General features: G+C 31.5%; 5 protein-coding genes, 1 long non-coding RNA gene and 1 other non-coding gene across 10 annotated transcripts; 3 read left to right on the plus strand and 4 right to left on the minus strand.

Moving 5' to 3' along the window:
• The first annotated feature begins 1815 nt into the window (after positions 1–1815).
• On the plus strand, positions 1816–6102 carry dgt6 (dim gamma-tubulin 6). 2 transcript variants are annotated; one of them, XM_071893708.1, is made up of 3 exons: positions 1816–1999; positions 2164–2895; positions 4412–6102. In XM_071893708.1, the coding sequence occupies exons 2-3, from the start codon at positions 2596–2598 to the stop codon at positions 5975–5977; spliced, it is 1866 nt and encodes a 621-aa protein (XP_071749809.1). In that variant the 5' UTR covers positions 1816–1999; positions 2164–2595; the 3' UTR covers positions 5978–6102. The 2 variants fall into 2 exon arrangements, with proteins under 2 accessions (XP_071749809.1, XP_040581740.1); XM_040725806.2 differs by having other exon boundaries at positions 2326–2895.
• A 3839-nt stretch (positions 6103–9941) lies between these two features.
• Positions 9942–13403, minus strand: LOC121130092 (programmed cell death protein 2-like). Its single transcript, XM_040725808.2, has 5 exons — positions 13102–13403; positions 12725–12894; positions 12242–12638; positions 10768–11198; positions 9942–10704 (listed from the first exon to the last, which is right to left on the minus strand). The coding sequence occupies exons 1-5, from the start codon at positions 13219–13221 to the stop codon at positions 10434–10436; spliced, it is 1389 nt and encodes a 462-aa protein (XP_040581742.1). The 5' UTR covers positions 13222–13403; the 3' UTR covers positions 9942–10433.
• Positions 13404–19565: 6162 nt separating this feature from the next.
• On the plus strand, positions 19566–22541 carry LOC121130091 (nucleobindin-2). The gene is made up of 3 exons (XM_040725807.2): positions 19566–20439; positions 20495–21016; positions 21079–22541. The coding sequence occupies exons 1-3, from the start codon at positions 20114–20116 to the stop codon at positions 22082–22084; spliced, it is 1854 nt and encodes a 617-aa protein (XP_040581741.1). The 5' UTR covers positions 19566–20113; the 3' UTR covers positions 22085–22541.
• A 3275-nt stretch (positions 22542–25816) lies between these two features.
• On the minus strand, positions 25817–28103 carry LOC121130499 (uncharacterized). The gene is made up of 2 exons (XR_011783850.1): positions 27792–28103; positions 25817–27562 (listed from the first exon to the last, which is right to left on the minus strand). It is a non-coding gene; the product is annotated as an uncharacterized protein (transcript).
• Positions 28104–28170: 67 nt separating this feature from the next.
• LOC121130095 (uncharacterized) lies at positions 28171–30510 on the plus strand. The gene is made up of 2 exons (XR_005868596.2): positions 28171–28311; positions 28818–30510. It is a non-coding gene; the product is annotated as an uncharacterized lncRNA (long non-coding RNA).
• Positions 30511–31401: 891 nt separating this feature from the next.
• On the minus strand, positions 31402–34009 carry LOC139904730 (uncharacterized). Its single transcript, XM_071893709.1, has 2 exons — positions 33670–34009; positions 31402–33620 (listed from the first exon to the last, which is right to left on the minus strand). The coding sequence occupies exons 1-2, from the start codon at positions 33675–33677 to the stop codon at positions 32609–32611; spliced, it is 1020 nt and encodes a 339-aa protein (XP_071749810.1). The 5' UTR covers positions 33678–34009; the 3' UTR covers positions 31402–32608.
• Positions 34010–35914: 1905 nt separating this feature from the next.
• Positions 35915–101208, minus strand: LOC121130089 (uncharacterized). Of its 3 annotated transcripts, XR_011783790.1 has the most exons (10): positions 100435–101208; positions 98844–99371; positions 56113–56463; positions 50209–50331; positions 47736–47871; positions 38479–38670; positions 38281–38421; positions 38036–38149; positions 37334–37590; positions 35915–35992 (listed from the first exon to the last, which is right to left on the minus strand). XR_011783790.1 is itself a non-coding variant. In XM_040725803.2 (9 exons), exons 1-9 carry the CDS (start codon positions 100915–100917, stop codon positions 37460–37462), a joined length of 2199 nt encoding a protein of 732 aa, XP_040581737.1. In that variant the 5' UTR covers positions 100918–101208; the 3' UTR covers positions 35915–37459. The 3 variants fall into 3 exon arrangements, 2 of the variants coding, with proteins under 2 accessions (XP_040581737.1, XP_040581739.1); XM_040725803.2 differs by having other exon boundaries at positions 35915–37590; XM_040725805.2 differs by lacking the exon at positions 38036–38149 and having other exon boundaries at positions 35915–37590.
• Positions 101209–144179: the final 42971 nt, after the last annotated feature.

The raw sequence follows: 144179 nt of genomic DNA on the forward strand, positions 1-144179 counted from the left end.
CTAACCCAATCTAAAAGCTCTTATAATTAATTTATAAAAAGCTGACGGTTAATATCTTATTTTGTGATAGACTAAAATACCATTATATAGCTATATCATTTTCTAAAATTCGCATTTCATCAGCATAAGAAAAACTGTATTGGCGATAATAATTTGAAGCTTTATTCAAAGAATATAACTAAATCAAGTCCCGATGCTTCTAATTTTATGTCAGATATGAGCAAAATGCCTGTCTCCTACAATGTCTCACTCCATATTGATAACCATTTAAATCTTGTAAGATTTATGGGCTTTATACTATCAAAGCCATTCATTTTTGCTACACCATGACAAAGTAATTGGAGTCCTTATGTAAAGTCATGTCGTCAAAGATTACGAAAAACTTGTAGGAAATGATAATCTTCTTTTCTTGGACGAAACTATGATCAATCACTGCAGTATTGATTGGAACTCTCTATGGGCCTTGTTAGGTTCCCCTTATTTAATAAATTTGAAAGATGTTAAGAACGCTAACAATAGAACAATTGAAGCCAAAACTCTTGACAGTATTTTTGTCTCATATTTCTGTGACAAGATATGATGTTTATTGTACAAAATCATTCAAAAAACTTAAGCAAGATTTCCAAATGATGTTGAATGTCACTAGTATAGCTCATAGCAAGAACCCTCTCCGAATTACTTCGAGAATACCAAGTAAAGTAAAAATTTTGTTTCTTGATTTTGGTGAACAAAAAAAGATTGATTCCTAAGCATGTTCATTTAGATCTTTATCATATTCCATAAATAATTATTCATTCTAAATAGTCAAAAACTGTATCGTTCATGTAGTAAATACTAAATATAAATAAAGAAAAGAGTAAAGATCCATTAGATCCAATATTCAGAGGTGTATTTAAGTCCACGTTTTCAATGTTCAGACAAAGTTCGGGTCTTCATGCTCTAGATATATGGGAAAATAAGTTATGTCCGGATCTACCTGCAGTCTCGTCTAAGGTGTGATATATATTAATATGAAATGTGCAGTGATGAATGAGGCCGCTACAATTTTCGTCGAGGTTATATCAATAAAATCTATATAAGAAACCAAATAGTCAGATATAATATTATACTCGTATCTACTACCTATATTCATAATAATTCTTATTAGTTATTTTACATCTTCATTATAGATCCTCATCATACTCCATAAATAATTATTAATTACTCATTCTAAATAGTAAATACTAATTATAATTTAAAAAAAAGAGTAAAGACCAATATTCAAAGCTGCATTTGAGTACATCTTTTCAGTGTTTAGGTCAAGTCCGAGTCCACTTGTTCCGCGTCTTTCTGGTCTCGAGTCATCATACTCCGGGTTATCCTGGTTCCGAGTACAATCTTCATGCTCCGTGCCCATGGAAAAATAATTAATTTCCAGATCTACCTGCAGTCTCGCCTAAGGCAAGATATCCCTTCCCAGAAGTTCTTCCTTAATCTTTGACAACACTAATTTACTTTTGAAGCCCACTGACTTTGTGGTGGCGTAGTGTGGATAAAAAAATAATAATTATAGCAGCTTTGGTAAATAAAAATCACGGAATAATACTATAACAAGTTATTTAGTATTCCTTGATAGAAACATGTATTAAGGCAGGGAGCGCCCTCGCTGATTAAAGTAACAACTGCAAAACCCATTTAAATAGCATTTTATGCAACTCTGACAATTAGCTAGACCAAGGAAATCTTTGGCTACGTGATAGAATGGTCAACAGAAATGTATTTCTATTAACTTGAGGTGATAGTAATATCCCCCCTAGCCATCCGTAATAAGTCCCAGACCTGGAGCATATAAAAATCATCTAAATAAAAAGAACAGAGCGTATTGATGTGACGTCGTATTGTTGATATTAAAAAATAAATAATTGTACAATTCTAGCCATTAAATAGGGATTTTCAGTAGATATTACTCCTTTGATTAATTATATATCACTGTTTTCCATTACATCAACTTTTATTCAAAGTAGGTGTTCAGTTTTTTAAATTCATAACGCCAATTGATGAAGTTACATTACGATAAATTGATGTAATGTCTAATATTAAAGGACTCTAGGAAAAGAGCGGTTATGGGAAAAATAAACAATTCAATCTAAAAACTAGTCGCCCTTACTGTTCTCTTTTCACTAGGGGAAGACTGGCTGGGTGCCCGAAGGAACATGTAGGAGCTCCTAATTTAAAGGCAATTAGAATCCTTGACTTGAGTGTCAACTCTTTGCCTAATTTAATGCTTTAACCTATAGTCCTTTATCTAATGTCTTTCTTTTATCAAATAAAAATATCAACTTCAAGCCCCAGGATGGTGTCTTTATAAATTATGATGAACTTTATGACGTCATTGAATACTTCTTTGGCTCCAAAATATTTCCCACAATTAGCCACATACAGCAAGTGCTGCCTGGCTTAGCCTTTTGACCGAACCGAACCATAGATCATAGCATCACTATATCAGCAACGAAAAGATTTAAAATATAAAATTGGAAGCTGAAGTTGGTTGTTGGGCATTCAATCTTCAATTTGTATTTAAACGGGAATTGGACGTCAAGGCTGTCTTGGTGTTTAATGAGGGCTATGTCGTCGTGCGCGTTGTCGAGGGTTGCCTGCTCTAAATTAATTGAGAAACTGAATTTGTATTTACGACTGCTTGGCTATCGTGAGGACAAGCATGTCAAGGTCCTTGGCAACTTGAGTGTCTTTGAACATCCCAATCAACCAGCATTTGTTCGAGTAATGAGATTTTTGCTTGGAGTAGTCGATGGAAAAGAGGCCAAAGGGAAATTCCGTAACTGTTATCCTCCTGTGGACAAGAAGGGTGAGGCGGAATTCAGGAAAAAGGCCTTCCAATCTTATAAGAACTTGCAGGTATATTCATATTATAAAGTGTATCATTAACCCTTCACTGCGTGGCGAAACATATGTGATGTAAGATTTTAAGAGATTTCATGGGGATTTAAATGAGTTTAGTGCAGAGGTTACAGTTTTTAGCCCATAGACATTAATGGATTTTTTTTCTCCGGGGGCCCCTTCTATTATTTTCCTACACAGATTAACTTAAAATGTTTTTTACATGTTTAGCAATAGTGATTCGCATTTTGTAGGTATTCTTATTTAATTAGACAATTGTAGAATTGTTAATTGAAAAAACACAAAATTCAAGTACATATCGAGGGTAGAGCTCCAAATTGCTGTAACCCAAAAATTACAAATTTTAGTGTTATTGTCTGACTGTCATTTTAGAAATCTAATCTTAAATGTTAATTCTTTAAAACAGAGATATTCAGACTGCTGAAATGAATTTATCAGATCCATTTTATTACAATAAATTGAAAAACCCCATTATTCTTAATGATAGAATGGAGTTACGAATCTTTATTCTGTAAAGTAAATGTTTGAATAACAACAATTCAGCACTCATCCAGGAAATTAAGATTAGAACGAAACAAATCAAGAAAAGAAAAAATATTACTTAGATAAAATGACCAATAAAAAAAAAATGGTGGGAAGGCTGAGTTTGATGCTCTGATAACAATTTCTGAACATTTAGCTTCAAATTAATAAGGATTTAATTGAATTTCAACTATGTGCGATGTCTCCGATTTCGAGATAGAAAGAGAATATACTCAGATTTTAATCCCAAATATTTACGTTCAATGATTTGTAATCTATTTTGTTTTTCGTAAGGAGATTGGGAATCTAGCGCTAAAGCCTCTCTCTTGCATGAGGATGAAAAAGCTATCAATAACTTTCTTGAAATAACCTTTAAGTAGGATAGGCGATAGGAATTTCTTTTTGAAGCCAAAACTGGTGATATCCATTTTTGAACTACACCTATTGTACTTTATTTTAGCACTTTCCGATCAGTTTTTCTTGTAGCATGACATCTGTGTCTTCAATTTCTTTCTATTGGTAAATCATCCGAAGTAGTGTATGCCCGTAGTCAAAGCATCTGCATTAAGGGCATTTAAATGTCAAGAATATACCCAAAACGGCATCTTCCTCTTAGTTTCTCGATGATAAACTGAGAAAATTCACGCCTTCCCATTTTCTGCTTCATCAAAACAATCTTACCAAGAAATACAAATAAAATCGACATTTCAATAAGTTTGTTAAACTTTATTAATATTTATGTATAAATATGCGGAATATTCATTTATTATTAATATTATGAACGCAAAATTTACGTTTTGTGTAATTGTGTTACTTTTTAGTGACACAAATCCCCAAATTTTTATTTTGCTAACGTAGACCACTTTGAGAGCCAGAGCCTTTTTAATGCTCGAGTTAAAATAAAATCCATAAGAACTTTTTTTTTATAAATATAATCACGCAATGGAAGATTAATTAATTAAAGCTGATTTATCATAACATATCGATATAGGTGGAAAATCCGGAGCTTATACATATCACGCCTTCTTTGTTACTTTTACCTGGAGGTCCTAAATTCATCAACTTTCTTATTACGTTTGTTCGATGGATCGCACTCAATTTTATTCGTTCAAATCCTTCCAAGTTTCACGAAGAGCGACTTTCATCGCATTTTTTATCATCAAAGGAAACGACTCATTCCTTGAGAAGTATTTATCTTAAATCCCAAATAAATGAATTTAAGAGTAAAGGATATCTCATTCATAAAAACACAGATGATTTATTGAAGAAAGGCAAGGAATATATCAAAGGCTTATCTTTTAAATATCGAGTGAAAAAGTCTTGGTTAGACGCAAACCAAGTCCAATACAACTCTGACTATTTGGAAGAGCTCATAAAACGAAGAAAAGATCTAGAAGAAAAAGTCAATATTGTCTCAAATCAGATGAATAGGCAAATACAACAACTTAATTTAGATATGTCATTTATTAAGTTCCTACAGAATCTATCATCAAATGTCGAAACCTTAGATATTTCTCCTTGTCTTCAAAAGTGTGCTTCTTTCGAGGAATACATATGCTTAGTTTCTAAGGAATTATCCTCTGGGTATGATCCAGCTCATATTACTAGCAGTTGGGAAGATACCCGTGAAATATCCGATATAGCCGAGAACTTATTGAAAAAAGCTAAAAAGTGTTCATACAAAATAACAAAAGTGCTTTTAAATTTGAACCTAAAAATAATTCCAAAGAATGTCTTAGAAGTGAACAAATTGTTAAGGACCTCAACTAAGACTAATTATTCTACTGAAGAATCGGAGAAATGCTTACTCCCACCAACGCCTTACGTAGATATAAATGTGGCAACCATTTATCAAAATCCCTCAAATTTTGACTATGGATCGCCCTTGCAAATTTCAACATCTAGTAAACTTCCAAAGGAGGAACAGGCGGTGGATACTCCCTGCAGTCGATATAGTAGTCGACAATTTTCCAAGAAAAATTCCCCTATTATTAACTTAAAATCGGAATTTAACTTTTTTAATCATTTAGAAGATTTAGGATCTAGTTTTTCAGATCTCCGATGTATCTCTACATTTTCACCCGTACTCTCAAGTAGTCTTATGATAAATCCTATCGAAACTCGCAAGTGTATTTCTCCTACTCATCCAATTGCTTCAACGACGTCCAATGTGGAACATAATAGTTCAAAAATGGAATACTCCGATCTTACTTTAGACATTATAGAGAGGTATAAGATGTTAAAATTGAGAAGTAATAATTTAGGCATTCCTTCGGCGTCTATATCGCCAAATTTAAAGCCTTCTGTTAACATAAGACAGCAAAGTATGGGTGAAGATAATCATACTCCCATATCCCTTGAGAACTCTGTCAGTCAGTCGAATCTACATAATCATTCTGCCAATAATAATTTAAGTAATTTAAATTCGGAGTTTTCTATTGGGTCAAGATTAGAAGCTCTTATAGAAACCCTGGGGGGAAATGAAGACCTCAACCTTGGGAATGAAGACGTTAATTATTTACTCGATAACTTGGATCTACCTAACTTTGAGTTGTAGTCTTAATTTTATTCATACGCTTAACAAATTTTTTATCAATATGTCTAATGAATTATGCTAATTCTTGTCAATTATGTTAAAGTCTGTAATATTATTTGAGTAATATATTTTTCTATTGATTTATATTTTCCTATGTATTAGGGTAAAGAGCCTATTAATTAATTATACCCATTCTAAATATTCAAAGAATTTACATACACCGTATAACCCAGTGTTTTAACTCTTCCAAATCCCCCTAATAGTGCCCTCTCGTAACGTAGTTTTGTTCTATCAATGAATGTATAAAAAACACAAAATCTTTATTTTAAGATTTGTAGGAAAATAAATTTCTTTCATTAGTTCCTTTTTTTTTTTTTTCGTTTTCCAAAATAATGGCTAAATATTCATATGATAGAACGCACCTTTTTCTCGGAAAGAAGAACACTCATTTCATTCAATATATCTTATTTGATTATGGCATAAAACTGTATGTTAAGTATCAGAATGAACCTGCAATTGGACCATAAGTAATGTTACGAATACTTTTTTTTTTTTTTAATGTAATTTGTCTAAAAAATGATCGAGCATCAGTAAGCCGCCTGTACATATTAAAGTACTTCAAGCCAAGGTTGTGCCTTTGCCAGTCTAGTGGTTCTTGTTCTTTTGTTCCTACATAGAATATATAAAGAAAATACTATATATATCGTAAAAAATAAATTAACTTAAATCAATAAGTCAATTTTCGGAGTTTTTTTTTTTTTTTTTGTGTGCAATTGCAGTATTTCATAATGATTTTTTTACGTCGACAAGGTGATAGAGTTGTATCTGAGCTCCAAGTAGTTACAGGTTTCTTATGGATCAGGAAAAGGGGTTTTAGGCACCAGACGCTGTAAATAAAAGAAGGAAAGGATGTGGTAGATTATGGATTTAAGTCCACTAAGCTGGTAAGGACCCTGATAACTATAATAATTCTTAAGCCAGGGTTTCCCAAACTTACTATGCCAAAAATCCCTTGCAATAATAAATTTTTAGCTGGGGCCTCCTTTATACAAAACATTTGTAGACTAAAAACAATAATTGATTCTCCATCTTCCTGTGCCCCCCTTATGTGTTAAAGTAGACTCACAAGTTTACGTAAATAATGTCTTGGTTAAACAACTGTACCCATGGTCCTAATGAACCTTTGACTATCATAATATGATCTATACCCGAGATGACGCTTGAGTAATACTTCCCGTTTAACACAAGATAAATAATCTGGGGCTTTTTTAAAGAAATAATTATGTACATCATTGTCACCGGATTAGTAAATAAACTTGTCTTAAATAATATTTAAGCGCACTTTGAGCTGTTGTAAAGACTGTTTGGATCTATATTGATCAATGCGTCATTCATGCGGGAATTAATACGGTTTCTATGCGTTTTCAGAACATTATACCAAATCGTAGAGCTCATATTGAATGAAAATGATATAGCTTTAAGACATTTTAATCAATTATAAAATAACATATTCACCGTCAACTCTTTATAAACTAATTATAAGAGCTTTTAGATTGGCACAGAGCATACACCTAACCCTAAAGATACGACATTTTAAAGGGGGGAAAATTGCTATAGTAAATTACAAATCGTAAAAAATCGTCCTTAGAGCGTTTTTATCATTTTTGATGTCGGCTATTTTGGGGGCTAAACAATCAAGTTTTATAAAAACAAAAACCATTTTTTATTAATATTAAGAAAAATAGTAAGGAGACCAACTAATCTCTCTATTGCCTAGTTATATTATATATACGACTCTAAAATGTATTAAAAACTTGTTATTACATCGTTATAAAATATTAATTCCATATCGTAGATAAAATTAATGTATTAGAATGGAAAGAATAAGGAATTTTTTCAGAAATTATCCTACTTTTCTCGTCCCTAATCAAACTAACTTTTTATTTTTAAGGATTTTTATTACATATTAGTTAGATTGCATCCAAATATCAGTATTTATTATTTCCATCAAATAGTATTCAATGCAAATCTTTTTATATTCTGAAGGTCATTTAATGAAGTTTCAAGAAGATGTATTGGAAATTTGTACATTTTATGTAGTAAAAATATTAACTTTGAGCCCCCAAAATGGCATCTCCTTCTATTATAAACCCTCAAAATAAATTGAAATCATATTCGAGTAATAGAGTTTTATTTAGAATCAATAAAGTAATATATCATTTTAATTTCTAATAATATAATATAGAAATGAGACAAATGAATTAAATGATGAATTGCATAATAATTATTGTTTTTTAAAAAAATGAAATAAAAGTCAGTGCTTATTTCATTTTTTTTTTCTTTGGACAGCATGCATTTCTCGTTTTGTAAAATAGAATATATCTAGTGTATTTAATTTGGTAGGTAATTATAGAATAGAGGAAAAGATATTTTGGGTATATAACTTTTTGGGAAGAAAATTTTTACTATTTTTTTAAGAATTAAAAAATAAATAAATCTCATTAAATATGTATATATATAATTGATCTATAAGGGGCTATTATGTACGTAATTATTAAATTACTAATAAATATATAGGTGGTTATTTAGAGTAATAGACATGACACATTATTAACTTAATTATAAAATTACAATTGTGAGATTTGGGAGAAGGTCATTTGTACAAAATAATAAATTAAATATGGGAAAGTTATGTAGTATTTTTTTTCAAAAAAAAAAAAAAAATTATATGATTATATTAAGGTTTGATAAATATATAATCACTCTAGTATAGTTTCTAATATCTATTATAAGATAGATGATTACATAAAACAGGCAATAAATTTCAAATCCATGGTCTGGAATGTTCCTCCTTAAAAACAGGACTTCAGCAAAATAAATCACCTATGAAATGATTATGGAAAATAAATCACCAAGGTTATTGAAAAATACCTATATAAACATTTGTAACTATGAAATGGTTTTAATTAATAGAAAGCGTGAAAGACTCCGTTAATAGATTAAACATTGTGTGCCCATACATTAATGATATGCGACTTAGGTTTTTGAATTAAAGCTTTCTTGTTCAAATTGTACAATTATGTAATATTACCGTGAATATGTGATCTCCATAACATCAAATGATTTAAATGGGCCATTGCTTCTTCATATTCCTGTAGTTATGTTCAGGAATGTGAGAATTGTGCAACTTCTTGTGAACATATATTTTAAAAAAAGTACAATCTCGTAACCTGCAAGACATGTTTAATTATGTTTTACCTATTTTTAGTACTTCAGTAATTTTGTATGAGTAAACGTAGGTTTTCTATTGAAATGTGTATTCCCATTTTGAAAATTCAAAACGTATATTATCAAGGAAGGATCACTATAGTTTAATTAGTGATCTTTATCAACAGTCTATCAAACTTGCCAACATACGAGATGTGTTTTAATTTACATTCAGAAGGATTCAGACAATTTTCACAAATCCAGTTATGGGATGAAGATTCTATTAATTATGGGTGCTTTAAAAAAGGTCATTCTAACTTTTTTCTCAAAAATAAATATTTGTTGGAGTTACAGGGGGGGGGGGCTCATAAGGAGAGGGATTAAGGGGGTGTAACCCCACTCCCTTCAAAAAATTGCCGCCAATAGTGACGTGAAAATGGTCGAAACCTTCATAAGCATATATATATATTTTGAAGTATAATTTGGTAACCTGCAAAATATTTGCGCTTCTATTAATTATTTCGCTGTATTTTGACAATTCAAAGGTATATTATCGAGCAAGGAGCACTATAGTTTTTTATTTATCTCTTGTCAGGAGATATCATTCATTACATTTCCACAAAAATAAGTTAGACAATGTGAGTTTTTAATTTTGGATGTGAATAGTAAATAGCATACAGCAAATTTACCTGGTAGAATATGTCAATATATAATTACGCCCACGGAGATATTCAATCGCATAATTAAAAATATAATCATATACCTCGTAAGAGAGATGTATTCAGTTTTATTCATTGGTACATCAATAGCATTAAATAAATAATGTTGAAGGTTAAAATTAGTGCCTATGAGATCTCATGATGTACCTGTTTTAAGAGTTTGAAAAAGAAAATGAGATCTTCAATTCAATTAAACACAAAAGATGGTACTGGAGACAAAGCAAGATTATGATCAATGCAGCCTATTTAAAGAATAAAGATCAATGTATGCAGCCAGGGAATAATTGGATATTTAATATATGAGATCGTGCATCAAACTGATAATAATGATATCCAATTAAAAGCTAAGAGAGAACATAACATAAATATCAATGCTTCAAACATCAATTTTGAAAGGACTATCACAAAAAAAAAAACAAAAAAAAAAAACCAGGAATTAATCATGGTGATGTGAGATGGGTAATTTAAGATGAAGAGTTAAATTTCATTTGTAGCCGTCATAAATAATTAATTATTATTAACTACAACTAAATAAAAGGAACTCCATAGTTTTACATGGGCTCAGCTTGAACTAGAATATATTCAACTTTTAAAGACTTATTGGAACTATAACAGCTTTTTTTACAGGTAAAAATAATCACTGTTCCAAATTCTAGCTCCCCTTCGTCAGGATTTGAAGTTTTCAAGTAAGACACAAGGGAGGATAGAATCTGAAATTCAAATATTAACGGGCCTCCACAATATGAGCACTTGTCTGGATACTTATTTGGAGATGAAAGCTTGCTAACTAGAAGAGGACCCTTGTAATTATCTCTGGAGTACCTGTAAAAGATTTAGAGATAATTATTTTTTTGCAACATCTAAATAAATCAAATTAGTATTTACCTCAAAACTTGTCCGGGATTTTTTTGTAAAACCGTGAGAAACTTGTGATAGAAGATATCTCCGTGCCTTGGAACAGCCTTTTCATAGACGTCCATCTCACCTCCTCCCCCTCTTGAACATGCACCACTATTAAGCAAGACTTTATTTTCTTCTTCATCTTCCATAGATTCCTTACTTCGAAATTCCCATAATAATCGTCGCTCGTGATCAGAAACGACTTCTTCAAGCTCGTATTCCTCTTCAACAGCAAGAAAATAAGGTAGAAAAACAAAGGACTCAGATTGTACCCCGGGATTCACATTATCCGTGGGGAAAAATAAGGAGGGAATCGTAGTTGTAGCAGCCGCTTGAACAGCTTCGTTGGGTGAATCAATTATCACAACGTTTGTCTCACCTTCGTTATCTTCTTCAATTACCGCAGTGGCTCTCAACTATGAATAAATTCGTGAAAGAAACAATCAATAACATTGATACTAATTAATTAATCAGGCAAAGTCAATTTACAAGAATAGACAACAAAAGAAAGGTACCTAATGTGAAACGTTTCTAAGTCACTTTGCCTACAAAAATAATAAGATGATTCATTTTCCAATACTGTCTAATTATCTATTAGACTACTCCAATGAAAAACACACTTTGATAATTAGAAGGTTAGAGACAACCTCGGGATAGAGGAGTATCAATCAATCAGGACTTGATTCGATATAAACCATTAATTCATTCGCATTGTCCATTGAATTTTAATCATTCATTGACTTCTTCTCTTCTTTAAACACTGTATCTCCTTTTAGTTTATTTGTTCAATTAATTAAAGGAGAGTTGTCAAGATATTTGTTCTTATAGCGGATTAGGTCAACTATTGAATCATCTTTATATCGAAATAAATCAATACATAATCATCCTTACAATTCGAGGCAAATAATTAAATATTCTATCTTTTAAAATTGGTGTAAAATGAATGGGAATCATAACTCCATAGTATTGATGTATGAATCAGAAAAGAGAGAATAACAGATTCATGATACATAAAATCGTGAGCCTGTCCAGTGTAGTCAGTGCCACATATCTATTTTTTTAAAAGGTAAAAGTTATCAAAATCAAAACGTTCAGAGCATATATCGGCGGCCTTATTAAATTGGTCGAATTTTAAATTAATGGATAATCGGCAGGAAATTTCAATTAAATTTCAATAATAAAAAAGAATGTAGTGTTTTAATTACTTAATCATTGAAAATCCAAACGTATTGGCTATTCTTGAAAGTTAATTCGGCCTTAATTAATCTTTTTGACCTCCAAATATTATGTGGTTCTCTCCCCCAAAAAACAATATCATTAATCATTTTAACGTAAAGTTTTATAGTAGTTATTTAATATTCCCTTACAATATATTCGAAGATAGCTAAAAATCTCACATTTTCTTATACACTTTTGATCATGACCCACGACAAAATAACTATTATTAATTAGGACTTACTTCTCCTGCAGCTCCACCAACAGAGCTCGACTTTTTGTGATGTGAGGGAACATCATTTGCATTGGGATCGTTGGATGTCGAAAAATCACTCGTACTTGTCGTGGACACTTCTTCTTCCTCTTCATCCTCTTCTTCGTCATCATATTCGTTCAAATCATATGAATCCTTACAAGTATAATTATCATTTATAGATAGACATTTCATTAAATTCGCTGGAGGTGAAGAGGTGTTATTATTGTTTCCATTTTCATCCTCTTCACTCCCCCAATCATCCGCATCTTGAGCCCAATCCGTTGTTTGAAAAGATGTATTACTGACCGTGACATTACTTGGTTCTGTAACTTGAGTATAGCTGGGTGGAAAAGTGTCTTCAATCTCACTTCGAAAGCATTTCCAACTGAAAAACATGACATCATTTAGATTGACTAATAATAGTAATTATATGTAATGATTAGTATTACTATGAGTGGTCCTTTAACGTACCTTTGATTTGAGTTCCAACATGTTTTGCGCAAGCATGCGAATAAGTAAAGCGTTCGGTGTAACGAAGAATTTTCTAGAGGTGCATAGACTTGACAAATGAGTGATAAGAAGGATTCACAAAGTGGACAAGAGAGTTCGAGGTTGCTGGGGACTCTGTCAGGCATCCAATTCTGAAAAAGGACATTTTACTACGATGCAACATATTAAGAGGAGGATTCCAATTGCCAATATGCATTTTCAATGCATAAAAGCTTTGTACATACATTGTTAATTTATAGGAATTTCTCAAATCAAGTAGGAAATGTGGTCAAATAATTATGAAAATTAAAAAATTGTCAAACTTATTGTTAGTTCCCTTGTATTAATGCTCAACTTACCGGAGAGCCACCGATTTTATTGGTTGTGTAGTCGCATGAACTCTCATATTTATCGTTAATTTGCTCGTCCACAAATCCTAAAATGACTTGGGAATAATGTCTTGACGTTGCTCTCGCCATTTTATCAACAATTGAATCTCATATTAGATTTTTGAAATCTTGAAAACTATTATCCTAATAAAGTTATTAAGATAATTTAATTCAGTATATTTTTATTTTTTTTATATCTCGTCAAATTTTTGTAGTGTGTGCGTGCAAATCAAAAAAATTTAACTGACGTCACTGGTACGACACACAAGACTGGAAAACGCTAAAAAAAATATCTGAAGCCTCGCAGCAGTAGCCTAGCATTCCGTCAATAATAGCTAGAGATTTGTGGCCTGCACAAATGAATAACTTTCTTTCTTCTCCGTCAATTTGTATCGATTTTCTTATGAAAATCATAGAGAATATTATATATAGAGATGAAAATTTTCTCCGAGAAAGGCTACTAAAGGGCTAAATTATAGCCATGTTACAAAAATTTAGAGCCTCTAATTAGTAGTACTAGTACTTTTCCGTAGCAGATCTTTTTAGCATTATTTCGATGATAATTAACTGTTAGTTGGTCTCTCAATGACGACTGAATTGATATATCCTTTTTTTAATTAACTTATTTTCTGCTCTCCAATGATTAAATTTTAATTAATGCAAAAGCTGTATTATTTTTTTAAATTTACAGTTATATAATTTCCTCGTTTGAATGATAAATCATGGAAAAACTATTAGGTATATTCATATTTTTAGTCAATGATATGCAAAAAAATATTTAGTTCTTTGAATATAAAACAATTTTGACAATATCCCCATGCTCTAGGTTAACAGTTTCCTCCTATTCTTTGCCCTTTTATTAACCATACAATGAGGGGTCACACCAGCAACGGAGAGGCACCACTAATCTCCGAAAACTATTAAATGAGATAATACTTATGGCACTTGATTCAAGTAGTCTAAATGGTTTTTCCCCTTCAGGGGCTCAAAGGAACCCAGGTCTAGAATTATCAAAAACAAGTACATTTATTATCTTCTTAGTCTCTCCTTTTGTTCATGGAACTTGGAACCAAGATCTCGGATTTGAAGAAAATCCTTTCTTTTAAGGAAAATAAATTAAATACAATTATCATCTTCCCTATACCAAAATACTTAACAAAAAAAAAGGAAAATTCAATTGTTTTTTTTTGTACAAAAATATGACATTTAAAATTTTCTATAGAAGTATAAACTTTTTTATTGTGTTTACTCTAGAAATTCGTCAGAAATGGGACCTTAAAGAAGGATTAATCATCTCTTAAACATATATACATAAGTAAATATTTCGAAGGTGCAAAAAAGCATTATTACATAGTAACAATTTATATGACGTATTCCAGAATTAATCATAAAACAATGAATGCAACATCATTAGCTTTGTGAATTGGATATTATTACCATAAAGAAATAAATATTTTTCTTTCTCCACACTTTTCATTAGTAGTGATGGAACGATTCCAAAAAAATTCCGATTCCGGAGCCAATTACAATTATTTAATATTTTCAATTATTTTTTTTGGAAAAAAATTTCAAAAAGTCTACAGCTGTTCATAAATTTTTTTTTTTTTTTTTGGAAAAAAAATTCCCTAATCCACAGCTATTAAAAAAAAATTTCACAAAATCCTCTGCTGTTCTCAAAAAAAAATAATTTTGTCAACAAAAACTCAAAATTTAAGTTTCGAATGTATTTTTTTTTTAATCAAAAATCCACAGCAATTAACAAAAAAAATAATTTTTTTTATAAAATTTAAAAAATCTCCATCTGTTCTAAAAAAAATATTTTTTTTAGAAAGAAAAAAAAATTCAAGCAATAAATTTTTTGCAGAAAAATTTCAAAAAACAAGGAAATTTAATTTGAAGGGGGGGCGATTTCTTTTATAACTTTGTTAAATATAAGTAATAAATAAGAATCGCAAATTAAACATTTTTTCCCTGATGGGGATCCCAATTCCAGAAAAAAAAACCCGATTCCCGATTCGGTTTCCAATTACTAATTCCAATTCCCATAACTACTTTTCACATCTGATCCACTTATTATATTGTCAACTAGTGTTCTGTTGTTTTTTCGGTCTGGAAATTCAAACTGGACCGGCCTTGTAAAATTTCTAAAACGTCAATAAATTGTGTTTTTTCTTAGAAAAATAAAAATAAAATAGATTTAGGTACAAGACTTGCATTTAAGCACCGGTGCCATAATGTATTTGCAGTGAGTAAGCCTTTATAATATACTGGTGATGTCATAAGGGGCGTCCATAGGTTTCTTTTTTTGCTGGGGAAGGACCGTAAATATCATTTTTCTTTGGGATGGGGGGTAGTGTTGGATCGGTCTAAAAAAAATAAAAAGAAATACAGTCCTTTCAGTTCCGTCCAAATAACATTTGTCAGTCCTAGGACCGGTCCTTATCCGTGTAGTGTAAACTACAAAGGTTCTTCCTCTTTCCTTCTCCTCCTCCTTTGATTCTTGTTATTATCTAATATGTGCATATGTAAAGTACTGTTTTACTTTCTATCTTAATAGTATAAATAGCTGTAACTCTCATGTATTTATCAAAGGGAGTAGTGTCGAGTAACAAAGATGTCTATAATATACTTGTTTATATATAACTCCTTTTCGTCTTTTCCTCTACGCATTCCCTTGGTTTCTCTCGGTCGTCCTGGATTCCCGGTATTGAATAGTTTGTGTCTTCGTCAAGACCCAACGTATCTAAATCTAAAACAGCTGAAATTACGTAGTTAATACTAAACAAGGTTTATAGAAATACACGGTTATACCAATAGGGTATGTACGACTGATGATTGAATTCTACCACGCTTTTTGATATTGATAGCATACTGCATAAGTGGTTGAGTGTTTTGTCAAAATCTGGCTTTCTTGGCCAGTAGACCGTACGATAGTAGATACATCGAATCGACAATTCTAGTAAGCCCAACTACATGATGGTCAAACCGGTGTATTTCTAGTAACCCTGCTACTGAGACGTCATTTGAGCCGCTGAAGTTTCATCATAATTCATAAACTCTTTCTTAGATACAAAATACCTCAAGTCAAAAGTTGGAAATGTGTAACTAAAACATATTTTTATATGATCTAGCCATGACTCATTAATTTCTTAGTTCTTACTTTCTTTAATCTTAGCTAGGACTGTAGGACTGAAAGACCGATTTATCGATATTTAGGACCATTGCATTGTAAAAAAATATCGGACTAATAAAAAGACTGAACAGAGGAACAGATTAGGAAATCAGTCTTATGACCGATACAACAATAGATTTTTATCATTTTGACATAGTGTTTTTGTTTCTGATAAAAAATGCCAAATTTGCCTTCTTTTTGTCTTATATTTTAGATCTAATTTTTTGATAAAATTCGAAGAAATAATCTCTTTTTTTATAAAAGACAAATTGAAAATAAAATAAATTTCGAAAATTTTGACATTTAAAATTTTTTATACAAGAAAAAAAAAAAATCTCCTCTATAACTATAAAATTTTTGCCCAAAAGGGGAGGGCAATGTCCCCATATGTTTCCGTACTCCTGGTTTTCAATCTATAATTTGAATTTCTATCTAGAAAAAGTTCAATCTTGAACCGAGTCTCAACACTATTTTCAACGTCAAACATGACATTGTCACACTGAGGGCCTCACATTATTTAAAGAGATTAAAGAATGAATCAACATAGTTTGACTGATGCCTGTCAATAAACTGTCAATAAATTGAAACTATATTTCATCATAAATAACGTTTTATGTTCATTTTTTCCTAAAACTTAATTGTCACCTTCTTGCGTCTCAATCATTAAAGAATTGATTAAAGTATAGAGATGAGAATTGAGTGCCTTAATATTTATTTACAGCTCTGGTACGCCATAATAGAGGACTACATCCAGAGTGGGTGCCAGGTCTTCCGCCGCTCCTGAAAGCCATCATTGGGGGGCTACATTAATGATTAAGAGACCTCAAACGCACATCTATTTACATATAGTATTAATTTTGTTGAAATTCCAATTTTAATTTATAAATAATATCCTGTGGAAGTTTAAAATTCAAAGTGTTCATATATTAATGGACCATTCGGTAAATCTAAGCATTTTTAGTATGAAATAAAAACCGCAAATGAAGATGGTAACCTTGACCATTTTAAGAAGGTTTGAGAGGGAAATATCCTCTGGTGTCTGCATGAATTTGTATTTAATCATTTGCCAGGAGTTATGAGAACAAACAAACAAACACACATCTGGATCCGGATCTAGCAAGTTCAAAGGCAGGAATAACTCAGTTTTTGATCTTCAATTCTAGCTAGAATGAGCTGTGATAAAAGAGAAGGGGGTGTAGGAGATAAGCAAGGACATTGGCAAGAATTACTCCCATATCGATCCCCAATTCTACTCTGAGTTCAACAAGGACTTACAATTATAAGTCTACAACAAATCATCAAGGGAGCGCTCCGTCTTATATGAGCACACACGAATGTTCAACCACCATCATCTTTGGAATATAATTGAATGTAGTAGGAAAGGAACTTCACTAATCAGCTAATGAAAATTAAATTCCTTCTTCAGATTACCAACTCAAAAAAATATTTGTTGATCCCACATTAACATTTTTAATTTTAATGAAAAAAGGGTTTTTATTCTTGTGAAACTTGGTTGTTTAGGCCCCAAAATGGCCGACATCAACAATGCTGATGGCATGTGAAAATTCTCCAATCTCTAATAGATTCAATAATTAAATCAGTTCATACGATAAGGTATCATAAAGGTCTGAGTGTGTACTAAAAACGCTTTTGGACAGTATTGTAGGAAGCCGGTTTAGTCGTGAATTATTGTATGTCGAGTATGGAAGGTCTCAAAGGAAGAAATTCGCCTTATTTTACATTTTACTAGCTGAAAGAGAAAAACGCGTCGAAAGCGACCATGAAAATGGACGGTGTATACGGTGCCGATACTTTTTCGGTTTGTGTTCCAGAACAGTGGTTCGAGTGATTCCCCCCCCCCTCAATTTTGCCCTCTAATGTAAACAATTCGGTTGTTTGAAGCTGGCGATCGAACAGAAGCGACCCACATTGGTGAATAGACCACAAGAAGACATCATCAAGACACCCCCAGACCGCACACATATTTGATGATGCGCCAGGAGCTCCGAGAGCTCAGATGTGAAGTTCTTATGCATACATCTTACATTCCGGATCTAAGAACAAGTTCCTGTCTTTGGCCAAAGCGCTTGGGAGCACAAATTTAGCCTCAATAGAGGCCGTTAAAATTGTCTATACGAGTTATTTTTTTTCTTTTCATTAGGGGCAAGGGCTTCTACTAGAGGGGTAAAATGAAGTTGAATTCTTGTTGGCAACAAGTTATCGAACAGAATGGGGAATACTTGGCTTAAATCGGATGATTGTAACTCTTCTTGTAAAGCCTTGAAATAAAGCGGAAAATACAAAATTACTTTTTTCCAAACCTACGTATTATATACAATCTGCAGTATATAATTCATACTTCTGTTCCACCGTAACATTTAACAAACAGTCAAATGTATTTGAAAAAGTCAAGGCTACGTACGTCGAAGAAAAAAAAAGGTTTGTCATTGTTTTTAGTCCCTATATTATGTAGGTATTTGTGATCCATTTTATCAAAAAATAATTAACTGTAAATGCATTTGAACTATACACGTTGAATTGAGTAACAAATCTAATAAACATCCGTCAAACTATATTTTCAAACAATCCCAGTCATCAAAAGTCCCAAAATGTACACATACAAAAAAAAAAAACACTTTGAAGGGCCTCTTTAAGGAAGAAACTGCTTCTTAAAAACTTATTCGTATTAAATTCTCAATGAAAGTTCATAAAATCTTAAAGCTTTGGCGGAAAGAATATTATAGGCCCCCCCCCCCTTATAATATGGAGTTTTATAACAATTGGAGAAACTAGTCACATATTGTGTCAATATTTCATCATATTTTATGAAATCTTTACTGAGTACGAAATGTGGACCAATACCGAGTGAAAGAATCAGTATTGCAAAGAAACGTCATACTACTATTATTTTACAGCTTGTATTTTTTAAATGTACAAGTTACGGCTTTGTACAAATTGTAACTTGTATAAGAAGATCCAAAAAATGAGATGAAGCATTTGAATGTAGATTTTTGAGAAGATATTTATGTGAAAAATAGGATACAATAATTGATAGCATATTCAATTATGGGCATCATATTTCCCTGATGAAAATGTCAAACTGACTCGTCATTTTGTACAAATGCATCGGGATTTTCAGTACATATTTGTACCGAATATGTCCTAGTGAGATCATTCTATGCCCCTGAAACTTTATACTAATTAAGTAGTTTAAAAAAAGGAGCCCTCTTAATTATTTTGTTCCCCTCTTATTTTGACCTAGACAAGATCAAAAATGGCCTTTTGATGAAGTTTCATGGATAATAATTGGAAATGCGTTCGTTGTATGTAGCAAAAAAATATCCCGTTTGAGTCCTCAAGATGTCCTCTCCTTCAATTATAGTACAATTTATGTGGTGAGTGTACAGGATTTAAATGAAACTATAGCATCAATTGAATGGCTGGCGATTAAAATGACCAGTATTTTAATAATCAAGGAAGAAATATGATGAACTTGTGGAATCTGTTTGAAGAAGAGTCCAACTTGTACAGCATTCCAACTTGTACTCAATATAAATAGCGTAGGATTACTTGAAGAGAAAGGAGTACGTACGTTGTAGTGAGTTGATGAGAGTGGAAAGAAAGATAATTATGAAACACACCACAGATGTAGCTAGATAAAGAAAGAGAGGTAGAGAGAGAATGGACTAACTTGAGATATTACTTATTACTTAGTGAGTTTGCAATACTAAAACATTTCTAGAGGAGAAGGGAGCTGGGATCATCTCAACTCTTTACTCTTTAGTGTTGCCAAGTCAAAGGAGTGTGAGCATGAAGTTGGAAACTACTTTTGTAATCCTACTGGGGATTGCATGCGTTTTGGTGGGGGCTCGACCCCCACAGAAAACAAATACTGACTCTGGTTCACAAGCCAAGGCGCAAGCCGTGAATTCTTCTGAAATGGAGTTAGGATTAGAGTACAATCGCTACCTACAAGAAGTTGTTCAAATCCTTGAAGGAGATCCGGACTTTAGAAAGAAGTTGGAGTCTGTAGATGCGGTCAAAATCAAGGATGGAACGATTGCTCGTGAATTGGAGCTCGTTGGACATCACGTCCGTACTCAGTTGGATGATGTTAAAAGAAAGGAATTGGATCGGTAATGAAGGGCATATCATAGTTTCAATAACAGTGAATATTCATATTAATTATAGGTTACGAAATGCTGCAATGCGCCAATATGAACTGAATATGGGTCTTGATCGTAAGCACATCATTGCTCCGGATCACCTCCAGATTGACTCTGCTCGTTTTGAAGTAGAGGATTTAAAACGACTCATTCAATCAACTACTCGGGATTTGGAGGAAGCGGATCGTAAAAGAGCTGAGGACTTTAAACGCTATGAAATGGAGAAAAAGTTTGAGAATGAGAGTCGATTGAGACATATCGAGAAGGAGGAGGATAGAGAAAAGGAACGACACAAAATTGATGACTCCATTTCTAGACACAAGAAGCATGATAAAATGAATCATCCCATGACAAAAGATCAATTGGAGGAAGTCTGGGAAGAGCAGGATCATATGAAGGCTCAAGATTGGGATCCAAAAACATTTTTTGCGATGCATGATTTGAACGGGGATAGACAGTGGGATGAGAATGAGTTGAAGGTACTTTTTATAAAGGAGTTGGATAAGGTCTATGATCCGAATAATAGGGACGATGACATGCGAGAAAGGTGAGGAGGGGATGTAACTATAACTACAAATGTGTTTCTTTAACTTTTATTTATTGATTTAGAGAGGAAGAGATGGAAAGGATGAGAGAACACGTACTTAAAGAGTCGGATAAGGATAAAAATCGACTAATTTCTTTTGAGGAATTTATGGCAGAGACCAGGAAAGAAGAGTATAACAAGGATCCTGGATGGGATACCATTGATCAACACGAAGAAGATATTTTCTCCGAAAAAGAATATAATCAATTTAAGGATGTTAGACAAAGAGAAATGGACTACATGATAGAACATGGAATGGTTCCTTCAGAGTATCCTTTCTTTGGTGAAGTTCCTCCTGGTGCAATGCCTCTTCCAGGACAACAAGGTTATCCACCTCCAGGATACCAACCACCTCCACATCCTTCGCAATTTAATAATCAATATCCACCACCACACCCTGGACAAGTCCCTCAACAACATTTTCAACAACCTCATCCATCCCAACAACAAAATTTTAATCAAGGACAACATCCCAACATGGGAAATAACCCCGGGCAAGTTCCAATGCAGCAACCTAACTTCAACCCAGGACAACATCCTAACATGGGAAATAATCCTGGACAGATTCCAATGCAGCAACAACATTTTCAACAACCCATTCAAAATATACCAAATAACCAGCCTGGTCAAATACCACAACAACAGCAATTCCAGCAGCCCAACATTCCAAACAACGCGGGACATATCCCACAACAACAACAGCCCAACATTCCAAACCATCCTGGACAACAACAATTTCAAAAAAATAATAATATGAATCCTGGTGGTCAAGGTTCTTCACAGTTTAATAATAATCAACAACCAGATCAAGGAGTAAGGAACAATGTGGATCCTTCATCCTCAGATAAGGTTTATCAACAGCCACAGCCTAGAGGAAATCCTCCCATAAGGTCTCAAGGTCCTACTGGAAGTAGAAGTGTGAATGAAAAGAATATTCCACCCAATCAAGGAAACCCTCCTCCTCCCGCTGACCAACAACAACAACAACAACCAAATCCTCCACAGCAACACTTTCAAAATCGTCCTTAATGCGTATTTGTGATTCATTTGGTCTTTATTTGAGGAGACTTGAATGTCATCACAATCAATATAAAGAATGTTAAAGAAAAACAATGGCTTAAATACATAAATTATCTGTTAATTCATAAAATAGGGATCGCTTATTGAACAAAAACCATTTAGTTAGGAGTATTAGTTATTTTTATTATTTAGCAACGACATAGTCTCATTGTCACTTGTTTTTAATCTACAGTATTGTTTGGAGAAGCCTATTTTGTTCAAAATATATATATTCATTCTTTTTGAAGCGTAACTCATAAATATTTATATTTTTCATTTCGTTGGTTAGTTTTGACAATTATATTAGAATTTACATTTTTTTTATATATAAATATTTTTCTAATTACTTTACTTTGTATCATTTATTCAAGTACACAAAAGTATTGTTCAAAATCATATTTTTTACAAATACATACATCCCTAGTTCTTTGCGATTTTTAAATTATTTTATCCACTCTCTCTGTTACACGTATAATAATAATATACACACAGTGATTAATTATCACAAAACGTCGCGTAATTGTAGTTTTCACTTTGATTGTATACGAAGTCAACACTTGTTTGTTGTATATAGATATGTGTGTGCATAAATCAATCAAATGGTTCTTTCGCATGAACATGTCTTTGTTTTATCATACATCTTTTTGAATGGATAATAATTCGTTACAGGTGTTTCAGTGAAGCATATTTAGTCGCAATTATTATTAACTTGAAATTTAATATATAATGTTTTTGTTTCGTTCTGAGACAAACAGAGGGCATAAACATGCTCTCTTAATTCTATCTTTTTCCTGATATAATAAAAAATACTATATTTTGATACTTTTTGAAATAAATCCTTTGGACAAAAGGCACTGGATTTTTACAAATTCCCATTATTAACGATTTTTAAATCAAATTTCCTTATAAATATATGTAATTATTAATTAAGCAAGTAATTAATACTCCTTAATACATATGTGCTATTATCTAATAATCTGATTAATTACTAATCAGCAGTCGTATTTGTAACTAAATAAATATGTCTGTAGGATGAATAGACTAAGTTCTAGTTATCTATATATGTTACCCGTCAACACAAAAGTAAACTGGAATAATTTTTCTCAAAATTGAGTGTAGATAATGATTCTTATTTGTTGTGTCAATCCTTATGTAGGATTGAAGACTAAATTCCAAGGTTGTGCTCTTATCGGTATTGCAGTTCCGGTTGAACCACTAGAATTGGAACGAACAAAGTAGAACCGAGACCGTAATATATTGCTTATCCGGTCTCGTTTCTTGTGATTTTGTTCCTATAACGAATATATAAAGAAACTACAATATATATTACAAAAAATAAATTAGCTATAGTCAATTTTCAGTGTTTTTGTGTACAATTGCAGTGCTTTACAAAGATTTTTTTACGTCGCCAGGGTGATAGTCTTGTATCTGAGTTTCCAAATAGCTAAAGACTTCTTATGGATCTGGAAAAGTGGTTTTAGGCACCAGACACTGTAAATAAAAGAGGGAAGGGGGCGGGGGGTAGATTATGGATCCAGGTCCTCTACTAAGCTTGTAAGGACCCTATAATATTTCTTAAGTCAAGTTTTCCAAAACTTTACTATGCCAAGACTACATTAAAACATTTTTAGCTGAGCCCCCCTTTATACGAAACAAGTGTACTATGTATGTATAGACTGAAAGCAATCCTCGATTCTCTATCTTCCTGTTCCAATAGGTGATAGTAATTTTGGAAAGGGTGTAGTTGTCCACGGGTTAAGTATACTAGAAACACGACTATGCAAATTTTTGAAATTGGGGAGGGACTTAAATTGAAGACATTGAATTCAAATTTCTGGGATGAAAAGAAATACCTGAGAGTTTTAACTGTAGTTTAAAAACTCCGTTTGTCCTAATATTGTCTTAGAAATATGACTTATTAATTTCCTAATTCTATAAATATGGCGGTGAATTTTGGCTACTTAAAGTACAATTAGCGGTGCCTCCAAGGGATTAATCCGAATCATTTGTTCATTGAAATTAACTATAATTTGTTAATAAATGTATTCCATGTTAAATTTTGAGAAGAATTATTCTAACTTCCTTTTGGGTTGACCTGCTACAAATATGCAATTTTATTACAATGACTCAGTACTATTAAGAGTTGGTCATAAGTTATATATAATAGATTTTAATAATTAATGATGACTTAATTTATCTATATTTACATATGGGATTAATAGGAGATCGATATGATTGAATCACAACGGACATAGTTATTCTACTTTTGTGAAAATAACATATTGTTATTTTTATTCGGTTATTAGGGAACGAGTGAAAATGGAAACTCATCTCCACCCGAAGTAAGGGGGATTTTTTGAATAAATATAATTATTATTTAAAATGTTCCTTCTTTAACCATAATAAAGATACATACTAAAAATAACTCGCCAATCCCCTTCTTCCTTTCTTCCCATTTTTAATTCATATTTAATGTAAGTTCTCCCTTTTTCCGCTTGTACAATCATTTGTTTTTTAGATTTTTAATTTTTTGGGTATATTTTTGAATCTACAACCCAAAACTTTAAAAAAAAATAAGACACAATGAATCGATCATGTTTATGAAAGAAATTAATTATTAGAAAAGAAGCAAACTTGCTTTCCATAGCCCAGCAATCTGGTTTGATCCGAATGAAACATAGCCTTACGTACGTAGCTCAAAATTTTAAGCAACTTTTATTATGTTTAAAGTCTGTCTTCGTTTTTAAAAATAAATGTGATTAGTCATTATTTTTTCATTTAAATGCATGAAACTAGCAGTACATTGAATTATTAGTGTGGAACCATCCTTGTTTGTTGTGAAAAATCAATGCATTTATCTCTAGCTATTTACTTTAGTTATTATGAATTACCTTTAGGATGTTCTTTATTTCATAAAATTGAATTAAACATTATAATATAAATATATTTGGGAATAAATCATGAGAGTTGCCTCCTCTTCGTCAAAGTCATGGACAAAAGCCCATTTCTTGTAATAGATTCAACACTCATTTTACTATTAATAATTTCCTTTGTTTTAGTTACTACATTCATAATGATAAATATTCATAATTAACGGATAATTATATTGCTTGATTATAGACATAATTATGTTGAATATTTTAATTTTGGTCTATTCGAGCCCTCATACCTCTTTTGTAATGGAAGGAAATATCACTTTTTTAACATTTTTTGAAAATCATTTCAATTTATTAATTGATTATATATATTTTTTTTTAATGTCAGAATTCCAATACTTTACTTTTTTTAAATCCATAGGTTGTGATTCATTTCAAATCAGAGGATTTAAGTTTATTCGATCCCTTGTTGGAATATTAAAATATTCCAGAAGATTAGAGAGCTCCATATACGTCATAATGTTTTATTTATATAACAACGCAAACAATTTCATAATTTAGGGAAATAAATCCATCAATACGATTTGATAAAAAATGAATGAGATGATTTGTGTAGAATGATTTTTCGTATGTCTCTATAAATCCAACCTTACTTCATATCATTCATACTTCAAGAACTATTCATATTCACCCAATAGTGATAGTGAAAAAGGGGACGAATCAACCATATAATACAAAAATATTAAGAAAATCCCTCGGAATCATGTACAATTTATAAATATTTATTCAATTATATTTCAGAAAAGAATGTACAACTTGAACCAAATCTAGTAAATATTTTTTATTAATAAAATATCATATAGCATATTTTATTTGAAAATATAACCAAAGTAAAAAACTAAAGCATGAATAAACATAATATATACAGAACAATTAATTAAAAATCAAAGTACTCAAACTGGTGACTAATATTGAGCCCCTTTTATGTATGTATGTGTGTATATTATTAAAATAATCTTGTTAAACAATAAATCAATACATATTACTTAAGTATATTTTAAAATTCGCCATTTTTGATATATTTATAATTATTTCATAAAGAAGGAAAAGGGCGTAATTAAAGGACTAAATGAAATTTTAAAAGAATTAAATGGCAAAGAAAATCTATCCAAAATTGTGCAGGAATGAAAAATTTTATTCGAATAAAAAGTATAAGAAAAATAAATCCAAGAAAAGTTAAAGAAATTAATCTCATGAAATATTTAAAAAAATTATCAATAGGTATTTGTAAAAAGTATTATTATCATCAATTAATATAATTGATAATGATATTTTTCCACAAAATATTAAAGGACTTTATGATCCTAGTATTTTGTTAAGATAGTTGTTGAATCTTGTGTGTAGTTAAAAGTAAAGACGCTGATGAATTTAATCACGAAAAGTCTTCTTAACTCTCAAAGGCCCTTATTAGAATAATATACAACATTTGTGAAATTTAAATTTAGTCCTAGTTTGGTTAAAATATAAATATTTAATTATTATGATATAAATTTATTTCCTTTAAATGAAATTAAAATTATATTTTTGCTTTGAACAAACCAGGGCATCATTCAAGCGAAAAAGGAAATACGGATGCATTCAAAATAATTAATTAGATATTGCAGTATCTACATTTGATTTTTTTTAATATTCTCATGGACACCTTCATATACATTTTCAAGGTTCCAGAGAGTGTAAAAGTACTAGAGCAGTTACTAGATTGGTATTTTTTTCATTTTCTCATGAACACCTTCAATATGCCTATTTAAGTCTCTTATTCGTGCAAAAGAACTAGAGCAGTCACTACATTTGATTTTTTTAATCTTCTCATGAACATTTTCAATATGCTGTTTTAAGTTTCCAGAGAGCGTAAAAGAACTGGAGCAGTCATTGCATTGGTATTTCTTTATATTCTCATGAACACCTTCAATGTGGGTCTTCAAGCTTCCAGATTGTGTAAAGGAACTATAGCAGTAACTGCATTGGTACTTTTTAATCTTCTCATGAACACTTTCAATATGCCTGTTCAAGTTTCCAGATTGCGTAAAGGAACTAGAGCAGTAAGTACATTTGAATTTTTTAATCTTTTCATGAACACCTTTAATATGCCTATTCAAGTGTCCAGAGCTTGTAAAAGAACTAGAGCAGTCATTACATTTGAATTTTTTTATCTTCTCATGAACACCTCCAATATGCCTATTCAAGCCTCTTATTACAGCAAAAGAACTAGGGCAGTAACTACATTGGAATTTTTTTATCTTCGTCTCATGAACATTTTCAATATGCTGGTTTAAGTTTCCAGAGAGTGTAAAAGAACTAGAGCAGTAACTACATGGGAATTTCTTTATCTTCTCATGAACTATTTCAATATGCCTTTTCAAGTTTCCAGAGAGTGTGAAGGAACTAGAGCAGTGACTACATTGGTATTTTTTTTGTTTAATATCCATTTCCAAGTCATCAAAGGCTGTAGAAAAAGTAGAGTTGTATCATAACACTGCTTAATAACCAAGGACGTCGAAAGAGGAACACAAAACTAGAGTGAGAAATGATTAAAGTGCACTCATAGACTTTGGAGTGTTGATGGGAATTCTTAGTATTTTGCGCAGTTTAAAACAAAAAGAGTCCTAAAATCAACATGATAATCCTCACAATTTGAAAAATGTTTGGCAGGAGAGCAGCTTAGCTGTCATATCATGACAGCTAAATTATCTTTAACTAAAAACAGCTGTGATGAGGGGGAAGAAGTAAATAAAAATTCTTACAAGGGTAAGAATTACTCCAACGCCGATCCTCAATTCCACTCTGAATCAATAACTCTGCAAGATATCCTTTGCAAAATGTCCAATCCGGTTTCGTTTATATCAATGATAGCTTGGAAAAGAAAATTCACTCCTCTGGTTGCTAACTAAATAACGGGGAAGTGACTAAATGCTTACATTTAGCAATTACTAATTAACATCACTGACTAAGACTATTTATACGAAAGGGGATCATATAATGCGTAAAGCTTTTATTGAGGAGGTTGTTATTTTTTTTATAATCTTCAGATGACGTCTGCTGTCACTTACCAAGGTGACTTTATACATTTAATTTCATGATATGGTAAACTTTAGAACTTTGTTTATCAAATAGCAAAAATTTTTTGAAAAAATCATCGACTTGCAAAATTGTGTTCACAAATGACTGATATACTAAATATGAAATATTCAAGATACGTCATGACGTCATCTATAAAATACCTTCAATCAAAAGTGTTTTGTCATTCTATAAGGAAATGTGTTCGTATGTTATATATTTTTTTTTAAATGATTATTTCAAATTGTTATTCGCCACTTTATTTTAGATATTTGCGTTAAATAAAATAATATATTTATAATTTGAGATGGGTATGACCCTTTGATTTAATGAAAGACTGCGTTGTAATTTAATTACTCAGAGTAAATAAAAATGTATGTCAATTATTAACCTAGATAATTTGCTTGGCCAATGAGTACTGAAACAACTGGAAGTGCGTCTTAAATTCGTGCTTACTTTATTTCCACGAAGAGGCTGACATATTCAGTAGTATTGGACACATTTTCCTTTGTTTTATAAATTATAACGAAGGAAATAATTTCCTTTCAAATATTTTTAGAAGCACTGTCTAATGCTTGTCAAATGTATGTACAACGAAATTATAGTATAGTTCAGAAGCATTCATTTCAAATTCTAAATTATACACTTTGATATTTCAATTTCTTCCCTTGTAATTTAGTAATCAATAATAATTATAAATGATATATTCACAGGCGGGTGAGAGATGACGTCATCCCAAGAAACTGGACGAATCTAGTAAGCTAGCTCTCATCACCATCTCCATGACCAATAAAGGCGTCAACTAGTATCAAAAGAGTGCATTGCATTTGGAGAATGAAAGACAAGAAGCTCTGGAATATGCAATTTTTATGGGAGAAACTGTTTTGTCAGCACAAGATCTCTATGACAAACTCTCTTCGGAATCATTGCCCTCGGGGTTCTTGTTGCTTAAAAATCCAAAAGTTGCACTTGTCAAAATCATACATTCAGATATGAAAGGGCAAGACAATGCAGCTTGCCTGGAGATGAAAAAAAAAGCTCTCCTTCAGAATTTTTGACAAACGAGCTAAATAATAGCTTTGTGTCACATTGCATAAATTCCGACAATAAAATTAATGCTGGAGCCATCAACATTACCGTTTTTCTGGTCTCTACGGATGGTCAGAGAGAGAATGAGGCATTTGTGGACAGCTTGTTTATTTTTCAGAGAAGGAAGAACTTGGTATATCCAAATATTACCTCTGCACAGAATATTATTTAATCTAAATCACAATTATTGTTAATACTCTGATGGAAAATTCTACGTAAAGGAAAATCAAACATATAAAACGGTTTTTACAATAACAGGAATGGCCTGTTTTTACCAAGAAATAGTTAGCATGGTGCATGTATCAATTAAAGATAGCTGCCTCTAAAATAAAAAAAGGATTCTAGTCATTAAAAAAAATATATATAAGTGAATTCTTCATCGTCTTATCAATCTGCCATATCAACAAAAATAATTTAGTGAATATACTTAGTTGTACTTTAGTGAAAAACTTTTTATTTAACAAATATCGAAAGGATACTACTTAAACGTAAATAGTTTCCTTATTTGACACAATTATTCTCGCTCAAGAAGATCCAAAAAAGAATAATTTCTCAAATAGTATCCCTGAAAGTAGATCAATATGATATGACAATTGAGAAGATTATGGGGAAATTTCCCTACTAAATAACTTTATCTAGATGATCCTCAACACTAGCAAGGAATAGTATTTATATTGTCGGATATATAGTACAATCATTATCCAAAAACTTGCTATGTCTGCACATCTCTCAAAATATATAACTATGATATGGCCTTAAATCAAGTAAAATAATTATTCAAAACCTTTAGTTATCCTATTACCTTCAACTAGAAATGAACTTCGTTCATAAATTAAAGAAACTTACGTGAAAGTGAGATACGTTCAAGTCTTTTAGCAATGATCAGAGATTCATTTTACGTAGACTAATCTGTGTACACGAAATGTAGTAATATACTATAATCACTTTATTTTTAGTTGAGGGTATTATGATAGTTTTTAATAAGTAACAGTAATTGAGTATTTAATCTGTGTGTTATTAAATATCCTGTGAAATACTTTCAACAACTTCTAAATCTGGCCAATGTTTCTCTACCTTTATTCCTAAAATAGTCGAAAAACTTTTCAACGTCGTGATGAAGAATTTTGCGTTGCATACTGAAGATAAAATATATTTGGCATCAACAGTACAACAACAACAAAAAATGCCAAACTTCATTCGACTTAACAGATGATTGCACTTCCAATATTATATTTTTATCATTACATACGGAATAAAAACTATTTTTTAACTAATGGGAAAAAATATATATGCTAAATAAATATCGAAAGTAATCTGGGTATTAAATGAAATTATTTAGTTAAAGGATAAATATAATTTAGGATAAGTTAAGAAATTGATTAATTTATGGGCATGAGACATTGTTACGAGTTGGATAAATTTATCAATGTTCATAAATCATACTATTCAATTCTCGTTTTTGTAGTTACCGAAAAAGAGAGAACCAGCCTCCAAGTGTGAGCGCGATATTTTTTTTCCTTTCGAGTAGTTTTTTGTATTCCTCCTTGAGTAAGCACTTTATACTGAAGCTTTAAACCTGAACTAACCCTTAGAGGTTTACACTAAATATATTTTTTTTAAATCCAAAATCTCTAACCAATTCCTATAAAGAAGATGATTGGTGGGCTTAGTTGTAGGAAATTAGCAGTACGAGTCAAGGAGGCAGAATCCAATCCACAATTTTTCCTGTGAATCTTTTCAGCTCGTCTGTTGATGTTTGACCATGTTCATCATAGTATTGGTTCCCAAAGTGGGGGTCGGGAACCCTGTGAGGATCGCAGGACACTACGGAGGGGTCGCGAGTAGATTTCCAAAAAATTTAAATTGACATAACTTGAGTTGCGTTAAAACTTAAATAATGATGAATGTACATATTTTTTTATAAGTATCTTCTAGATCATTTTAAAAATATATTTCCTTGAAGATAGTAATCTACTTAAACATAATTGGATACATCCCTCTTACCCACACAGCTAATTATCTGTTGTCTAATATGGAAGATGATATCGAACTTTCATGAAACAAACAATAAAAACAGATTTTGATTCTAAAATGCTGCTTGGCTGAAGGTACATTGCACATCTTTCCCATTAAAACCTTAATTCGTCTATAAACCTATTTGCATATCCACAACCTGTAATGTTATTTGTTTATGAATCTCAATTTTGATTTTATTTACATAATTTATTTCAAAAAGAAAAACTATATACTATAGAAATGATTCCAAGAAGTACATATATCGCTGATTTTATATATACATTATATTCAATTATTTCTCCGTTGTATTTCATATATTTTTCAATAAATGTAGAATTAAAATCTATATTTTTGATCAATATAGTCAAATAACTTATATTATTTGCCTCTGGGTTGAACTTTATAGGGTTAAGTCATCTTTTTACATAAAATGTACTTCAAAAAGTTAGGGAACCACGGTATTATAGTATTGATACACAGTTCTATTTTTATTTGTTGATTGAATACTCAAACAATCGTTTAATTATTCTGGTACATTTTAACTATTGTCTTCAATAATTAAAACTAAGGAGGATTGAACACAAGAGTTATAATCAAGGAGCTCTGGGTGGAGGACGATAACTTCTTTTGTTCCTCACTATTTTATTCATTAAATTTTCCTTAGTAAAAACCTTCAGTTCATTAATACAAGTATAGGATGATTAGATCTAAGATACATTAACTATTTAGAGGCAAGAGCAGAATATAATATGAAATGCAGACAAAACTATCAAGAAAAGAGAGGCACATTATCTTTAAGAGTCTAGAATCCACTTTCCACTTACTTTCCAATCACATGAGACTCACAAGTAATAAATACACCATGGGTGAGGCTTAAAGTGTCCAGATTATATAATTATCCATATAGATTATGTATCACGAACTCCACCTTATAAATAGAATTAATATCAATGTGATTGAGATAAGTTATTTTTGCAGTATATACATCAAGGACACTTATCAATTAAATAGTTTCTTAGAGTAAGAGACAAAACAGAGTTAAGTTAAGGAAAAAAAGGACTCAAGAACTTCAAAGGAACATTGGATGGAGGATGCAGACTCATCGAATGTCCTTCGTAGAATAATATACAACATTTTTGTAGGCATAAATTTAATAGCAATTCAATTTTGGTCATTGACTCTTAATTACTATGATATAAATTAATTTCTTCATTTTGAACTTTGGACAAACCACTCCATCATTAGAGTGAAAAATGACCAATAAATGCAGTTTAAATAATAATATAAATTGGGGAAAAATATATTTTTAATATCTCCCTACTCAGTCGTATGTATAAATATATTTCATCATCTTGGAAAAGTTGCACATATACATTTATGTGAAGTACAGCTTCTTTTTCTACTTATGATGAGCTGCATGATGCATCTGCAAACTTTCCAAACATGTAAAAGTACAGAAGCAGGCTCCACATTGGATTTTTTTAATGTTCTCATGAATACTTTCAAGGTGCGTCTTCAAGCTTCCAGAGCGTGTAAAAGAACTAGAACAGTAAACACATTGGAATTTTTTGATCTTCTCATGAACAGATTCAATATGCCTCTTCAAGTCCCCAGAGCGTGTAAAAGAACTAGAGCAGTCACTACAATGATACTTCTTTATTTTTTCATGAACACTTTCAATATGCGTCTTCAAGCTTCCAGAGAATGTAAAAGATTTAGAGCAGTGTGTACATGTGAATTTTTTGATCTTCTTATGAACAGTTTCAATATGTGTCCTCAAACTTCCGGATTGTGTAAAAGTACTAAAGCAGGCACTACATTGGTACTTTTTAATCTTTTCATGAACACCTTCGATATGCTTCTTCAAGTTTCCAGAGAGTGTAAAAGTACTTGAGCAGTAACTACATGTGTATTTCTTTATCTTCTCATGGACACTTTCAACATGTGTCTTCAAGTTTCCAGATTGTGTAAAAGAACTAGAGCAGTAACTACATGTGAATCTTTTTATCTCCTTATGAACACCCTCAATATGGGACTTTAAGCTTCCAGACTGTGTAAAAAAATTAGAGCAGTAACTACATTGGTATTTTTTTATCTTCTCATGGACAGTTTCAATATGCTTCTTCAAGTTTCCAGAGAGTGTAAAAGAACTAGAGCAGTAACTACATGTGTATTTCTTTATTTTTTCATGAACTCCCTCAATATGGGTTTTCAAGCTTCCAGATTGCGTAAAAGAACTAGAGCAGTAAGTACATTTGAATTTTTTTATCTTCTCATGAACACCTTCAATATGTGTTTTCAAGTTTCCAGTGTTTGTAAAAGAACTAGAGCAGTCTCTACATTGGAATTTTTTCTTCTTCTTGTGAACAGCTTCAATTTCCATCTTCAAGTCTTCCGAGCATTTAAAAGAACTAAAGCACATTTTAATATTTCATAACTAGTAGGTATATTAATGGATACCATAACATTTAGGTTTGAAGGGGATTTTTAACTTCATTTGATATAGCTTTTTCTCCTGATTCCAGTGATCCATTGATTAGATAGCAACTAACTGAGTAGTTTGAATTTCTCAACAGAAGTTTATACTTCCTCTTTTCTACCTCTATAATTGTATGTAAGTTACAAAAAATAAAAAATAGCTCTATCAAGGACTTTAAATATATTCCAATGATTTTCCTATGTGTGTAGATATAACTTTTTTGACAACGAAATGACTTTTATTTGTTATTGCACTTTTTCTAAGCTGAAAATTAAATATTCTTCGTATACCTCCTCAAAAAATGACGTCACTTGTTCTTTTGAAATTTATGTTTATATAAGTCGGGGCTGAGAACATAGAGAAAGAAATATACTGAGGTGACAAGATATTTTAAATGGCAGTTTGGCATAGTGTCTTTTCCAATATACAGCTTGGTAAAAGAGAGTTCAGCTGCTATAAAAGTGGAAGGGGTAGGGGTGTTATTAGATTGAAGAACAAATTTAAACTATTCAACGATAACCCTACTCATTGTTGTTTTTTTACATCAGCTGAAATTGAGTAAATGATTGGTCAAAACTATATCCCAAAAGGAAGAAAAAAATTAACTCCTTATCGGGATTATTAACTCTGTGAATCTTAGAACTCTTTTGCAACTCTTTCCTTTATCCATGTCCTTGCCTCCAACTAATTAAATGTAACCGGTGATGTGATAGCCCATCAAACATCTCATTCACAGTTACTTCTTCTTTAACAGCATTTCCCAAAGTCGGCGATACAAAATGGAAACACATTCACAAGGCTTCTACGATATAGTCTTTATGTATACTGATTTTGTGTTTCCAAAATTAGACTATTTGCATACAGTTTGGTTTATATCATTTAGCAATCTCAAAAAAGGGATAAAATTTCAAACCACTGAATTTCGAAAACTCTACGTGCTACAAAAAAAAAAAAAAATCAGATTTGAAATCCGCACAAAAAATAAATTGAGCATAATCCTATGAAATTCGTTATTTCACTTCGAAATAAGGTTTTGTAATTAAAGTTTGTGATTGTAAAGAAAGGCCTTTAAGGACAAAACCTACTGGGGATGAAAGTTTTAATGTTCATTTTCGTAATCTGCTGAATAGCAAAAATAAATGTGGCATTAGTCGGAGTGGGAATGCGCTGTTGCATAGTGTATTTTTAAAAAACCATTTTTTTAGTACGGACTCGATCCGACTTACCAAGAGTCTATCTCTCAAAATGGCTCTTATTGAATTCTTAAAAAATCAAATTTAAAAAAATAATCTGTCGGTTTGAAAATATATTCCTGCGCACAAAATTGTAACATTTGAGCAAGGTTAATATAATTTATTGTACTTTGTGTTGACGAGAGGCTCAGATAGGCTTATGAAGGATTATATGAGGCTCGTCAATATAAAATTAAGCAAAATGATTGCTTAAATATTTTTATCAACATTTTGTGTTCTTAATTATTTATATTCATAATCCTCCATTTATGTTATTGTTTAACTTATTTTGATAAATCCTTCGGAGGTGTTGCAAGGAGCACTTAATGTTCCCAAAAATCCCAGTCATATAATTAAAATCATAATAATATGATATCCCGCAAATTTAAATTTAAGAGTCAATCTGAGCCACATTACAGAAATTACAGTCATCGAAATGATTTTTTACCTCCCTCCATATCATGCGTGTAGGAAATTGCATTGAAGATTTATTTTTGTTAAGAAAACCCTTAATCCATTTGAATAACCCGAAACTGTACGTGCTAGAGAAATATAAATACAGATTTGGAGTCAGCGTCAAAAATGTTCTAAGATATATTCAAATTATTTCTGTCTGTTATTTAACATTATAAAATTACAACTTAAAAAGATGTCCGTTCAACAAAAAAGATTGATTTTGAGAGATTTATTCAGTTTATCTTTTAATTTCCTAATATAATATTTTTAAGAAAATAAGCAATGTAAGGTTGCGTGACAAAATGTTCCGAAACATAACATAAATAAATTACTTTAAAAAAAGAAGGTGGTGGATCCATCACCTTGAAATAAAAAGGCTCTAAAGGTCAAACCTATACCGTTTGAAGGTTTCAAATGTCAAGCCTGTATTCCAAGGATTAAATAACAATTATAAAAAGAGATTTAGCATGCAGGAGTTCCAAGGCCTGAATTTTGCTCTATAAATTGATCACTGAATTTATAAAAAGTGAAACTTCTCTTTAAAACAATGAGTATATTTATTTCACTACATAGGAGTTAAATGACAATAATAACATCTATTATAATCATACATATACTGGAAAATTATCTCATAAATAATGCTTGGTAGAACTTCTGGAATATATAATATTTTTTTTTGTAGGCAAAGATAGACACAACATCAAGGACTAGTAAATAGTATTTAAGTGCACACAAGATTTAGTACATCACTTCTATAAAACAAACAAAAAATAAAGTACAATACAATTCTAATGATAATAACTTCTTTTTTTTTTCAATTTTAAACACACATTCTAATCTGTAATAAATCCAAATTTTTTTTTCATAACAAGTTAAAGGATATAATATAATCATAGGGATCAGGGCCAATTGCGAATAATAAAGGGGCATTCAAAAACCACGTGGCCACTTTAAGGAGGGGGGTTCTTAAAGTAGGATGATCCAAGGTTTCTCATATTAAATGGGTATTGATTATAATATAACATAATCTAAAATACCAAGGCCAATTGAGAATAATAAAACAATATGGCTACATTGGGGCTAAAACCACACGTCTATCCTCGTAAGGGAAGGTCGGTAGGAGATCAACCTAAAATCAATCAATTAGGCGAATAGTGTGCCATGATAACATAAATGACGTCACGAGGAACATGATCGGACATCAATTTGAATTAAAAGAATTGAGATTTTCTGAAAAAAAAAAAAAAAAAAAAAAAAGAGAGCCCATATTTGATTAAATTCGTGTTTTTTAGGGACAGGGGGCTACAGAAAAAAAAAATCAATTGGCCACTTTAAGAAGTCTGGCCAAATACATAGTTTATCCTCGTTGAGGGTAGGATGATGACTTGAAGAGACTGCCATGATGAAATAAAAGAACATGGACATAAATTTGAATTAAAAAATATATGATTGACCTTTTCTTAAAATAAAGGGCCTCACATTAATTCGGATTTTTAGGGGGTGACACAAAATCATGCGGACAAATTGGATCCTCTTTAAGTAGGGCTCAACTTAAAACCAAGCAATTAAGAGAACTTGAATATCATCCAAGGATAGCATAAATGACGTAGCAAGAAACATGATGTGACAAATATTTTAATATGTTAATTTAATAAGAACCAAGTGGTTTGTAAATGAACCCTAAGAAAGTATTAATTAAATATAAGCATAATAGTATAAAAATAATTATAAAAGTGTTTTTTTCCTTTCTTAAAAGTTACATTTTCAGTCAAGTCCGAACCAACAAAGAAGAGAAGTACTAATTCTTATTTTTCTATAAAGCAAATAGGTATATAATGAAAAAAAAAAAGAAAAAAGAATTAATAAATTTGTAAAAAAAAAAAAAAGGGGGAATTTGTGTGCAAATGAACAATAGAAGTTGAACCAAGGACACAAAATGTATATAATTATTAATTACATATCATAGATATTAAATAAGACTAGAACCTATAATACGTTTGCAATAATAGTTCTTCTTCATGATAATAATGTCTCCTTTGTAATGCAAATTGATGGTTGTTGTATGTGAATACTAAATATATTTTCAGACTCGTGTTGATTGTGCAGGACTAATGAACTGGGATCGCCGATAATTTGATTTATTATTACTTGAATCTGCTCCTGTTCCTCCTGTTTCACGCTTGTTAACTCTTTGAATATCCGTGGTTGAGCGACCTGATTCAATAAAAAAGAAAGTAGGATAATGGATATGAAAGATGTTTTGCGTCAACATAAAAACAACCCTGAAGAAAAATCAAGAAAAGAAAAACATCCCAATTCATTATTTTACTTCAAATGACATATATTACATTTTCTAGTCCTTATGGGTGTGTGGGCTACAGACACCCTAAACATTCCCCCCGAGACGCCCCTGAATGATGTACCACTTGTCAAATATTCTTTCAAAATATCAAGTACCTCCTGGAGTGCTGTACATTACTTGGTATATTCTCATTTGAGACTGCCCTAAAGGACACTATTGAGCGGATCCCTATTCTAGGGGTTTATATGAAGAAAACATTATATCGGGAATTAACCAATTTCTTGATTTTTGTTCAAGATGATGTCTTTTTGACGGATCATATATATATATATATATATGTGAGTCAATGAAAATTACCTCTAAATTTATCTTTTGAATGTTTTAATGACTCATAGTCATTCTCAGGAATGACTGGGCCACGAGATTTACTACGGCTTCTAATTTCTTTATTGGATGAATCCGTTGAACCTCCTAAGTATACACAAAAAATTCTATATATAATGGGATTAAAAGACGTATATCTACAAATTGGACAGGGAATTAAGGGGAGATTTCCAATTTGATTCATCAATTTGGAGAATATAAATATTTAATGATTTTACCAGTGGAGGTATTTGTATTCATGGAGTCATTTCCTGAGTCAAAATTATTATCTGAAACAAATAGACTTTTTCGTTGATTGTCACGAGGAGAGTCACAAGGAGTTCCACCACCACCACCTCCGAGGTCTGCGTAATTTAGATCTATAATTGAAATTATAATTAAACACATGGATAATTATAAAAAAAGGAGCATCTTACGATTATTTCTTGAGGTTGAGCGCCTTGTTTTAGAAGGAGTTCGATGATGGGTTAATGGACTTGTAATATCCTTCAATTGTCTAGATTTGCGATGATAATATTCTGCATCGATTGGAGAAGACACGACTGGAAGAGACATAAAGTCCTCTGATGCAGGAACAGCTCCACTCACAACGTAATTATATTGCTGGCCTATCCAATAGAATAAAAGAATCAAATCATTTATTTTGGGAGATGGATAAATTGAATTCATGTAATAAGGTATTTTTTTTTTTGCAGGAAACTCGTAACACTCTATAACATGTGACTCCACCGTTGTAGTTTACTTTTTGTTTTTGGCTCAAAATCGGCAGTAGTTTGAATTAGACTTGTCAAATTTTAACAAAACGTGCAGAGTGCGACCTCTATTTACTAGCGAACAGTTTTTTAAATGTATTTTCTCCTAAACTAATCATCCAATTTTAGTAAAAACCAACATCAGATAAAAGGAAAATAATTTTATTATTATTACTATTCAATGTAAACGCCTTCGACATAAAAAACGGAGTAGGTCTTGATGACAGTCTCCTTTGGCAGATTCCGGAATTCCTCCCGGATCCTGGAAATCAGCTCCGATTTTGTGATGCAAGAGGATCTGTTTGTGCGTAGCTCAAGTGACCCCAACACAAAGAAGTCCGATGAGCTTAGAGGCCGAAAACAAATCTAACAACCAGATCAACGTTTGTCTTTTCCGTCAGAAGATGAGCTTTTAGCATCCATTATGATTTGTGATTGCAAATCATCTGTCACAAACTAAGACCCCCAAGCTCAAAGTAAGACATTTTGGGTTTTACAAGACAATTTAATATTTGATTTTTTTTTCTTCCAAAAAAATAATATAAAATTGAATTTTTTTTTCTTCAAATTTTGTTCCAAAAAATGTGATTTTCTGTGAAAAACTATATATTTTTGAAATTTTTTTCCAAAAAATGTAACATTACGAATTGAATTTTTGAAACTTTATTCAATATTTTTTTTGTTTTTTGGTGAACAGCTCTGAATGATGTTTGAAATTTTTTTTACAAAAAATTTAATTTTCTGTGAATAACTGTGGATTTTGAAATTTTTTCTCTACAAAGTTTAATATTTGAAGTTTAATTTTTGAAACTGTTTAACTAAATTTTTTTTTTTTGTGAGCAGCTTTGAACTTTATAATTTTTTTTCCAAAAAATTTAATTGTCTATAAATAGCTATGGATTTTATAAATTTATCTTAGAAAATTTCTTATTTGAAACTGAAATTATATTTTTTTTCGTAACAGCTGTAGATTTTAGAAAAAAAAATCTTTAAAATTTAATATTTAATTTTTCAATTATTCTTACTAAGAATTGAATTTATTTTCAAAAAAAAAAAAAATTCAAAAAAGCACCCCCCCCCAAAAAAAAAAAAAAATATATATATAATCCTGCGGACATCCAAATCTCGGGGTCTTCCCTATAATACATTTTAACCAGAAGTATCACTATTATTTCTACTAATGACATAAATGTGATTAGTAGAAATAAAGGGGAAGACGTTATTATTAACAATAATATAATTCATAAATGACCCATATACAAAAAATCTAAAGGACTGTTAATATAGACGATTACTAAAACTTAGAACTCTAACTTACAGGATAGGTACACATAGGCAGAGTTTGCAGGAGGGGCAGGGCCCCTGACCACCCTTAAAATGGTACTATATGAGTAAATATATGTTAATTACATAGTATGAGAAAAAAAATACAAATTCCCTCCATGCTCCCCCCACCCCACCCCCACTAGAACAAATTTCAAACTCTATGTACGGGTTAACTGATTGGATGATTAAGTTTTAATTTGCTTTTTTTTTTAAATTTTGCTTAGTAAGCAAGTTATATATAAATATATAGATATGAGGCAGATTACTTCAAAACTATCAAAGGAGGAATCTACAAGGCAGATTTAAAAAAATATATGTACTAGTGTTGGGTTACGGTCTGAAAATACTAGACCGGTCTGAGAGGGTTATGATTTTTGATGTACCAAACTAATTCAATCACTTAAAGATGTTCCGTCTGGATGTAGCTCAAAGAATTGGTCACACAATATATATAAATATGAATTCTAAATGACGTCAATATTGTTTCGAAATTGTGAAACTCGTAAATCCGAGAGGATGGGGGGGGGATTTCCGTCCATAGATTGAGACTCAAAAAAATCTCTCTCCGATTTGAAAACGAATAAATTTCGCTGAGATTGTCATAAATACCTGTTGCCGATTTGAAGACGATTAAATTTCGTTCTGAGATCGGCAGTTTGGACCGAAATTTGATCAAATTGCTCTTAAAAAATAACTTGTGAACGGATCAAAAAAATAATGTAAAATTTAATATTTAATTTTTCAATTATTCTTCCTAAAAATTGAATTTATTTTCCAAAAAATCCCAAAAACAGCAACCATAGATTAAGACAATAAAAATCTGTTGCCGATTTGAAGACGATTAAATTTCGTTCTGAAATCGGCAGTTTGGACCGAAATTCGAACAAATTGCTCTTCAAAAATAACTTTAGAACGGATCAAAAAAATATTATTTCTTGGAGAGGACATTGCCTTTATTGTATCTCGCAACCTTTCTCCGAATAGAAACCCAAAGTCAGTTGGTAGTTTTTTTCCAAATAAGAAATTACTATTAACTATTTATAGGAATTATTCACAGAATCTTGCTAATTGAAAAGACAATCCAGAGCTGATAATTTAATGCAGAGTACGTTTTTGTATTAGGGAGGTAACACGGTGCACAAGGTCCATTGCTTCTAATGGTCTGGAATGATTCTTCCATAATAGTAGTGAATTACTCATAAATTTGAGCAAATTTGTCTTTCGGACTGAGTTTTATCCCTAATATGTATGTATATACAAATATGAGGAGGGGTAAAGGAAGAAAAGTAGGGTAGTAAGAAGAGTGGTACCCCCCTTCCCCCTCTACAACTTTTCCATAAGGAATATAAGTTATAACCTTATGCATATACAAATCCCCTTTTCCCTATTTTAAACTGTATATTTATTTCTTGTAGCCTACAATTTTTTCATATTATGATTTTCTTTACTCTTTCTTGAACGATAATAACATGACGATGATATTTATCTTGTAAGTTAAATATCAAACTTTTATAAATATATATTTTTTTCCTATCAAAAGCACTTTTCGAATCATGAAAGAAAAATAAAATCAAAAACTACTACATATAGACATAAATAAATATATGCATGAACGTTAGGGTGAGCCTGGTGCCCAAAGGGTTTGTATGTTTTGAGGAAGCACCCTTCACGCTCTCTTGGTATACTGTGTCATGGCTAAGGGTGTATTTTTTGTACAGTAAACGCATAGGAAACCTTCTAAATTTAAAGTAGAATTAGTGCAGAGAAAATATTGTAAAATTAACAATTGTTTATTAAATTATTGTTAACTTTTCACTCTAAAGTAATAGGCATTCTCGCCTATTTTTGGAGTAAATTGATTTAAAAATGAATAATATAAATTAATTTAAATATAATTGCAATAATAATGATACTTCAAATACAAAAGGGTCTCTTCTACATAGCAGTAAATCATTTTTTTAACCCAAAATCATATAATAGGCAGCTGATATTAAAAAGGGTCTTAATTCAGGTGTACCATATGTCTTGATTCTGCATTCTCAACGCACTCTTACACAAATTCCATCCCTAGGTATCGGGTAAATTTGTATTATCCAAGATCCGAACAGAGTTCGAGTACTCTTAGTCTAGGCCCTATCAGTCTTTGTTACCGTTCATTAAGACGGTTGGTACTTGGGACTCTCAGTAATAGAACTGATTAAAAAAGAAAATAAATAAAGTTGAGTGACGTCATCAAGGACCAAACTTAATCAGTCTTAGAACTGATATGCAGGACTAAACTGGGCGGGATTGCAGTCCTAAATAAGGACCGACACGACCCTAGTTGTTCTTGATTTCTGCATGAGTGGAGAGTCAAAATGTAACTTTCATCCGGATCCAAATTTTTTAAAGTATGAAATTCCGATAAAATGATTATAAAACACAAATATTCGAATAATTTTGGGTTCGGTTTGGGATCCAAAATTTACCGGAATATTTACATCAAAAGATCCGAACTGACCCAGATCTGTTTTATCTTTGTTTGCGACACATTCAAAAGGCTAATAAGAATCATTTGTTGGTAGAAATTGACGATAACTAATTCGTCGAATAATACAAATACACTTTGAATTTCTAATTTTTTTTTATTTGAATTGGTTTTGCGTTGTGAATAGTTATAGATTTGTGATTTTTTTCTTCTAAATTTTTTTTTTTTTTTGTGAATAGTTGTGGATTTTTTATTGTTTTTTCAAAAAAATTTAACTTTTTGTGAATAACTGCGGATTTTTGAAATTTCATTTATGAAATGTTTTTCTAAGCAATATTAATTTATTTTCAATAAATGTGGATTTTTAAGATTTTTTTCCACAAAAGTTCAATTTTTTGTGACTTAACTATGGATTTAAAAAAAAAATCCAAAAATTTTAACTTTTGTACATATATTTTATCAAAAAAAAAAAAGAAAAAAGTTCTTGCTTTTATATAAATAAATGTATTAAGTTATAAAACACATTCAAAGTGTGATTTGCACAGTTTTTTTTTCTTCTTCAAAAAATGTAAAAAAAATAAAATAACGAAGGGATGTGTTGATAAGCTGCAAAGGACTAGGCTTGTTTGGATAGAGCTGAGGCTCACCCTAATCACCGTAAATACTACATAATATGTAAATGTATAAAAAGTTATAACAATATTCCCAAATCAGACGACTTTAAATTCTATATTCCTACACACATATATATATACAGTAATATATGCATGAGCAAAATAAATAAATCATAATATTATTATGACGAACTAGACTTATGCAATTTGTTCAAAAAAAAGAAAAAAAAGGTAAAATAATCGTTGAAATAACTATTTCATCCGTTAGGTAATTGATTGACCATGTGGAAAAGGGGATTTCTTTTAAGTATTTATTTAAAAAGAGTTATCAAACATAATTACTATTAGGATAAGGAAATAATCATTCGTGTTGAGACTCTGTACTGACCGGAGTATCTGACCGTGGACCGATATTTTTCGATCTCACTTTATTGACCGATTTTGATTCAGTCACAATTTATGGAGCAATTTTTTTTAGTCTTTTTTTTCTTTCTAGATCAACGGTCATTTTTTTGTTGTTGAGTAAAATCTCAAAAGTACACGACCAGTTCTAGATCAAATACTGAATACATATAAGAGACAGTGGGATCAAAATTAATCTGAGTTATCTCAGTTTAAACTTCGTATAACGTCATTATACTTGAAAAAACATATGAAGTCATGTCATGTAATAACCAATTTATGTGTAAAATCGGTCTAGATTTTTTGGGACCAAACTAGAGCGAATTTGTTCTTTGGTCTAATCTAGATATAATTTTTATATGAGACCGGTCTAGGGTTTCCAGACAGATACCCAACACTAAAAATCATGAGATTCAAGTTCATGGTTCGTAGAAAGACTATTCAATAGAGTTGGATTCCGTCGTTACTCAAGCTTGACATACAGGGGCGTCCGCAGGGAGTGGGTAGGAGAAGCTGTAGCTCCCCCCTCCCAAAAGGAATTTTTGCTTTTTAATATAAAACTAAAAATAAATTGATTTTTTTGTGGATTTAAGATTATTTTTATTTTTTTTTGATCAGCTATGGATTTTGAAATACTTTTCCTCTAAAATTTTATTTTTTCAAAAACAGCTTTGGATTATTGAAATTTTTCAAAAAAATTATTTTTTGTGAAAAGGTGTGGTTTTTAAAAAAAAAATTCAAAAGAATTTAATATCTGAATTTTCCAGTTGTAAATCAATCGGAAAGATGAAAAAAAATTGGTAGTGATGCGGTGGATATGTTAATAAATAAGGTTGAAAATTCTAAGCATTTTTTTAGAGTGTTTATTTTTTAAAGCTGTTATCATCATAGATGAAAATAGTATTATCCGCCAGGATGCTTAAAAAAGGAACTGACAATGAATGCGGTCAATCTGACAATTTGAAGAATGTTTTGTAGGAGAGCGGCTTAGCTATCATGATATTTCATTAAGTTAGTTGCGAGTAGCTTTGGAATGAAAGAAATAAAAACAAACTCTAATCCCTAGTGTTGTGTTGATTCATATTTAGGACTAAAGACTCGATGTCGTCAAGTTCAGTCCTATATATTAGCTTTAAAACTCAAGGCTATACGATAACGCTCTTCCGTGTTAATTTGATTTCAATCACGATTTTTAATAGACACGTCAAAGAGTAGGTATATATCACCTTCCTTGACTGTTACTATTTAAGTACTGCTGTTATACTCTATGGCGTCAAAATCCGTCTCTCTTACGCAGCAGTCGGTACGGTATATCAAATAGAAAATTCTGGGAACCCCGATTAAATTAATGGTACAACCTTATTTCTATTAACATTTATAAAAGTGATAAAATTCGGTACTTGATGACGTTACTCAACTTTATTTTAAATCAGTTCTATTACTGACAGTCCGGAGGACCGGTCCCAAGACCAAACCGAATATATAAGAACTGATAAAAATAACACACCTATTAAAGTAGTAACTACAAAAAGCACTTGCATTTTCCATTAAAGGTACGTTTACGCTAGTAGGCCCGGAGAGGTTGTAGCTACACTCCCCTAACAAATTAAGGAATTTTTTCTTTTCACCAGAATTTTTTTGGGTCAGAATGAAAAGAATTATCTCGAAAATACCCCAATTAAAATAAAAAAAAAAGGTCATTCGTGCATAAAATTAAATATTTAAATTTTTTTTTGTGATAAATTACGGATTTTTGAAAAAAAATTGAAAAAATTTAATATTTGAAATTTCACTTTTGAAATTTTTTTGGATTTTTTTTCCAAAATATATTATATAAACAGCTTTGGATTTTTAAGGGAAAAATTATAAAAAATTTATTTTTTTGTGAATATCTATGAATTTTTGATTTTTTAAATGTAACATTTCAAATTTAATTTTTGGATTTAAAAATGCGGACGCAAAAAAGATGTTGATAAATGTAAGTAGCGTTTGTACTCAGAGTAGAATTGAGAATCGAAAATGCAGTCATGTCCTTGCTTAAAACGGATTGGTACATTATGTTTATTTCATTCATCTCATGGCCACGTGCAGCAGCTATTCACCTCCCAAACATTCATCAAATGTCCTGGATAAGCCTATTTATGTTCGCTTTTTTTTTACTAACCGAAAATTCCTAGGATTTACAATCCCTATTAATTTAATTAATACTTTCTTCTGATTATACAACAACTTTTTGAAATAATGTCCTACTACGCAAATAACTTTTTTATAAAACTACCTACATTATTTGATTAAGAATAATTGACTGCCTTATTATTAGGGTAGTCAAACACACTTTATTTGTTGAACTTGTAAAGGGTGGCCCATCTAACGCTTACATTTTGAACTACCACTTTTTTGACGTTTGACAGCTGTAGTAACATTCTCATTGTGTCTAATATTTTTTAAAAGGTCTCCGCTTTACTAAATAATTAAGTTTACGCTCAAAGAAAATTGGAAAATACTGAAGACTTACTTCCAAAATGGAGAGTCTTCAAACTAAACTGCAAGAAAATTACGTCGGTCGAAATAAAGCGCCTTCCAAGGAGTTTGTGGATAAATTTGTGAAGTGTGTGCGCGAAACTGGTTCGTTAATGGATAAAACAACGCGTTCCCGTGTTCGTCCAGTGCACTCAATCGAAAACATTGCTGCTGTTGCTGAAAGCGAAAAAACGAGCAAGGAGCTGCTGTTACTGTCAATGGTGAGCGCTATGGGGCCATGTTGGAAGATTTTTTGTTTTCTCAAATGGAAAAGGAAGACATGGACGACATTTGGTTCCAACAAGATGGTGCTACGTGCCACACAGCCAACGTTACAGCGGATCTTTTGCGCACTGTCTTCCACAATCGCATCATAAGCCGAAACGGCAACGTCAACTGGCTACCTCGTAGCTACCATTTGACTCCGTTGGACTATTTTTTGTGGGGAACCGTCAAGGATAAATGTTACGCCGACCATCCCGACGATTTACGATTTGAAATACGCAATCGGAGTCGGCATTGCATCTCACACAATCAAAAATGTATTGAAAAATTGGGTCGACACAATGGGCTACTGTAAGGCCAGCGACTGCAGCCATATAAAATAAAATGGCGTTTCATTATTAACTGGAATGTTGAAGCTTTCAAATAAAAAAAGTTTTGTGGGCTAATCTTTATTTGATCAAGTCAATGTAAAAAAAAATTTCCCCTTGTCTGATCCCTGTACTCGAACTCGAATCCAACTGACTCCTACATATCTACGTATGTATTCATATGATGTAATTTGAACTCTAATAATTGTTATTGGTTTTTTGGTTATGACCTTCGTCACATGTGAATAAATCATGTTTGTGTACATACATAAACTTTTGTGCCCAGTCTAATGAAGAAGGCTCTATTTAAAATGGTAGTAATTAACTTTTTTCCAAGATAATTTATTAGATGAGTATTTAAGAACTGTATATATCTTTGTGTCCTATAGTTATTTACTGTCAAACTCTCTCTCTCCCCTCCCCCCCCATATAAAATTAATTCAATTCCAGGCTATACAAGAAGGCTCAGACCGAAATGTATGAAAGTAACTGACTTTTTCCCAGATAATTAAAAATATTTTTTGTTGACTATAGTTAATATCATCTTTGTTTAAATTAGTGATGTGAGGAATAATATTCGGAATAGGACTGCTTTTTCTGGATTTGGAATCTTACACTTATGTGATGAAAAACGAAACATTTGTGTTTACTCATAAAAGACGGAGGAGAGTTTCATTTCCATCACATCATAGCTGCTCGCAGCTAGTTTAATGCAATGTCAACTCTCACCTCTTCTCTAAAACATTGTTCAAGTTGTCAGATTTACCTTTTTTTTTTTTTTTTTTTTAAATATGCTCAAAATACTAGGGATTTTAATTCACTAGGCGACTTGCTACATATGGATTAATTCTGAAACAATTATCCTTCACAGGAAATGCCCATGTCTACACTATGTAGAGAATGTGCTATTTCTTGAAAATGTGCAAACGAAAAACATTAACAAATTATAATAATTACGGGAGATTAATTATTATTAAACATATAAATAAGACGACTCACCAATCCTTTGCCTGGCCAGGAGCCATCGATCAAAATTGGATGGTGAACTATTAGGGGAATCCTGGAAGTTTTTCTTTGACCAAAACTCCTCGGTACTCTTCATGCAGCTTCGAGAGCGACAATCATTAACGCAATTCTAAAAATAAAGTAAGAAATAAATGTTTAAGTCCACAACACATCAAGAGTCGTCATCAAATTGAAAGGTCGCTCTCATAACCAACGTCTCGACTCCGTCTAACGTAACATATTTTTTTCTTCTATTTATGTAATCTTATAAGTGTTTTAAAGCTGTAATCATTATTATTAAATTCTTGAAGGATGATATCTAAGTATACAATCATCACAGATGAGTGGCAGAGAGCAACACTCATAATTTATTGGCGAGTTATAATAAGCTGTTTACCTTTCAAATAACCTTCAAATTGCCTGGATTACCACGTTTATTTTTGACTCATTTTATTTTTACACACCTGCAAGTCATATTTATACAACTCTAGACTTGTTCTTAGGGAGTTCAAAAATACATATATTGGATGGGATCTTTTTTAAGCAACAAATTTACTTCTTAATTTATTATATTAAAAAGTAGGAGTTTTTACTCTTACCAAAGTTACTTAATTAAGAAAGTAAATTCTGAGAAAAGTTCCCTTTTATCTAGTGTTAATTTAGTATCCTGCTATACACTAGTAACTTTTAAAATTCCTCAGAAAGCATCAACTACTTTAAGGGATTGTACGTACGTACAGTAGGCTGAGTCTGGTGACAGCAAGGGATGTTTCTAGTTTTCATCAGGGGGGAGGGGGTGTTCAAAAACTTTTAGGGGAGTCATGTCCACCACTCCTAAAAGGAGATACCGACGCCTCTAAAAGATTGTTCCCGGTATACAAAATTATATTAACCAAAAATGAACGTGATAATTCTGACAATTTGAAGAATACTAGAGAGGTTATCAGCCGCATGATGTTTACATTAGGAAGAAAATTTCCAAGTAAACCCTCATTGTTATTCTAGGTCTTTCGTGAACAAAGACACTGGTTATCACTCTATACTTGGACGTTCTCTTCTCAAAAATTAAATAATAATGATAACATCCTTAGAAAATAAAAAATAAAATTGATGTTGCAACCACAAAAAGTGGCTCCATCTTTCTAGGGCATTTTTTTTCAACTCTACTTATATTTTGACGGATACCTTATAAACATATCCCTTCAATTTCATTGAAATATACGGAAAGTGTGACAAAAAAAAAAAAAATTATATTTTTCGAATAAATATGAACTGCTGTAATAGATATAACTATATAAAATTTAAAATCTGGCTACACATAGCGGTTATAGGAAGTAAAAAAAGATTTATTATGCATACAATTTGCTATGGTAAGGACTATTGGAGACAAGATTAAGTCAGCCTTTGAGTGTATTATTCCCTTGACTTGATTACTTATTATTAAATAAACAAATCAATGAAGGAAAAATAATAAATCAATTAAATTTAAGGACACCAGTCAACAGCTGTCTCAATTGTACTTCTAGTCCTTCTCTCTAGTAGTCCTTGGCTCAGCCAATGAAGTTTTATGTTATATTGACATTTTTTATAACTTTTTTTTTTTTGTAATAAATAATTATTTTCGAATTAAATGGTATGCAGATTTTTTAACCATTTTATCCTAATATAGTATATATATTTGACAAAAAAAAAAGAAAGACACATTCAAAATTTTATGATTTATATAGTTTTTTCATTTTTTCAAATATTTTATTGGGTTTGTGCTCAAGGTAAATATTAATACCTTTCAATGAAATTGAAGGGATGTGTTCATTAGGTGGACCATAAACAGTACCAAAAAAAAGAAGGTAAGGTTAAGCTTGTTTGAACAAAGTTTGACCATAAACCTCACCCTAATTTACATACAGGGGCGTCCGCAGAGGGTTGGGTGGAAATGCTATACCTCCTCTACCCAAAATTAAGGAATTTTAGCCTTTAATTATATTTTATTTTCGTTTTGCAGCACAATGATGGAATAGAGCAGAAAGTTTAATATTTGATTTTCTTTTCAAAAAGTTTTAATTTTATGTGAATAGCTGAGGATTCTTGATTTTTTTTCCAAAAAGTTTAATTTTCTGAGTGTGTTTATGTATTTGTCAATTTGTGAGCCTCGATCAAGTCTAACTTCATTAGACTATAAATCATATTTGTAACACTCATAAATGAGGCGGAGGGGGCAGAAAATCGGTCCGTAGATGTAGATCCAAAAAAATCATCTTCAACAATTGAAAATGTTTAAATGGTTCTATCTACCATTCGGACGGAAATATTGCTCCAAATCGGTTAGAAATATCAATTAAGACTTAACTTGTGATGGTTAAAGTTTCAACACTATTATATTATATATAAAAAGTGTCCCCTTAAACTGTATAATGGTGGCCAAGACGTGCCACAGAACGTACACAGCCCTAGTTACAACATTCCGTACCTTTAAAAGTGAAAACCAATCCCGAATCCCTTCATTTTTCCGAAGTAGAACCTTACCATCTTTGGGCAAAGAGAGGCAGACTGTTAAATATCCTTTCTTATCCACGAGTTCAACCAATTCAACCTATAATAAAAGGTGGAAAAATAAATCCTTATTAATATTTGTGATCAAAGATATATATAAAGGAAGGAAGTGTTAAAATCATTTTCACATTATAGCCCTAATTCATGGACGTAAGGGAGAATATTTTAAGCACTCCACAAAAAATAATTTTGAATAACTCATTTTCAACAACGAATTCATTAAAAAAAATAAATGAAGGGGAAATTACATAATACATTAATAAAAAAAATGACTATAACTATAGATGAGGTTACCCACGAACGCGCATAGCTAAACCTCAGCCCGGGAGTACTTTACATTCCCTGGCTCATCATGTCATTTACTTAGGGGTACTCACTTATCAGGATTTTTGGGAGCAAGAAACATCCGGAATATATGATATCCACGTTGTACGGGGACCTTTTTAGTACTAAAACCTGTACAATGGGATAAATTATTTTTCAAAGTCTACTGTTTACTATTTTTAGAATGGTTAGGATGAATATAATATTTTATTCATCCTAAATCGTTTAAAATTAATTATGCCACACAAGATACTTGTAAAATTTAATCTTACTGGAATATTTACTTGATTCTTAATTAGGTCATTTCAATACTGATTAATTTAAATAATCGGAAGCTAACCAACTTCTATTCAGGAACCTTTTTTATTGCAAGTGGGTATGCTAAGTAATAACCAAAAGTTTCAAGTCTATGTATCAAATCAAATACTTATAGGACACTCCCTCGATGCAAAATTATAAATTTTTATTATCTGAATATATATTAGCATAATAGTATGAACGACCTCCCCAAGAAATACAAAAATCCTTGTTTACCTCAATGTATAGTTTTTTTATAGGTTATTATCATACCATATATATACCATAAAAATAACCACAATATGAGGGAAATATACCGCACTTTACGGGGAGTTCGAATAATTCCAAACACTGCATTATACGTCCCATTTTTTTAATTCTTGGGAAGATAATATCTAAGTATTAAGTAACTACGTGTGAGTGCGCTCATGGAAAATGATAAGTACGACTGAGAATTTGTTGGGATGTTTTCTTCTATATTATTAAAACCAAACAAGGTGCGTCTGTTTATCGACGCTCGTATTATATATAGGGATATGAAAATTGTTGAAATCATACATTAAAATAACTATGTATAAGCTGGTAATCTGTGATATTATTCATTATTTCTCACTAATTCAACAATTCAAACGTAGAAGTGAGCCGGGTGCCGTCTTATGATCTCTGTCAGCAGATATCTAACTAGCCAACATTTAATTTTCGTTTAAAAGTGTACACAGGAGGAATTAGACAATTTTCACATCCCTAATTAGATATATATATATATGGTAATTGAATGACTAAAAAAGACCGTAAATGACGTCACGAGGGATCCATTTACCTTCTGTAAGGACCCATAAGTGTGACTGACTGGCCCACGGTACTTTCTTATAGAGCAAAACCTGACACAACACTCATTTTGATTTATATATCCCACAAAAAGGAAAATGTTTTCTTTCTTTTTTCTTTGAAAAAGGAAAATCCCTCAAGACCGAACCGAACCAAAATATATCTTGGACCCAGTGGCAACACTAATAATTATGTATATGGAAAGAAATTTTCAACTATTATATAGTTCTTTGTTTTATTTTTGTAAAGATTGCTGCTTCTCTTTGAGAGGAAAACAAGAAGAGAATGAGTTATAAATATTAAATTTTATTGGTTGTGGAGATGGTGAAGGAGCTCAGGAAAATGCAATTTCTTTCCTTCTAATATGAGCATGACTATAAAACATACCATACAAATACGAGTATCTGTTTTGTAGGACTGCTTCATTTATGTATATCATACACATTAAATAAAATAGTAGTTAAAAGTACGAGCAACATTCCTAGCTGTGAAAAAGTACTCGTTATACTAAAACCTGATTGAGAGCATTACTTCCAGTGATGGGCCATTTCCAAAACAAACAATTATAATGCCGATGTGATTCCAATAAAAATTAGCACCGCCAAATCTGATTCCGATTCTTTAATGCTTTAAATAATAGTTGAAATGTACTATTTTGCTATAACGGGCATACACAAGATTATATTTATGAGGGGATTTGTCTTTCAAAATTTTTAAAATTCCAGAAATAGTTTTTTTTTTGAAAAACATCTCAAATCTACTATAAGATATTTAATTTTTTTTCCAAAAATCCACAAAAAATTAATTTTTTGTGAAAAAAATTCAAAAACCCCTCAAAAAATTTCAAAAACCCACAGTTGTTTGCAAAAAAGAGATTTTTTTGGAAAAAAGTTTCAAATATTATATATTTTTTTTTTAAAGATTTCAAAAATACAATTTCTAATATAATGTTTTGCAAAAATGTAAAAATACATAGTAACTCCCCAAAAAATAGATTTTTTGGGATTTAAAAAAAAAATTAAAAATTAAATTTTCCAGTAATAAACCAAAATTCCTTCTTTTTTTTTTTTTTTTGGAGGGGGTGGGGGGGCTATTTTTTCAAAACTTTGGAAACACAAATCTAATATTTTTATCCCAATCCCGATTTCAGAAATAACAAAAGATTTTCCGATTCCAATTAATCGTCCAATCACTAATTACTCCCCTTAAAAATAAAGTTGCCAATTAGTATCAACGAAAAGAATAACTGCATCATTGTTCTACTAACATCTCATTATCATAATTCTATATCGCAACCTCTTCTCCAAAAAGAGTTCTAAAGTCAATTAGTAGTCCCTCATGTTGGGCTTCAGTCTGAAAATCCTAGACCGGTCTGAGACTGTTGTGATTTTTAGTGGACCAAAATGATTTGGTTCTTTAAACAAATTTGTTCTGGACGGATCTCCAAGGAAAATTCGGTCTAGATGGATTAATATGCATATGAATTGTACATAACGTCATGTGTTTTCAAAATTGTCAAAAAAAACGTCATATAAAGTTAAATGTGTGGCATATATCATATTTGTACAATTCATAAATCAGGCGGCTAGTGGAGAAAATGGCTCTATCTAATTTGAATTCAATTAATCAACGTCCATACCCTTCACAAGAGGAAGAAAAATCGACAACTGACAATAAATTTGTACAATTTAATTTTTTATAGAAGGGGTCAAGTGATTTAATTAAGGAAAGCTTCTAGAGAATCCCGTACATATGACACGATGTTACGTACTCGGAAACGATCTTTTGTATATCTTTGTCCGTAAATGTAATAATTTAAAACTGGGTAATTAGCCAGTAAATTATATTTCTAAATTTAGGTATGTTTGTTTGCTAAAAATACAAAAAAAAAAAAAAAGAAGAGTCAAAATTAGTCTCCCAAACAATCAGATGACTCTTCTAAGAGCATTGGATGAACACTAAACACAATAATTAGAATAGGAACGAGTCCTCGGGTCATCACGAGGAATATCTGCGTCAAGAGAAGGATTAAATCCATATTACTAAAGCTAAATTTGTCTGCCGAGAAACATTTTTGAATGTGCTCTTAATAATTTAGAACTGCGCGACTACATGATTTAAAAATAATAATGAAGCAACGAGCGTGTAAAGCTAAGCCCGTCATATTTAAAAAAAAGAAAAGGGTGTACATTTATATATTCTAAATATTTATTAAAGCAAAGTTTGTCTGCCCTTTTGTTTGTTCATCCAGGGCTAAAAACTCTTACCAATGCTAGTATTATATAAAATAATAAGAGTGGCTTTAACTGTGGTATTATTAGCATACCTGTCAATAAGTCATAATGTTTGGTAAAATAATTAGTTTCAATTGAATACATTTATGTACAAATATGATGAATAAATTAGTTCATTTGTTTGTTGGTTAATAGTAGGTGAAATGGGGTTTCTTAAAGTGTGTTTATATCGCAACGTGAACGTCACATGTTGGGGAAAATTAATTTCTCAAGTAGCACGTGTTCTTCATCCATTGATATATTAATTAAAATGTTTGTCTTTCAATTATAAATTAAATTAGGTTAAGTGAAAATAATTACATTGCTCAATGGTAGATACTCATTTATTATTATTAAAGGATTAAATTAGATCCCTGAAATTAGTATTAATTCAAAATTTAATTTAAATTAGAACTTTCCACATCACATTCAAACGATCAATCATAAATCTTTTAAACAAGGGATAGAAAGTTGCAAGCCAAAGGAAAATGCACAACTATTTCTTGATTTCCAGATCCCTAAAGCATTTGAATGCCCAACCAGGGATGAATTTAAGAAAGATATTGTACTTCTAAGAAGAATTCTTTAACTCACAAAGGAGTAACGTTATTTTTTGGTTAAAATCCACTTAGACTTTTTTAATCAAAATATGTAATGTGAATTACTATAAAACGCATTAAATGGGGAGGGGGTATAATAAACGCTATTCGAATAGGAGAATTGCTAATCACATTTCCGCTAGTAATTATCATGAGAAATGATGTATTATTCAAATTTGTAAAGACTCATGGATTGACAAACAAGGATAATATGAGGCAAGAGCAAAATTCCATAATTATTCGAACAGAAACAAACATTTAATGTACTTTAAATAACGACGTATAAACCTCATATATATTAAAGCGAAATATCCTTGAGGCAAAATAGCTTTAAGGCAAAAATACCAGGCACCCAATGCTTTATTATTAAGATAGATGAATGGCCCTTTTAGAAAGACTGAGTACAACTAGCTATCAACTACACTCTCATGTATCAAATGCAATAGTGTAGAAGCAAAGTTGTGCCCGGTTCAAGTTCAGGGGTTCTATCGGTCCGGGTCTCAGTTATTTTATTTCAACGGGGTCGGTCTTAGTTCTTTTAATACAGGCTTAGTTTGGAAACAGGCACATAAAACAAGGATAAAATTCACTCCCAGGAAATGATATTTCATACGTATAAGGACCGCAGCTACCTTATACGCAGAGTGCGTAGTGCCCCAAGTTCCAACAGGGGCGCTGGAAATTAAGGGTGTTTAAGACAATGTTTTTCAAAGTGGGGACTGCGAGGGGAGGATAGGGGTACGCAGAAAGATGTAGATTTGAGGATTGCTTTGAGGCTACACATGCATCTTACAAAGGGGGCCTCAGCTAAAAATGTATGAGTGTAGGGGGGCCTTGGCATAGTTAAGTTTGGAAACCCAGGGTGTTAAGAAATATTATAGTTATCAAATTATAAGGCCCTGAGAAGCTCAGTAGCGGATCTGGATGTGTAAACTACCTCACCCCTTCCTTCCTTTATTTACACCGTCTGACCCCCAAAACCCCTTTTACAGAGCCATAAGAAGCCCTTGCCTAATTGGAACTCAGATACAACTGTATCACCCTGGCTATGTAAAAAAATCATAGGAAAAACCTGCAATTGCACAAAAGAAAACTCAGTCATTTTTCTGACTTAAGTTAATTTCATTTTTATAATATATATAGTATTTTCTCTATATATTCTATGTAGGAACAAAAGTAGAAGAACCGATACCGATAAGGTCTCAGTTCTACTTTGTCGGTTCGGATTTTTGCAGATCAAAACCCGAAACCTTTAGAACGGCAAGACTGTTAATGGTACAACTTTGTATTCAAGAGCCTCGTAATCCGAGGATTTGCTGTTTATTAATAGGCTTCCATGTCTTAGAAATTATGGAAATTTAATAGTTCCTATCATCCTCCATTTTATGGGACAAGATGAATATAAAAAGATATATAAATAAAATGAAACAAGTTTGTCAAAACCATCAAATAGCAAGAGGATAAGCGGGAAAAGAGAGAAATATGTATATTCTAACTTACCTCAGAGAGTTTAAGTTTAAAGATAAAACCTCCCATTTCACTCAAGCGTGAATTAGTTTCTTTTTTAAAGCATTGAAGGTAGTCTTTGGTTAATATGAAGAAGCGTTCCTTCCAGCGTGAAAATATTTTATCTTTTTGTTGCCAAAGTAGACCCTTTTTAAGAGTTGTTTTGAATGGATCCTCTTCATCATCCTCTTCCTTATCAAGAGCCTCTTCATGATCCTCCTCCTCTTCTTCCTCTTCACGGAAATCCGGTTTCTCAAATAGAATATCCCGATGATCTCCTCCTTCTGCCCTTCTCTCTCCATGGAACTCTTCATCGTAATCATCGTAGACTTCATTGCTAAAGAGCTGGAAATAAAAAATGAGAATAAGTAAGAGTCATCAATAACGTTTGACATTCAAATGTATAGTAAGAACACAGTATAAATCTACATAATATCCTTATCTCCTTTGAAATATAACATATATGTTGCGTGTACAAATAGCAATTTCTTGCTTTTTAAATGGAATGATTAAATTACGACATTGGACATTCTAATTACCAACTATTAATTGATACTATCATTTTATTTTGATCTATTCAAATCACTTGGTAGGTTTGCATTCAATAGTCATATAGCTAACCGTGGGCATTTGAACTTTATAATGTGCAACAGAATACTTATATTTTAGTCAAAAATAGTCAAAAATGAGAGCATTAATATATATTTATCATCCTATGAATATTCAATAGAGCATGAACGTTCTTTACTAATATTAGTTTGTAATCTAGGCTTCAGAGAGTCGTACCCCGTGTCGCAGGGACATAATACAAGACCATGAAGGATAAATGTAGTGTTGGATCGGTCCTTATTTATTCGGTACAGTCCAGTCTTAAACCCGTCGATCCTTGGAACTTTTCATAAAAAATATAGATGGTTTATGAAGCCAAATAAGATATATGAAATATATATTAAGATTATTGCAAATATCTTGCAAAAAAATATTATTTTTTGCAAAAAATAAATACGAACATATTATATTGTTGCTTAGTCAAGTGTGACTGGACGGGACCGGAGTCATAAGTAAGGACAGACACAACACTAGATAATAATAGCTTTGTTTACTTAATTGTAGTTTGACAACCACCTCTTGAAAATTCATATATCAATCATCCCCCTCCCTCGTTATGTGAATCCAAGGAATTGGTATACAATAGATAGCACCGGATGCAATCTATTCCTTCTCAAGGTGGAGTTGGTGGTATGGATATAACAGAAAACAAGAATATCGAGAATTAATAAATACTTTTTCGTACTTTTCATCAATATTTTTTACTTTAAACCGATGAAAATTATTATGAAAAAAATAGATCCATAAATATTTTTTAATTATTTGACGATAAAAATCCAGCTGTTTTGGTCAGGCTTAATTTCATAGTTAATGTATCTCCCTGGCAGGTATGAGAGATTGGTAGTTAAATCCTTCATAGTGGTTACCATCCTATCCTAAAGACGCAAGCCATTCCTTCTAGGCAGAGATTAATTGGAAGAAAGTTTGTTTTTCAACAAGACAACGACCCAAAACATACATCCAAGCTCTGAAAAAAATTCTTGGAAAAGAAAGAAGCCTCTCACATCTTATCTTTTAGGTTATGGCCAGCTCAATCTCATGATTTAAACCCCATAGAAATCATTGTTGGAACATCTCGCGACAGAAAAGTTTAGGAAAAGTGCCCACAAGTAAATCGAACATTTTGAGGAATGCTTGGAATGATATCACACCTGCACATCTGAAAGACCCCACATCAAGAAGGCCAAAAGCCTGTAAAGCAGTCATAGCAGCAAAGGATTGATTTATGGATCAAGCTAAAATTTAAACAAAAAAACTTTGATTTCTTTCAAATAAATGTTCATACCCAATTTGAACCTTAATTTCTCTTCAATTTAATAGGCCAATAATTACTGTGTTACTTGATGATAAAGTCATGTGTAGTTGGAAAAATAATGAAAATTCCATTAATCTTTTTTTTCAAACTTTTCCATGCTAGTCATTTTCTTTATTAATATGACGCGATGAGCCAGAGAGTACTTTAGACTCTAAAAGACTCACTGGCTGAGCTTTAATTACACACGCCTATCATGAGGTGCTCGTTGTTCAAATGAGGGCTCATAATTGGCGTTCAAACATATAAACAAACAAATTTTGCTTCAGTAATAAAGAAGATAACGTTGTAACTTTTCCAAAGAATGTGTTTTTTTTAAAAATATATTGTCCCCAAGAGAAAAGGTATTTGTGCAGAGGGACACAAAAACGGGACAGTCTAAGTGTGCCTGTACACCTTAAACATATAATTCTTGTTTATTTTTACTCTTTTTTTTAAAGAACGAAAAATAAATTCATTGCATTCTATATATGAGCAACTAATAATAAGAAACGAGTGTTTTGGTTTGTATTAGAGGTGGTCGTTGATGATTTGTGGGGGCAGTCGACAGTGGATGGATAGATAAAGGCAATGCCTTCAATTTGTTCATAATTCCTTATTATATAAGAGAGTGTCTTATTATATATTGATTATTAAATAGTTTAGTATATGACATGTTTCGAAAAATGTATTTATTTTGAAGTGATAAGATTAGATTAACTAAAGCATAAGAGCTTTTATTGCAAAAGTTAGCAGTTAAATAGTTTTATAGTCGCAAATGCAAGTGAACCACTTTTAAAACATATCATTAGTGATGTTAATCGGTAGCATTTTTTATTTGTCCGTTATTATTATTTTTTTTTTTTGAGCTGGCAATCTTATAAGTGAATTTTCATTCCTTCAGATGCTATCATTAATATATAGAAAATCTGTTTGAACGTGTGCCTATAAAAGACGTAGTGACCCTGAGGATTTGTTGCAGAATTATTATTGGACTAGTAGAAGAATAAAGGATCATATATGACAGATTGTTAGATGAATCACTACATACTATGTAATAATTGCGGGTCATTTCCTTGCAATTAATTCTCCAGACACACCTTCATGATACTGTCAACCAAGGTTAATAAAAATACAGGGTGTGACCATCATATAATTGGGCTTACAGAATTTACACACTGATGTATTGAACCGACTGTTGGGCAAGACAGGGAGATTTTGACAAAACACGCAACCACTCATAGTCTATGACGTCACTATTGATAGAATTTTCAATTTAATGTATCGTACCGACTCTTGGGCAAGAAACACAGATGTTGACCAAACACGCAACCACTCATACACTATGACGTCAATACTAAAAGCGTGGTGGAAGTCAAAGCTCTTGTCTCACTGTCTTTTACTTAATAAATATTGTACTTATACACCAACAAGGTTTACTTTTAGGTAAGGGCATGCACCTTCCTACAAAATTTATTTTTTGTATATTGTCAAAAATATAACCCGTATGAAGAGCATCCCACACAGGGGATTTGTGTATGATAACTATTAGATTTCGATAAAGTTTAAAACCTATCGTCGTTACTTGAAAGAATCCTCAATGGAATTGCCTATGCTCCAGGAGTACGGCTTGCGTAGTATAAATTTGAGGCCTCGAGGCAGATTGAAAATCATCGCTTCATGAATAACAGAGCACTCCTAATGTTCAAATACTTTTTTATAATGGCAGCTAACACCATTATTATTATTATTTTTTGCAGATGGAATAACTATAATTAATCAAATGATATATTGTGCTTCATAATCAACGAGTAAGGGAATCCATTCCCATTTGATTAGTATGACGTTGACCTTTGTCCTCTCAAGATTTAATTTGATGGATCTATCTCAATTTGATCAAAAGTTATGGTCGAATATGGAATTTTAATATTTTGTCTGATCTTGAACTCCTAAAATTCAAGTTAAGATACTACAAGACAAATTTCCCAATTTTTCCAAATTCACCGAACACTTTCACTATTGATGGCTGACAAACCAATACTAAGCAACGTGGTGCCTTCAAACTTAAAACACATGCTTTATAGATTGTTTATTTTGTAATATGGTGATTTCTTTATACAAATACCCCCATCTTTGAATCAGGCCGGTTACTTCTGGGACCGCCCTCGTATATATCCTCCCAACAAAAGTTTGACCAAAATATATCTTCAACTTTTTTCGTAACCCTGCAAATCAACAGGCAAACCAAGGCGTAAACATCAACTTTGTTGTCGGTGTTGATATATTTTGTGACTGTAGATAATTGATAGTAAAGAAAAATGGGACTTTTGCAAATCTGCCGGGGTCTCCTATACTATCAACATAGAAATTGAATTCCCGCTTCTTTATACCATGAAAGATTTATTGCTTAAGAACCAAATAGTAATAATAATAAAACTATATAATGTTGTGCTCATGTTGCAATATCCGTTCAAGTTGTAAATGGTATAAGCAACATGTAGAAGACACAATTTCTTCGTCTTATAACCCACTATTTAATTAGAACATTGGTCATTCTAATTACCAACTAAAGGGTGCAGCATTAGAAAAACTACTATAATAATGAAACACTGCTGAATTGGATTCTGAGCCATTTAAAAGGGTATACAGGGATTGATGAGATTTTCCACTGGACTATTTTTGCACCTCTGATCAGCTTTTGAGGCTCGTCGGCATGGCTCTGTACCTGTTTCTGGCGGTTGCACCATTGATAAACTGAAAATAAGTACTTTCAACTATTATTTATCTGCTGGAGTCAGACTAAAGAGCCATACCTAAAGAATGCTAACAGCACGTTCAACACTCACAACACTCTGAGATTCAATGCATATAGTTCATGAAAAAAAAGTGTATTGAAAAACAAAGTACACAGCTCTCCAATGCATCTCAGCTTCTCTGCAATCAGTTACTACATCCCATGTGAAGTTTAGTGTATGTAGGACTGCTTCATAGCCGAGCAAGCCTATAATTTCGGCCATTGTCAGATGCGATTAATGAGACACCCTTTATTAATTGACTATTATCATTTCATTTTGATCTATTCAAATTAGATGGTTATTATAAGAGTATAATAACAAATGGCATTTGAGATTCATAATGTACTAAGAATACTTTTTGTTGTAGTAATGAATACACTCAAATAGTCCATTAATATATCCATTCTCCTTTATCCATTAATACATGTCTTCATTATGACAAATCTACTCTAAAACGATTGTTTTCATTGTTTTGTTTCCAACTTGTACAACTTCCTTATACAAGTTGCAACTTCCACAAAATCGTAAACATATGTTTACATATAACATTGAAAAGAATATTGAATGCGACAATACATATTTGTTAAAGTCTATGTATAGATTTTGATACAATATATTGTTGTACATATGTCTCTGTTATACACATATATAAATATTTTAATAGAATCAAAGTATAAAATGGGGCAAAAAAACATGCATAGACTTTGCGCATCATGTGTGGAAATGTAATTAAAAGCAAATATCAATAGGGGAAGGAGAGAATGAGTGATTCGCCACAAACTTAATCAATAACTTCTCCCTCTCTGTAGCTATAGAAATAAGTGCATTAATTGAATTTATGAACAAATTTGCTTACTACACAAAGACTATATCTGTCCAAAATAGATTCTTTCTAAATGACAGTAACGTCTTGAATTACGAACATAATAATCATCAACATGTCAAATATAAATAAGAAGACCGTCTTGTCAACTAACACGATGCGCAAATAATATCGTCGCATAAGCTCAAAAGATTATAAACGATAATTATGACTGCTCAACAAACATTATGAAATGTGAAAAATCCAAGCTCAAAGGAAATTTGATTTTTTAGACAGAGACTTCCTCTTAGTGTGTTTACAATTTGAGATCATGTTAGGTTTTGATTGGATAGAAGAGAGGTCACGCGGATTCATTCTTGTGCATCAAAAATATAGGCTGAATTAAAGAACTTAAATTGACTCTCAATAAGAACACAAATTATATGTATTGCACCGAAATAAAAACATACCAATGAAATTGTTCAAGAGGAGCTACTTTTTATCTGAGTTTGGCTGAAAACTGCAATTTTTTAGGACAAGTTTTCTCTTTTTGCCGCTGATAGTGGCCATGGCTCCTGACTTTTTTTTTCTCTTTTGAGAAAAGTAGCCCAGACCAACTATTATTTGCGTATGGCGTCCTCTATTGGTCACTATATATTAGTAACAAATTTTGTTATTTTTAATTATTACTGATCTATATGCGGGCCGCACTGAGTGAGAAGTAGGGCCGTGTTGCCCATTTCTGACTTAAAGGAAGGAGCTGACACACTAAAAAATCAAAAAACAACAGTATAAATAAACGGGAAAGAAATAGATAGGACGGGTATGGGTTCGGATCCGAAGTACCTTGGTACAGTTATAAGAACCTTGTTTTCTGAGATCCGTCTTAGTGCATTCAAAATTTTCCAGATTTTAGAGCGCTTATAATATTGCTCAATCAAAATAAGACGGATCATGTGTACGCTATGATTACACATTATCCTAGATCCGAAACGCCTCATTCATTATAATATATTTGTTTATAGGCAAACATTTTTTTGATTGTTGCTCAAGATTGTTTTTATGTTGACATACCACACATGTCTTTGATCATAAAATAAAGAGGAAATATTGTAGGGTACATACATACACTTTCCAATCAAATATCCATTATAGTGAATAATGACACATAAATGAATCGTCTATAAATATATGAACCTTTTTTAAACCAACTTTTAAATTGTAAGCGTATAAGTGATTAAAAAATAAAATAAAATCTTCATTAGTCCTTCCTCTTACCCAAGAAACGTGAGTGGAATAATAACGCGAATCAATAATAATAAATAAGAGATAACTAGAATATATCTTACTATACAATGTACATAAAACTGACCTCCTTTTATGTATTTTTATCTCTTAAGTGACTTATAAACCTTACCTAATAACTCATTAGTTGTAGAATGAAGGATAATTGTAAAATCCCACATCCTTCATATACTATACCGGGTGTAACGGGGGGAAAATGACAATACATCCAAAAATGATCTTTGAGAAGTCTACGTTTCTTTCTTTTATAAAAACAAACCTTTATGCATCCAGTGTTATTATAATTGTATGCACAATTTACCTATAAATATAGTAAGGAGTAAAATAATCTCAATATCTTTAGCAGTGTTATAAATAATGTCAGAATCAGAATCGTTCCATCCCTAGTAGGAACCAGGGGAGTTTGCAGGTATCAAAAGGAGAAAGCAAGTCATCGTTTTGAAGATGACAATGTCAATGTCACTCAAAGGAACTTTGCTCCAAAAAGTAAGTATATTCATCTCCAACCTGTTTTAAATTGAATGAAGTCTACTGGATTCAATAAGGGTTATCATCTTAATGACCGAATTTCAACCTTTAGACTCTGCCACACAAATATTGACATTAATTAGGTTTGTTATATTTTGTATGAAGTCTATATCTAGGCTTTCTGCAAGGACTATGGGAAAATATCAGAAGAATATGGGCTATAATGATTCATACAAATTCCAATGTAATCACATCCTTCGGTTTGATGTTCTTGATGTAGTAAAAGTTTGGTCATTTCTTCGTCACACCCCGCATACATCAACTCATTAACAAGGAAATGGTTGCTCTCGTATAATAAATACACTGTTCAAGAAACTTGTTCTATTACTGCATGCAAAAATAAATATCGTTGAGTCACTCAGGATGATGTGCTGCTCAATGAGTAGAGTGAAATCAAGGATACTTACTAGTGTTGTGACTCAGTTTTAAGTGAATTTCGATCCAGACCGCGATCTTAGAGGGTAGACCAAAATTTAATTGTTTTCAAATCTTGGGTTGATTTTTTCCGTCTCAATATATCACAGGATAATAAACAGAGTATTTAACTGTGAATGTTTATGCTTCTTTTCCCTTAAAACATGTTCTAAATACGGATTAAGGGAATTAAAATTAACTATTGTCAAGTTGCTGTGAACACTTCTCAACTATTAGGGAATGATAATTACCAAACTACCAATTGATTTAGGGGCGTCCACAGGATTATATTTTGTGGGTAGATTACATTTTTTTTTGAAAAAAAAATTGAAAAATTAAATTTGTCTGAAAAATAAAGTGAAAAAATAATTTTTGGGGAAACATTTCAAAAATCCATTCCTTGTCTTAAAATGTATAATTTTTTGGATTTTTTTTTTCTAAAATTAGATTCCAAATATAGAAATTAAAAAAAAAATCTAATATTAAATTTTGGAAGAAAATTTTAAAAATCCATTGCTTTTCACAAAAAATTCATTTTTTTGAGAAATAAATTTCGAAAGTAGAGAAGTAATCACAGACTATTAAATTTTAAGAAAAAAATTCTAAAATTAAATTTTCAAAGTAAAATTTTTGAAATATTAAATTTTTTGGAGAATATTTTCAAAAATATAGATTATTTAGACAATTAAATTGATAATTACGTGATAAAAACCTATTTTTTTTTCGACCTTTATCGATGGACCAATTTTCTCCCCATCCCTCTGATTTATGACTTATTTATCAGTTGTGCAAACATGATTTACGTAACCCATTTAACTTCATAGGACGTTATTATGGGTCGATATTGTTTGAAACCCGCATACGTTATGTACCATTCATAAATATAATTTGTATAGAACGAATTTGAGATGAAACCTGTTTTTTAAAGACCGATTCCGAGTCAACTTCTATTGTGGAGCGAATCAAATATAAGTATTATCAAAGTATAAAGTGCAAAATTAAATTTAAAAAAATGGAGAAAAAAACTTCAAACAATGAATATTTTCAATGCCTAATTGTGAAGTACATATACGGACTATCAACAGAAAAGCAACCTAGAATAAATTTACCTAAAGTTGAGACTGGATTACATTTGTATTTTTGATGAATAATGAATATTTATCAAGTAATTATTCTTAATAATAAGCCCTTGTGTACGTCGTAAATTACAGTCAAGTAGTCCAAATTAATAGCAACAATAACAGAATGAGAAAAGAACATATTTTATTTGAAAAAAGCATTTCGGGGACAATGTAATAAATCAATCATCAAACAAATAAAGGTTCTAAACTATAATTCAAATTATTGGCTATCATATTTCATCCCTCTAATTTGTATAATAAGGCTGCTAACATTGACTAAAAATTAGGATTTTCTCATTTCCTTCATTATTGATTATTGACGTACACACATTAGACCTTTTCAAAAATATACTTTTTTGAATTTTGATACATTTCACCATTTTTTCAAGATGTGAAAAGCTCCAAAATAATTTTTTTTAGGGATCTAAGTATTTTCTATACCCTACCTCTTCGGCCATAATGTTTTTCTAATATGCCTTTTTTGGATGGTTTGGTGTAGTTTTTGGACAAAAATTATAGATAAAACACACCATTGAATGCCAAAAAATACATTAAACTAAATAAAACCATTTTTGTATAATACTTTTTACATATTTTATTATCTAAGTATCACCCAGTACAATGAAGGTAAAGATAAAGATCCGACCGCAGTACAAAAATTGTAAACTTCTATCTATCAACGTTATTCTTTCTTATATTTAGCCATTTGTTGCAGAAAATATATTAATATTTTCGAATGATTGTACAGCTACCTCAATTTCTTATTTAAGAATAATTTTTCTAATACCAATTTCTACACGATTAAATTTTTGTAAAAAAAATAATTCTTAAATTAAATTTCACATGTAAAATTTTTTGACAAAAAATTCCAAATATTAAATTTTTCTGAGAAAAATTATCAGAAAAATTTCAAAAATCCATCATCGTTCATCCCTATAATTTGAGTAATAAGCCTAACATTGATTAAAATATGGATTTTCTCATTTTCTTGATTAAGATTGTTTTATATTGGCGTACCACATATACAATACATATAATTGTGTAAACACGTCCGTCACTGACGTCATGGATCAATTGACATTGTATCACACAACCTTTCCTCTAAAATAACAAACAACAAAGAAAAAAGACCCAAGGTTGTTCAACAGTTAAACAATTACGTGAAATTACTCCTCAACGGCTAAACTATTCTTTAATTCATAGATATTATGTAAGTGGGCTTAAGTATGTCAATGACTATTGGAGCATTAATAAGAGAAGATATATAGCATTTGGCAAATTATTATTGTATAAAAATAAGAAAGATTTTGCGAGGGTCATGAAAATAGACTAACAAAAAATGAGGTTTTGTGACTATAACAATTTATTTCACTGGTAGGAATTCCTGGTTGTAAGATAATTTGTCGAAAATAACAATCTTTTTCAGTCACTTCCTCTCATGGCCTATGCACTTTTTCCCTCTTGGGAAGAATTTACCTTGTACATTCAGTTAAAAGGGTACGGAGGACACTACGATAAATACCTTGTATGAATATTGATCTCATGGACTTTGTTTATAAGCTTTAGTAGGGCGAAGAACAAGAGACATTTTGTCTTAATATATAATTGCCAGAATAAATGCCTAGTATGAAGGGAGCTCTGAATTAGTTTACGAGCACTTTTTGTAACAAACGGATGTTGCTCGTAATTCTATGTATGTAAGTAATATATTACATGAGATTAAATATGGTTGTGTTTTAATATATGTAGGTATATTTATAAACATATGTTACTTTACTAATTGGAGGTTATTAGGATATTAAGACATTATTGCTACAAACAAAATATAATGGGTAAAATAAAATAAAAATCCACAGGCATAGAAAAGGGTGGAGTTATTGTTGTTTGTTGATTTCGAAGCTTTAGTACGCCTAATTATAACACCAAAAGTAATTTGACCTCAATATACGAACATTAGTATTTTAATGATGGACTTTAACAAATGGTTTACAGGGGTAATATACAATGAGGGGGGTTATAAGTGGGGGTTTATTCAAGGAAGAAGTCCTTGAAGAACTTGGGGTAGAATTGAGGGATCGACATAGTTGAAATTTCTACCTATATGTCCTTGCTATATACAGAATAAGGGTTTTATTTATTTCCCTTCTCTTCCCAGCAGCTTCCAGCTAGCTTTATACAACGTCACGACAGCTAAGCTGTTCTCCTCCAAAACATTCTTTAAATTGTAATTATGAACAAGTTTCTTCATTTTCAACATACAGGGAGATTTTTTGCAAACGGAACGTAGTTTTATTGAATGAAAATACGTGCCGCCGTTTTCTAAATAATTAAACATCCCTTGATCACCCTCTATCCAGTCAAAATCTGAGATTATCTCCAGTTTTAAACTGTAAGAGGAAGTGGAGTATTTGTGGAAAAATTCAAATTAGTCTATTGCATCCATTTCTTGTGATATAAGTAGAGTCTTTGTAAGGGGAAAAACGCGCGAGGAGAAGGCGGGAGCGAGACATGAAATTCCTGAATGTAGATCCTTGTTAGTAGCAAATGTCTGTTAACTGATTTTTTTTTTTTTTTTTTTTTTTTGAGGTGGGGGGGGAAGGAGAAAATGATTTTCTGCTCCAATGAGGAAAACCTATAAATTCATATTTATTTTATTGAGTATTTATAATTAATATACACTAAAGATAGACGATAATTCTTCTTTCAGAGTAAGATGTTAGTTAACATGTTGACGACAACCAATTAAACAATGAACGAAGAAGAAAGATGAATTTCTAATAAAATACAGTAAATTGGGAGTTTTTCGAAAAATATGGTCATTTTAAGCCATATTTGACTTGAATTTCATGAAAAACGCTTCAAATTGCAATATTTCTTTGCTCAAACGCCTTTTTCCTTTTCTAATTGTTAAAGGAAGTTTTTTTATTAAAAACTACTCAGTTTTTGTAAAATAAAAGTCTAGTCGGACGTCTATTGTACTGACACATTTAGAATGCACTATACTAAACTGATAATGAAAGCGGCATTTCCAACTTTACAACGTCATACAAGTTAGCCTGCTGATGACGTAATCCCTCCAATTTTTGACCCCAGCCCAAACAAAATTGTCCTTTATAAAGAAGCAAGTATAAAAATTGAGGCATCATGACAGTATACCTGTTCTCTTCCCAAACATTATTCAATTTGTCGGGGTTCTATGCTCATTTTCGGTTTTTTTTTTTACATACCCAAAAACCCTAGTAGTAACACATTATTTGGAGCTAATAAGCAACATCCATGAACGTTATTGTAGATGTATATTTGATGTATGCATATAGGAAATTTATAAAACATGTATATGCCTATGAAAAAGTTTGTTTTAATTCATATATTTATAAATGCCTATTTTATATTATATTATAAATTTTTTCTTTCATATGTTCCAATTTCCTTTCAGGAAACTTTTTTTTTTTTTACTCAAGTTATTTTTAACCTATCGTTCTTATACTTGAGTTATTTTGTTGTAGAGTGAACACTATTTTTGAAATTAATTCTTATGAAAGTTTAGGTACATTTCCAAGAATTTGGGTCATTTTAGTGTGATGTTGCGAGAAATTATTGATTTTAATTCCACCCCGAACAAATTTCCTTTGCAGAGCAGTAACTAAATGTGAATAAAAGCATGGATTTGATTTACTTGTTAGGTTATTTTTCCTACCAGAGTTGTATAAGATCAATTCATTTTTGAGGGTTAAGTCATAGAAAAGTACAAAAAAAAATATATATAGAGGTGAGAAGGGGTGTGAAAAAAAAAGAAAGTCATCCTTAGAATACTTGGGTGAAGCTGATATGATGTTGAACTAGATATGCTGCAAATAGCTATGAGAAGAAGGAAATAAACGCAAAGACAACTCCGTTCCTAGCAAGGCCATAGGTTGGAATTTCTCCGATGAGGAATCCTCAATTCGACTCGAATTCCAACTTTCAAGGAATTAAGCCACAATAATTCCTCAGCAACTTGGGAATCTATGTTATTCATGAAAACAAACACTAATTATTACTTTAATCTTAGATGTTCTCCTCAATTCTTTTCCGAGTCGGACAAGGACATTATAACAAATCATCAGTATTACTCTACAGAAGAATTAATGAGCTCACACACTCCTGATTACCCTTTATACTTGGATGTTCCCGGGCGAAGAATTAAATAACTTTCATAACATCTTTATATATATATATATATCGCACTCGTTTTAGGTCATATTTTATACAACTCTACCCATTGCATTCTGCACTTAACTTTTGTAAACATTAGGGGCATATGCTGTATCTTATTGAAACTCTTGGATCTCTTTTTAATATATAGATGCGACATTTTGAAACAAACACTCATAGAAGTCAACACGTGTGTGTCATTTAGGTACCTACAAAATGACTCAGAATTCATCATACGGCCCCCACCCCCAATTTCCCTCCTTTGGTCATATAATATTGCAACATACACCAAACCCAAAGGCCGTACATCAGATAAATTTTAAATCATTATATTATAACAGCCTATAGTATTATATACTAAACAAAAACAGACAAAATCATCATTTCTATGATCCAGGTGAGTTTTTTTTAAAAGACTTGACAAACTGTAGTCAAAACTCTTTTTGTAATCCTGGGACTGGCCATACTTTAAATGAGTGCATTCATACTAAAGCTTTAAAACCAAAGTGGGGGAAATGAAGAGCACGTGATCAATATTTGTACAAGATAGTGGTTGAAGGGATAGTTTTTTTTGGGTCGCCTAGGAGCGGCGTATATTAATCAATAACTATCTACACAACCTCCATGAATTCACCTTTTTAACTAAATCCACAGGGGGATGTACGTAAAGGGAAGAAAAAGTTGCTTACACCAGTAGGGGGAAATGACAAGAAATGATTCTGCAGGGAAGAAGATAACTCTACAAACTCTCCTCAAACCAACAGGGGCATTTTCGCTTACTATATTTGAAAAGCTGTACTGCTTCGTTTTAGAAAAGTAGTGATCACTCTAATATATAGATATAAATAAATAGAATTGATTCTTCGCCTTCAAACAAAACAGGGAGTTCGTTTTATTATTATTAAATCAGCCGGCAACAGTTTGAGTGGAAACAACTTTTTACTTTCTAAAATAAGAGTTATTTATATTTTCCCTTCTCTTGGCTTGGCTTATGAAGATGCCCATGACGTTCAAAAGAGAGGAAGGAGTTGATGGAAAACAAACAAAATAACATTTACTTTACATTTGATGGTGATGAACATAATTTAATAAGCGGTTTGCCTAAACATAAGTAAGTATACAAGCATCTACCTTAATACAATATGCATATATACCCCCCATCATCTCTCGATTGTTTTTCTATGGACTCCAATAACAAACATATTCTAGGAGTGGCCACACACTATTCATCTCAGCATTTTTCATATACATTTTATATAAAAAACATAATAATACAAAAGGTTAGGAGACTATTAAAATGCATTTTCGTTTGACGAGATGACGCAGCTTAGACGAGGACAAACAATCCCTCAATTATTCCACAGGACCACGAATCAAAAGCCATCTTCAAACTCACAGGCTACACCAGAAACCCAGTCTGGAGGCTCGTTAAGAAGCGTGATACCATCTTGCAACATCCCCAGGGAAGTCTTGAATATGTCTTGGATAAAAAGAAAACGACTCTAATTTACAAAGGAGGGGTGAATAAATTCATCAAGGCTCCCTTCACCTGAACCCCTTGTACTTCCTTCTATGTATAGGGAGAGTTGAAGAGGCATGACTTTGCCACCTCACGCAAACAGCGTGAAGACCCTTAGGGCTGGTATCAATCACATTTATGAAAAGCTCCCTTTGTATAATTCGTCAAAATTCTGTGAGAAAATGGAGGTAGTGATTGAAGTTAATGGAGCTCATATTGAAAATTAATATGTTATTGAATAAAAGCCAAGGGTCAAACATTTGAAAAAATTTCTGTATATTTACCAAAATCAGTATTTTCACATCGTCAATTATATGTTGCATATTCAAGAGTGTTAAAAGGGGGAGGGGGTTTGATTATATTTACATCAAATGGACATAAACAACCCAAAATGTTGTATACAAGGAGGTTTTACAATAGAAATTATAGTAAATCGTTTTAGTTTAGAATTTTAACATGAATAAGCTCAATATAAATAATTTCTTTTAAATTTTTCATTGTCTATCTACAAGATAGGATGTTAATGCTAGTATTTATATATTGAATATAATTGCCTAAATTAGATCCTTGATGCCGTGTTACTAATAATCACTTTTCTTTTTTCAAACTCACAAAAGCACTACTTTTTCTTTAGTTAATATAAGTATAAATATATTGAATATCTACTTATCTAAGCAAGTTGCATTTAATAGCATTAGAAAGATGTGTACTAAATTAATATTATATGGCAGTGGTTCTCAAATGGGAGTACGCATACCCCTAGAGGTACTGAGAGGCACTCCAAGAGGTACTTGAGATCTTACCAGTAACTAACTAAGGAGCGTCTGCAACGGTGAGATGGAGAGGCTGTACCCTCCCCCCCCACAAAAATAAATAAATATATATATATAGGGATTTCTTGTTTTTTCTAAAACAATTAATATTTGATTATTTTTTTAAAATAAATTTTTTTAATTTAATTAAAAAAATTCCAGTGAATAACCTGGGATTTTTAAATTTTTGGAATAAAATTTAATTTCGAATTTTTTTTTTTTTTGTTAACGGCTGTGGATTTTAATTTTTTTTTAGTTGTGGATTTTTGTATTTTTTTCGACAAATTTTTTATTTGGAAATTAAAAAAATAAAGACTTTTTTAGTATTTTTGTTTTTTCTACAAAAAAATTAATATTTGAGTTGTTTTTTTTAAACTTAATTATTTAATTTAAATTTCCTGTGAATAACCTGGGATTTTTAAATTTTTGGAATAAAATTTAATTTCGATTTTTTTTTTGTTAACGGCTGTGGATTTTAATTTTTTTTTTGAGTTGTGGATTTTTGAATTTTTTTTCGGCAAATTTTTATATTTGGAAATTTAAAAAAAAAAACTTTTTTTAGTATTTTTTGTTTTTTTCTAAGAAAATTAATATTTGAGTTTTTTTAAACTTAATTACTTAATTTAAATTTTCTGTGAATAGTTAAGTATTTTAAAAAAAATATTTCAAAAATTTGATATTTTTTTGTTTACAGCTGTGGATTTAAAATATTTTTTTTCCAAAAAATTATCATTTTGAAATTTTTTCCAAAAAATTTCGTTTTTTCAAATTTTTCAAAAAAAATAATCAAAAACCAAGCCCTCCACCCCAAAAAATAAGAATAAACTCCTGTGGATGTCCCTGTTATTGAATCTAAAATAATTCGATTTGGATTAAATAAATATTTTACAAGTGCTACATCACCCAAAAAAGTTTGAGAACCCCTGTTATATGACAAAAAAACAAACACGAGTTATAAACTCGTGACCCGTGTCACTTAGTAACATAGGGAGGGAATGCAAAAAATATATATAAAAAAACAGCACTTATTGTTGCTAAAGATACTTCATTTTAAGGAGTAGTTTAAACATGTTGGATACATATCATATACTAACTGATAATACTAATAATATGTAGGGGGCAAAAATAATGAAATGTGTTGCATCAACATACAAAACATCCTTGTATATATGTAAATCAAGAAAAGGAAAAAATCCCAATTTATACAGCCCCATATTTGACTCATTTATAGGCTAATTATTCAAATTGCTGGGATGATTTTTGGTATAGTTTAATGACTTTATTTGATTTAAGATAATTAAATTGGCCCCGATATGACCTCTTTCAAATTTAAAAGATCAATTTTCGTAGTGTTTTTTTGTGTCGATCCATGTTGGATAATTAAAGTGCAATTTGCGACATAGGCAAAGGATTCTATACAATAATCATTGTTCGTAGAAATTGAGGATAATTCATCAAAGAATACAAATGTAATTAAGTCTCATTTTTGAGAAAAATCGTTCTAGTTTGCTTTTAATATTAGAACATTATTTTGGACAAGTTTTAACTTTCTTTTACTCTTTGTATAGAAGGTATATCTTATAAAGTTAAAAGTTGTGACTTGGATATACATTCCCCCCATAACTGAGGTTTCCATAAATATAGTATTCCTTTCTTTTTTTCATGAATAAGTAGCAATGAGTCATTAAAAGTAAAATCCAAAAATTGATTCATTTTGTGGAAGGTCATTATGTGTCAATGCAAGGTCAATATTCATAATTAAACCATTGGTTATAAGAGTTTTTTAATGAAATATTCATAAAAGTTGAACAAAAGATATAGACGTTAAAATTAGAGAGGTTATCCAGGTATGCGCGTATGAAATGAGACTTTTTTTCGTCTAAATTTTGAAGGTTTATTGTGGAAAAATGATTATAAATTTAATTTTCAAAGTATGCACCTTCGCTAGCCACATATTTTCCCCATCTTTTAGGGATTTATGAATCCCTTTCCAAAAAAATTGTTCTTTTTTGGCTGCAAAGAATATTCCTTCGTTCCGAAGAGATCTGCCCCTGTGGTCGGTTTGCCCTTGCCACCACGGTCAACATGTGATCTTTTTCTTTTCAGATTCTTGAAATAGGCCCACTTTTCATCGGCAGTTACGATTCGATGAAAAACGACTTCTTTTTGTACCGGGCGAGCAGTTTTTCGACTTTCTTGCTGCCTTCGATTCGGTCCATATGGCACCCATCTACAGATTTTTATAATTTTTAACATTGTTTTCCAACGGTCAACACCCAATGGTTCTGGGAGCTGCTCTTACGTTTGGCCATCATCTTCATCAAGCAATGCTTGCAATTTGGCGTCTTCAAATGTTTTCCTTGGCTAGCCGCGCTGTTCATTTCTCACGTCAAAATCAACACTTTGGAATTTTTCAAACCAACTGAAGCACTCTGCTCTGCTTAGAACATGTACACCGTAAGCTTCCACAAGCATTTGATGGACTTGAGAATCCTTTTTCTTCAATTGTTAACAGAAAATCAATGATGCCTGCACATCGTAGTTTGTAGGCACACAAAATTAGACATTTTTGCGAGCGAAAAAAGTGTGTTGTTCAATGTAACTATACAAACAATGAATTAAATATTCTTGACACATGTCGAAATAAGCATTTAGATTTTGTACCGGTTTGTAATATCTAACTGGCGACACCAGGGATCAAAAGCCGAAAGTATCATTTCATAGGCACATACCTGGTAGCACCTAGGTTTCCTAGTTTAAATTGAAATAAAAGTGAGTCCAGTCAAGTATATTTTGGTCCAAACTGCGAACTCAGACAGTAGACCGAAATTTAATCGCTTTTAAATCGTGGGCAGTTTTTTTATGTCTCAATTAATAAGACGATTTTTTTCATTTTATATCTCATTTTCAGCCTTATCAATTAGGAAAAATGTAGGTCGACATGGTTTTGCTGACGTTAGAGCTCTGATCATTGTTAATCCCTCGGTAAAAACTATTGCCTAACACCCTGGAATTATTTTAGTATGTGTAGGCAATAAACAACATTATGCATTAAAGGGTTTATGTCACAAATATATATAATATTTTTTTGTGTTAACTATTTTTATTATTGTAATTCTACAACACCTCAACTCAATCGGCAATTGCGGACGTTAATTGAGAGCGTTGTATTTTATGATTACAAATGAAAACATATCTGTTAGTACAAGTTGTAACTTGTAATGATTCTTCATCTGACACAAAAATCAACAAACCCACAGACAGACAGATTCGGCTTTATTAACATAGATGATATAAATTTAATATGCAAGATAATGTGGAAGCCATAGGTATACCAAATGGCTCAATTGGCTCTATTTTGAAAAAAGGAAGAAAAAAAAAATTACTTGTGTATGAGAAAGCTATTCGCAAGATGGGTACTTGTTTTTGCTTATAATCGAAGATATAGGAGATACATACATGAACCTCTTACTATTCCTATCGGTAGAAGGGTGTACCTAATAAGTAACTTTACTTATGTACGTAGGTAAATTTAAAATGTACCTACACATAACATGCCAGAGTCGATCAGGTAAGCAACAACTATTCCTTCCCTTCATGCCTCGAATACAAATTATGATAATATTTAATATTGTTGTTGTACTACCAGGTGAGGTGAAAAAAAAAAATCTTTACAGTTCGTTTTTGATACATAAATCAAGGTTCTTGTAAATGTAGTAAAATTGTTCCAGTGAAATACTAAAAAAAACTAGTTCCTCCAAAGTGTATTAGAAGTCGAGAAAATACCAACAAATTTCGGTCTGCACACTTTTGGACGCTGCCAAGAAACCAACAGAGATTGCATTGTTACCATGGGTCCAACCCCACTACCTGGAAATGAACGTGGTGTTCAACAGGATGGCATGGCTGCCATAATTACTCCCAAGGGGGCCACATCGCTGATTAGGGTAGTCATGCCATCATATTACTTATTTTTATTTTATTAGCCTACCCTATTACGTCTGGGAGTTGAAATACACCTTGATAAAGTTCTAAATTATAAATGTAAAGATTTTTTCGCCGCACCCAGTAGTTGGACCTGTTATTATAGTAATGCCTTTAAAAAGTTAACACTCTGTATCTATCTACTAGTGGAAACTAAAAAGGTACACCGTTTACATATTATTTTTATAATATACTGGGCGTTCGAAAAGTAGAGTGTTGTTCAGAAGACCATGATTCCGCTCATAGTGACTCGACGCAAGAACACAAATTTCAACTTATATCCAATAAAATTGTAATCAAAAATAAAAGTTCGGGGCTCTCATACGGCCTTCAAAATGGCGCCTGCTATGCAGCAAAATGTATTTTGTTTTAATTTTGGTGGAACATGTCTCAGTATATGTTGTCCAACATATCCAAAATTCAGAGTAGGTTCTTAATCCTGGATCCCTTCCAACGAGAGCCCATAATTAGATAATGTAGCCGACACTTTAAAAGTATATTATCAATTTCAGCTCGTATTTTATATAATATACATATTTTGTGTTGATTAAATAAATAAATTAGGAATTCTTATTGAGTAAAATGACACAAAAACTATGTAGCAAAGACATTTCTAAGTTCAAACACTAAGAAACTCAGAGTTTTGAAGTGTGTATTTTGAATATTTCTCACCCGGTCTATATATATATATATATATTTTACATGTACTGTAGGCTTTGAAGAAATCATGGAATAAAAAAAGAGAAACAAATAAGTGCATTAAATGGCATTTAAATGTACATATATAATATTATCTCTCCCCCTCTTTAAAAGGCTATTATCATCCACGCTAAATAAATAAATACCTACAATCACTCTCAACGAGCATGACCGTTGAATAAATAATAATATATTACATATAGGTGGACCATAATGTTGATCAAATTATTTGTAAATTAACATAGCCACTACAATAGTGTTGGGACTCCTCGAAATCAGAGACCGGTCTGTATTTTTCGTTACTTTTGCCATAAAGTATTTATACCTCATATTATGGTTGTATGTCAATCCATGAGTCTTTCCCAATATGAATAATGCATCCTGTCTAATGCAAAATGATAACAGACATACATTCAAATCATTGTCGTGTTTAAAGGAAAAAACTATAAGAAATAAGGAATCTATTGAAATCATTATGGTGTTTTTTACTTTTTATGTATTACAGTTATTCTATGACGTCACAAGAAAGAAAAATAGTTAATTAATAAATCTGGGGTGTTTGCCCTATGATTTTCTTGTTGACTAACCTTGTTCTAATGATATTGTTTATTTTGTAATATTCTATATTCAGTTGTTGAGCCAAATTTCAGCTGTTTAACGCACAACAAAAGAAGGCTTTCAATTCAATGGATCTCCCTTCTAGTTCTTTATATATTACATTAGGCGTGCGCGTTATTTAATTATTAGTGGTTTGTTTACATACCCGAGGATAGTGACGCCACCTGGAGTACATCCTTGTTTATTAGGGGTTAAACACTAAATTTTTTATTACGACAACTTAGAATATCAGCAACACTTTTCGGCTATATGTGTGTTTAAAAAAAAATTGTTTGGGGCCCATTGTACCGGGCGCAGCAAAACAAAGTTTTATACTTCGTTTTTGTGAATGCAGTAAAATTTTCCGCCCAAATACTAAAAATAAACAAAAAAACCAGATCTTCCTAAGTGTCTTTAGAAGCCAAGAGAATGCCATCTAAACGTGACCAACGAATTTCGGTATCCACTTTTTTGGACGCTGATAAGAAACCAATATTGATTGCAAAACAGTTGGGGACCTATACCAATTACCCGGACCTGAACGTGGTGTTCCAGCAGGATGGTGCGCCTGCAAACACGTCCAAAAAGGTCAAGAAGTGATTAGAGGACAACTTGCCTCTCTGACCAAAGAAAATGTGGCCCCTACTCACCAGATTGACTTCACTTTTTGGGTGCATGTTGAGTTCAAAGTCTGCAAATATCAACAAACTCAAGGACACTGTCAACCAGCATTGGGATGTCATGTCTGAGGACTACATCAACAATGGGTGCAAGGCCTTCTGTGGCCACCTAGAAGCCATCATTGCTGTAAAGGGAGGATACATCCATGATTAGGGTAGCCATGTTATTTATTTATATTTTATTGACATACCTTATTACAACAGGTTACTGAAATACAGTTTGATAAAGTTCTAGATTGAAACTGTAAAGATTTTGATCTGGGACTGAATCACAACCCTAATTTTGACCACCAGGCTCTTCCTTGAAAACAGTGGGGGAAATTTGTTGTATAAATAAATAGTAGAAGGGGAAAACAACAGCTTATCAAAGACTTGCAAAAAAAAAGAGAGAGAAAATATTTTCGACATACACTTTGACACTAGAGGAAAAGGCATAAGTAGTGACAAATCACATAATTCATTTCAATGCATAAATACATAGTATTTTTATTATTATAGCTTGTATGAACAGCTGAGACAGAGTTGTTTCAAGCCAAGGAGAAGACCAAAAAGGAAAAAAGAAAGAAAAAAAACTACTAAATCATTCTGAAAGCCTTTGCTATAATATATATATATGTATTCCTGTTTCAATGATAAGAAGGAGAAAAATATAATATATTTTTTTTCGGGAGTTGAGTTATAAGTAATAGAAATTGTGAAATAAAATAAATAAAAAAGAAAGTTCGTTTCTTTCCGTTTTTCCTTCCTTTTTTCCCCCCAAGCTCTAGCATTAGAAAAACTACTATAATAATGAAGCACTGCTGAATTGATACCCTTGGATTCTGAGCCATTTAAAAGGGTATACAGGGATTGATGAGATTTTCCACTGGAATATTTTTGCACCTCTGATCAGCTTTTGAGGCTCGTCGGCATGGCTCTGTACTTGTTTCTGGCGGTTGCCCCATTGATAAACTGAAAATAAGTACTTTCAACCATTATTTATCTGCTGGAGTCAGACTAAAGAGCCTTACCTAAAGAATGCTAACAGCACGTTCAACACTCACAACACTCTGAGATTCAATGCATATAGTTCATTAAAAAAAAGTGTATTGAAAAACAAAGTACACAGCTCTCCAATGCATCTCAGCTTCTCTGCAATCAGTTACTACATCCCATGTGAAGTTTAGTGTATGTAGGACTACTTCATAGCCGAGCAAGCCTATAATTTCGGCCATTGTCAGATGCGATTAATGAGACACCCTTTATTAATTACTATTATCATTTCATTTTGATCTATTCAAATTAGATGGTTATTATAAGAGTATAATAACAAATGGCATTTGAGATTCATAATGTACTAAGAATACTTACACAGCATATATATATGTGAGTGTTGCGTTAGCACAGAAGTAAGCATAACAACGATCAAGTCAAACTAACACCCCACCCCCTTTCTTTACACTTTCAGTAATTTATATAGAAATTTCACAATTTATTAGTAAAATATGTCTTTTAATTGTTCGTTAGAAATGAAATTTAAATTGTTATCTCGGACGATAGAGATATGAGTAGTGATTCATATCGGTATTCATGTTAAAAAAGAAGAATCATTACCTCAACTACAAGTAGCTGTGACATGGGGGAAAGAATGATTAGAACATCGATCCTCAATTCTACTCTGAGTCCAACAATGACTTGGAATGATTAATTCCCTACAAATCCTCAGGGTTACTCTCTGTCTTTTATGAGCACATACAAACATTTTATCCGGGGGGGTCTTATATATCAGTGATGGTTTATATGTACTAGAAAATAAAGTTCAGGCCCTCAGTAATTAAACAAAAATGATAGCAGCTTAGGAAAATGAAATTCCCTCTTCAGGTTGCCAAATAAAAAAAGCGAGGAAGCGCAACAGATTAGCATTACGGATAATGACGATTGTTGGTTAGTACACATCAAATGTCATCAAATTTAGATGACGTCTGCAGTTTTATGGGTATTTATGCTCAAATAATTTTTAAACTGTTATTTATCATTTTTTTTCTCTCGTGTTTTTCAAAGAATTGTATAAGTATATCATAAAGCGGGCATACAATACTTGACATGATCTTACGCGACACTCAAGCAATCTATACTTATCTATGGAATTAAGGCGTTTTTGACAGTTAAATTGTTATCGAACTGGGCCGGACACGCAATTTGTGGCATCCCTAGTTATAACTTATTTCATCACAAGTGACTTAACAAGTCCTCCATCTCTATAGACATTTGCATCATTCCTTTATGTGGGATAGCATTTAAAATTATGCTCTAATAAACAAATCTCCTTAAAATATATTATGTACTAATATCCGTCTTACATTAGTAATATGACGATTCTATTTATTTTCTGTGTGGCTATTGTGAAAGATAATCTACTTATTTGCAAATTTATACGTATATTTTACTGCCTTTCCTTAAATAAATTGTATTTATACCATATATACATTTGTTCTGTAGAAGTCTTAACTTGTACAGAGCAAACTGTACAATTTGCAACTCAGAAATGAGAGGAATATATTCCTTGAATATATGTCAAGGAAGTAATTTTTGACTATTTTGATCATAAAGCAAAGTTGGTCATCACTGTGGTTGTAGAGGCATCATTTTTCAAAAAAAATAAATAAAAAAAAATGCTGAGTTGTCAACTCGTGCATTCTCGCGATAGAAAAGGACATTTTTTGTGGGTCAATCTTGGGAGTTTTTCTATCAGCTCGGTTTTCAAATGTTCTAAAAACGATGAATAATACGCACCTCTAATAGTTTTATCCTTTAACCCATCCCCATATCATGGATTTCATGAAAGATTTCTAGAGACGTAACCTCAACAGGTCGTCCAGAAAGTTCAGCGTAACTTGTGCCCATTTGGTCTCTTCGAAAATTTTGAAACCACTTATAAACTGTTCTAATGGAAGGCCACCTTTCAGTAATTAACTTCCTTTAAAAGTAGACTCATTCATACAAGGGAATTAAAACAAACCAATAAGTGTATTTAGTATTTAAATACATTGTAGGAACTTATAAATTACTTCAATACCTCAAAAAATAAGCCATATACTTGTAGGTACTTGACTTAAGTACATTTAAATCTACTTAGCCCCATAAGCAAATCACGGTCAGTTATGTGATAGATGCTAAAGTATATTAAAACGGAAAGGAAAAGTGGAGCTCATATCCATATTATTAAATCCATGTCGATAGTTCTACATAACTTGTTAAAATAATCATTGTGTTTTTGAGTGACGTACCTAGAAAAATAATGATAAAATCGCATTTACTTCAAAAATGGAGACAGATATATATAGACTTTGAACATGAGTAAAAGCTGTTTAGAATTGAGTTACGTATGTAAGGCCATGTCTAATTCTGATTAAACTAGATTCCTGGGCTCTGGAGGGCACGTTTGATTTTTTTTCTTCATAAAACAAGGATTCCCTGTCTCTCAAAGTTTTATTAAAGGTATGGGTTGTCCTTTTACGTACTCGTGCTAGTAATAATAATAATAATTTATTAATGCAAGTTGCTCATGGAGACAAATGAAGTATGTAAGCGAAAATAAAGACAAAGGAAAGGAATCAGACAACATTATAATATGGAGAGAGAAGGAAGAAAAAGAACAGAGAACTAACTCGCGTTGCTACTAACTCCTGATAAAATGCACTAAAAAATTAATAATAAAAAGAAGGAAAAATTCATGTCAACGCCTTACTCATCCCCTCCACATCCTTTATTTTATCTTTTTGCAAAGCATAAAATGTACATTACTTTAATATTTTTGACTCTTCTTTAACATAATAATGTCTATTCAAAAAGAAGAAACACACTTATGTGCCTATCGTATTCTGTATACTGTAATATATATAATATTTAAACCGCATAAATATTAGTGTTGGGGGGTTTCCGTCATGAAATCCAAGATCGGTTTGAGACCGTTACACTTTTGTTGGACGGAAAAAGTTCGGTCTTGATCCGCAGCGAAACCAAAATACTCGAGAATATGAAAAGTACAACTCATGGCATCATATTTGGAAGGCTACAAAAGGCTTAAAAATGCCCAATTTTGACACAAAATCCCTTTATTTAAATTAAAATGATTCTCTACTACGCAAAAATTGCCTGAGAGGCCTCAAACTTTGCTCAAGTCAGATTTTGTATTGTCTCCAGGAGAAAAAAAGTATCTACGCAGTGGGATTTAAATATGAGCTCCCAAAAAAAAGGGACAATTTATTGCACATAATAACAAAGCAAGACAAGGCCCCCTTTTAGTAATAATAATAGTACATCAATTTATGCATTAAATTCAATTGCATGATGGTTACATAGACATATGTATACATATTATATATTATCAAATTAGAGGATGTTTAAATGATTATATCATCTACATACAAATACGTGTTTAAACTCCATACAAGATCGATCCCCCTCCCGGTTCGGTTTTAAGCAATTTTTTATAGATTTTTGGTCTCAATCTATGGACCGATTTTCTACCCATTCCTCATTTAAGAGTACTACTACAAATATAATTAATTTATGCAACACATTTAACATCATATAAAGTTATTTTGCTAATGCTCCCAATTTTAAAATATACAATGTCTAATTGTTAGGTTTATAATTCTTATTTGATATTTTATAACTCTTGCAACCATAGAACCATAGAGCCCTTCTAAATGTTGATTTTGAGGACATAAACGTCCACGACGTCGATTGTACTTCTTTAAGTGGCAATACAAAAGCAAGTTAGAATTATGAATCTCAATATTGAGTGTGCAGGAGCGTCTGCAGGATCATATATTTTTCCTTTGGAGGACGTGAGGACATGGGGGGAAATCAATCCCACAATGAAATTAAAATGTTTTTGGAAAAAATTTCAAATATTAAATAATAAGGGAATTTTTTTTCCTAAAATCCACAGCTATTAACACAAAAGTAAATATTTCGGGAAACAAATTCAATATTTTCAAATATTGAATAATTTGGAATTTTTTTTAAATTATGAAACCCACAGCAATTCACAAAAAAGTAAGGATTTTTTTTGGGGGGAAACTTCCAAAATCCATATATAATCTCAAAAGGCTAATTTTTTTGCAAAGAAATATCAAAAATCAGTCAGTTGTTGACAATTTTTTTTGAAATATTTCATTTTTTGGAGGAAAAAAAATCAAAAATTCCGTAACTATTCTCAAAAAATTTCACAAAATAACATTTTTGGAAATCTTTTTCTTCAAAAGTCGCCAGCTTTGTTACATATATTCGACTGTAGTTCTTAATTTTTTGACATTTACTCAAGTTGTAAATTGATTTGAATCAGTTAAATAAGCCCAGAGTATTACCTTAGTTATTCACCAATAATAATATTGAGTTATAATAACTTCAAGTGTTAAAAAATCTAGGCTTCAAAAATCTACTCAATATTTTACAATTCTTTAAATATTAAAATCAGACCCCATTCTTTTGTTAATATTGTGAAAATATAACTATTAATATTTATCCATTTTTTTATTTTAAATGTATAACATGTGATAAATGAAAATATGAGATAGGGGATATTGTAAGGCGGCCTGCCAAGAGTTATTTTTTGGCATTAGAACCCAAACAAATAAAAAATACGAAACTTTTATTGACCTTTGTTGCTACAACTAAGGATATGATTTTTATTGGTTTATATGAAAATAATCACAGGAAAGTGATATGTGTTTAATTTAAACAAGAAATTCTTCAAAATTCGGTGTAAATATGTTGTGCATCAACAAAATAAACAATCTTGAACAAAAATCAAGAAATGAAATACATCCCCATTATTCATGGACAAATTTGTGGGATGAGTTAAGATATCCAAGAATATAAGATATAGTCTAGAACCTTTATTTGATTTATGATAACTAAATTGTCCCTGATATCGCACCTTTCAAGTTAAATACATTAATTTATCCTCCTTTGATGCTGACAATCATTTTTGGCTACTCTACGTCTAATTCGCGGCACACTCCAAACGGGTGAAGCAAGATAATCGTTGCTCATATAAATTGAGGATAATTCGTCAAAAGAATACATAATAAGGAATCAGTAATCAATTTTCAGAAAAAAACATTCTAGGTTGTTTTAGTGTTGACGGCCCATATATTTATACATCTTCAAATTGGCAATGAGCATGTGTGGCTGCACAGTCCTTCCTCAAATATCACCTGGACCAATGCTCCTTCAAAACGGCATCTCAAATATGTGTAGAAGAAACTACTGAACCCCAATGTGTCGATCTCTAAACCAAAGTATCAACTTTTAAAGTTGCTCATAAAGGATCTCTCAAGGAAATAGTCGACATGACGGCTTAAATAATTATGAATCATATTTGCAGAATGAGAAGAGAATAAAATGGTAATATTTATCTACAAATATCCCATGTCGAACAGAAGATGAATACAGCATATTTTAAACCTATCAACATCTAAAGTGATATTTTTTGGATTTGCAAACTGGTCGCAATAGAAGTCTCAAGACTAGTACATAGACAAGTATGTAGAGAGTCAAATACCAAGATGGACCGTAATTATAATAATATATGGGCCAGGAGTCAGTTTGTATTTGATTCTTGATACCATCCATATTTCTTGTCATATGTTACAAAAATAAGATTGCATAAATGAAAAAAAAATAATATCTACATTACGGCCGGCAATTTCTCTAACTTACATGACACCATCAGCTGTTACTATGACAGTCATCATTAGTCGAAAAGAATAAGGATCTACCTATTTAATTCAATCCCTAATCAACAGCTGTCTTTATTGACTCTACATTACCATGACGTTATCTAAAAGCCTTTAAAATGCGCCCTAAATGAATAATAAAGATGATTAGCATCTGGGCTAATGTGTGGCCACTATAACTTCTCCAAATGATGTTCTTGAGGTTATAAGAATAATGATAATGGTCTTCCTGACATTGTCAACCCTCCTCTCAAAATTCCCTTTTTGCATTAAAAACAGTCTTTATGGCCACTCAAATTAGCAGTGAACTTGATTCTTATGTCTCACCACTTTTATGCCATTTTTAGCTCAATTAACTACTATGTGGCACCCTAAGATGCTACTCCTTTGGATTTATCCCAAGGTTTTTGCATATTTACATTACCTTAGGGATTATTTGTATCAAAATGCCAATTTTATACATGCAAGAATAATTGATTAATTTTGTTAATTATATATTCAAATTTTGTTTTGCTTTTAGACTAAACAATATATACGAAAGAACGTTGGAACATGTTCGTACAGACTCCTATAGCAGTAATAACGGAACTTGAGCGAAGGAACATTCATCAAAGATGGGCTTCAACCCCATACTTATGCGAGGATATTATTGAAAGAAGAATATGGAAACGGACTCAAGGTATTATTATTTTTGTGGGATTCGTAGGGGGAGATTCAAGGGATTTAAATAAATCCTGAGTGGAAACCTGGGTAGCACCGGAATTTTAAAAATCAGTCACTAACAACCTCAGAATTTGAATTCTTGGAGTTTCCACCCTCTATGTATTATAAATATAATTACAATTTATAATAACCCGACTTCAGAGCATGTTTGGGCAAAATTGGCTGGTCCATTCTTCTTAGAAGGAAGAGAAACAACAGATAGGGGATGATGCATTTACAGATGTGATAGGACAGGCCAAGAGAGAGAAGGAGAGATGAGGTTAATAACCCTTCCGTGATCTACATCATTATCCATGTATACCTATATATATAGATATACATAAATAGGATTTAATGAGTGTCTTTTATTTTATTTTATTTTTTTAGTGGAGAAGTGATGAACATCACGTAATACAGATGACTCCTATTGATGATTCTAGCCTGGATATATTATTATATACATATGTAAAACATTATTATTCTACAGAGTGCATGAGGTAATTTTTACACACAATTAAATTAGATCCTAGTGTTATTTGAGAGGAGAAATAAAAATACCATCAGTTGATACGTTAGCTTTTACTCCACTAAATGTAGGGGTTTTTAAAAAAAAAATCAGACAGAAACGAGTGCCAACATGCAAAAATACAAAGGATATGTCTGATCTTGTGGACGCTGGAAATAAGATCTCCACTGTAGACCAGGACACAAGTCCCCAGAATGACAGATTAATTGCAAAATCGTCCAATGAAGTTAAAGAGGGCCTTTAGATTAAAAAAGTATACAGCTGCTTAAGTCATGTCATTGTAGGGTAAGATAATATTTCTTCAAGCAAAATAAAAAGTCTATGTCAAGGCCTATATCAAGGTTTTGCACTGGCCTATCTTCACACTAAGCCACTTATTATATCCCGCAACCTTTCTTCTAAAATTACAAAATCCTTCTTTTTCGTTTCAGAATGTTTCTATGAGTTAATTTTGTATAGGTACACAACACGGTGTTACTTTTATTGTATCATGCAATCATTTTTCCAAAAAAGAAAAAAAAGAAGTCACAAAATCAGCTGATATTCAACAAAATCTTCCTAAATCTTGCTGAATATTTTTCACAGTTTAAAAGGAGCAAATTCTAATTCAACTAATCAACGCTCAGATCACTGATTAGGAGGAAAAGAAGCAGAAACATCGACAGTTGACAACAAAATACAATGTATATTTCTTTGTTAGTGAGGGGTAACGCCATGTTTTGCAATGGTTGAAGGCCAATTATCCTAAGGAAAATTATGACTCGAAATGGGGCAAAACAAAGACTTTGCCTCTTTTTAGAACAAGTCCTTCTGGTATCAAACTAACCTGATTTCAATCCTCCGGACTACAATTTGTGTAGCATCTTGAGGGGCAAAGTTTTTTTTTATAAACAAGTCATCAATGGGTCCTGGAAACAGATGTCCAATGAATACATCTAAAAGGGAAAAATCACTTTTAGTATCATAGCCCAGTGGCCAAAAATCATACAACTAATAGCATCAGACAGCTTTATCTATCGGCTAAAGTTATAATCGAATATGGTGCAATTCAATTTTGAATCCGTCAATAATCAAGGGCCAACCAGAAATCTGTTTTTACCTAACGTGACATTATTTGAAAGTTCAATTTAAGCTCCTTTTAAATGAAGTATTAATTGTCCTTCTGGGGATGGGGGGTTTCAAGAAATGAGGGGATTTTTATGTGCATGTAGATTTTACGCGTTGTTTTTTTTAAAGCACCGTACATTAGCAGATACTTATATAAGAGATTTGACGACAATATTTTCTCATTAAATTACATATATATATTATTTAAAATGTTTAGTATCTTCATTAATAAAGCAAAGTTTGTCTGTCTGGCGTAGAGTTTATTTTTGATCTACAAAATAAGAATGTAGCAAGAAGTACAAAATGTTTTAGAATGTTTCAAGCACTTTTATTTACTTATTTTACACTCTTTTTCAAATGATTACATTTTATAAACATGTGTCAAGGCACCCTGTAACACATGTATATATTTTCATTCTTTCACAGATCTGTATAATAAATGTACATTGACACCATTCTTGAAACAGATAGGTAAATAATATATATACTATTTTATTTATAATAAATAAATAATAAAGAGAGTCGTTAAACTTAATTAACGGTGTTGGTAAAAGTAAATTTCACTTCAATAATGATATATTTATAAGTTGTATTTGAAAAAAAAAAAAAAAACACAGTAGAGGAGCAGATACTTTTTACTTCGAGCAGGAAGTAATTAATGACCATGGTGTTTCATTATATAAACAAATCACACGCACCTCCATACATTTAAAAAAGAAAAACCAACTCTGTTAGTATTATTATTACTATCAAACAAGAATAACAATTATTCCTTCACCGCACCACCAGGGATTCAATGTCCAAAAAATCAGTCGACTTGAAATGTACATATACTAAGTAGGAAAAACAACTAGAAATAATTATCCAGGCATTAAAATTCAATCATAAAGAAAAACTTTCTCCAAAATTCATAGTACATTTCCACATTTAAATTTATAAAACCAAATATGTATTTTGTTTGATAAATCATGCAATTTATTCAACATGGTGTCTATATTATGTAACCATCTAATGTTGTCCACGGTACAATAGTGGGATTGACAAATTTAAAACTAGTCTTGTGTCAGTCCAGTCTAATCATAGGACATCTTCCATCAGTCATTCGAACTGTTAGTAATATAACTGATTTAAAATAAGAGATAACTTTTTAAGTTCTTAGAACTGATATGCAGGATTTAATTGGAGCGCACCGAGACTGAACTGGATGGAACTGGAGTCTCCCGTTCTAAATAATGACTAATATAGCACGTTTTTAAACTAAACACAATCAAAATTGGTATTAGGGCCACCTGTTTTAAGCGTGTCACCGCATTAAGCAGGCATATACACTTTTCAAATTTACATTTGTTAGAGAAATAGTATGCTTGTCAGTTTCCCTTCCATGACCGCTTAATACATGTTCGACACTACTAAACTAAATGTGTATTTTAAAGGATGCTTCCAACGTCATTACGTCATAAAAATATTGGGCTTGCCAAAATTTAATGCTAGAGCCTCCTTCCCCCAAAAATGTCCTTTTAAATAAATGAAACACTAATGAATATCGTATCTTATTAAAAAGAAAAGTTTTTCCAATTTCTAGCAATTCATTGGACTCCTTATATCAATTAATAAAGCTTCATGAAGATTTACTGGACATTTGTCCATTGTCCATTGCACGCAGTACAAATATAAACTACATATTATCCTACAAGATGACGTCTCCTTCAACTATGATGGAATTTGTGAGTCAATGAAAACGCTCAATATACATGTTATAGTTTAATTGTCCACCCATTTTAATTTATTTTCCTTTTTAATAACCTCCTTAATTATGGGTGACCCCCCCTTACTTTTTCCTTTATAATTCATTTTTCTTGAAAAAAAATATGTCTAAGATGGTTAAAACAAAGAGGGAAAAATTGTAGTTTGAAGGCACGTAGTGAAAGAAAGAAAGAAAGTAAAGTGTACACCATATGTTCGCTTCATGTGATATTATTAAAAGAAAATTCATATAAAAAACATCAACCAAAAAATTATGTTTAGTCAATATATTTGTTCTTCCGCCACATTGAATTGATTGAATGGAATAGAATGAGGGGGGAAGAGGTTTGACCCATTCCTTCACATAATGGAGAAAATAAATATTTGATCCCTTATCAATTTTGTTAGTTATGGTCGATTATGGGGGTTTATCGTTTTCTGTGACCTTGGCATCTCATAATTATTTTGCATCTTACTGTTAATATATAATCTTTCTACAAAGATTTAACAGTCTGTAACTTTTTCCTTAATTACAGACAAACTAACAAATGGAGAGGAGGACTACAAAACCATTCATCAACTTCATATGCAGAGGTAAAAGTAACCATATTTTCTCAGCAAAAACAACAATGAGCTGTGTGATAATGTGCTCATTAATAATATATGACGAAAATATCCTCATTACTCGTCAAAGGTGACAAATACCCGAATAGAAATGGGTAAATATCTGTTAAGTAAAGTTTACTTAACAGGTATTCCGTCTTTGCCCCTTGGTTTTTTTCTAATAGCTACATATGACTCACATATAAATAACAAGTTTCGAAACAAAGACCACATGATACATATTTGTCCAAAGTAGTGCTCGTAGCAATACTTTTTTTATCCGCTAGGGCATCGAGTATACTTTGAATATTACTTCATAACTAACCTCGAAACCTCTTTTAAGGTACTGTTCTAGTTAAATTCTTCAAAGGGAAGAAAAAGTTGCATACGTCATGAGGGAAAATGATGAAGTGCCTTCATATGGGATATCATAGAAAGGGGCATATTGATTGGGGGAAAATATATAGGTAAGACAAAGTTAAACCTTTGTTTGATAGATTTAGTTCTACCAGAGTCCGGAAAGTTCAATTACTCTTTTCTACTTGGTTAGAAAAAATAATAATAGGTGATACTCATCCTTAATTAACACCATACAACGAAATTTTTGTTGCTGTGGTATATATATATATATATATATAAAATAAAGAACACGAAAATAGACATTTGAAATTAAATAATTTAGTTTTTGTGGTCTACAGAATGATTGATGTTTCTTAGTGTAAATATATTTAAGATTCATGCTCATTTCTCAACATCATGGAGGAAAAAAGTAAAACCTTGAAAGATATAGGCAGTTTGCTTTTTAAAACGTTTTAAACATTTCTGTATCTTATTTTAAACAATAAAAAAAAGGCTTACAAGTAAGCAAAAATCAAGGGAACTTGAATATAAAAACAATCTTGAACACAAATTAAGAAAAGGAGAAAATATCAATTAATTTTTTACTTCATATATAGGGTGGTCCTGATAAATTGAGAAAATCTTTAAGACTTATAACGAGCGTACTACCTGGGGTTAAAACCATCATTTTTATCATTATTGGAGGGCTACGTTTAATGAAATTCAATGATTCATAATGAAATCCGCTTTCTTGATAAACTCGGCCACACCCTTCCAGAATCTTTGCCATTGTACGGATAATGGACTTCACAGACGAATGATACTTGGCTCAGGCCTCATCCACTACCCTCCCCAGAGATAAAAAATCGCATGAGTTTAGGTACAGACTGTTTGCAGGCCAAAAATCAATGCCCCAAAAGTGAGGACATTTTGTGGACAAGACATCCTGCACTTTTTTTGCCTTGTGGGGCAGTGCATTGTCTTGTTGGAAGGTGTAATTTCTTCCTTGGGCTACTCCATTGATCCATCCTGGGAATGTCAATTAAATGTGCAACCCCAGATCCAGAACAATGACAATACTGGATTTACTGGGCCCACCCAGGTCAAGATTTCACAGCCGTATTTGTGTCAATTATAGGCTTATTTTTTTAATTTGTGGGAGGAAGTAAGATACTCAAGAATGTTAATGATAGGTTTGAACCTTCTTTTTGATTTATCAGACTTATATTGGCTTCGATATGGCCCCTTTCACATAAAATTTATCAATTACTCTTTTATTGAATATGACAATCAATTTTGGCTACTTTAAGTCCAATTTGCGACACAACCAAAGGGTTCACACAAACAATTTCTTGGTTGAAATGAATGATACTTTGTGGAAGAATACTAATGTTATTTAATCGCAAAAAAAATAAAAAAAATATTTAGCTTGTTGCTCAGTTTACGTAACACATTTGTATTTTTCTCAGTGAAAAAATGAAAGACGTACTTTCGGAGAGGCCTGTCATATTGTTTTCTACCCGGACTGGGATTGATCGAAGGAGCAGAGGGAAATCTGGGCATTCCTACACAATGTAATGTTCCTTCAAAGTGTATAATTATTTAATGGCATAACGTAAGCGTTAATTCATCAGAAGATTTCAACTTTACAAATACCTATGTATATATGTATGTATATATACTTTATTAATCCATCTTAATTGTTTAATTAGTGATTAAAGGGCGGAGGAAGAGAGATAGTAATTGTATACATATGTAAGTACTGAATTGAGACCCTTCAATTACATCTAATTAAGGTATACTTTTTCATTCATGGGTATCCACCAAGTGTTGAGACTCAGTCCAAGGACGATTTTTTTCCCCAGGTAGGTCCTAAATGATTTTTTCTAGAGCGATATGTCGATTCAGACCCCGATCTCAGACCGTGGACTAAAATATAATCGTTTTCCAATCCTGGAACTTGTTTTTCTGTCTCAATCTAAGATCAATTTTATCCAATATTCCCCTGATTTCTGAATTGTACATTTATAATTGATAAAATAACACATTTAACTGATGTACAAAATTTTAAATGACACAGATCGGGTTTTTTGTGTGTTGATAAATCAATATTGTATCACGCAATCTTTCCTCCAAAGAGAAGCAATTCTTCCCATCTATGAAATTAGTATTCAATAATTGTTGCTACTTGCCTAATTGTAATTCAACCAATCAACGTTCCGAACATTAATGGCATCCCTAAATGAAGTAGTGACAGTGAGCATCAGCAGTAAATGTGTTGTGTCAACATAAAACAATTTTGAACAAAAATCGAGAAAGGAGAAAATACAAATTAATTTTATTTTTACATACAGTCCCATATTTGAGTAAGGTTCTATTCAAATTGATGGTACAAGTTATTACACCCAACAATTTTAGCTATATTTTAGAACATTTCTTTGATTTAACAGGCTTATATTGTCCCCGATGTGCCCGATGTTATCATTTTTTTAATGTGGCGATCAATTTTGGCTAACTTAAGAGGTCAATTGACGACACACCCAACGGGTTGATAAAATAATTTGTTCATAGAAATTGAGGATAATTCGATAAAAGGGTTCAAATCTGATTGACAGATAATTTTGAGAAAAATCATTCTAGCTTGCTTTTGTGTTGAGGAACCATAAAGATGTACAAAAACTAAGGCAATTCCATGCCAGAAGAACAGTATCGAATGTTCACACACTACAAAAACAACTCAATATACATACATTTGACAAGTGAAACCTGCGGGCTCAGTTACTTTTTTAAACATTTCTACTAGAGTCGATAATTTTAACAAGACATTTCTGTTACTGAGAAACAATTCTTTCAATTAAAGAAATATATGTATCATTGACATATTTATTAGGTACATATATGATTATATATGTCCCAATATATTTTCATTAATTAGGTAGATTGTATCTGATGGATGAGTAATGAAGAGACACCCACAAAAACAAAAAATAAATATATTGCAAACAAAGGTGAAAATTCAATGTGGAATGTCATGTTAAAAAAAAGAAACGGAAAATCAACATGGTTACCCCCCTGAAAATTTGAATTCTCAGGAATTAAATAATAATGACAACTGCTAAGGAAAAGAAAATTCCTTCTTTATAATACCAAATACAAATTAACGGGCCAGATAAAAAACATGGTTGACTGCAAATTAGTTGAAAGAACTATACAACACAGTGATAAAAGGCTCCTTTAAAAAATCCCACAAAACAAAGTGGTAACCCTGACAATTGGAAGAATGTTAAGGAGGAGAGGAGCTTAGCTGTCATGACATTTCAATATATTAGCCGTCAGCCCCTAATATAATGAAGGAAATATATTACTCCGACGTCGACCCTCAATTCTATCATGAGTCAAAGGAAAACTAACACTCATTACAACTACCAAAGAAATCATCAATATTACTCTTTGACTTACGGCCACTAATGCTTACTGTATACCTAGATGTTCACTTTTCAAGATGTAAGGAACTATGATAACAGCTTTAGAAACAAAGACAAAAATTTTCAATTAAAATGCCGCAACAAATACTCAGATTGGTTGCGGTAATCTTTCACGAATTAATGATTACTCTTTAGTTTTTATGTACTTCTTGTTCTCTGTTAAAGAATGATGATAACAGCTTTGGAAAATGAATTAAAAACTTTTTCAGATAGCAACGACAAAATATTATATTTTTTTAATTATTTATTACTGATATAAAGCCACATTGTTTATAATGAGTGCCGTATAAAATACTAGCGGTAGTATCCGGCATTGCCCGGAGTAATAAGGCGAAGGCTATGAGACAAATTTGACTTTAAAAATATAGAATATAACTCCCCAAGTATTCGTCAGTGTCCCTATCCGTTATTCAGGTCTAACTGCTCAGCTTATATCAATTCATTAGATTCTGTCAGAAAAGTATACAGAATTGTTAATTTAAATTGCCCACCCTGAAGGGATTTAAAAACATTTTTTTTCAGGAAGACTGTCTTTCATTGTGACTCCAAGTTTGAGAGCGATAAGTAAACCAGTTGCACGCAACATCTGGATAAGTCAGTCTACCTCACTTACCTATTTTTAGAATGAACGAAATTATTGAACAAAAAATCGTCATAAGGGAGTTATCACACTGCGTGTAGTGTGAGCAAGTCTCTTCCAACATGCTTGATCGTGCGAATTCCAAACCAACGTTCATGGAACGCATCATAACGTGGTGAGACGTGCATGCAGCCGTGAGTGGAAGGAAATGCCCAAAAATCCCGCTACGTATATAACAAAGAAATATAGTTTGGAATTAAAACTATATCCATCCTCAATTAGGTATACTCCGCCTACAAGAAGGACTTATATTTACCACTCCCGAGCAAACGTTCATTGTAAATATCCGTATTTGATTAGCACACTCGCTTATTATTACTTTATACTTAAAATGTGTCCCGTTCTCAAGAATTAAATAATAATGATTATAACAGTAGTATTAAGACAATAAAAATCCTATTCAGGTAGCAACTTCAAAAAGTTGCTACCCCTTTCTAGGAGATATTTTATAGACTTCTATAATATAAAGTATATGTAAACACACGTTATCTATTCATGATAAAGAAAACACAAGAGGAGAAGCTTTATGATCCGTCATAAAATCTAATTAACATGATATCAAATCCCTATAATTTCAATAAGGAGTGTACTACTTCCTCTTTATCATCATAAACTCCTTGAGAAGATAGAAAAAGATACTTGTAAACATTCTTCATTCACCTGATCATCTTCCTTTTTCACTACATACAATTCCGAAAAATATATATTTTTTGGATAAAATCCAAATATGTATAAACAATAGTCTAAGAGTTCAAAAAGATGAGTAAATAAATATTATTAAGAATTGAAATAATACGTAACTGTTGTAGAACAATTGTTGTACATATGGAGATATAGGTTGCTACTTGTTCATGACATATGTATTGTACAACTTGGTATTTGTACGTATCATAACTTTGTCAGTAATCAAATTATAATCTTGAGACATTTTAAATTGATGCGTTAGGTGGATAGTTTTTAAATATAATTAAAAGGGAGGGGCTTTCGCAGGATTTTGATTTTTTGAGGAGGGATTAAAGAATTTAAAAAAAAAAAAATCACAATAAATTGGAAAAAAATAATAAAAAAATTTAACTGCAAATATAATTATTTTTTTAAAACTAAATTGCAGACATAAAAGTTATTTACAAAAATTTCAAGTATTAGAGTTTTTGATTTTTTTCTCCTAAAAAATACACAGCTTCTCCCAAAAAGTTAAATTTTATTAAACCAAAAATTGAAAAATTAAATTTTTTGGAAAAAATTTTTTCAAAATCCAAAGCTATTGACAAAAATTTAAGAATTACACATTTTTACTAAAAATTCATAGTATTTCACATAAGCTTTAATATTTTTACACAAAAAATCAAAAAATTAAATTGCAAATATTGATTTATTTATTTTCAAAATTTTTTTGATAAAATTTCTAAAATCTAAAACTATTTTCTTAAAATTTCAAGTATTACAATTTTTGGAATTTTTTTTTCATAAAAAGTTTAATTTTTTTACACAAAAAATTCAAAAATTAAATTGCAAATATTAATTTTTTTTTTTAAATTGCAGGGAAACATTTTTTGGGAAAAAAAAAAAAAAATCCAGAAAAAATTTCTAATTTTAAGAATTAAATATTACAATTTTTTGGGGAAAAAAATTATAAAGTTAAATTTTCCAGTAGAAAGCAAAAATTCTTTAATTTGGGAAGGGCTACAGACCAACCCCTGTGAACGCCCCTGAAGAGTGTCTTACATTTTCGAAATGATAGGCTAGCTCAGTTATGGTCTATGGAGTAGTACGTTATTGACTGAACTTAAAATGGAAATCAGTACGTTATTGCAGACAAGTAAAATGAATCAAATTAATAATATGATGCATTAGATATTAAATTTGTTTCTAATAAGATTTGTTTAGTTTTTTTCTTAAATTAAGCTCATAAAGTATAGGGATATTAGTCATGAACCTTCTTTAAGCAGGAATTAGAGGAAGACTCCAGCAACAAAACAGTTGGAGTTACATATCAGACCATCCATTTTATCGATGATAAAACTGTCACAAATAATGTCTGAAGGACAAACCTTCACCAGGACAGTCTGAAAAGCTGAGCAAAATGGCAAGAGTATGGGAAAATCTCATCAATCCCTCCATAAACTATCAAAACGGATCACAGCTCAAGGATGACCAGTCAGCAAAGATACGGTAATTACACTATCCAACAAAATCAAACTTTTTTTTATGCAAAAGATCAACATATGCTCAGAGTAATTCGTGCATATTTCTTTCTCCCACTCATCACAGCTGCTGATAGCTGCTCTAATGAACGCCAAGCTGTTCTCCGCCCAAATATCATTAATTTATTTTTGGTCTCTTTTATTTTGACATGCCCAAACCCCTAGCGACTCGCATCACTGCTATAGTATATACCATAATTAACATTCATAAATTGAGGGCTGAGCAATATTGTGCAGGTAATATGCGTAAATTTATGAGATGTATCCCCTTGTTTTCTTTTAATGATATTTACTCATATTATATGGCCTAAAAAACAATTAAGGGGAGAAGAGTACTTATTTATCTATAATCATGTGGTTTATTAGTGAGTTAAAAATCACCAGAAGGGAGAGGGGGTTAGTAGAGTATACAATCCAATCTTATCAAAGAATGGCGATACAAATAAGGGTCACCTTTTTTCATGTGATGATTACTACTTGTACTAGTGTTGAGACTTGGTCCAGGACCGATTTTTCCCGGTCTCATATGTTATGAGAGACCCAATTTCTTTTTTTCTGGATGAATCGTACTGGATTTTTTCAAAAATATATCAAAAGTACAAGATGTTTTCTACAACATCTACTATATACATATAATATAAATTTATTTATTTGAATATACAAGGAAATCAATTGTGTAGTACATAGTAATTCGTATATGTAATAAGAATCCGTTTCCTCGCAGAGTAGTTTGTTTTATGATATCATTATTAAGTGGACTTCTATGTTCTCCAAGAGAATCACACCCATTTAACTATCACTTATATTTAAATTGAATTGAGTGACTTTGTGAATACGTAGAGTACATAAAGTGGACAATGGTAATTTCTTTTGAAAGAATGACAACAACAACGTCAAAAAAGATAATAAAAATAATAATAAGAGATTAAAATGTTTGAGGGGGTAATAATTAATGTAGCATGAATATACAAGAATTTGTGTGAAGAAGATATGTATGTATTAGTGTTGGATTTGGCCTGAAAATCCTAGACCGGTTTGAGATGTAAGTAATTCAGTACTCTACAAAGGTAAGGTCTCAAATAAAAATACGCTCAAGATCGGCTCCAAAGAGTATTTCGGTCTATAGACAATTTGTAGATGACGTCAGTTGTGCATCGAAATGTGTTGCATAAATCAATCAAACTTGTATAATTCATAAATCAGGCCCACAGGGGAGAATATTAGCCAAAGATTTAGACCCGAAAAAAGGTCTACAAAGTAACACCGGAAAGAATCGGTCCATGATTTAATAAGGATTAAATTCCAGTTTATGATCTGACATCTAGATCTGGACCCAAATATGGGTCCAAAAGGGTGTCGTTTAAATTTTGGTGTAGACTGATTCTAGAGATTAACTGTTTATGAAGTCAATCCTGTTTCGAAAAGGTGAACATCGACCTAACAAGAACTTCTTATGGAGTTATTGTGTTTTATGAAGCAATCATACATATTTGTACAACTTATAAATCAAGAATGAGGAGAAAATGGGTTCATGGATTGAGAGGCAAAAAAATCGGTCTGAACCGAGTCTCAACACTAGTTTGTAGACTGGAGTATATGTCGCATGAACATTCAATATTTAAAATAAAAATATACATGAATAGTACGTATCAATAACGTTAGAATGATAATATAAAAAATACATGATAGACCATAAATGGAGCTCTTAAATGACTAAGTACGTACTCGTTGTAGAGTACTTACAAAAAGCGAGACACGATGAGTCAAGAGTTTATTTTTACAAAATAATAAAAGCAATCAAAAAGTGTCAAAATAAACGACGGATCCATCTGTAACAAGGTCTAATTAACTTTTTCACATTTCAACATTATTTGTCAACTACAAAAGGAGGATTGGCTGCTACTGGACTACTTCATATTAGGTGCATCAGTAAAAATAAACCCATTATTTTAAATGGATTTTTTTGATTTCCATGAACGTTTATCTCTTAGGCAATTCAACAACCATGCTAACAGGCCCTTACAGCTTTAGAACAACCTAACATGACATACTAGAAGAATATCATTTTGCAAAGGACTATTTTCTCGTATCATGGCAACTTTTCCGGCCATTTTTTTAATCGAAATTCGGAAACAGATTTCAAATTAATCATGTGCGTGATGAAAGAAATTATTAAGTTCAACTGTTGTTTGTTGATCTTTTTCTATCTCAATATGTATTCTGTTTTGTTTATCTAGCCCCCTCAAATGGATAATAGGATAGGATAATTATGATATTGTGGAACGCGTTCCTTCAGTGCAAAACTATTTGACCCGCAAAGGGGTTTCTATTTTTTTTTTTCTCCCCTAATCGTTTCCTTAAGACATAATAATTATTATTATTATTATAAGGGGGGAGCTACCTTGTAATAAAAGAAGGGATGTTGAAGTAAGGAAGAGAGAGAGAGAGAGGCAAAACCCCTTTCTTAAAGACTGACTTGATCATATGTAGACGTCAACACAAAAGCAAGCTAGAATGATTTTTCTCTAAATTGAGTGTGGATTGTTTTTATGTTGGTGGAGTAAATATATATTTACAAGAATGAGAATCAACGCACCAAAATATCTTGGATTTTAATTTTAGGACTCAGTCCAGCATAGGTTTAAAGAAAGGGGAGATTTTTCAACAGTTCACGTCTTCCCTACAACAATTTCCTTTCCTAGATATATATTTTTTAGACATGAGGAAAGGTTCATGATTTTAGGGAGTAACCCCCTAATTAGCCTTAATTGATTTACTTGATTTGAAAGAGGCCATATTGGGGGGGGGGCAATATAAATACCTTAAACTCCTCTCACAAATTTGGAAGTCAAAGCAGATAATTGCCTCAAATATGTCTATCAATTATTGGTCTATATCTATATAAATAAATTGGGATTGTCTTCTTTTTTTGATTATTGTACAAGATTGTTTTAAAATAATCAATCTTGAAGCACTACATTCTATTGAAAAAATCTTCAAAGAAGAATTCTCTTGGTCAAAAGTGGTCATAGAGAATGTATGTAGATTTAAAAGAAATCCCAGATATTCTTAATATATACTAATTATATTTCTTCACTGCAGGTAGTGTCAAAATCAGATCATTCCTTGAGACTCTTCCTTAATCTAACATCCATTCAATTAAACATATTTAGACTCTCTGTATGAATACGAGAGTATAATGCAGATTGTTTCTATGACTCCCAAAATATATACTTGGTAGAAGTCATAAAGGTATAGAAGTATAAGCAAAAAATGATTACAACAATTGAACTCTTACCTGATCAACATGCTCCTGTGATTTCCACCTCAAGAAATCCTGGTTTTCTTTTTGTTGCTTCCTTGAGCGATGATAATGATGATTCTCAGTCTCACTATGACAATCACTTTTTTTCTTCCGCCTTGATAGTTCCATTTGAGTGGCGGATCGACGACCCAAGCCACCACCAGTACTACTGCTACACTTTTTCCTCTCATCTGGATTAGAATCCGATTGAATACTTCGTGTATCAATTACTTCAGAGAAACGATGAGTATTTTCATGTCGTTGATAGTGACTACTCTGACTTCGTCTCTTCACTTTTGAGACAGTATTTTTACTGGAAGGCACGGGTCGATAGTTTGGAGTAGTTGTAGAGCCGAGTATGGGAGAGTCATGACGCAAGGGATGAAGATCTACTAGCCCTTCTTCTTCAATACGAGTACTGCCAAGAAGTTTACGTCTCACTCCCACGGATCCAGTTGTTAATTTCCGATCCAGGGTTTCCATTGCGGATCGACAGCGAGGGGGTGGAGGGGTTTGAACCAACTGTAAATGATATATTTATATATGTCAATATTACGACATTGATGACGGACATTTTGAGGCTCTAAACAGCCGAGTTTCATAAGAGTAAAATACATCTATTGGATGGCACACAATAATAAAAGAACTTAAACCTTTACCCTCTATTGCCGAGTAGTAATATGTAATATTACAATAGAAATAATCATATATCCTTTTCGACAATTAATTATCCAACTTTTCAAACCCTTATCGATAAAAAACAAGAACAAATATAGAAATGTCTTAGTTATTTTCAATACATATTACTTTGATTAAATTACAATACTACTGTTTATATGTTATAATTGTTGTATTCAATGCAGATGTTCAGTTTGCTTTTATTCTTAAAGTCATTTGATGACGTTTCATCAAGATTTTTTGTCAAATGTGTTCCATTTTATGCGGTAAAACTATCAACTTTGAGCCCCCAAAATGGTATTTCCTTCAATGACGTCAGCGAAAAGTTGTAACTCCTATAGCAAACACACTATACATCTCCTAGGTATCTTATTTAATGACAAATTTAAAGGCAAAGGGTTCATAGATAATATGTGTACTGCATAAAATGGACCAACGTCACATACTTCCCAATGAAGCCTCATTAATTGACTTTAAGAATAAAAGAAAACACAAACTTTGCATTAAATACCACTTGATACAAATGACTAGGAACAATATTTGAATAGAATTAAAGAATCCCTGAAAATGTCTTTTTTTGTATGATTATCATCGATGAGGAGGGATATAAGTAGAATAATTAGATAAAAATATATTATTGTTTCCATCGTAATAGTTAATTGATTGTCTATACTATGGAAATAAGATTGTATAACGAGGCAATGACACATTTTAAAACCATATTAGGGTTAGACATATATAATAAAACTATGCAATAGCGGAATATATTTTTGATAGAGTGTAAATGTTTCAAGTCTTTTTATATCTATGTTCCATTTTCAAGTCCAATAGTTCACTGATCCCCATATGAATATAGTCCCAAAAATGCTAACGTGACATGAAAAAGCTCTGTTATTAAAGGACTTGCCTGAGTCGCGCTTCTCCGATCTAAGTAGCGATGAGGTGAGCCGGTTGCACTCCTACTGCTTGTATTCCCCTCATTTTGCAAAATGGAGGCAATGACTTTCGACTCCAGTAGACTCGTGGGGCCCTGTTCCTCCTCAACATCCGGAGGGATGAACTCCCGTTGAAAGACTTTGGGCGTCCCAGGGGAAGAAGAAGGAAAGCTGACGTAGGACCAATCCCCGGATTGACGTCGATCAGACACATCTTTAAATAGCCGGGGACTCAGGATGCGAGGAGACCAATTGCTGATGTCTCCAGAGTGACGATTCTGTCTCTTGGATATGTCAATCTCCTTGGAACGATGCTCTCTACGACGGAGTCTCACGCTACCACATGATCCTGTAGGGGAGTTCAAGCACATCCCTGGATTGGGAGGGGCGTTACTACTACCATTACTACTCCCCGTCTTGTTCACCGCAAAGGATGAGGAAGGATTCACTAACATTATTAATGTCTTTTATTTTTTTGTCAAAATATAAGTTAACAAACAATTAATTGAAATGAGATTAAGGAGCGGGACATGCGCACAGCATCACGGATTCAATCTAACTGATTAATACACACACATTTTCGCACAACCCGAATAAGAAAAAGAGAGGGAGAGAGAGAGAGAGAAGAAGAGGAACGTATGTAGTAGTAACGAGTACGTACGTAAATTCGTCTCTTCTTACACAGTCTTGCTTTAAAGCAGTCCTCTTCTTCTTCTTTTTTTTTTTTTTTAGTTAGACGTTCATTCAAGGAGCGCAAAATTGTTATTTTATACAAATAACAAATATTTATTATTGTACGTACTCATAGATAATTCAATATTCCGCACTCTCCTTTTTTTTTTGTTAGCAAAATGGTCCCCAAAAAAGTTATTTTCTTCTTTAATTTTTGTTCTCTCTTCCTTTCCCTCCTCTTTTTTTTTTTTTTTCCAAAAATACTTGTTCGCCCTTTGTTGTAGTTGTTGTTTCCCCATTACTTTTTGTCCATTGATTCGCTCAAAAGAAGCTAACTAATATAATATTATACAGAAAATAAAATAAAAAACTTCGAAATGAGAAAACTTAGTAAGAAGTCAATATATATGTATTATTCTTTTCAAGGAGCCAAAAGTTTACTTCGTTTTACGATGTAGCTAGGTACAACAGATTACCTAGGGTAGACTGAGATCCACACTCAATTCAAAATATAATTTAGCAAGGCTAATAGAAATACAAGGTTATACCATAACGAGTCTACGACTCGTGTTTGACTTCACCCACGCTTTTTAATAGTGACGTCATAGAGTATAACTGTTCTCAAGAGCGGCTATATATCGCTATATATAATTAAATGTTTTTCCCCGTTACGGATATCATTGTAATTATTGATTATTTTTCTATCAGTTATTATCATTTTGTCAAAATTCATAAGTCACACAGTGAGGAGACATTTGAGATATTGTCTGGCTCAGTGCAAGGGGGACAGTTGTAACAATTGCTACAATTTTTCTCCCATTGCTTATTCTTCTGTATAATTTTACTCCGGGTAGTACCCGGCATTCCCCTGAGTAATTAGGTGTTGAGAAAAAGACTAAAACAATATAGAAGCTACCCAAGAAAGCATGGGTGTTAGGTCTCTGTTTTCCATGAGCAGACGCACTAATTATTTACTCAAAAATTATATCTATTTCCCTCAAAAATGAAATAGTAGTGATTGTTCAGGTTGCCACCCACAACAACAAAACTGGTTCGCCAAAAATGCTTAGGATTTAGAACCCAAAATAATTATATGTACTCCACTTTTCTTTTTTAATATGAGGGGCTGAGTGTAGACACGCTCGTTGCTAAACATAATCCATATAATTCTAGAAATCTGAAAGCAAAGGCTCAAGCGCGCCCGCTATAAATGGAGTAGAGGAACCCGGAAATTACTACAATCCCATAAAATAAGTTGAAAAGGTCATTTGTCATATTTTTATCTAAAACAACACTCATATATTAGATTCAAATAATCGAATGCAGACCTATCCCTAAAAAGAGGACAGTGATAGACTTGGTATTGGAATTAAATAACTTCATACAAACTGTCATGTATGAATTTCACAGGTCGTATTTTTTTATATAGGTATATATTTGACTATTAATATCCAATTAATATTGTTCAATGTGAAACAGAACGCAGACTTCATGTGGATGCAAGCCCAAAACGGTTAATATTTGACGTTTTCCCCAAGAAACGTTTCTGTGTGAATGGAAACAAATCAACTGTACAGGGTCTTCCCTACGTAGTAAGTACATACATAAAGGAATAGTATTATTGAATAGTAAATATTTATTGATACTCAAGAATATTTACTCAGCTCTTCTTGAAGGATTCTTTTTCCAATATTCATCTATATTAAAAAATAAATACCCTTAGTAAATGATGAGGATTTAATCCAACACTATCAATATTATTAAAATACAAGAAGGAGTCTATTTAAATGCCCTTCAAAACATCAACCACACACTATTCATTTTTATCTCCTGTTGAGAATCGATCTCTTGCTGACTGATACAGTGATATATTCAAATCCAATACATGATATACATCATCACCCCTGCCAGGAATTGCATTTAAATCCTCAATATCCATTCACATCATCTCGACAAATCCTTTAAATGTGAAACATGTATATATATCCCATGAACAACATTATTATATGACTATTTGCGCTGATACCAAGTATATTTCAAGAGGTGCCCATCCTTCAAAACAAACGGAGTTAATCTAAATTTAATGATAATTGATATTTGAAGACTAAAGATACAAAGTATTTTGTTGTGAATATATGGGTTATTTTGGAGCATACAAGTACTCAGTCCCGTAACAAGACCACACGCGTTGGAGGGGTGGCAAATTATACATTGATAAAGTTATAAGGCAGGGGTGTCTGCAGGGGTAAGCTGGAGGGGCTGTAGCTCTACCCAAATTAAGGATTTTTTGTTTTTTTATATAGAATTTAATATTTGACATTTTAAATACAAAAAATTTAATATTGGATTTTTTTTTCTTCAAAAGCTTAATTTTTTGTGAATAACTCTGAATTTTTTAAATTTTTTTCTTAAAAATTTAATATTTAAAATTCAATTCTTCATTTTTTTTTTCAAAAATTTTCATTTCTTGTGATTAGCTCTGGATTTTCAATTTTTTTGGGAAACAAATGTAATATATGAAATTTTTTTTTGAAAATTTTTTTGTAAAAAATTTTTTTTCTCAAAATTTAATTTTGGGATTTAAATAGAAAAGAGAAAATAGCAAAAAATATATATAAAACCTAATATATATATATATATAATCCTGCGGCCGCAGGAGCAGAGGAGGAGGGTAGCGTTATGAGTCATGACTCGTGATACTAATTGGTTGCATTTTTAGTTCCCCGTTTTTGGAGTGAATTTCCTTTTCCTAAGCTGTTATCATTATTACTAGCCATGGTCATGACTCTAGTGTGTATGGGGGTGTTGACAGTTTTGACAGAATGCTTCTTTTTTTTTTTTTTTTTTTTTTTAGTTTTTATAAATCCCAAATTTGACAAAAAACTGTTGTTTATAAGCAACAATGTTTTATTTCAAAAGCTTTAGAGTAAAAATGAATGACCCCTAATGTTAAATATGTTTGAGATACACTATTGAGCTAGTTATTCTAGAATACAAATGATTGTGTATATAAAAGAGAAAATACGTATTTGACCCCTTGCCGCTTCTGTAAGTTTGACTACTTACTAAGAAAGTAACATTCAATTAACTTAATGGTACAGCGGCATCCGCAGGACTATATTTTGTGGTGGCATGGTTTTTGGATTTTTTTTTTTTTTAAATTCATTGTTATTCACAAAATATTTCAGAAATTAAATTTTTTTGCTTAAAAAAAATTCTAAATTAAATTTTTAATATTACATTTTTGACAAAAAATTTAAAAAAATAAATCTTTTTGGAAAATTATATTTCAAATTAAATTGTTTTTTTTTCTAAAATCCACAGCTACTCACAAATAATTACATATTTTGGATTTTTTTTTTTATATTACCAAAAAGTTAAGTTTTTCAGAAAAATGTGTTTTCGATAAAGTGATGACAAGAAGAGGGTTAGACTTTTTTTTTTTGAGGGGGGCTTATTTTTTGGAATTTTTTCGAAAAAAAAAATCTAAGCAATTACAATTTTCCGAAAAAAAAATTCAGAAATCCATAGCTGTTGAGAAAAAAGTAAAATATTATGGAAAAAAAAATCTAAAATTAAATTTCAAATATAAAATTTTTTGAATTTTTTTTTTCAAAAATCCACACCTGTTCTGTAAAAATTAATTTTATTCTAAAAGAGTTTTTAAAATTAAAATTATAAAAAAATTCAAATATTACATTTTCTAGTAAGATTTTTAAAAAAACCTTATTTTAGGGGGGGGGCTACAGCCTTATCCAGGCCTTCTCCCTTCAGACGCCCCTATTAAGGTCATGGAGATGCCTAGTCAGTCTCCAGATATCAATCTTATAGAATATATGTTGAAAAACTGACAAAATCGGCAAGGGATCAAATTATTACTTATTTTCTCCACTGTTTATTTTACATCCACAAAAAATACACAGAACGAATCCCCCGTAAATATTTAATTACAACTTCTCCTTTTCAGGACAGGAGACATGTGTTAGTTCTGGATGTTTCTTCACTATTTGTAAAAAAGGTATGTTTTCATCTTAAAATATAATATAATACATTACTTAAATTTAACAGTATTTATTATATAAAATATCATTCCGGAATTTCTCAAGATATATCTAACGCACAATTTCCAGGAAATTAGAAACTTTAGAACAGTGATCCCAACCTTTTTATAACTGCGGACGAAGGTCCTATGCATTTCTTTCTTTTTGAGTGTGTGTGTGGAAGGAGAAATTCATTTTGCAACGAATATTTTGGTATAGGAATATATTTTTAAAATATGTTTTGATGACTTTGTATTTCATTATTTTAATTAGGCTACGTTTAGAAAATTAAATTATTGAAGATATAAGCTCGTAGAGCCCGGATTGAGAATCACTGTCCTAGAAAATACACCATATTATTTTGTTGTTAATATATTAGGATTTAGATCAAGTTGTTCCTTGTAATATAAGTAGTTTGTTAAAGTGACAATTTCTACTCTCATATCATAGTCATGGTATCTTATTTATTTATTTTTAACGGTTCTAAAAAAACTCACCATGAGGAAAATTTGACTCATGGATTTTAATAAAAAAAATTAAATACATATTGTATGTCAAACACCCTCATTATTGAGGATTTCTAGATCATTTTACTGCTGTTTGATTTGAATATATATTTATATATATTTTGTCTACAAGTTGCAATGTATGTACAAGTTTCAACTTGTATAAGCAAATTGTGCAAGTTGCAATTTCTTCTTTGTTAAAATGATTTATTTAAATACAACATTCGTCATTCTAATTAGAAACTATCAATTAATATCATCACTTAATTTTGATCTATTGAAATTATATGGGTTATTATGTATTTATGAGTAATATAACTGTGGGCATTTGACCTTTATAATGTACAATAAAATAAATTAATTGTTTCCATTATCAATGGGTTATTCAATTATTTTATTATCTCCATATCCTTGTACTGCAAATCTTTCATTTAAATTATTCACCTCATTTTTTGGTTGTAACTTGTACAATTTGGTTACGCGTGTTACAACTTGTACAAAATTACAACTAGTACACACCATATACACAGATATGATACGCTCATGAATATAGTTGTAAAAACTCTGAAAATTAACGTGGCAATCCTGATAATTTAAAGAATGCTAGTATACATATATTGGAATAATACATATTTAGAACATATTTCGCACAGTCAATTAATTCAACTTATTCACTGGATATGAAGTATTCGTTAAAGTTGCGGTTCTCAACCTGTGGGGCATGGCTGCTGATATTATGGAGTAAGTAATCCAGGAAATGAATTAAGTTCCCCTTGTAATATTTAGTATCCATCTTGAAGAATCAACAAAATTGGTAAACTTTTCTTATTAAAGGGTTATTGAGAGCATATTTATGACGGCGATCAGGAAGCATAGCCTTTTCAATAACACATTTTAGTTTTCGCAAATTCCTACTTTTTTGTGCTTAAAATATTACAAATTGTTGTGTTAATAAAATGATTATGATTCAACTGATAAAAATTTGTAAATAAGAGATATAGTTCTTATAATAAGTTTTCAGATGTTTAAGAAGTCAAATTTTTAGATATTGCATGCACTAGTTAGCTTGAAAAATACAGCGATGAAAGATCTTTACAACTAATTTTATTTTTGGGATTACTTCAACTTCCCAAATGTTATCAAGGGGTCACGCCAACAAAAAGGTTGGGAATTGCAGCGTTAAAGTATTTTTTTTTTTCTGAGGACTCGTTGAAAATATTCAAGGACATGGGCATTCCCATTTTAAGCAACATTTATGACTCTACTTGGCATTTTTTCAATTTCTGCAGTAAAAAGTAATAACTAATGATTGTACCAAATATTTGCAATTGTGGAAGCAAGGAAGGCCTTTCTTCCTTGACGTCCTTGATTCACAGGAAAGGCCTCTCTTTGCAAGAATGTTACTTAAACAATATATATATATATATATTGCTTTATCTGATATATATTAAACATATAATAATTTATTAAGATTAATAAAATAAATTATATATTTATTTGATATAAATCCTTGCCATAAATTTTCCTCTGAGTTAATTTTCCATCGGCAAGTTTTCTAATTATAAACTATAAGTTGATCATATCTTTGTATTTTGATCCATTAAAACTACACAATGCATATGTATGAGTCATCCTCTGAACAACTTTATTCAATGAGATGTTGCATAATTAATTAGTAATTGTAGTCAAAAAAGTTTTTGATATTATTTTATTTAAATACATTTTGATTTTTCCTTATTTTTAACTCCAGTTTTCGTTGAAGTTGTTGATCAAGGATTTACCCCCTACATAAAACTGGACATTTCGTGAACTTTTAAAAAAGTTAACAGACAGTATATTGGTGACACTCGTAGATAATTTAATAGGCTGTAGGGAATGATTATGATATTGCCGGAAAAAAATTGATCATGTTAGTATTTTCTATGGTTACTCTTTTTCTGAAAGAAGTATTGTTTTAACTATAACAATAAGAAACCATTAAATTTGAGAAAGGTTGATATCAAACTATATGTTAAAAGCATAATTGACCATAACTTTTGAACAAATTGGGATGCATACCTCAAGTTAATGTCATTTCAAAGGTATAATGTAGGCACTTATTATACAGCATAAGGTCAAAAGTCAAACAATGTTTCATAAACATTTCAACATTCTAAACTTTTGATTAATAACATACAGCAGAAATGAATATGAATTGATATCATGATACGATTAGTCAGCTAAACAACAACTTAGACCGAACCCGAAAAAAACAGTCTGAGAACAAGCCCCAACACTTATAATGCAGATATATATATGTATGTAGGACCGATATAGTACGTATATAAAATTTTCACCATAAGAAAGTAAAAACGTAGTTTTACAAAGTCGTCTTTGGCTCTATTACTATGTACTTCTGCAACAGCTACACCAAATGAATACTAAGTAAATACTATTTAATATATATTATGTTATAATCATACTTATAGATAGAGTTGTATAAAATATGACATGCGGGTATTTAAAAATACAAAGAGCCACAAATTTACTTGGTCACCCTGACAATTTGAAAATAGTTGCTTAGCTGTCATGACGTTGTTTTAGATCAGCTGCAAACAGCCTTGAAAGTAAGAAAATAATCACAAATCCCACTCTTTATATACAAGGACATAAAGGCAAGAATATCTCCGATGTCGATCCTCAATCCTACTCTGAGTCCAACAAGAACTTATACTTAAAACTCCCGAATAAACGCTCAGTGTTAGTCTTCCTCATTATTTCACAGAGTATTCCCTTCTGTAATTACTTTGATGTCAATCCACAATTATACTCCAAGCATGGATTTACAACACTTATAATTATTATAAGGTACAGTCCAGACTGTCGACTTTAGGACTGTCTGTATTACGCCTATCTGTAAAAAAAAGGAAAATACACGTGAGTGACGTCATCGAAGACCAAATTTTTAAAGTTTTTGTCACTGATATTCAGGGCTGAACTGGATTGGACTCCCATTTTTAGTCCTAAATAAGGACAAGTGATGAAAATCGTCTATATTTTTTAGCTGGGCGAGTTTTGTTTTTGGAATTGTCAATCTAAATAAATGAATTTTCTTTCCTTCAGCTGTTGTCATTATCATTTAGCTCCTGAGTAGTTCGACTTCCTTGTTTAATATACTCAAAACCTGATTGAAGGATCAGTTGCAGAGATATAATTGTAAGTCCTTGTTGGATTACGAGCAGAATTGAGTATTGATATAGAAGTAATTCTTGCCAATGGCATTGTTTATTTCCGTTTACCCTCCTCCATTGTCAGAGCTGATTGTCATTGATATAAAGATACTTTATGAGGGCTAAGCGGCTCTCCTCAAAATCATTTTTCAAATTGTGAGGGTAACCATGTTGATTTTCGCATTTTTTTTTTAACATAAACCTAAAATACACACGATTTGTCTTCACAAACTATAGCCAAGTACGTCTTCAAGTTAAGAGGCACATTTTCCTCTTTTTTCTTAAAAGCGTGAGTCCATTTTTTCATTGGAGTCCTTTAATTAATACAGAATAGGGATGAAAATGCTAAGAAAATATGGAAGCTAACGGAAGTAGAGCATTGGAAAATAATAATACTTACTACTAACATAAGATTATCCATTATGTATATAAATAAATACATATGATATGTAGAATAAATCTATCTTGGTAGTACATACATAGTATGATAATGAAATAGCTGTACAATAATCAAATCATCTGATTATTATAATTATACATAAGAGTATTATTGTATATGTATGTGGAACAGAACGTGCTTGGATGGAAGGATCTTGAAAGAAACAGAATATACCTACAAATCAAAAGGAATTGGAATGAATAACCATAATATTTTTAGAGTGACTATTTTTTCCCAAAGATTGCTACAATTTCTTTTCTTGACTTAGGGATACTTGTGTATATATATAATTATCAATTACTCTCTAAGTTGATTACTTCATAAGAAATGTTCCAAAGCACACCATTTGCAAATCACTGGACTATGGAATGGGCCTTGTATGAAATAGATATCCTAAGGGTATCCTCTAAATTAGCTACAATGCAATACTCTACACACTTATTTATTTGAAAATATTTTAATACAATTTGAATTTTATTTGAGAAATAACGTTGAATGCAGTGTCAAATGTACCATATTCATAGGAATGCGTGTAAATAGTTGAGACTTTAAAGGCACTTATAGCTAGAAAATATTGATTTAAAAAACAAAAAAACCAACTGATTAGTAGCAATTTTTGATGCCCCGAAATGATTGATCACAGATTACCTATAATCTGATTCAGGGCAGTGATGCTAGGACCAAGAAGGGCGTAATAAATAAGGTCTTAAGTTTTTAAATTAGGTCATATTTGGTTCCTTCACTTCTGATGTTATTTAAGTACCTCGGAACTGAAGTGTATACACTATTTACTGTTATAAAGATTTCAGCTATGGACATAACTAATCAGTTGCAAAAAAAAAAAAAGACCTTCAAAAATTAATTCTTTGCTAGAGTTTCCTATTCATAATACTAATGATATAAAAAAACATAATAAATGATTTCTTGAGAGTATTGGGAGAATTGAGGAAATTAAGAAAGAACCCTATTTCTGAGGGGGAAAAAACCTTTGTCTTAAAATATCCTTTACATTTGTGATGACTTATTTAATTCAAGTTTTTCTTTTTCTTCATATAATGGAATTTATTAACTTTTTTTTTTTTTAAATTAATAATGATTTGCCATCAGGGATACCTAATAAAGGCTAAGTTTCTTTTTAAGAAAATGAGCCTAAATCACTTAAAAGTTGAGGGTATAGGAGAGTTGCCTCTTTAGTAACTATAAGTATTGGAATTTAAAGAACTGTCTAATTTTCAGGCCATTAATACCCTTCCAGCAAAGATATATCATATAGATTTAAAGTCTCAAGCTGTGCTCAGTATGAATAACAGGATCTTTACATTCAGAGGCCCCAGAATGCAAATATATATATTTTTAGGAAAATAAAAATGAAGTTGATGGTTGGTGTGTGAACATAAAAACGATCTTGAATACAAAAAATGATTTATATTAAATTTTTACATCATATATAGAGATACACTCCAATATTTTATGGAGCTATTTGAGTGAGTTATACTATAAGGCTTGACTTCAAATTTGTGGGATGACTTAAAATACCCAAATATAGTATAGAAACTTTATTTGATATAAGACTAATATTAATCACCAGACTCCTCAATTTCTAATTCCTTTACTACATGGTTGTACAAAGGGTTATATCTTGAGGAGGGCTGGGTTTTTGGAATTTTATTGAAAAACAAAATCCAAAATTAAATATAGTAAATTATAAATATAAAATTTTTCGGAAAGAAAATTTCAAAAATCCAAAGCTATTTGTAGAAAAGTAATTTTTTCAGAAAAAAAAATCAAAAATAAAATTTTAAATTTTAATTTTTTGATAAAAATTCAAATATTAAATTTTTCGCAACAAAATTTCAAATAATAATGTCAAAAATCTACAGTTACTCACAAAAAAATTAATTTGTGAAAAAAAAAAATAGATAAATAAAAATTTTTCGGAACAAAATTCACAAATGCAATTTCATTACGAAATTTTTTGGAAAAAAATTTAAAATATATTTTTTTTGATCTGCTGCATATTTTGCTTGAATGACGAAAAAATTTTCATTTAAAAATCTAAAAGTCATTTTTTTGCGGTATTATGACAATCAATTTAAGCTAATTTAAGTACAATTTGCAACACACCTAAGGAATTAGTAACAATAATTTGTCAATAGAAATTATTTAATCTTAATCTTTTAATATTTATTGAAATCAAGAAACTCACAAGTTTAATAGTTTATAGAGAAGACATTTATTAAAGCCTTCCGCCTCCAAAACCGCCTCGATAGGGGTGCAGAAACAGGAGCATACCTTTTGAAGTTTGGCCAGCCGGAGAGAGGCAAATGAGGGGGGAATAGCGACAATCAGGCTATCCTTTGTGTTTTGGGCTTCAATTTGGTGTTATTCTCGACGTAGGTACACACCCAGTAGTCAGGGATGTTCAATTCTGGTGAGGAGGGTGGCCAACGGTGCCCTTTCAGCCCCTCCTGAGTGGCATTGGCCTTATGGGCAGTGTCACACTCCTTAAGGTTCGCTCCGATGCTTCTAACCGTTCGTTCTGTCATTTTGAGGGAGAAAGAAATCTCCTTGTTGTTCAAAGTTGAATCATCACTAATCATAAGTTGAATAGTGGTGTATCTTCGATCTCTCTCATTGAAAATATTGTCCTTTTTTCCATCATGTTGGAGAGATGTTGTTGTTCCTGCGCTTAGCAATCGAAAAATCAGTGGCAGTACAAAATATATGGCTGCAATGGGAGATTTAATCTTTCCACCCCCTAGTACAATGGCATTGACAGGGTCTGACATAACTGGATTTGTTGCCATGTCGTGGGAACATTAGTTTTTATCGTTTCCAAGTATATTTATTCTTCTATCTTTTTTGCCCACGGTTCAATAATGAAAGGAAAAAAAGAACGAATCAGCGAAGCTCAGAATCTTTCCAGGAAATAAACGAAAGGGGTGAAGGGGCTCAAGACTGAATGCCTGTAAGAACAAATAAAAGAATAATAAAATGAACGTGGTCCCCCTTACAATATGAAAGATGTTTGGGAGGAGAACAGCACAGGTGTCGTGACGTTTCATTAGATTAGCTGATAGAAGCTATAATATACTATAATGAAACACACATCCCAATCCATATCTAGTAAGGATATACGCAGTACGTTAAAATTTTCACCAATTTTTTTACAAGCTACAATTTAGCTACAAGGAAATCAAATCTAGAATTTTGAAGCATTTTCCAGAATCAAAGTTATTATTAAAGTTGGTTAGTTTAGACCTTGTAGAATATAAATAATATCAATTTGCATATGTTTGATAAAGAAGTCAAATTTGAAGAGGTCCACTGAGCATATATACTTAGATTTACTCTCCTCAAGAATGAAAGAATGATCATAACAGTTTTATAAAAAACCCTGTTATGGTCACCAACAATAATAAAACTTAAACGCTAAAAAGGTACTAATGATTTACCGAATATCATTCATACTTATTTTAATTGAGTGGCAACACAATACATCATTAAAAATTGAATATACCATATGGTCTACTCAGGTAGGAAGACAGATTAAAACTAAAGAGATACGTTCAGTAAACCGGTTTGATTTTCAACTTTTTTCGGTTTTCGATTAGGGATAGTGTGGATAAGTTGTCATACATCTAGTAGAAATAACCTATGCTAAATTTCATTTAGCTACAATGTCATCTTTAAGTAGCACATCTTGTTCAAAATTTGAAGGAATGCAAAAGTTCTTTTTTCGCGCGTAAGGATTAAAATACAGCATTATTCATTAAATAATGATGATAAACATTATTCCAACCTACTAAAAACATTAATACATCTTTTTCTAAAGCTACCCTATGGAGTATAAAAGAGAATGACATAAGAAAGATGCCATCCTTCCTTTCTGAAAATATATAAATAAAAGTGCGCGCTATACGCGGGTCTTAAAACTTAGCTAACTTGTTTCTCTTTTTTTTGTACCATAAGACCCTTACATAAAAAAAAAACTTTTCAAATACTTGTCCTAGGTTAAAATGATGTCTATCTCAATTATTTATTACAAAATAACTAAAAATTCCTTCTATATTTGAAGTATATTTTGCCTTTTTACATAATTTGATCGATATGTGCCACCTTGACGATGTAATTTTAAAATAGGTAATTTGATACCCCAAGGCAAATTTTTCCACTCCACTCCTAATCGAAATTGTAACCGGTCGTACGTATAGTCTGTTCAGAAACATAAGAAATTTAGCATTTTCTTTAAGTTTTAATCCTTTTCTTGAAAATGATTGGACTGAGTATTATAAATAGAGGTTCCTAATAGTTTTTTGGTTCATCAAAAAATTAATTACTATACAATCTCAATTTAATGTTTTGCCTACAGACTGTAGAAAGAAAATAATATAAACACATAATTAATTATAAAATATTTTCTTGACCTGTTTTTTCTTCATTCACATCTCATAACTATTTTATTATCTATGTTTTATTTAAAGATGACCCTATGATCCTCTTGGGCGGTTTATTGTTACGAAAAAAGTTTTCCTATTCGTATTAACTAATCAAATCAACAGACTACGAGGAACTAATCCACTTCATCTTCTAATTATGTTGTATTTATTGTAATGATTTGTAGCTAAAACACGATCTAATCTTTATTGTATCTCTCGACTTCTTCTCCCTACAAAAATGCCCAAAGATTACTTCATACTTAGCCAATTCTTTTCAAATTTGGAATGATTAGTTATTTAATAGTAAGTCAATTGTTCCTTGCATAATTTGAGCTAAATTCAGTTCGACCAATCAACGTTTAAAAATACAATAAAGAGAAGATAAATTAAAAGTCGTCAGCTGATTATGTTAGTAGGATCAGGCCATGAGGGATTCATAGACTGTATTGTTCCTAGGTAAATTTAACAAGGAGGGACAATAAGGACCATTGTTTTATCCAGAGAAGTAGAGTAAATATGAACGATAAAAGCTATTTTAAGATTATGATTTTTATTTTGCTAAACATATCAATAGTGATGTAAATCCAGTGTGCTTTTTAGCTGGCCCGTTAATTCGTAAATGGTAGTATAAAGAAGGAATTTGGTTTTCCTTAGAAGTTGTCATTATTATTTAATTTCAGAGTAGTGAATAGATTCAATTAAGTTCAAACCCTGTTTGAACATTCGTGTGTGCTCATAAAAGATGGTACGAAACCATGAGGATTTATTACAGAGTTATAATTGTGCGTACCTGCTGGACTCAGAGTAGAATTTGGGGATTTACGTCGGAGCAATTCTATAAAATGTCCTTGTTAATATCCTTTTCTCCTTCCTCTCTTGTTACAGCTGATTGTAGCTGATCATGACGTCATTGGGAGATAAACACTGATGCATAAATGCTATGTGATCATTACATACTTGTATCAAATTCCGTAAGGAATGATACTTGTGTACAGCTCTGGATTTTCGAAATACACCAGAATGCGACATTTTATATTTGTTAATTATTCTTTAAACTTAGACAGTTATAACTGGGGGGGAGGGTGTTAATTAATAAAAAAAGCAAATTAAATTTTATGCCAACTCTTCGGATGCAAAATTATCTTTAAAACACTCTGGAAAAATCAAATCCGCCCAAACACCCTAAAAATTGGACACCCTAGTACATAGGCTAAAACAAAAAATTAGAAATAGTTGACCTTTTTGTGACCTTTGACCTTTTTATGACCTTAAACTGTACTTTATAAACTTAAAATGTTATATAACTATTGCTTTAAGCACAAAAAGGCTTTAATGATCATTGACATTCACAAGTTTCTTCTTATTACTATGAAAAAATATTTAAAGAACATGCATTCATGGCTCAAAAAGTACGCCGGAGTTTTTTTTTTTTTTCATTTTTCTAGTGTATAACTAGTTATAACTATAAGTAAGTAAGAAGGTTTTGCAAATCAACTTGACTGGAAAGTAATTATAACCTAAGGAATCTTTTTTTCCCCCTATTATTCTGATAAAATATGTTTCATTATGTTGTACGACATTCTTTAACATTTATATATATATATATATAATATTTATATAAATAGAGTCGTGTAGAACTGAGTGAACTGGAGCGTAAGGAAAACGACAAAAGAAAGCTCCTTCAATCGCTTGAATCCTTTTTTATTTTTGTTCTTATTTCAAATTGACTTCAAAATCTAATTTTTTCTCTTTCTCTTCATTCAATCTTGATAAACAACTTTTTAAACACTTATTGTTTTAAATATCTTATGAAAATATTATATATACCTTTTTTCAGGACTATTGAGCTATTCTATATATATATTTCTGCTCAGATACATTGCACATATGTACTTTTGTCAAACCTAGAAGCATAACTTGATGAATAATAGATGGTTGGCAAAAAGTCCTTATAACGTCCCTAGGATCATGAACCGACAGCGAATTATGGTTCTTGGCGTTGTTATCAGCAAGGGTCACATTATGCCGGCGTTCATCGTCATCCAGGGCTTGAAGGTCAACGCCCAGGTATAAGTCAGTGTTCTACGGAGAAAAGTCTTTCACTTGATCTCCAACATCACAAAAGATCGACCATGGATCAGGCGGCAAGACGGGCACCGGGAAACAACAGCAAAAGAAAAATCGTTTTTATTGATTCTGAGAATGTGATATGTGTCCCATAGTGTTCTTTGCCTCCGAACTTTGATCATTATGAATAGAGTCCAGATGATGAGTTTATTGTAGCCCTGAAGTCAGGGTCCTCTATTGTAAAGAGATTTTTTACATGAACCAAGATGGACAAAAAGTTAGTTTGTAATCTCTACAAAAAGTAATAACAATAATAACAGCTTGTGGTAGCAGTATCTCTAATATGGTGAAAAATCTAAAGTCTAGACATCTTGCGTAGTCTAGTAAAGAGTCCAACACGCTTCCTAATATATCAAAATACATGTGTCGTGTCACAAAGTCATCCAATCCTCGAAAAAAGAAACTAGACAATCTTGTTTTGGAAATTATTATCTCTTATATTGAAGATTCCTGACTCCAAAAATTGGTCACCAATCTTGATGCAGGATTCATTTTCCCTAATAGAAAGACACTCAGTAAGTTCGACAGAATGAAGACTCCTCACATGGGGGAATTAGCAACTGTAGCACAGATTTCTCTCACTACAGATATTTGGGCTTTCTGTAACATTATCGCCTATACTATTTTGACCGCACATTTCATCAATCGTATGCAAAAACCAGATTAAAGTCGTTCTTGTCTTCAGCAGAGAGGACTTTTTTTTACCGTTTATTTATGACTACCCATAATGCACATCTTATTCAATCTTCCATTGAAGAAACTATCAACGAGCTATCCATAAAGGATAAAGTTTTTGCCATTACAACTGACAATGTGCATGTTATAATTCGGGCTGTTAAAAATACCAGCATCTAGCATGCCAGCTCCTTTGACCAAGTTCTCTTAATTTGGTAGCTCAAGAAGGGATGAAGAATAATACTGTATTGGATAACCTAAGGAATAAAGTTAAGTCAATTTTAACAAGATGACAAGATGAGGCACAAATGCAAAGTAACGACTTCATTCCCCTTAATGTATAATTATTTTTTATTATTGTTCTTTTTATGATTAAATAGCTATAAAATATATAACAAGATAAATGATATAATACTTTCTCATTGATTACTCCCAGTTAATAAAAATACTCGAGTATCAATGAAACTCTTTTATGTACTCGAATTATTACCCGGGTTTACTTGGGTCCAAAGATTCATTACCTGCAATTACCCATTCACCAAATTAATAGCCAAAACCCATCCCTAATATATATATATATATATTTTTGGTGGGTAGGTTTTTGGAATTTTTAAAGCATCTGTCAGCCTGCTGAATCCCTTAAAATATGTAATGAATTTGATAGTCAATCTGCAAAAGTTATTTATATATGAGTTTTATTTATCAGCAACTTCTACGAATAAATGTTATGATTCATTCTGGGACACTATGTAACCATGATTCCCATTCATGTCACTCCAATTTTAAAAGATAAAATGTTTAATTATTTGCCGCGAATTGCCTTGATTAAGTGTAGATTAATTAGTCATATTTATTTCATTATCAGGCTACTTCAACATTTGTTTCAAATCTCCTCTGGAACTCTGGTAACAAAAATCAGGCCATTTGCACAAGAATAAATAAATTAGAAGGAGAAAAATCTGTAGACAATCAATGATTCAGACTCAATGGTTAATGTGAGTAAATCAATCGTTTGTATCAAATGTGTTGAAGGTCTTTTTTGTCCCTAATAAAGTCCCGAGTTGGTCTCGGACTGAATAATTAGATCCGCCAACAATGTTATATTTTTACCTCTCTTTATTTGTTAGTCACCAGGACAACGCCAAAAGTACCAGATCTATTTTGGTCAAACTTGCTACGAAGATTATGTATGGTCATAGTAAGAGGCTATTAGATTTTTAGAGGTCAAAGGTCAATGTAACACAAAACGTAAGAAATACATAATCGATTGTAATTTTGGAAGAAAATTAAGATATATAACTTAATTTGATTTTAAGCGGAGGTTTTGCACTTCACCGAGTGCATATTCTGGTAATCAAGATGTGTTTGTCATTCGAGTAGTCTAACAGAAACTATTACAGCATCATCAATGACCAATAAGGTTATCGTCAAAGTGTCTTAGAACCAATCTGAACATAAGTTATCACCAAGCTGTAATTATTAAGAAATGAAATTTTAAATGAAGAATTTTCACAAAATTGTGATACGTATAAGGCAAGGAAGTCGATGTAATAACAGTATAATTTTTGACATTTCTAGCATAAGTATTCTGCGGAACATTATAAAATTCAAGTGTTCTATAACTCATAAATAAGTCATAAAGAAGTTGCTTTAATATATTAAAAAAAAGGTTATCGTAATAAAACAAATTAGACGTTCTGAGACGTACAAATTAAATCATGTAGGTACAATCGTCTCCTTCAATATACAAGAATCCCAACTTATACAATATATGTACAACACATACGAGGTCTGATCAAAATGGAACATTGTTCTTTAATTCCGAATTCAATTCTCATTCGAATATCATTTTTTTTATTATGTTGGTAGACATTTTCACAACGGATGTTGAGCTTATCAGTCATTTTGTAGTGTTAGCTTGTGTATGACAGATAAAACGGTTAGATGTTTTTTTGGGTGTGCCGTGGGAAATTGTACTACTGGAAAATATGGAAAGAAAAAATCCCTTGAGGAAAAATTCTTTTAAAAACTTTAGAAGGATTGTTAATTCTTTAAAATAATTATTTTTTACAAAATGCTAAATTTATACACTAATAAAAGAATTAATTTGAGAATGGAATAAAAATTAAAGCTGCTCTCTTCCAAGCCATCCTCAAGCTGTTATAATTAATTTGGTTATATTTGGGTTTCATTTTTATATTTTGGAGTAATTCGACGTCAATCCTCAATTCTACTCCGAGTCAAAAAAAAAAAAAAATTCAAACTTGAAAAATGATTTAAAAAAGGAAGGAATAATGTTGAGTGACGTCATCAATGGGCAAACTTTCTAGTTTTTAGGAATGAACTAGACTAGACAACGGTCTTCTGTCTTAAAAAAGGACCCACACAACACTACTAATTCTAACTCCCCTGCAGACCCTGGCTGTCACTTTCCGACTTTAATGAGCAAACCAGGGGTGTTCACAAGATTGTTTCCGAAGAAGGTGTGTGTGTGGGGGGGCGAGGTTTTGGGTTTAAAAGAGAAAAAAAATCCATTCATTTTTTTTGAAATAAATTCAATTATCCATCTTTTTACACAAAAATTGAATTTATTGAAAAAAATATTTTAAAAAAATAATTTTCTATGGACTGTGAAATTTTGAATTTTTTTTTCAAATGTTACATTTTTTGGGAAAAAATTTCAAAAATCCAAAGCTATTCACAGAAAATTAAATTCTTTGGAAAAAGTTAAAAAAATATCCACACTTATTCACAAAAATTAAAATTTTTGGAAAAAAAAGTGACATTTTTTTTTAAGTATATCAAATATTACATTTTTTTTGGAAGAAAAAAATTAATATTCCATAAATTACATTTTTTGAGGAAAAAAATCGAATATTTAATATTTTTCAAAAATATTTCAAAAAATCCATTGCTATTTATAGAAAATTAAACTTTTCGGAAAAAAAATGCAAAAATAAAATTTCAAATATTAAATTAAAAAATAATAATAATTATCACAATCCACAGTTATTCACAAAAAATTAATTTTTTATAGTAAAAATTCAAAAATTAAATTATTAATTTAAAAAAAAAGTAATTTTAATAATCCATTGCGATTCACAAAAAATTAAATATTTGGAAAAAAAAATCAATATTAGATTTTATTCCTCTGCTGCATAATTTCCCAGAATGACCTTTTTTTTTTGAAGAAAATAAATCTTTCAAAAAATAATTTTTCCCCTATTTTGTGAAAAAAATTTCATGCTGAATAAAAAAAAATCTAGTAAAATGTATAAGTCCTTAGTTTTTGGGAGGGGCCTACTTCTGCAAATGTATGGTCTAATACTGTATACGTAGAGGTTCTCTCTTCAATAATTAAATAATAACGATAACTGCTTACGAAAATATAGAATCATATTTAGGCTGGTACTACAAAAAATCACTCCAGCTTTCTAGGAAATGTTTTATGCAACTCTATATATGAACATGAATAGAGTGACACATCATTGCATGATACCCACCACCACCAACAACAACAACAAAAGAAGAATACTTATGCCTCAGTAGCAAATAATCTAATTACATATCGACAGCAGTATATTATAGCGACAAAGTTAAGTTTTTTTCCCCCTTCATTTTTCGTATTTTGTATGTTTGAGAGAGAGAGAAATACTGCTTGCTGCTTTCTTTTCGAAAGGGAGGGGGGAAGGAAGGGGGCTACACATTGACTGAAGCAATTTTGTTTTGAAGGTTTTTGTATTAGGGATGTGCCGCGAGCTGAATTTTCCTACTTGTGTACTTTTGAGTGTTTTTTTTTTAAAACACTACCTTGCTAACAAACTCGTCAATCAACAATCATATTTTTTAAAGAATTATTGAATACATGCCATTCAAAAATTATTATCCATTTCGTTCCACAAATTAATTTAAAACTTAGTTGAACTTATTTGAATTGTACTTCAATAGTTTATGTATTCAACACATCATGTTTTTTTTTTTTATACTATGGTTGGGTTACAATTAGTCAAAATTTTGACCTGTTTTGTTTGAAAATGGATCATTCTTCTAAATTTAGAGATAAATTTGGATTCTAGTTAGAGTACACAACATCTTTTGATTATATTTGTCGTGGAAAACCTCACCTTTCAAAATCCTTTTTATTAGGTTCTCTCTTTGGATGTAAAGGATCCACGGAAAGTCTTGTTAAATTAACTTTATATAATATAATTATATGTCAGTTTGCAAGATATTATGTTTAAATTTTAGTTGGGTAAAAAGTAATAGATAAAAAAAAGCTTTGTTAACCACAATGGAATCGAAGAGTGAGGCTATAATCAAGGAAAACCTGAAGGACAAATCTCGACGTGCCATCTTGAGGTACATGAAAAGCCTATAATTCAACCCCATGCTCATCAAGAGAGCCATTGGGAGGTACAAGAAGACTCAATTGGTCAAAGACAGACCTAAAACAGGCTGACCAAGGTCAAAAAGGACGCTCGGGGTCATCAAGTCCAGAATTGCACGAAATTCCAGGAGTAACCTCACCAAGATGGCCAACATGGGTGCAACAACCATGAGAGATCTATCCGAGATGACCACGGGAGGTGTCCCTACTAATTCAATAGGCAACAGCACATTTCAAGCAAGGTAAAACCCTAAAAGACTTGACAGAAGCTCTGTGAGAAGCTGAGAACTGGTACGGCTCCAAATATTGTGTTCAGAAATGAGAAGATTTTCACTTTAGAACAGGGGTTTAAACCCCAAAATGATTGGATTATAGCCAAAAAAACAAACTTATGCTGGTTGACTACATATAGAGTCAACAGAGTACAGAAGCTTCAGTCTGTGATGGTTTGGGGTGCTAATGTTGACGTCTTTTAGTATGTTTAGAACTACCAATACTGATCTAAGGCAAAAATTAAGACAGAAAATCTTATTAAAATCTTGATTTCTCGGTATAATAAAGAATAATTTATTATTATAAATTATGTTTATACGACTATATTTTTCTTTATTTACAAATAACTCAAATTTCACATTTTGGTTAATCACTTTGACCAAAAAACAAAAAAAACTCAAAATCCTAAGTCTAGTTATAATCAATATAGTTTTTTTTTAGCGGCACTAATGTTTATTGATATAAATGCATAGGGATGTAAAAATTATCTAATTCCTCGCAAGGAATAATTTTTTGGGACATTACGTTGAATTTTAGAATTTTTTTTCCAAAAAAATATAATTTCTTGAGAATAACAATAGATATTTGAATCTTTTTTTTTTTAAATGTGATTTAAATTTAATATTTTCAAATCATGAAAATAGGTATGATTTTGGAAATTTTTTTTCCAAAAAAATAATTTTTGTGATAATAGCTACAATTTTTGTTTTTTTCCCCCAACAAAGTTAATTTTTTGTGAGGAGTTGCAAATTTGTGAAAAAAAAATTGAAACAATTTAATATTTGAAAATTTTTTTTTTAAAATATTAATTTTTTATTTTTTCCAAAAAGATTAATTTTTTATTTTTTCCAAATATATTAATTTTTCCTTTTTGTCCCAAAAAATTGTAATTTTTGGATTAAAAAAAAAAATTAATAAGCAAGCCTCCCCATCCCAACATCACCATAATATGATCCTGTGGATTCTCCTTTTATCGTTTTAAAAACGATATCATTCACTCCAACAAGGACCTATATCCTGGAATTACTCCGATGTCGATCCTCAATTCCACTCTGAATCAAATAAGGACTGTCACTTATAACTCCCAAGGGTCAAACCCTCCGTCTTTCATGAGTAAACAGACTAGTTATTACTTATGCTCTCTTCTCCAGAATTAAACAATAATTATAACACCTTTAAAAAATACAAAACTCTGATTGTCAATTCCAAAATGCCAGTTTCTAGGACATATTATTAACACCTCTGCTCATTGACAGCTATCATCTGAGGGTTAAAAATATCAAATTTGAAGATCGTGCTCTTTTTTTAATCCCTATCCGAAATATTTTTTTTATGACCCAACGCTGTCATCATTGACATTGTTTTTCTCTAGAAGAGAGAACAATAAGTATCCAGTAATCACTATTGCGTGAAAAATGAAGAGGGTACTCGGAGCATTTGTTGTGTTGTGGCACATATATATGTCCAAGTCCTTGTTTGACTCGGAGTGATTCAAGCTAATATCATTATTAAATACAGAGTGACTTTTGAGTTTATTTCCTTTATCTCATAGACAATCTTGACAGCTGTATTATTACCAAAATATTATTTCAATTAAAAAGGACTACCTCGTCCATTATATATTTCTTTTTCTAACCACTAGCAATCACCATACTTCTATATAGTTGTTGCCTTTGGGAAAGCATCAATTCTAAATTTCAAAGAGAAAAGGAATTAGTCTAGGAAGAAATCCTTCCAAGTTTTGACGAGTTACGAGTAAATTGTAGCCTTTTAAGTACACGAGCTGAGTTTACTTTATAAAACTCGAGTTCTAAATTGACGAGCTTTGCTCATGGGATATTACTATTTATTGTTATTATTTTTGAAAGAGAGAAAAATATATTATTATAAGAAATACAAAAAAACTTAGTTGCTATACTTTAAAAAAAACAAAAACATAATTGTTGTAGTTTGACTCTAAGATTATTCTTTTTTGTATACATATTCATATGTATGTTGTTGAAAAGTATGGATATTATTCTCATACCTACCCACGTGCGGGGGTTTTGAAACTGTCAATTCCCCTCGTGAAAAGAAAGATCAAAGACAAATAATTAGTGTTGAGTTGACTCCAACTATTATCTACTCAGTTTGACGCAACTCAAATGATTAGATCTAAAAGTAAACGACTAAAGTACTCGCTGGTTTATCACATCATATCAAAAAATGAAAAATAAGGGATGAACATTATATTAATAGAGCAAAAGCTCCCTGATGTATACAATATACCAATACGGTATATACGGGTGAAGCTAAAAAATACTTACACTTTCAATCTAAGACGTTATCAAGTTGTATTTCAGCAACCAGCTGTACATATATTAAATATGATGTCTTGGCTACCCTAATCCTCGATATAGCCCTCCTTGGCAGCAATATTGGCTTCCATAAAAAAATCACCACGAAAAGCCTTGCATCCATTGCGGATGTAGCCCTCAAACATGGCATCCCAGTGCTGGTTGACAGTGTCCTTGAGGTTGTTTATATTTGGGTGAGGGACGGTGCAGGCATTGGACTCAACATGCACCCAAAAAGGGAACTCCAATGAGTTGGCATCAAGTTAGTATGGGGACCTCATTTTCTTTGGTCAGAAAGGCAAGTTGTCCTCCAATCACTTCTGGGGCTTGTTGGGACGTACGTGCTTACGCACCATCCTGCTGGAACACCACGTTCATGTCAGGTTTCATGTTGGAGAACCCCAAATGCTTTGCATTCTGAGTTAGTTTCTTGCTAGCGTCCAAAAGGGAGCGGATCTAAAATTCGTTGTCATGTTCAGTTAGCCTTTTCTCAGCTTATAAGACAATGAAGAAGATCTGTTTTCATTTAATATTTTTTTAGTATTTGAGCGGAAATTTTTTACTGCATTCATCTTGATTTATGTAGCAAAAATGCCGTGTAAAGATTTTTTTACCGCAACCAAGTATAATATACAGGGAGCACTGTATAAAATAATTAAATTCACTTATATTAAAAAAAGAAAAAAAAGGAAGTACTTGCTATAAAAATAATAATATGTGACTTTAGATTAGGTTTAGCAACAAGCTAAAGTACTCCATGAATAATCAAAATATGTTATTTTTTTTTTCATCTCAAGCTGTTATTATTGATTTATTCGCGAGGAGAGAACATATAAGTATTTTTGTGCAAACTTTGTGAGTTTGTTTACGCCTAATTACCTCTGGAGAGTGCCAGGTATTACCTCTTAATAATATATTTGTTTTCCCATTTTGACAACATGTAGTACTTTAGTCACGGGTATTGATTGCATGAAACATGTCCTGCCAGTATTAAAAATATAAGAAATCGAAAATGCAATTGGTAGTCCTCTCAATTGGAAGCATATTTGTGAGAAAAAACAGTTCAGCTATAATGACGTTGTATTATATCAGCTGCATCCCTGAGAGGATGGCAATAAACATAAATCCCAATCCGTATAAAGCAAGGACATATTGCCAGGAACTACTCCGATATCGATCCTCAATTCTACTCCGATGTTTACAAGGACACTTACCTGTATAACTCCATTGGAGCAAACCTTCATTGTTATTGTATTTCATGAGCACCAGTGATTACTTTATACTTAGATGATCTACCTTCTCAAAAATTAAAAAAAGAATGCAGGATTATATACAGGGTGTCCACGATAAATTGGAACCATCTTAAAATTCAACCTGCTTGATAAAAATGGAATTTGGAGTGTATTTGTTAATATGAAAAAGTTAGACATGATATTAAACGATAATTTTATTCAACATGTCCTCCCTCAGTGCCACCATCTTCTTCATCCTGCCCCTAAAGAATTTGCATGCCCCGATGACTTCCGCGGAATCGACAGCATTCCACTCCCTCGTAATGGAGGCATTCAGGGCTGCCATGCTCTTGTGGCTGACCTTGCACACCTCCCTCTCCAACTTACCCTACTAGTAGTAATCACAGGGATTGAGGTCGGGTGAGTTGGAGGACCAGGTGTTGCGATCCCAGAAAGGGATGTCGTGGGAGTTGAAGAGGTTAGTGGTCCTCATGACAATGTGTGCGGGCGCTGAGTGTTTTTTGGAATATGAACTCCCTCCCAGCGGCCGTATCCTTCATCCAGGGGATGACGAACTCCTCCATGACTTCGCAGTACCTTATCACGTTAATCCTTTCCTTGGGATTGAAGAAGAAAGGAGGCATCAACTCACCGGTACTTCAGATGACACCTAGGGTCATCAAAGAGGCCGGGAACTTTGTGGTGAAGACCGGAGATACCTCTTCTCTCTCCTTGGCAAGCCACCTGCCATTCTGACGTTGTAGCTTCTGTCGACAGTCCAGTTCTTCTCATCGGAGAAAAGATGATTCTTCCTCCATGGCTCTTCAGGTCATCGAGGAAACGCTTACCGTGGCCTTCATGGATGCCGTGAGGATGTATTGTTTGGCCATTCACAGCCTTGGAGTCCAGCTGCTTGCTCACTCCACGGTTCTTGGCCAACCTGGATAAGGAAGTCCATGGCGAAGCCTTGATGGACTTCCGGAGGCCTTCAAGGAAGCGGAGAGTGCGGATTCGGTCACTTCTCATGTTGTGGGCCTTGCAGCAGACCTTCCCCTCAACCTCCCAGCCATTGAATACCCGGTACACCGTGGTCTTGGGGTAGTTAAGAAGCTTTTAGATAGCAGAGGGCTTGTGTCCCGCGCGAGCCAATTCGAGGATGGCGTCTCTCCTTGCAGTTTCCATGATGACTATTGTTTGTTGTCAAAACAATTGTGGTGGAAGTTATAGTGTACTGTTCAACAGTATTAATTCAATTTTCACACATCTCACATAGTAACAAATAGTTGATTATATTACTATATAAAACTAATGAGTCTTTCGTGTTAAAACTTTGGTGTGAAACCAATTTGTCAATATTAAATTCTTAAATGAATTTTAACCTATAAACTTAAGTGATATTTTTAGGAAATAATTAATTATAATTAAATGTGCCCAATTGTGCGGTTGGCATTGATCCCCATTAACAATTTTCCTTCACATAGTAATTGATTATATTACTAGGCAAACTAATGAGTCTTTGGTGGGTGTGGAAAGATTACTTCCTTCGAACTGGAAAGTTAAACATTTTCTTGGGCGATAAGCCAGAAGATATTTTAATCAAAGTTGATCTATTATTGCAATACACATGACTATGAAAAATATAGTGGAAGGAATAAGTATTGCCTAATAATTATAAATAATTAAATCAAGCTCAATGAGTAGTACATAAATTATCTTCAAGACCTTTAAAATAGACCTGATGGCAGCTGACAATTTCAGCAAAGAGAAGGGAAAAACATACGTTTCTTCCACTAATTGTCCATTCTTTCCCTTGAGTCTTTTAGTTTCAACAACAAAAAGGGGTTAGTCCTTTCTAGGACATATTTTATTTTGTTCCTTTCCTTTTTTCCTTTTCTATTTTATAATCTTGAGTCAATCCTTAGCGACTAAACTCAAGTTGACACAACACTAATAATCCATTGAGAGAGTTTGTCAAGTACAAAAATAATTTTCATTATTATATCCACATAATATTTGTTGTTATTTGTTAACAAACAATGCATTATTATTATTATTAATATTATTATGTTCCTACGAGCTAAAGAGGTAATTCTTATTTCTTTGTCCCAATTCATGGCCTATTTCACTTTAATGTTCTCTAAAAGCATTTCCCATATTTTATGTAATGTATATATGTACATAAATAAGCAAAGAAATGATTTGAGGGACTTAGCAGGTAGTTTGGGGCGGCTATATTTAGACTTTTTTTTTAAAGAGGACACCTAGCTTAGATGGAACCAGGGTTGGCTCTTGAATGGGGCAGAACAGTATACAGGGAGCGGGGATCAAATTGTCGCCTACTTTAAACCTTGATAACTTGAAGACGACATTATCAAATAAAAAACCGGTTACCAAATAGGAAAGCTATTCTCGTCAGCTGACGATACGTAGTTCAGTTAGCATCATGCCGTCATCATATGAGGAGATAAAGAGCTATAAGTGGAACGAGGAGCTTTCCAGGTCCGCCGTACTCATGGCATTGGTTAATAATGGAGGTGAAATCTCCAATTCAACGATTGCTTCAACCTTAGGATTGAATTTACGGACTGTTCAGCGTATCCGTAAGAAGCTAGAGGACACCTGGGATGTTGATGCCACCATAAAGAAAATTCCCTGTAGAAACAAAAACATGTCCACCCCCAGAATAAAATCCTACGGACGCCCCTGCATATAGTTCGATCTATGATAGTCATAGAGATTTAGGGACGATATTAATAAAATCTTATTATATTTTGTTTTTTCTTATTCTTTATTTGGATTTTGTTCATGACTCTGATTGATTTTTCTTCATTTTAATTTAACTTTTATTTTGAATCAAAATCTACTTAACCCGCAAAAGACCGACTTAATCATTAATTAATGACAGGATATACATAAAAGTACAACATACCTGTGGAAAAGAGAAAGATTTGTCGCTCTATTCTAAAAAAGTTTTTGTTACATCCCTTGCAAAAGCAGGCTTAAAATCATTAGATTTCATGGGGTAATTCCTTCAACTATTGTCAACAATGGGTGTTATTAAATTATAAACAAAGAAAAACAAAAATCTTATATGAGGACTCCAAGGAAATGTTGTAGGACTATCACATGTAAACTGAGACTTGAGACTCCCCTTGAAATGGTAGTAAAAGGACTTTTTTCTGTCGCTTTTAGAATCAAATCTGATTCCAGGTAGAGTTGTCATAAATATTGCAAGACTCTTTGCCCCAAACCCCGAATCTGGGAAGATATCAGAATATTAACTGTGGACTAGGGAAGTGCAAGCCTCAGTTCACCTGTATAGGTTGCTGTGACCTAAAGCTGGTTCTGATTCCATGTTTGCTAATATAAGGTATCCTGTAGTTTCGTCTCAGTCCTTATTTATTCAGTCCAGTCGATTATCAGCACCGCTAATATCAGTTACCGGTTACAAATTATAAAACTGTTTTATTCAGTTGCTGTTTAGATTTTTAAAATTTTAACATTAATTAAGGATCATATAAATAGAAAAATATCAGGACCAATGTTTAGACTTGGTCCAGCACCGAGTTTTTTTAAGTGAATTTTCTAGACGGATATTTCGGTTCAGACCACAGTCTCAGAGCGACGAACAATTTTTTTTGGTCTCACTTTGTAGACTGATTTTGATTCGGTTTCATATATTATGAGAGTCCCATTTTCTTTTCTAGATAAACTCTCATTATTTTTTTCACAAAAAAATCAAAAGGACACAATCAGCTCTAGAAAAACTACTGTATACATATAGGAGACGACGGGATCAAAATTAATCCAAACTATCTCTGATTAAACTTCGTCTTACGTCATTGTACTTAAAAAAAACAAATGATGTCATGTTATAAACAATTTATCTGTAAAATCAGTCTAGACCGATTTTTTTGGGCCTGAACTACTTCGAATTTTTCCTTTGGACCGATCTAGACTGAATTTGTATATGAGATCGAGATATTTGTTCGACGGAACTAATTCGGTCCAACTAAAATATAACGGTATCAAAGAGGTCTAGGATTTCAGGACCGAAACCCAACACTAATCCGGACAGTTTTTAGATATAATTCCAAATTTTTCCAAAAATCATCTAACTATAAAAAAGTAATGGAGTTGAAATAATGAATGGCCTCAAAATAAATTATATATGGACCATTTATTGTAAAATGATGAAGATATTGTAATCTTGAAACCTCAACAATTCTTGAAAAAAGATAAAGAGATTATCTGATTTAAAACTTTTCATGTTTGTATTTTGTTAGTAGACAAAATTTCAAAAAAGTAGTGTCGTGAAACGATACAGTTGAGTTTTGAATCAATTTTTACGCTAAGAAATAACTGAAAACAGAATTATCCTTTCCCAAGCATCAAGTTTTTACATTGAGTTAAATTCTCTTATACTTTTTTATGTTTAAAACAGTACCTAATTCTATTTTTCTTTGAATAAAATTCTTCAATTTTTTTAATTTTTAAAGCTATTTAATAAAGTTTCATTAATATTTTTGGGAAATATATCCATTTTCCATGAGTCTTTAAAATGGTGTCACCTTCAATTATGATCTAATTGGTAATCATTAAGGAAATACTCTATTTTATTCTAACCATTAGTTGTTTTTTTCCTTTATTGCATCATCGTAAAACATCATACGCAATGGTTCCTACTCCCAAAATATCATCAACTCCTTTGTATTCCTTTGTCAGTAGAGCGTTTTGACTGACGTCATAAATTGCATAATAGTTTAAGGAGATGTTGTTGAAAACTCATTGTTGATATTTTTACTAGATAAAGTAGATTGATTTCTAATCATCAATCTTTATTCAAATACATCAAATGTCTTTAGTAATAAAAAAAGACTTGAGAGCTGGATTTAATATTATTTGATGCCAATAATAAACATTGAATAGACATTTGAATATAATCAAATTAATATGGTGTGATTTTTTTTATAAAACGCCTAAGCTTATTTAATTATTTATTTTGATCGATTGGGGACGAGAAAAGTAGGATGATTGTAGAAAAATATCTTATTCTTTCTAATGTATTAGTTAATTGATTGTCTAAACTATGGAAATAAGATTGTATAAAAACGTAATAACATGTTTTTAATATATATTAGGGTAAGATAAAAAACAAAACAAAAAAACTAGGCATGGTGTTATAGAGGGTATGGTTGTTTTTGTATGCTGGTACCATTTGTACATCCAATAGCTCCTTATTTCCTTAATATTAATGAAAAAAAGGTTTTCAATCTAATAAAACTTAGTTGTACATGTGTCTCAAAGTGGCCTCCAGCAGACGACGTCATGTGAAAGTGTTCTGTTGTCCATTTGCCTACTACAGTTACATGTGCCTCTTCAGTGTGTTCTAAACTTTGATTGGTTGATATTTAATTTGTCATTTTTTAGAAAAAATAGTTATTTTAGAATAAAATCTTATTGAAAAATATTCATTACAATTCCTCTATTTTGATCAATATTGACTATTTTAAGCTAAGTGTCTGCAAATGATTAAATTTTGATTTGCTTTGGCCGTATTCCATTACAATCAATACAATTTAGCCGTACCCGAGTCATACACTAAGCAAAAGTGAATGGCATGAGGCAAACATTCGATAAAGACATGTATTTTTTTACTTTGAAAGACGCTTTAGAAAAAAAATATCTTATGTTATACATAACGGACAAAGACAGTGCGCGCTATATGGGGTACACCTATATTTTATTCGTCATTATTCTATAAGAAATAATTATATTTTAGAAGAAAACTATTTGAACAAGTTTAAAAGCTTATAAGTTTATCTATTTTGACTTTAGTAACTGTTTGTAACTAAGAGTTCTATTACTTGAATGAAATTGTGAAACTTTCAGCTTCAAGGGCCCTTCATAACCTCTGATCATAGATAAGAGGTTGGCTAAAACTGTATATCGCTTCATTTTTAATACTAAAAAAACATTTAAAACCTATTTTAAGAACTAGTTGAGTGTATTCTGAACAAACTAATCCAGGATTTGAAAACGAGTAAATCTTGTCAACAGTCTGGGGTCACTTCTATACAGAAAATCCATCTAGATTTAAATCATATAAGACCAAACGGGGGAAAAATGAATTCGGACCGAGTTCTAACACTAATACCTAGATATAATTGTGAGTTATTTCACCCTCATACCTAACCTTATTTGGACTTCTAACCTTTTTCCTCATTGTGACATGATAAACGTTAGATGATGATGTGATTTAAATTCTTATACGGAAAATAAGTTTACCATGTTTTTGGTTAACCATGAAAATATTATTATTGTTATGGTTTTTTTTTTCTTCGTTTTGATCTCCTTTTTGGAATTTAATATTTTACTTCTTCGGATTTTGAAGACATACTTTGTATATTCGAATGTATGAACAATGTAAGTATTCAAAATGCCTATATATGTAGGTACACACTAGTGTTGAGGCTCGTTCTAAAAAGCCAAGACCGGTCTGAGATCTTCATGGTTTTTTTAGTGGACCGACCTCATTGGATCGGCAAAAAAACACAAGTCTGGACTAGTCTCTAAGAAAAATCCATCTAGATCTGTTCAAAATAAAATTTAATTTTGATAATTCTTATAAAAAATCCATCCATCTCATATAAAATTCGGTTCATGAATGGTGAATGACGTCATTTGTGTTTCAAAATTGTGAGTATCGACCTACAATAACGTCATATGAAGTTAAATGTATTGAAGGAATCATTTTTGAATAACACATAAATCAGGCTAATTGAGGAAAATATTGATTTATTAATTGACACCAAAAAGTTTTAGGTCTATAAATTGAGATCAAAAAATAGTCGGTCTATATATTGAAATAAGAAAAAATGGTCTACGATTTGAAATCAATTAAATTTTGGTCTACAGTTGAGTTTGGTGTCTTGACCGAAATATAAATCCTGAAAAATTCACTTAAAATCGAACTGATAGAAAAAATCGGTCTAGATCGATTGTAGAGATGACGTCAATAATATTTCAAAATTGTGAACATCGACTTACAAGGAATTTAATTAATTCGATCTGTCTCGAAGAATAATTCGGCCTGAATCGGTATAAAAAACCGGGCCCATTTAAAATTCGGTGTAGACCGATTCTATTTTGTAGTATTTTTAAGTTGTGATGATCAACCTACAATAACGTTACTTGAAGTACTTTACTAAGGTAGAAATTTGGTGCATAGATTCAGACAAAAAAAATGATTAAATTTCTGTGTACGGACTCAACTTGTAGTTGGAGGAAATATGGCACCAAATCCGCCTAGAAAAAATAAGCTAAGACGGAACCGAATTCATTTTTGGAGGTAGTCTCACCCCTAGTTTTATACATTCATTACATATATGTACTTCATAGGTATAGCCTCATCATCTTGAAAGTCTATTATGAAAAATGAATAACAACAAACTCCTCAATGAATTACCATGATTTCATCATGAAATATCACGAAGTTCTCTATTTTGATTATTTTTTTAAACGAGTCACATTTGTTCATCAAGATTATATTATTTATATTTAGAAATTCAACTATGTATACAGTACTCAAATGCACTGCACATTAGACTGTACCGTTTTCAGGATAATGTTATTTCGTATCTCTCTTTGAATTTTAAAACAAATAAGATATCCTAAAGAGATGCCGTCCAGACTTTAAGTATAAAAAAGTAAAACAAACTGTAGTTATTTTCCACTGTGTACAATTCTAAAACTAACTTTGGGAAAGTTTGATGCATCACAGTTGATCTTTTTTTTAAACTCCTTTAATTGGTCAGATGGAGTTGCAGTGATTAAGTATACGTAAACTCTATAGTTTAAACATTAGTCTTTGAAGTCTATATACACGTTCATAATGTGTCTCGAACAGGTGCGCATTAAGAACTAACGAATAATTTCTCCGGAGTGTATTGTAACAATTCGCTTACATCCTTTTTTGCGGGATGCAGGACATTTTAATAAGAACAAAAATTGGATGTTTGGGTTGAAATGATCCATTTTCGGCTTCATTTACCGATCCCGTTCTCGGATAAATATTTGTTTCTTCTCTACAAATATATATTTTCTGATGGAGGGAATAAAAATTGCAGTTGTTTTTCTCAACGATTTGCAGTTTCTTTGTTTGATCAAAGATATTCTTTGATATATGTAATAGTATCTAAAAATCCGAAAAGAAACCGAAAATTAACCTGGTTATCCTTAGAAAAATTTAAAAGCAATCAGATCATCAACAAAGAGATTATACTAGCTAAACAGTAGTGTCATCTCTCGGACTTTGCACGGACTATTCAAAACACCCTCGCTGATACGTAATAAGGGCACTAAAAATGGCCATTTTTAATTCCAAAGTTGTAAGGGTTGTTTGTCTGTTCTAAAACGGATTACGAAGAAAAGTTAATGACGAATTTTGGTAGAAATTTGTAGGAAGGTTATTTATGTTAACAGTAAGAGGTAAGTAAATTTTGAGGGCTCAAGGTCGCACAAAAGATTTAAAAAAAAAAGTTCAATTATGCAAACTTTTTACTAATAACATTCAGCAGAAAATAATCTTAATTTTAATGGGGAAATGATTTTAAGGGGAAGTTTGCATTTTCAAGAGTATTCATTCCACTTTCAAATTAAAATGAACTGCACCACGTAAAAACTTTGTCAGATTTTTGATTGTTCACAGGAAAAATGTTCTTTTTGGAGGGGGTGTAGGAATATATTTATTAAGTGGAAAACGGGACAGTCTACTGCGCATATGTATATCAGGAGAATGTAGGGGGCAGGGGAAATGAAGAGAGTAATTGACAAATATATTATGCTGTATAAATAGCATAGTTATTGAGAGAAAAAGTATGCAAAACATGACGTAAGTATGTGATATCTGCAATTCACAAATGGGAAATTGTTTGAAAACATGATTTGTTTTATATATACATTTATAGAATGAGATATATATAATAAATATTCTATTTCCGTCCTTGGTTCAATATTTATCACATTCTCTACTGATTTATTTCTACAAAAACAAGGACATGGGGATCTTTGTTTTATCCTAGAACTCTTGTTTCCGAGCCCGGACTTGGTGCAAAGCTGTTATTAGTGATCTTTAATGAGTATAGAGAGAACAGTTAATTATAAAGTAATCAAAAGTTCATGTGCTCATGAAAGACGGAGTAACGCCTTTAATTGGTTTCAGAGATTTGTTGTACTCAGAGTATAGCTGAGGCTCGACATTTGAGTAATTCCTGCGAAAAAATCTTTACATTTCGTTTTTGCTATATATATCAAGAGTTTTGTATTGCGGATAAATTGTTCCGGTCAAATACTAAAAAAACCGATACCAACCTATTATACTTCAATTTTTGGCTGCATTTTAAGTACAAGGCCTGTACCGTCCATCATCCAAATATGAACAACTTCAAAGACACCGTCAACCAGCACTGGGATGCTATGTCTGAGGACTACATCAGCAATGGTTGTAAGGCCTTCCGTGGCTCTCTGGAAGCCATCATTACTACCAAGGGGGATACATCGATGGTTATAGAAGCTAAGGCATCATATTTTATTGACGTACCCTATTACATCTGGTTGCTGAAATACATCTTCATCAAGTTCTGGATTGAAAGTGTAAAGATTTTTTCACTACACCCGCTATAAGCTCTGAATTCGCACCTTATATATAGTTTGAGCTCAACAAATCCTATATCAGGTCACAATCAGATAATTTTAAATTCAAGCTTGAACAAAACACGTTTCAGTTTATCAGGGAGAGTTGTTGAGGTTTGGAGATTATTGTATGTAATTTTTTGGAAAATAAATAGGATAGCTTTGACTGTTAGCTATGATGACGTTTTACAATGTTAGGTGTAGTCAGAAAAAACAACCAAACAAAAAACAATATAAATCCCATTCCACATCAAGGAAGACAGGAATGACTATAATTGTAGATCCTTAATTCAACTCAGAGTCCAAAAATAATTTTATCTCTCCAACCAATTATTATTGTTATTCTCGATTATCATGCACATAATATGCACTTATTCTTCCCCCAAACCGAAAACTAATTTTGAAGCGATCTAGAGCGATATTTTCTTTAAAAACCAGTCTAAACCAACTTCTTTAAATGACCGAGTTATTTAAGTACTTTCAAAATCATAACGTTCAAAAAATTTCAGACCGAACCCAGGGGCGTCCGCAAGGGGTAGGCTGGAGGAACTGTTGCCCCCCCCCACAACCAAAATTAAAGAATGTATCTTTTTCCAAAAATGTAATTTTTGAAATGGTTTGTTAACAGAATTTTGGAACTAAAACAAAAATTATGACGGAAATTCAATTATTAAAATTTTGAGAATACCTATGGTGTTTTGAATTTTTTTCTAGAAAATTTTCTTTTCTTTGAATTAATATGTATTTTTCTCCAAAAATATAACATTTAAATTTTTTTTTCAAAAAATGTAACTTTTTTTGAACACCCCTAGATTTTTGAAATCTTTTTCCAAAATATCAAAATATTTTAAAAATTTTTGAGAATAGCTGTAGGTTTTTGAAATTTTTTTCTAAAAAATTTAATTTTTCACGAATAAATATGTATTTTGAAAATTTTCTCCCAAAATTTAATATTTGAAATTAAATTTTTAAATTTTTTTTTTCCAAAAATGTCACTTTTTGTGAATAGCTGAGGATTTTATAACATTTTTTTCCAGAATATTGAATTTTTGAAATATTTTTCTACAAATTTTTAAACCTTGGATTTTTTTTTGCAAAATTAGCCAGCTCCCAAAAAATATATTCCGGCGAACGGCCCTGGAAACCCAACACGAGTGTATGTCATAGTATATTTTATATTTTTCCTCTCTAACTTTGTCACAAACATCTTTCCATTTGATAAAACAACTACATATAAAGAATGTTTTTCAGGGAATGAATCCTTTGTGGTTTTATTTTTTTCGATTACTTATGATCCAGGTACTTATCATACATTTATGATCCCATTTCCTAGCGTCTCTTTAGTATCCCTTCTCCAAAAAAAAGCTGAGTTCATTTGGCATCATCACCTTATTTACTTCTCTCTCTCTCTCTAAGGGTTTGTGAATGTACAATGAAATTCAATTGAAAAATTTAACAATAGGGTCTAACACTTCTTTATTCCTCTCTATTGTATAATATGTATTATCAAACAAGGCTGATCCTAAGTTGTGAAATCGATTGAGGTTATGGAGCGTTAATTACTTATATTTTATCAAAAAAAAAAAAAAAAAAATTAGAAGGATTTAAGATCTTCATTAGTTTCAAATATAACTCTATTTTCCTATCTCTCAACCTCTCTATATAATGATAAAATGCTAGTACTGAAGACCGTTGACATTTTGGACAAGCTTTTTCTTAAAAGGCCTTAAAAACCCCGAAAATCAACATGGTAACTCTAAAAATTTGATGAATGTTTTGAAAGAGAGAGAGAGAGAATAATGTTCATGACGTTTCTTTAGATTAGCTACAAACAGCTGTGACAAGGGAGGAAAATGAAATAAGCCAGGACAGTAGCAAGAATAACTTCGATTTCGATACTCAATTTTATTTTGAGTCCAAAAACAAGGGTATCCGTAGGATTGCTTATTTCTTATGTTTATTAATATTTTTTTTTGGGTGGAGTATCTTGGAAATCCTATTAACAAAAATTAAATTTTTGGATAACAATTTCATTTATTAATTTGTTTTCCAAAAAAAAAAAAAAAAAAATCCATTACACAAAAAATTGATTTTTTAGGAAAAAAAATTATAAAATTAAATTTAAAATATTAAATTGTTTTTAAAAAAAATTTTAAATATTACATTTCTTGGAAAAAATTTCAAAAATATAGAACTATTTACAGAAAATTAAATTTTTCGTAAAGAAAATTTAAATATTAAATTTTTGGAATTTTTTTCAAAAATTCATAAATATTTATAGAAAATTGAATTTTTTGTGAAAAAATTAGTTAAAACTATTCTTTTTTTAAAGTTTCAAATACCAATTTTGTGAGGAAAAAAATAGAAAAATCCATAGCTATTCAAAAAATATTTTTGAAATAAAATTTGAAAAACTATTTTATTTGGAAAAAATTTGAAAAACTAATTTATATGGGAAAAAAATTTTAATAATAAATTTATTGGAAAATAATTTAACAATCCATAATTATTCAAATAAATTTAATAAAATTTTTTAAACTGCTTTAAATTTCAATCATTAAAATTTTTGATAAAAAGTGATGGGATTAGAATTCTTACAATTTTGGTATTCCACTAATCACTAATCCCTAACTTTTATTTAGTCCACAAATTACTGGAATGCTCATTACTGCCTATTAGAGGCATACATTTTCATTTTTTGTATATTTTTTCTTGATTTTTCAATGGATTTATCATTAGTATAGACCTCCAATTTGTATCTTTTAATATAATCATAAAAGGTTAAAAAAACAATTTAGTAAGTAATTATTAAATTATAAAATATTTCCAACTTGTGGAATATACTGAGTTAGACCTTATAGATAGAATATGTAAATAACGACTTGTTTGTTGACTGTTTATTTTTCTAATTTAATGTTGATCTGAGGAAATAATGACGTCGGATCATTGAATTACACAACTAACAACAGATTTTGCCTTGTTTTTTTTTTTTTAAATCCCTTTAGAAACAAAGGTTTTCAAACCAACATTTCATTTGATTTTGAGGGCAACAGAATGTTTGCTAATCCCTGGTATGCTTTTACAACTATATGCTAGAGTTATCTAGCCTTTGTATAATTATTATTTTTGGCTCGTCAACACAAAAACATACTAAAATTACTTTCTTTTTTTTTCCCCCAAAAAAAGTGCGAATTATATTTGTATTCTTTGACAAATAATGATTATATAAATTGTAACTATAAATTATTTCCATTAACCCTTTCTGCTTATCCTAAGCTCAAATTGATCATCATAATAAATATAAAAAAAGAAAAATTTATAGGCTTTATTTGAAAGGGGGTGGGGGTGGGGAGTCAAATTTAATCACATAAATCAAATGAAGATTATACACGGCAGCTACAAATTCTTGGGTATTTTATTTCATCCCACAAATTTAAATGTAAAGCTTATAATTCTCTCAAATATGTCTGTGACATATTGTGCTGGCTGTAAGTATATAATAAATGGATTAAAAAAAATCATTTTTTTCGAGATTGTTTTAACCTTGACGTTCCATATTTTCATTATTGATGTTCGGCATTCAATTGTTTGCATATACATAGTTAATGGTCTTTGCTCAACATTTGAACACTATCAATTGTTTGGCATACTTTAGCCACCTACATATATGTCCGCCTTGAGCACTGAAATGTTTGTTCGGTTATAATATGTATACAAATAATATCTGAATAGGGCTATTTCTATTTGGTGCTGGAGGGATTTGCAGGTTGTTTTTTTTGAACGGTAAATTAAAATATAAAAATTGAGAAATTATATTTAATAATATATGTCAATAAATATTAAGGTTAAAAATTAGTTCCCTTAGACAAAGTCCACTTCATAATTTAGAATGAATTTAAAATTATAAAAATGAATATTCTGGACAAATCAATTTTATTAAAAATCAATCAAAGCTCTGGTGCATATTGAAGACTTTGAAAATACGATTTAAAATTTTGGCATACTTTACGAAGTTTGTCGTAAAATACTCACGTACAAAATTGAGAACAAAGTAATTCCCGAGGAATTTTCAAATCAAACGCCATATATCTTCTTGAAGTAACCACAATCCTAACTCGATAAGTTGAATTGGTTCTTTCTATATCTCTTTTTTTCAAATTAAGACTTAAAGCTCAGTATACCAAACCCGATTCATTTGTACTTGAATGAAGAATATTTCCTACTCTTAATGCGGGTTACCACCTGCACACGTCTAAATGAATATATAAATGATATTATGTATTGTATTTATTTATTTTGTTGCGGATAGTCTTGATCTCGTGAGCCTGAATGCTTTTGTGTAGTCATTAAAGAGGTGCTTCTTTCTTCTGTACCTGGACTTCATCCCCAAGTCCTCATGAACGATCCTATGGCTCTGTACTGGAGGTCAAGGATATGACCTTTAAATGCCATGAGCGGTCCTTGATCTGATCTTTGACAGGTACAACTTTAGCCTTTGTCTGAACTGACATCTTCTTCTCAGATCCTTTCTTCCTTTGGACTATCCAATGCTCCTTTAATTACATAAATTGCCTTTCAGCTCATCTCTATAGCCTTAGAGATCTCAGATTTTTCCAACGTGATAATTAAACAAATATGCCTGCTTCTGCGTTATGAGTCACTCAATCTTGTTATCTGTTTTTTTTATTTCTTCAAAGCCATTTATATAAGTGACACACACCTCTTTTTGGAACAAGGGTTATAAATATATTTAGCAGGTTACAGGCAGGAAAGATGTGTTAACCACCCATTAGGAATCCCAAAAAGAACCCTAGCTTGGATTTTTCCAACTGTGTTATTAATAATTCGGTTATTATAAACAATTCACAACACAGCTTCGTTTAATTCCCTGAAGGTGTTGCGTAGTAAATGCCTGGAGGCATATTTGAAGGGGCACTTAATATTTTGGTTCCCAATATCCTTTTTTTCACAAAATAGGAAATTTTTTTCAAAAAAAAAATGCTAATCGTTTTTGTAATTAATGGGGCCATTAAGAGAAGGAAATTTTGGAAACACATCATTGACTGACATGCTTACATAATTTCCTTTTTGTAGTATTATGTCTCCATAAGCATTTAACATTCGTCTTCACAAAATATCCTACTTTTGAAAAAAAAGGATGTTCTACAGTGTGTTAAAAAAACCCACAGAAAATGTAACATCAACCGAAATTGGTGATTTCTTCAAAACCCTGTGATCCACACTGTTAATTCATAATTCATATTAAAAAGCTTAAAATTGATGTCACATTAAATAAAATATACATTTTGGGTAAATGGCAAGCATATATCCAAGCATTACTTAGCCTCTAATTCATTCTTATTTGTAGCATGTCAACACAAAACAAAGATAGTATGATTTAAAAAAAAATCAAAATTGAGATTGGATTACATTTGTATTCTTCAGGGAATTATCAACTCATTATTATTTCTAACCTTTTGGGTATGTTGCAAATTGCATTTTAAGTAGTAGTTAAAATTTATTTTTAAAATATAAAAGTGAGAAATTAATAAAATAACGAGGTCAGATTTGCACCATTCTTGGCCTCTGCTATCCCTTCCAACTAAAGTTTAAGCCAAATAGATTCAAATATATAGTCACAACATGCAATGGAATTTTGAATACGTTAATAATACAAAACCTACTTCATACTAACTTTAAGGCCTAACCAAAAGTCTTACCCCAACTAATTCGGCGTTATTTAAAAGGTCTATTTAAGTTATCTATTTATTAAAAGTGAATGTCTGTGTGTGTTTGTGAGCTTGTCATTGAGTCACGACCAGACCAATGAATGGATTTAAAAAAAAAAAAATGATGTAGCTTCTTAAGGCTCCAGGAAAGGTTGTAATAATATTTTTTGTGTGTTTTCTAGATCATGGTGACCTTTAAATTTATATACCTTGTGAAACAAAGGATTTTTTTTATAAAACAAAAATAAAGAACGTAAAAAAGAAGAGAGAATAATGATTTTTTACATACATATGAAAGTTGAACGAACCATAGTTTAACGTGAATATTTTTTTGATACACAAATTTATATTTGTATTTTGATATAAATAGAAAATTTTCATGTTTGTCATGTTTAAACACTGACTTACGTTGCTTAAACTACTTCTATGTATGTTTGTTTGGAAATGAATCGTTTTGGTGGCAAAGTTTCGAACATAGAGAGGGAAGTCTTCAGAAAGCAATTGGAGTCGTTCAAAAAATGTTATAATTTTTTTATCTTCAAATCAAATTATTAAAGAGTAAGATTTGCCTGTAGTTTTTATTCAAATACATACAAATTGATAGTAGACATTATCAAATTGCACCAGTCAAATGAACTTTTAATATGCATTTATTCTAACTAACTAATTCTATAAATAAATGCTATAAGTAGAAGTCTAAATAATAATTTGAATTGTTCTATGGGAGCAAGTTATAAATATTAAGTGGGTGGTGGATTGATATAGTAAACAACACGTAGTTTATTAGTAACAATACGTGCTGTTACAAAAAAAAAAAAAAAGTACGGTCGTAAAAAGAGGGGGAACGAACTAAATAAAAATTATTTACCCTTTTTTTAATGTCTATTTATACCTGATAAAGCGAAGAAATAAGGTTTGAAATTTGTCAATAAGGAGTGCGAATTTTATTTTTCATAAATTTAAATTGGAGAATGGATCCTGTGATTAATTCATGTAGGTGTAAATAAAAGAATTAATGATTTTTTTTGTATGCACGCAATAGAAGACGAAGTAATTAATTATTTAATCAAGCATTCGGGTCGTGCATCAAAAATTCATAAAAATATACGACATCATAATTGAAGAGAACCATTCATTTATCCGTAATTTATTTGTTCCTACACAATGGATATTTTAAAAGCTACACAAGTATCACTTATGAGTAATTAGGACGGCTCCAAAGATTCTTGGATCTTTACGGGGTAAATATTCGAGTAAATTTCTGTTATGGGAACTTACGGACTAAGATTCAAAATCAAAATTGGACAGATAATAACCTATGATCATTCTCTTCCAAGTTCGGACCTAAATCAAATAGAATCCGGACTAAGGCTTACATTTTGACTGACAACCGTTGCCAAAGCTATGAATAATCCAATTAATATGACTATTAAAATATAATTATTAGTTATTATTAGAATTTTTGTCATAATAACATTGGAATAACCATGCAATACAACGATTTATGTAGAGAGTGCTTCAAGCAATGAATAAAAACAATAATGGATGATTTAAGCAATACTTTAAGCTTTTTATGATTTGTAAATGTTTTTCATTTTAACTTCCTCCAACTAAGCTTTATTTGTTTGTAATTTTGTATATTTGTGAACAGAACTACGGATCTATTATAATGAATCTTTTAGGAAGGTTATATATGTCAAGAATATGCCCCAATTGTATTATGAGAGGTCAAAGTAACATAAAACGCTTTTTTTTTCAATTACAGATAATTTAAGTTACAGATAAATATTTGTCCATCTTCAAAGAAAGGTTATATACATATAAGGGGTGTCAAGAGGATTTTTATTATTATTTTTTTTTTTTTGGGGGGTGGAGGGCTTAGTTCTTAGAATTTTTTTGAAAAAAAAAAAATAGTAAAAATTACAAATTTCAAAAATTCATAGCTATTTTCAAAAATTCAAAAATTCCGACCTATTCACAAAAAATCATTTTTTTGGAAAAAAATTTCAGAGATTAAATTTCAAATATGAAATTTTTTTACTAAAAAATATCAAAAATCCAGAGCTGCTTATAAAAAATCATTTTTTTGGAAAAAATATAACTAAGATTAAATTTCCTTTTTCCGAAGAAAAGAACACATATTAAATTTTTCGGGAAAAAATATCTAAAAACCATAGTTATTCTCAAAAAAATTACAAAAATTCAATGTGTTTTACATAAAATTAAATATTTTAGAAAAAAAAATTCAAATATTAAATTTTTGAGGGAAAAATATCAAAAATTCCCTGAAAGTTATATTTTATTACAAAAATTTGGAAAATGTAATCAAATTTCAATTAAACAATTTTGTAGTAAGAATCAAAAATTCATAAATTTGGGGAGAGGTTGCTACAGTTCCTAATGCCTACAGACACCCCTGCGTATGTTAACAGTGACAGGTCATAACATTTTTGTGAAGTCAAAAATCACAGAAAAAGTAACTAACACATATTAGTGTCATTTGTTGTTAATTTTTAAGAAACATCCATTTAGACGGAGATTTGCACTCTGCCGAGGATCCATTCTAGTTTCTTTTTCTGTTAAAAGAAGGAAAGGTTGAGTGATCCAATGAAGATTACTTTGCCCCACCCAAGGCTAATAAAAATACAAGGTTATACCATAACGCGTGTATGAATAATGTTTGACATCCAGCACGCTTGAAGTCATAGGGCATGAGTGTTTGAATATTTTGTCTAAATCTGTTTTTCTTCCCCAGCAGTTTGTAGGATACATTAAATTGAAAATTCTAGCAATAGTGACGTCATAGACTATGAGTGGTTGCGTGTTTTTATTCTTTAAAATCTTTCTGTCTTGCCCAGCAATCGGTACGATACATCAGATTGAAAATTCTAGTAAAGCCAATTACATGTTGCTCTAATTTTCTATTTCTATTAACTTTGGTCCTACCAAATGATTTAGGTCAAAAGAAAGGTTTGGTGATGCAATACGGATGCTTAAATGTATGTGAGGGAAGGGGGAGTTAACGATGTTAAATGAGTAAATGGAATGAACTGAGGGGAAATGAGAGAATCTTCATATAAAACATAATGTATAAAGCTTGAAATACCTTATAGGTATAGACTAGTTGGAGAGTTAGATAATAATCTAATATATATAATAAAAATAATAATATTTAGTTCTTCCTTCAATAAACCAGGTTAAATAAATGTTGTATTGAATATATATTAAAAAATAGAGGAGAAAGGCTTTCATATTATCATTCTATGAAGATGAGAGGAATGGGATAAGATTATTCTTTAGCTATATTTTTTTTTATGAAGGGATAATTTTTAATTACTTTATGTTCAATGTTCATAACAGAAAAAATGAGGATATTTAGAGAAAAAAAAACAAAAAAAAAAAACGAGGCAGAAAGATATCAGAAAATATGTTTACAAATAGGAGATTCTAAGCCCTTATATTTCAAGATATAAAGTCTATCAACATAAACGCAATCTTGTCCAAATATTTTAATAGACATATTTGATTGAATTATTTAAAAATATGTTTAAAAACTGGGAGATATAATTTCAAGGATTGATAACAAGGATACAAGACGGATTTAAGTTCTGCATGAAGGATCGATACTCCTTAATTTTGATTATCTTTAGCCTAAATTAAATATATTGACAATCGTACATCCGTCAATTCAAATAGGTTTAACAATGCTCTTTAAAGATTTATTGAACGAATTCAATTGGTAAATTGAAGCAGTTAGATGTAAGTCAAAATGGTGCATTGAATGTAAAAGGACTATAAAATGCATGAATACTAATGGGGAGGGACAAAAATCGATTTTACCTCATATATATTGAGGACAGATACAATGGAGTACAGTGAAAATATGAATTAAAGACTCACTTTTAATAACGTGTGTGTTTAATTAAAGTTCTTATAAAAAAGATAAGAAAAGTACATTAT

Source organism: Lepeophtheirus salmonis, chromosome Z, assembly GCF_016086655.4.
Source record: "Lepeophtheirus salmonis chromosome Z, UVic_Lsal_1.4, whole genome shotgun sequence".
Classification (NCBI taxonomy): domain Eukaryota; kingdom Metazoa; phylum Arthropoda; class Copepoda; order Siphonostomatoida; family Caligidae; genus Lepeophtheirus; species Lepeophtheirus salmonis.

What these genes read in the sequence shown, in the direction of transcription:
- LOC121130089 (XM_040725803.2), bottom strand. Translation starts at nt 100,917, where the DNA reads ATGTTAGTGAATCCTTCCTCATCCTTTGCGGTGAACAAGACGGGGAGT. An exon ending in ATTGGTTTTCACTTTTAAAG is followed by an intron (nt 47,872 to 50,208) that starts GTACGGAATGTT and finishes CTTTATTTTTAG; the next exon opens with AATTGCGTTAATGATTGTCG. An exon ending in CCTGGCCAGGCAAAGGATTG is followed by an intron (nt 38,671 to 47,735) that starts GTGAGTCGTCTT and finishes TCTATTGGATAG; the next exon opens with GCCAGCAATATAATTACGTT.
- LOC121130091 (XM_040725807.2), top strand. Translation starts at nt 20,114, where the DNA reads ATGAAGTTGGAAACTACTTTTGTAATCCTACTGGGGATTGCATGCGTT. An exon ending in AAAAGAAAGGAATTGGATCG is followed by an intron (nt 20,440 to 20,494) that starts GTAATGAAGGGC and finishes TATTAATTATAG; the next exon opens with GTTACGAAATGCTGCAATGC. An exon ending in GACGATGACATGCGAGAAAG is followed by an intron (nt 21,017 to 21,078) that starts GTGAGGAGGGGA and finishes TTATTGATTTAG; the next exon opens with AGAGGAAGAGATGGAAAGGA.
- LOC121130092 (XM_040725808.2), bottom strand. Translation starts at nt 13,221, where the DNA reads ATGGCGAGAGCAACGTCAAGACATTATTCCCAAGTCATTTTAGGATTT. An exon ending in TTGGTGGAGCTGCAGGAGAA is followed by an intron (nt 11,199 to 12,241) that starts GTAAGTCCTAAT and finishes ATTTATTCATAG; the next exon opens with TTGAGAGCCACTGCGGTAAT. An exon ending in AATCCCGGACAAGTTTTGAG is followed by an intron (nt 10,705 to 10,767) that starts GTAAATACTAAT and finishes AATCTTTTACAG; the next exon opens with GTACTCCAGAGATAATTACA.
- dgt6 (XM_071893708.1), top strand. Translation starts at nt 2,596, where the DNA reads ATGAGGGCTATGTCGTCGTGCGCGTTGTCGAGGGTTGCCTGCTCTAAA. An exon ending in AATCTTATAAGAACTTGCAG is followed by an intron (nt 2,896 to 4,411) that starts GTATATTCATAT and finishes ATATCGATATAG; the next exon opens with GTGGAAAATCCGGAGCTTAT.